Genomic DNA, 144,179 nt, shown 5'->3' on the forward strand with positions numbered 1-144,179 from the left:
CCCTCTCTCTCTCTAACTGAGCCATCTCGACAGGTGAACTCGCTGCCCTCCCCCCTACGTGGGACCCGACCCCCAGGGGTGTAAATCTCCCTGGCAACGCAGAGTATGACTCCTGGGGATGAATGTGGACCCGGCATCGTGGGACTGAGAGTATCTTCTTGACCAAAAGGGGGATGCAAAATGAGACGAAATGGTTTCAGTGGCTGAGAGATTCCAAATGGAGTCGAGAGGTCACTCTGGTGGACATTCCTATGCACTATATAGATAACACCTCTTAGGCTTTAATGTACTGGAATAGCTAGAAGTAAATACCTGAAACTACCAAACTCCAACCCAGCAGTCTGGACTCCTGAAGACAATTATATAATAATGTAGATTACAAGGGGTGACAGTGTGATTGTGAAGACCTTGTGGATCACACCCCCTTTATCTAGTGTATGGATGAGTGGAGGAATGGGGATAAAAACTAAAGGACAAAGGGGGTGGGATGGGGGGATGATTTGGGTGTTTTTTTTCACTTTTATTTTTTACTCTTGTTCTGGTTCTTTCTGATGTAAGGAAAATGTTCAGAGATAGACTGTGGTGATGAACGCGTAACTATGTTATCATACTGTGGACAGTGGATTGTGTATCATGGATGATTGTATGGTGTGTGAATGTATTTCAATAAAACTGAATTTAATAAAAAAAATAATAATAATGTGAAAAAATAAACATTGACTATATAAAGCAAAAAAATAAAAAAAAAAAAAAAAAAAAAACCAATCCTGCTCAAACTCTTCCAAAAAATTGAAAAGGAGGGAACATTTTCTAATTCATTTTATGAGGACAACATCATTTTCATTCCAAAGCCAGATGAAGATATAAGAAGAAAAGAAAATTTAAGAAAATAAAATTACAGGATTTACATCACATTAAAAGAATTATACACCATGATCAAATGGGATTTATCCCAGGTATGCAAGGGTGGTTCAACATAAGAAAATCAATTAATATAATACACCACATTAATAGAATGAAGGTGGAAAAACCACATAATCATCTCAATTGATGCAAGAAAGGCATGTGACAAAATTCAGCATTTCTTCTTGAGAAAAACACTTAGGGAAATGGGAATAGAAGGAAACTTCCTCAACATGACTAAGGGCATGTAGGAAAAACCCACAGATAACATCATTCTCAATGGTGAAAGACTGAAAGCTTTTCCTCTAAGATCAGAAACAATGAAAGGATGCCCAATATCACCACTGTTGTTCAACATTGTACTGAAAGTTCTAGCAACAGCATTAGGCAAGAAAAAGAAATAAAAACATCCCAATTGGAAAGGAAGAAGTAAGACGTTCCCTTTTTGCACATGACATGATCTTATATACAGAAAATCCTGAAAACTCCACAACAAAGCTACGAGAGCTAATAAACAAATTCAACAAAGTGGAAGGGTACAAGATCAACATGCAAAAATCAGTGGTATTTCTATACACTAATAATGAACAATCAGAAGATGATATCAGGAAAAAATTCCATGTAAATTAGCAACCAAAAGAATCAAACCTTTAGGAACAAATTTAACCAAGGATGTAAAGGAATTGTACACAGATAACTACAAAGAATTTCTAAAAGAAATCAAAGAAGATCTAAATAAACGGAAGAACATTCCATGTCCATGGATTTGAAAAATAAATATTGTTAAGACGTCAATTATATCCAAAGTGATTTACAGATCCAAAGCAACCCCAATCAAAATTCCAGCAGACTTCTTCACAGAAATGAAGAGCCAATCATCAAATTGACATAGAAGTGTAAAAGAACCCCAAACAGTCAAAGCTATCTTGAAAAAGAAGAATGAAGTTAGAGGACTCACACTTACTGACTTTCAAATGTATTACAAAGCCACAGTCATCAAAACCACATGGTATCAGCATAAGGACAGACATAAAGACCAATGGAATTGAATTGAGAGTTCACAAATAAATCCTCACATCTATGGCCAATTGATTTTTGACAAGGGTGCCAAGTCCACTCAATGGGAAAGAAAAGTCTCTTCAACAAATGATGCTGGGAAAACTGTATATCCATATGTAAAAGAATGAAGGTGGACCCCTACCTCTCACCAAAAACAAAAATTAACTCAAAATGGATCAAAGGTCTAAACATAAAAACCAGGATTATAAAACGCCTAGAAGAAAACTTAGGAAAGCATCTTCAAGACCTTGTGTTAGGCAATGGTTTCTTAGACCTTACACCCAAAACATGATCAACACAAGAAAAATTAGATGAATGGGACTTCATCAAAATTAAAAACTTTTTTGCATCAAAAGACTTCATCGTGGCTTTAGTTATTTCTTTATTGTGAAATATGACGTATATACAAAAAGATGATAACTTTCAAATTACAATTTAACAAGTAGCTATAGAACAAATTTCAGAGGATGCTATGGGTTTCAGTTCCACCATTTCAATTCTTTCCTTCTAGCTATTCCATAACATTCTTTGATATTTGCTTTCTGACTACTTGTTAAATTGCACTTGGAAAGTTATCACTTCTATGTATATATGTTATATTCTACAATAAAAAATATGATTTAAATTTTAAAAAGACTTCGTCATGAAGATAAAAAGACAATTGACAGAATGGGAGAAAATATTTGGAAACCACATGTCCAATATGAGTTAAATTTCCAGAATATATAAAAAAATCCTACAACTCAACAACACAACAACAACAACAAAAAAAAAAAACACAACTAAAAAATAGACCAAAGGCTTGAATAGACATTTCTCCAAAGAAGATATACAAATGACCAATAAATATATGAAAAGATCTTCATTGTCATTAGCCATTGGGGAAATGCAAATACAAACCACAACAAAATGCCATCTCGCACCCAGTATTAAAAAAACGTTACTATTTAAGAACAGAAAATAACAAGTGTTGGAGAGGATTTGGTGAAATAAGAACACTCATACATTGTTGGTGGGAATGTAAAATGGTGTGGCCACTGTGGAAAACAGTCTGGTGGATACTCAGGAAGTTAAGTATAGTATTACCATATGACCTGGCAACCCCACTTCTAGGTATATACCTATAAGAATGGAAAGCAGGGATTCAGATATTTGCACACCAATGTTCATAGTGGCATTATTCACAATTGCCAAGAGATGGAATCAGCCCAAGTGTACAACAATTGATGAATGGATTAAAAAACGTATATACCGTCAATGGAGCACTATTCAGCCGTAGAAAGCAATGAAGTTCTGATACATGTGACAACATGGATGAACCTTGGAGACATGATGTTGAATGGAACAAGCCAGACACAAAAGGACAAATATTATATGATCCCACTGGTATGAAATAAGTAGACTAAGCATATTCATAGAGTTGAATACAGATTACTAGGCACTGGGGTGGGGGTACGGAATGGGAAGTTCATGCCCAATTGGTACAGAGTTTCTGTTTGGGGTGATGGAAACATGTTGGTGATGTTGGTAGCACAACATTGTGAATGTAATTAACTCCACTAAATTATATATTTAAATGTAGTAAGGGGATGTTTTAGGTTATACATACGCTACTAGAATAATTTTCTTTAAAAACCCTAGGACTATTGATTGTATAGATCCAGAAACAGACAGCATAATACTGTGTGATGGTAGCACAATGTTGAAAGTACATGGAACAAAGATGTCCGTGACTAAGGCTGAAAGAGGTGGGATAGGGGAATGTACGGCACCAGAGGTAAAAATAGATGATGAAGACTGGGACTGTATAACTTGGCAAAAACTGGAGTGGCCAATGACTGTTACTAAATGTACAAATATAAAAATGTTCTCACATGTGGGAGAACAAATGAATGTCAACCATGCAGAGTGTTGAAAAAGGGATGGTATTTGGGAAAAAAAAACATAACCAAAGCAAACTGGATCTATGGTCAACAATATCATTGTAATATGCTTCCATTCAATGTAACAAAGGCAATATACCAAAGTTAAATGTGTATGAGAGGGGGCTATAAGGGAAGAATATGGGATTCTTGGTAGTGGTGGTGTTCTCTGTCCTCACTAATATATTGTACTGTATGACACTTTGTTTTTCTTTTTATTATTATCTTTTTTATTATTCACCAAAAAAGAGAAAAATTTTTCATAGTAATCAATAAGTTCAAGTGCCAACTGTGGTGATAAATGTACAACTTTATGATGATACTGTGAACAACTGATTGTACACTGTGTATAATCATATGTTATGTAAATATATCTATAAAATTTTAGGAAAAATATAAATAGGGGTAAAAGTGCTGGAGAAAACATGGAGAGAGTGATGTACCTATTTGCTGTTGATGAGGAGGCAGAATGGTGTAGCCTTTCTGGAGATTACTGTGGAGGTTTCACAAGAAGCTAAGTATGTGGGGACCACAAGGTCCTGCAACCTCATTATGGGGTATGTACTTGGAAGATCTGAGAGCAGAGGCATGAATGGACGTTTGCACATTGGTGTTTATGGAGGCAGTATTCATGATTTGCAATGGAAGGAGGTGGCCTAAGAGTACACTGACTGAGGAACAGAATGATGAGCTGTGGCGTATTCATGCAATGGAATATTGAGCAACTACGAGAAGGAGTGAAGTTGTGAGACACACAACAAGGTGAATGGATCCTGTAGACAGCATTTTGAGTGAAGTACACCAGAAACAAAGGCAAACACTGTAATTCCTCACCAATATGGACTAACTACAATGTGTAAACTCAAAATTGAATCTTAGAGTACAGCCTAACAGGGAAATGATTATTGTAATGGCCCCTAGATTGTAAGCTCTTACAGCAATCAAATCTATTCCTGAATTGTAATGGCTATATCCAAACTCTGAGATCTTGATCCCTTGGTGTATAACCTGATTGATCTCTGGAACATTGGGTATCTGTGTGACACCTGAAACTCAGAGCTAGAGCTTGGCAGATATGAACAAACGTCAGTATTAACACTTACAGTAACTGTTTAAAAAAAAAAAAAAAAAAGCTGAAAAAGAGCCCAGACTTCATTGGAGATATGAATGAAGCAGATCGGTTAAGACTAGGGCAAATCAGACCAAAGGGTAAAGGTTGAAACTGACTGTGTGTTAAAACATCAACTTCCACGTGAGACCAAGGGGTATTTGGTGTAGGACCTATATTTTCTAAACAGTATAACTTCTACAGTCAGTTTGTTCAAACACCACAATTACATGGAACTTTGAATAGGAAGGGAGATATGGTAGGTCTGTATAGGTTAGAGTGAAATAGTGACACATCCCAAAGTGATTTGGGCAGAGAAGATAAATATGTATTCAGGGCCCCCCTGAGGAGCTGGGGGAGGATGAGGAGGTGTTGGACTTCCTCACCTGGATTGTTGCTGATGTTCTCACAAACACTGGGAACTGACAGCTTGATATGCTGAGCCCTCTGTCTTGGGGCTTGCCCCTATGAAGCTTGTTGCTGCAAAGGAGAGGCTAAACATGCTTATAATTGCACCTAAGAGTCTCCCCCTGAGTGCCTCTTTGTTGCTCAGATGTGGCCCTCTCTCTCTCTAACTAAGCCGCGTTAGCAGGTGATCTCACTGCCCTCCCACTACGTGCGACCTGACTCCCAGGGGTGTAAATCTCCCTGGCAACACAGGATATGACTTCCAGGGATGAATCTGGATCCGGAATTGTGGGATTGAGAACATCTTCTTGACCAAAACGGGGATACGAAATGAAACTAAATAAAGCTTCAGTGGTTGAGAGATTTCAAATGGAATCGAGAGGTCACTCTGGTGGACATTCTTACGCACTATATAGATAACACTTTTTAAGTTTTAATGCATTGGAATAGCTAGAAGTAAATACCTGAAACTGCCCAACTTCAACCCAGTGGCCTTGACTCTTGAAGACGATTGTACAACAATCTAGATTACAAGTGGTGACGGTGTGATTGTGAAAGCCTTGTGGATCACACTCCCTTTATCCAGTGTATGGATGGATGAGTAGCTAAATGGGGACAAAAACTAAGTGAACGGTAAGGTGGGATGGGGGGGTGGTTTGGGTGTTCTTTTTTATTTTTATTTTTTATTCTGATTCTGATTCTTTCTGGTGTAAGGAAGATGTTCAGGGATGAACTGGGGTAATGAATGCACAACTATATGATGGTACTGTGGACAGTTGATTGTACACCATGGGTGATTGTATGATATGTGAATATATCTCAATAAAACTGAATAATGAAAAAAACAAGCAGCAGGCTAGATTTTGTATTAAAGTACAGATTTTCCCCAGTGGAAATAAAAATAAGATGCCTTAGACTTTTGAAAAAAGCTATATACTCATGTGTCAAGTGAGTAGAATGGACGAATTTTCCCCCAAAATTATTTTGCAAAAGGCAATACCTTCAAGATGTATTTAAAGATGAATGTGGGAGAAGGGTTTCAATATGAAATAACGTTAGAAACTATAGCAAACCATAGTTCCCTCTTAGAAGTCTGCTGTGTTCTCAGAATTTAAGAGCTCTGCAAAGTCCCACAATGGTATGTTTTAACCTTGTGAAACACAAAATTTTCCAAACTTGAAATGTCTTTTTTTTTTTCTTAAACAATTCTGAATAATAAAACCAGTATTCTTGGAATGCAAAAGAAACAAAAAAAAACAAACCAAAAAAACATCCTAGGACCAATTGTGCCTAAGAGTCTCCCCCTGGATAACTCTTTGTTGCTCAGATGTGGCCCTCTCTCTCTAGCTAAGCCAACTCAGCAGGTGAACTCACTGCTCTCCTCCCTATGTGGGACCTGACTCCAAGGGGTGTAAAGCTCCCTGGCAACCCAGGATTTGATTCCCGGGGATGAATCTGGACCTGGCATCATGGGATTGAGAACATCTTCTTGACCAAAAGGGCGATGAGAAATGAAAAGAAATAAAGTTTCAGTGGCTAAGAGATTCCAAATGGAGTCGAGAGGTCACTCTGGTGGACAGTCTTACACACTATATAGATAACACATTTTAGGTTTTAATGTATTGGAAGAGCTAGAGGTAAATACCTGAAACTATCAAAATCCAACCCAGTAGCCTTGACTCTTAAAGACTATTGTATGACAATGTAGCTTACAAGGGGTGACAGCGTGGTTGTGAAAACATTGTGGATCACACTCCCTTTATCCACTGAATGGATGAATGAGTAGAAAAAAGGGGACAAAAACTAAATGAAAAATAGGGTGGGATAGGGGAGGATGATTTGGGTGTTCTTTTTTATTTTTATTTCTTATTCTTACTCTGATTCTTTCTGGTGTAAGGAAAATGTTCAAAAATAGATTGGGGTGATGAATGCACAGCTATATGATGGTACTGTGAACAGCTGATTGTACACCATGGATGATTGTATGATATGTGGATAAATCTCAATAAAACTGAATTTAATTAAAAAAAAAAACGGACTCTATAACACAGTGAGCCCTCATGTAAACTATGAACTATAGTTAATAGTATAATTATAATAATATTGTTTCATCAATTATAACAAAGGTACCACTCTACCACAAAGTGTTAATAATTCAATTATATATGGGAACTCAGTATTTTCTTCCTGATTTTTCTGTAAACCTACAACTTCTCCAATAAAAAATACACTCAAAAAAGATAGTATATAAAAAAGGAAAAATAGAAGCCATGAAATGGAAGAAGATATGTGCAGCATGTAGGACTAGGGTAACCATTCATCCCTGTTTGCCAAGAAGAATCCCAATTTATGCTGCTGTTTTGGTATAGCATTAGCACCTCCTTTTATTTTCAAAAGTTTCCTGGTTTGGGTAAAGAATTATATATGTTTAGTCTATAATAACCAACAAGGTGTTAGTATTCAGAATATATAAGGAACTCTTACAAATTAATTATAAAAATAATAATAATTTTCTAGTAGAAAATTGGGCAGATTTGTGTTTGCTTTTGCCAGAATCCAGGGTACTATCAGCTCAGGACCAGTTTAACCCCCTAGAGGCTCCCTGCTTAATATCCAAGTCTCTGATTCAGTCTGCATCCTTGCTGGGGCTGATGACAACATTTCTCTGAGGGATACTCCACTTTTTGCATTTGATTATTTACTGTCCACTGCTCACTGCTCTGTGCTCCCCGTCTAGACTGCTCTGTTTGTTTTATTTTGTCTTTAGAGATTTTTGTAAATTTTTCTAGGGATTAAAAAATATGTTTATATATTATGTGAATTATGATTTATCCTAGGCATAGTTACATTTTAGGGGGAAGGTCCTGCCTCCTTGAAGAAGCCCCCTGTGGTTGCCAACCTCCAAGATGACTCCCAATGATGCTCACTTCCTGGTATTCACGCCCTTGTACAGTCCCTCCCACATCCTACCCACCTCCACCCCACTCCCCCCACACACATACACATTGAATAAGGCCGGCCAGGGTAACCAACAGGATAGTGTGGAAATAACATGGTGTCACTTCAGAGATGAAGTCATAAAAAAACATTGCATTTTTTTTTGGATCTCTAGCTCTGGGGGAATCCAGATGCCGTATGGTGGAAATACCCAAGCAGACCAACGGAGAGGACCAAGCAGCAAGGGACTGAAGCCTCCCACCAACAGCTATGCGATGGGGCCACCTTGGAAGTGGATCTTCCAGACCCAATCTAGACTTCAGCTGAATGTGGCCCCAGTTAACATCTCAGCTGCAATCTCACAAGAGATCCCAAGCCAGGACCACCTAGTTAAGCTGCTCCAGATTCCTAATCCATGGAAACTGTAAGATAATAAATGCTTAGTGTTTTTAAGCCACTAAGTTTTGGGGTGATTTGTTACGGAGCAATAGATAACTAATACATCTCTTTACTTCTTACAACTCCATTCCTGAGCATTACTACCTTTGGCTCATTCGAATCAAGTTTTCACGATTTCCTCCTTTATGACATTTCTGCTCCACAGACAAAATGACTGCAGAGCCCAGCTTTTAATCACTTCCCTATACTACCTTGCAGCTTCCTTTACATAAGCATGTAACATGGTACAGTGTTCTATAATTAACAAAATGCATTTACATAATGACCATATTTCATCCTCACTGGGATAGAGGAATAGTTATTTTTTTCATTTCTCCATTTTGCAGTTAATAAAACTGAGGCTTAGAGAAATTGAAGGGATTTGTCCAAGGTTCCACAGGTAGTAATCAGTCAAATCGGGTCTTCCAACTCAAATCCCAGATTCTTTCATATCTTACATTCCCCCTTAGCAAACAAGTCAGAGTGAATCACTGGACTAAGCCTGAACTGTGAATTTTTGGAACTGCCTTGGAATTACCCTCATTGGTGGGCCTTTCTTCATCACGGCCAAAGCAACAGCCTAGGAAACAAGCGTTCTGATCATATCAGTTATCCACTAGGGGGCACCACTTGACCAGAAGATAACTCAAAAATACCTGTGGTTTTATTAAATTCTCTTAATGAATTTGTTTCTTAATTTTATTTCTTAAACTAGAATCTTCAAAAATGATAACAAAGCCATACTCAAGTATTTCCTTATATTTCAATCACATATTTCCAAGCAGCTTTAAAACTCAATCCTCCATATTTATGGCAATGGAGTAAAACCCTCTCTATGACTGGTAGATCCATCAGAAAAAGGAGAAAGAGTTCCTCAGAGTCCTTATATTATGGTTACTTTCTTGGAATGTCAGGAAGAATTTAAGTTAGAGAGGTCAGGAACTCCTCAGTGGATCTGAGATTCAAGGGAGATCAGGCATCTGAAAATGATTTGAAGAGGAAGACGGCCATCTCTCCAGGGCTGGGGTCAATCTCTTACCTCGGGTGAGGCAATTTTTAACCCTAAGCAAAGCTTCACAAGAAGAGTAGTCTGCGTTGAGCCGCCACTTCCTTGTCTGCCCCATAACTTCCCCACTCAAACACATCTCCCACAAACTTGGCCCCAAACCCCATTGCCTACTGGCTCCAAAACCACTTCTCTTCTCCCACAAACAAAATTTCCAGTTTTCATAAGGCCAGTAGTAAGGAAAAGCCCCTTACAACTCCAACGCAATGTGAAACTCTCTTAGGCCGAGCAAAAGGGGGCTAGAAGGAAAACTCACAGAAGCAGCTACAGTATAAGCAGTTCTTAACTCCTGCCCCTGAGTAATTATTCTCTTTCTCGGGGTTCTGGTACTTCACCTTAACACAGATTGTGGGTTCATCTGAGATGATGTAAAGGCTCAACATATTCTCCATAGTCATCTTCACTGTTTCCTTACAGGTGGTATCAGTACCCATTCATTCATTCCACAAATACTGGAGCATGTAAATGTGCCAGGCATCAGTCAGGTCCTAGCGAAAAACAAAACGAAATAGGAGAAAAACAAAGGTAAGGTCTCTGCCCTGACAGAGTTTACGTTCTAGTATCAGAGGCTCTAAACTCCTTGCCCAGCCAATTCTGAACTATTGCTAGAGAAGGGAGGGGTGAGGAAAGTAAAACAAAGAAACTGGAGAGACTTTAAGCAGGAAACCAGCCATCTCAACAGAGAGGATAAAGTCTTGAGACTTTCTTAAGAAAGGTGAGAGAACGCAGGAGAGGTTGGCGAGATTCCTAGGAAAGAGGAGTGTTTTGTTTCCTAGCTGCTAACAACAGGAATTCATTGGCTTGTGGTTTCTGAGGCTAGAAGGTTTCTTCCTCCCTGGGTCAGCATCTTCTGGCTGGCTGGCAGTCTTTGGGTTTCCTTGGTTTTTCCATTTCATGATGATACACATGGTGGCATCTTCTCCCTTCTCTTTTGGATTCTGTTGACTTCTGGTTTCATGGCTACTCTCCCTAACTGACTTTCAATCTACTTACAAAGGACTCCAGTAATCCAGATTAAAGCCCAACCTGATTCAGGTGGGCCACACCTTAACTGAAGTAACATCTTGAAGAGATCTTGTTTACAATGGGTCCACACCCACAGGAATGGATTAAGATCAAGAACTTGTTTTTTTCTTGGTAGATAACTCCAAGCCACCAGAAGGAGAAAGGATTGCAAAGCTACCCCTCCCCAGGAACTTCTCAAGGAAGCTCTTCATGCTCCATTTGGTGACTTCCCCTGGATAGAAAGCTAAGACTGAGTGACTGAATTGCTAAATGGCTGGCTTTTGTAAGGGAGGGGAGTGGCTGTGATGGTTGGGCTCATGTATCAGCTGGGCCAGGTAATGGTGCACAGTTGTCTGGCCAAGCAAGCAATGGCCTAACTTACTGTGAGGACATTTTGTGGACTTAAATCATCAGTAAGTTGATTGTATCTATGGCTGATTACATCTATAATCAACTGAGGAGAATGCCTTCAGCAATGAGAGATGTTTCATCCAATCATTTGAAGGCTTTAAAAGGAGAAGTGATGCCTTCAGCAGTCAGAAGAGACCACTTTTATCTCTACTTCAGCCAGCCAGCTTCTCCTGGGGAATTCATCAGAAACTTTCATTGGCGTTCCCAGCTTGCAACCTGCCCTATGGAATTTGGACACATGCATCTCCACAGTTGCATGAGACACTTTTATAAAGTCTTATAATATTTACAGAGAACTCCTGTTGTTCTGTTTCCTAGAGAACCATGACTAATACAGTGGTCATCAAAAAAGTATTTATAGCTTAAATCAGCCTATAATATATTTCTAACCCATACATATTTCTAACCATGAAAGGTACCAGGGAACCATCTCCAAGTAATGTCTTCACCCCTCAGACATACAGCTCCTCCTACCCACTGCACTTAATGCCCTATACAACCTCTCTGTTTCTCTCCATCCGTTTCCCACAAATAGCTGGAGCCTATGTCCTTTAGCAAGAAAAGCACTCCCCACTCTATACCAGGAGTTCTGAAAATGTGGGGGCCACCTACATTAGAAACAGCTGGGGGTGCTTGTTTAAAAATATAGGTTCCTGGATCCCAATCTGGACTTGGTGAATCAGACCCTCTGCAGTTGGAATCCAGGAATCTGACAGGCCCCCAGGCGTTGGGTCACACACAGCCTGAAGTTGGAGAATCACTACCTTATGCATATACTGTGCCAGAAAAACCTGGGTCTATAAGTCTGCACCCACTTCTGAGAAGACACTGGGGGCACACAAATACAAGGCATTTATTATACTACTGCTTTGATGATTTGATGGGACAGTTTGCTGATGGAAAGACTACACGGTGCAAACTCTGCACAGTGTTTCAGTATTTGTCTGCTGGCCTGGCAGCTAATCTATACTCCTCCAGGAAGAGGAAGAGAGATTCTAATGACTGTCACCTAAATCTCTCCTATAAAGTCACGAGAACATCAACCAATCAGGAAGCTCTCCTTCTCCCAGACCTCAATAGCCTTCTGTTAAAAGAAACATTTCACCAAACTGATACATGGAAATGGTATCGGCCACTGTTTGGGCCCAAGTAAAGAGCTGACAGCTAACACAACTACGGAGTTTGAAAGACAGAGAACAAAGTTTAGAGAAGTCTAAATAGAGAATATAGTGGGTGTTCTTTGCAGTGGGAAGATCCTCATCCCAATCTCATAGAACATGTTACATTTTTCCGCATGAAAGCCAATAATCTATCCAAAGTTCTTAAACTCAGCCCAGTAAGGACTGTGAATGGGCATGACAGAATTTTTTCATTGATAGAGGAGTTCTATGTTATGATTGTTGTGGTTGCTACACAATGTATACATTTATGAAAACTCACTGAATTATACACTTAAAATTGGTAAATGTTAATGTATATAAATTAAATCTTGATAAAGCTGATTAAAATAAGAAATCAGCTCATAAAAGAAAATTCTGTTAAATGTATTTGGTGAGGATCAGGGAGAAAATCACATAGGAAAAAAAAAAATGCTTGTTTTGCAAATCATCTTTTTAATGCTAAACCAGGCTAAAGAAAGGACATTTGATTTAAAACACACTATGAAAAAGAAATAGAAAAAAAAAAAAAGAAAGGCAGTTCTATGGTACTTTCCTTTTATCGGCAAATGGGAAGGAAACACATGCATTTTAGTGTCCTCAGTCAGACAGTTAATCTGACGTATAAAATATGATAAAGAGGAACCAGAAAATCCAAGTACACAGAATAGAGAACAAAAATTAACATGACTCTGATAGAATAATCTCTGGGTATAAACAGAGTTAAGTACAGAAATAAGCAGAGAAGCATTCCTTATTAGAATTAAATGGAAGATTTCCTGGTAACTTTCAAAGTAAAAGATAAAGGTAGAGAATTAGTATGTCACTGAATTTAAAAATACATCCACAACTCTAGCCTTGATTTAAGAACATACACTGTAACATCAAGCATTTGCAGCATAGTCCCGTTAGACAAACAAAAATCAGTCTGCTTTTAGGAATGACAAATAAGCTCAAAGCATTGAGTTTAATATTAGAGAACCGAATGCTAAATTCAGTATTATTTTCTATTTCAGAGCTAAACTGAACTTTTGAATTGATACCGCAAGCACAGCTCTTTCCAATAGAAGGGCCCACTTGACCCAGCACTACAGAGGAGAAATATGTCTCTCAGTGTGAAGGTGATTTATTACAAGTGCACTGACAAGGAACTGGAGGAATCATCCCCAAACCAGTTCAAAGTGGGGGTGTGAGTTAGGGTTTTTACAGGTAAAGGAAAGGAGGTGGGGGTCAAAAACAGATTAATGGCTGCATGATTCATTCATGGTCAGTCATGATGCTGGATCTTCATGAGGAGGGCACAGGGAAATTTCTTGTTCCAGTTCAGTGATTAGATTTAGATATTGATGTGCAAGCTCTTACATGCAGGGTCTTCATGACTCTTTTTGAACTTTTGTCTTTTGAGGAGGAAGTCACTGATTCATTGGGCTACAGGGTGTTTTTGATGCTATTCTGTTATTTTATTCCTGTAAGCAGAACTGAGAAGGTCTGGTTAATGTCCTTCTGGGAACTAAGTACAAAGAGTAGACTGCTAAACTCAGCTAGGGTAAGCATAGTTTCCCGCTATCATATTTAACTCATAGAAGTGCTATGGGAATTGTTCCCACTATAGAAACTTTCTCACCCATGTCTCTATACTTATTTAGTATTATAAAGCAGTAAAGAGCCCTAATTTGAGTGCCATGACCTCATTCAGCTCCTAGATCTGATATGAACTGAGTGGATGCCTCTGGGTAGCTCATTTGGCCTCTGTGAGCCTTGGTTTCTTCAACTGTAAGACAAGGAAAAAAGGAGAGAGACCTTGTTGTGAAGATCAAGGGAAGTTATATAAAGCATCCAGCACAGGGCCTGGCTCAAAAGGTCCTTAGGTTTATGTACATTAAACAAGTCAATGCTTTTTTAAAATATACCTCTACATTTTGGATATTTTGCCTACTGCATTTTTTCCCTCTTACATGTTAGAGATGAAAAGGAGAGTTGGTCAAGTTCAGTCTGATTTTAAAGAAAAACTCCCAACATTGTTACATATTAGCTGTGAGAACTCTGGCAAAATGTGTAATCAATCTGGACCTATAGTTTCCCTTATAAAATGGGGGTAATCCCTAACTCCTGAGTTTGTTGTAGGGATTAGGTTTCTAAATAAATGTAAAGCACTTAACACTGCACCTAGTGTTTATTAAGTTCTCAATAAATCATACTAGTTTCATATGAGACTTTTAAATAGTTTTATAACAGCCTTTCCACAATTATATAATCTATTTTCAAAGTTTCCATAAATCAACAATTTAAAAACTTGTTTTTTCCTGGGTTCCCAGCCCTTTTCATTCATTCAAACCGTCATTGGACATCTCCTTTACCCGAATCTCAACATTAGGTGCTGCAGCTACAAAGATGCCTGGGGTAAGGAGGAATGATCTACCGAGGACCATCTTTATTCTTGGAAACCTAAGCTATTGGAAAGCTGGACATAAATACAACGTGGTATCCCCTCCAGTGTTTTGTAAATGCAGTTGAGCCTTGTCTCTTCAGCTTTCTACTCCTTAGATGCGAAATGAGGTCAGGCCAAGGCCTCTGGAGAGTGCCCAGTTTTCTCCGAAGGGAGAAAGGAGTTGGCACGCAGAGCCCCGCCCCCCCCCACGCCCCCGTCGAGAGGCCCCGCTCCATGCTCACTGCCTGCAGTGAACTGACCGCTGCGGGAGCCTCTCCAGGACCCGTTTGCAGCAGCCACAATGTGTGAACCAGGTGAATATAGGGCCGATGGATCTGCCAAGGGAACCTGTCCTCCCACTGGGCCTGGCACAGACAACGACGCTGCCCCTGCCCTCAATGTGCTTCACGAGGTCGAAGGAGCTCCTGGGCAAATTTGGACTGTCGGGGAATTTGATACAAAGGTGCAGGGCCCGGACCTCAAGCCTCCCCCGCATCTGCAGTCGCCCTTCTCCTCCGCTCCCCTCCCTCCCCATTCCCCGCCTTTTTTTTTTTTTAATTTAAGATTTAAGATAGTCAACATTTTAAAAAGCAGGCAGAAAATTACTCAAAATTATTGAGTGTCTAAAGACTTTCAAAATTTTAAATAAAATTTCTTTTGTATTTATCAATAAATATGGCAGAAGCATTTTAAAAACCCTAGAAAATCTGTTTATTGATTATTCTCTCCAAGTATTTTTTTTAATATATAGTGCTGCTCCTGTTCAGGGGATCCATTATGAATCTAATTCAGCTCATTGCTGAGAGCTGCTAAATCTTGTTTCATTCATTCATTCAACAATTATTTAACTATTGGGGGTTTATTATGTGTCATTATTTTAGGAATGGTTATTAGAGTAGGGACTAAGACAGATACAATCCCTGCCCTTATAGGGCATACAATCTGGTGGTGGGGGGGGTGGGTGTGTGTGTGCAATCAACGAATAATCTACATATGTGTTAGATGGTGTTAAATGCTATGTGGGGGGCAAGGTAGACAGCATATGAAGGACTGGGAAGGAGAGGGGTTGCTATTTTATCTAAGACAGAACTTCTACCTGATGAGGTACCACATGAGCAGAAAACATGAAGGCAGTGAGGGCACCAGCCCTGTAGGTATCTGGGTCAAGAGCATTCCAGGCAGAGGAAAGAGCAGGTGCAAAGCCCCTGAGGCACAAGTCTGTGTTCCAGTTTGCTAATCCTGCCATCTTGCAAAATACCAGAAATGGATTGGCTTTTATAAAGGGGTTTATTTGGTTACAAAGTTAACAGTCTTAAGGTCATAAATTGTCCAAGGTAAGGCATCAACAATAGGGTACCTTCACTGGAGAAAGGCCATTGGCACCCAGAAAACCTCTGTTAATTCGGAAGGCATGTGGCTGGCATCTGCCGATCCAGATTGCATTTCCAAATGGCATTCACCAAAATGTTGCTCTTGGGGTGTTTTGTCCTCTCTTAGCTGCAACTCCTCTTCAAAATGCCACTCTCAGCTGCTCTCCAAAGTGTCACTCACAGCTACTCTCCATCTGGGCCTGTGTGGCTTTTTAAAGTACTCCAGTGATCCAATAAAAACTCATCCTGAATGGGTGGGGCAACACCTCCATAGAAATAATCCAATGAAAGGTCTCACCCACATTTAATTGAGTCACATCTCCATGGAAACACTGAACCAATAGGTTCCAACCTAATCAACACTAATACATCCACCCCCACAAGATTGCATTATAGATAATGGCGTTTTGGGGGACATAATACATCCAAACTGGCACAGTCTGCTTGATGTGTTCAAGATGCAACAAGAGGGCCTGTGTGATCAGAGCCAAGAGAATGAGAGGGGGAGGAATGGAAGGAAAAGGTCAAAGAACATGTAGTCTGATAGGCCATTGTTAAGACTTTAGCTTTTATTCTGAGATGGAGGGTTTTAAGCAGAGAGTGTCGTAATTGAACTTACATTCCATTCCTCCTCCCCCAAGCAGGCTGCTTTAAAGAATTGTTCTTTGATTTTGTTTTTGACTATTTACATTTTAATAGGATCACTCTAGCAGTCGTATTGAAAATAGATATAGGGAAACAAGGATAGGAACCAGGAGGCCAGCTGGGGGCACACTGCAGGAGAGAGATGAGGCAAGCTTGGAAAAGTGACAGTGAAGGTGGTGAAAGTGGTTAGATTCTTGATGTATTTTGAAGGCAAAGCCAACAGGATTTGCTGATGTATCAAATGTGGGTATAAGTGACAGAAAGGAGTCAAGGACAACTGCATTGTTTTGGCTTAAGCACTCTGTAATTTACTAACATAGGAAAGACTGAAGAAGGCACAGGTTTTGCAAAGAAATTTGGATGTTTGGTTTTTAATTTGTTAATATTAAGAAGCTTCATAGACATCCAAGTAGAGAAATCAAGCAGGCAACTGTAAATAGAAACCCAGGAAAGAGAGAAATTTGGGGATCATCAGTTTTTAGATAGTATTTAAAGCCTTGAGGCTGGATGAAATCAACTATTGAGTAAGTTACTGTAGATAAAGACTGAGCTTTGGGGACAGAGAGAGGAAGGAGTACACCCTGACTTGGGGAGACAGAGCTGGGAGTCTGGAAAGGCCAAGACAGCTAGAGTTCTCAGGGCATGGTATGGAAAGGAGATAGTTGCACAAATAGATCTCTAGAGATTTTCAGAGGGTTCTCTTCCAGCCTTCCCCTACTGATCAGTGCTGGCATGTGAGAAAGCTACCCAAGACCAAGTGAAGAATCACTAGTAAAGGCTCAAGGGAACAATCCCCAGCACTCAAACAGGGTCCAGAACATTCCTATTCCCACAAATCACAGTGGAAAACCTCAACATTCACCAACATTGGACAGTATTCAGAAGAGCTTGGCCTTGGTAATGGGGCAAAACGCTACTCTGTTTCCACGAAAAAAGCTTAAAAGAAAGAGCAGAAAGCATCAAGCTGTTTCAAAGTGACTTAATTGTATCCCAGAATAAAGCTGACCAAACAATGTAAAATTTTCAATGTTCAGCATCCAATTAAAAATTACCTTCCATGCAAAGTAGAAAACTATCATCCAGAAGCAGGAGAAAAATAAATCAATATAAATCATCTCAGAAATTACCCAGATGATAAAATTAGTAGAAAATGGGATTAAAACCATTATCAGAATTATATTCCATATGTTTAAAGAGGCTAAAGGAGAAATCAAGAATATTAAGTAGAGAACATGGAAGATTACCCAAATTGAACTTCTAGAGATAAAATTATGATATATGAGATGTAAAATACACCAGGTGGAATTAACAGAACATTAGACATTGCAGAAGAAAAGGTTAGTGAACTTAAGGACATAACAATAGAAATTACTCAAAATGAAGCACAAAGAGGGAAAAAAGACCAACGAGAAATGAACAGAGCACCAGTTAGCTGTGGGACAAATTCAAAGAGTGAATGGAATCAGAAAAAATTGTTGAAGAAATAATGGCCGAAAATTTTCCAAATTTGCTTTAACAAAAAACTGTATACCCATAGACCAAAGAAGTTTAATGAAACTCAACTACAAGAACCATGAAGAAAACCGCAGCAAGTCATATCATAATCAAATTGCTTAAAACTAGTGACAAAGTTTTATCACTAAACTTAAAAGCAAGCAGGGTGGTATAGGGAGACATATGGGGGAAGAAAGTAGGCAGAGATAAAAGGCATTACATACAAAGAATAAAGACAAGAATGACAGTAGACTTCTTGTTGGAAACAATGTAAGCCAGAAAACAGTGAAGCAATATCTTTGTATCAGGAAAAAAAAATACTATCCTAGAAAGCCAAATTAAGCAAAAGTATCTTTCAAAAACAGAAGTTAAATAAAGACTTTTTCAGATATACAAAAGCTGAAAGAATTCATCACGAGCAACCTACACTAGAAGATTTGTTACGGGAGGTCCATCAGGCAAAAGAGAAATGATACCACATGGAAATCTGAATCTACACAAGGAATTCTAGATGTGGTAACTATGTGGGTAAATAAAAAATACTTTTTTTCTTATTGTTTAAATATCTTTCAAAGAGAATTGACTGTTTAAAGCAAAAATAATAGCAAAGTATTCAGGGTTTATAACATATGCAGAAGTATGACATCAAAAGCACAAAGGCAAGGGGAGGATGGAAATGAACTGTTGTAATGTTCTTATACTGTATGTGAAGTGGCATAATATCAATTGGGGTAGATTATGATAAGACTTATACTATAAGTCCTAAAACACTTACTAAAATAACACCACAAAAAGTTGTGACCACTAAACCAACAAAGGAGATACAGTGGAATCATAAAAAGTGCTTTTGTTTATCACATTGTACATTGTAAATGCATGCAGTTTATTGTCTGTCAATCATACTTCAATAAAGTTGTTTAAAATAAAAACAGAATGAGTGGCCTTGACAGGTAAAAAGTTCCTGTGGTAGTCATGATGACTTTTTTACATATATTCTGTTCTCCTTTCCCTCCTGACACATAATAATATGTCATCTTTGAAATTTGGTGTGGCCATGTGACTTGCTTTGGCCAATGAAATGTGATACATAGAACTTTCTCATGGAATCTTTAAGAGCTGACACACAATTTATTCTATTTCCTTTTCCTGACTCAGTGATTGTAGAAATATATGTTTAGATGAAATTTCAGTCAACCTGGGTCTATGAGTGCCTATGAGGAGCCAAGCCCTCCTGCATCCCAAGTGGGACAGATAGTCTGAGTGAGAAACAAACTACATCACATATATTTTGGGAGATCTTTGTTACTGCAGCTATTTAGTCCATGCTGACTGTATATTCCCTAACAACAGAAGAGTCCAATCCTGAGATATTTTTGTTCGGCACTTGAAGGCAAACTGGCATGGTGGCCTCTGAGGTCTCTTCAAACTTTAGGACATGAGTTATATGACAAAGACTTCACCAGCCTGGGTGTTCAGTCGAGGTCACATTTTCAAGCCTCCACTTGCATAAACAGAACTTAGCTCTCCTCGATCTAACACCCAGGTATTTCTGAGTCCTCAAGTGCTATGATACAAATCTGCTTGTCTTCCTGAGCTATATTTACTGTGGAAAGTCTCCATACCATTGAAGCTGTGACCAGTTCTTTCCACCACACCTAGCTCTGCCAAGGATGCTATGTCCCTTTGCTCCCAATGCTGCTGCTCCCTGGAATGTGAGAACCAGGCTAGATTCTCATCCCTTTGTAAGATTCTTCTCCAGGGCATTGTGCCATGGTTTCGGGTCTGATGATGTGCCAAGAAGGTCAGAAGACTCCTTCAGTCATTATTTGTCTCTCTCCACTGGTCACTCCAGAGATATCATTGTCTCCACCAACATGACCCTCTGCCAGTCCCAAGGAAAAAGAATTCTTATGAAGTTAGCAGTCCCTGGGTTCCTAGTTGGTCATTTAATGTGAGGTCCTTCACATCCTTCCGCACTGCCAGGGAGCAGGAAGGAAAATACCAGCTACTTGAAGGATCCATTGACCTAGGAAGGAGTGGGTGGGATCAATACTTAGTTGCAAGAAACCCTTCTCCCTTCATTTTCCTCTTAGACAAATCTCCAATGTGCCTAGGCTTTTGGAAACCTGTTTTCACAGGTTTCCCTGTCACAAACCTCCTCTAAAGAAATGGAAAAAATAACTGGAGAAAACAAATTAATTTTGCAATATATTTTCCTTCCACAAAATCAACGGTATCTCATAATCAAAGCAGTCTCCAAGAATATTTAGGAGGAAGTTAATTTTCACTCAAAGACCCAAAGTTACTCAGATGCAAAACCTCTTTTACATTATTATTCAAGGAAGTTTGGGTTCTTCAAGCCACAGTTCTTGACTGTTTCCTTTCCCAATTGTGATACTGGCTTTCCATTTGCAAAATGAAATTGTCTTTGGGTGGCTCTCCCAGAACAGTCTTTCCCAAAAGCCTATCTAAGTATTCATTTTCTACAAAACAGAATATTCCTCACAGCTTTGAAATGACAACTTCATTTTTATTTCTACCACCCTGTCCAGGTTTCGGACAATAATGCAAGCTATAGATACGCAGTGATTCTTTCTTACCCACAGCAGTTTCTAGCAGGAAGAAAACTTCTCCCCATCATAGATCTAAAGAATGGAAACTCTGTCTTCAGGTGGTGCTGGCTTTTTTCCCACTTTTTGGGATCATTCTCTTTCCTCTGAATTGGTTTTAATCAGAATCAATCTGCTATACTTAGGACTCTAAATCAAATTTATGCAGAAGACAGCCAAACACTAAAGCAACAAAGTATCCAAGCCATTGAAAAAGAAATATATACAAAATAATTCTAGGAAGTACAGCTCTCAAAATATTTCAGCATGGGGACTTCTCTGTGATTTAGAAGCAAGAACATTTATTTGCTAATAGTGTCAGAAGAAAGTTGTGGAGTATGAAGAACCAAATAGCCATTGAGGAAGAGGGAAGAGGCTTCAGAGAAGACCTGATGCCAGTTTACATGGAGGATGGAGCCAAATGGACACACACAAAATGTATGTACTGGCACTTTCCTCACAGTACTTGGCTTAGCGAACGCCTATTTTTAGTGTTCTACTATATCTTTTATATAAAGGTTGGGTCTTATGAGATACGGTTTTTAGGCCCTGGTCGTGCTCAGATGGATCAAACTCCCAACCAGAATTACCTTTCCAGCAAACGGCTATCTCTACATTTCTAACAGAAAGAAATTCTCAATTGCTTTGCTCTTTAAACCAAAACATCCAGCCAATGACTTTCTTAACGTGCTGATAATTCACATTCCGAAACCGTGGGATGCAGAGAGGTGGTTTTCTGGAGTCTCCCAGGCACTCTTCGGCACCTGTACACCTTAAGTTTCTGTCAGTTTTTCCCAGACATCTGCTCAGCCTCATCCGGAGAGAGCCGGGCAGGTTCCGGCTGAAAGTGAACCTCACGGCAGATAAACTCGTTTTCTCATACTCTGGGCTGTCCCACGCTCGCAGGACACAGGCACCCACTAGCTGGACACCTGAGCCTACTCCCGCTTAGTTGCACATTAACCAAGGTCTGGGGTTTATATAACAGCTTAAAGGAAGTCTTTTACTGGCTGAGAGCCTCGAATGACGACAAATGTGTCTTCATTGAGGCGGACCGTTTTGGCGAAAGGACTGTCTCTGTTTTCCAAGCCTAGGCACTTTGCCTCCTCTGTTCAAAAGTTGACCCTGCTGTGCCCTGCCCCGGGTCAGGCTGCAGCAACACCCCCAAAGCCTGCCTGACGTCGACCCCTTCTCTCGTCCCTCCAATCAAGGCTTCACCAGCCGCGCCCACCCGGGCCCCACCCTGGCGCACCAGCCCCAATAGCCATCTGGAACCGCGCACGTGCTCTCTGTTTTGGTGCGCGTGGGTCGACGCGCGCCGGCGCCCTCGCCCATTCAGGCCCCGCCCCCGCCGCCGCGATACGCGTGCGCAGGCGCGTCGGTGGGTGGGCGACCCGGTCCCAGCTCGCGCGCCTCCCGCTCCTCCGCGTCGTCCTCGGGGCCCCGGCTCCCCGGAGGAGGCGGGGCCCAGCCTTCCGCGCTTGCGCGGAGCCCGGCGTAAGGGCAGAGCCGCAGCCGCGGGGTCGCCGGCGGTTGCTTGGGGACCTGGGTGGGTCCCTCCCTCTTTCCCCGTCCCCTGCCCCCCAGTCTCTTTTCCATCGAGACGCAGCGAACCGACCGCGGCCCCTTTCCTTCTCGCCGGCTCGGGCCGGAGCTGCAGCCTGTGACCCCGGGGAGAGGCGGTGCCGCTTCCCAAGATGTCGCAGACGGCCATGTCCGAAACCTACGGTATGAGGCTTGGCCGGAACCGGGGCGGGTGGTGGGTAGAGTTTCTGCAGCCCGCGCCAGGGCCGCGGGGGTCTCGGGGGCGAGGGAGTCCCGTCGCACCTGGTCCCTTCCTCTCCCCTCTCCGACCCGGGCACGGGCCGCTGGCGCCCTCCCGTGGGAGGAGGGCAGGTGCGGGCGCCGCCGCGCGGGGCGCAGGTGCAGGGATCCAGACCCCCCTCCATGTGAACCGCATTTACGTGATCTGCTTTTTAAAAGTTTGCTCTGCCTGCTTCTCCTCGCTTACACCCTGAAGGTGTCTCCTTTCCTAGTCTCATTTCAGTAGCTCAGAGGTTTGGGAAGCCAGTTCGAGACTGCCTGTCAAGCTGAGATATTGACCCCAGCGAGGGATCTGAAGGGCTTAGGGCGAACCTTGTATTTCACTGTTCTCAGAAATTCCAATTTGACCTTTTCCCTTTCTTTCCAGTGGGACTGCAATGAGGAGTTAACGATAGACTAATTCATCTCTCCTTCTGGAAACCTCTTACCTCATTTATTGCTATTTCTTTTAAGGGTTTTTAACTGCCTCTGTCTTGCATTATGGCTATTTATAAATATTTTAACTCCTTTTTAAGACCGTAAACATCTTGGAAGCAGAGCTCTACTCAATCTTTGTTTCTCCTACAGCCTCCAGAGCTGCAGGTGCTCAGCAGACATTTTTAAAAATAAGTGAAGGACTACCCAAGTCATATATACTGTGCTTTTGTTTTGTTTTGTTTTTTAAAGCCTTAGGTGGTAAGAAGACAGTATCGTATATTTTTACTTTGTTTCAGGATTGAATAGATGTTTACGAAACTCTTATCAGGATTTCAAACGTGTGCATTCTCAGATTAAGACTTTGATTTGGAGTTTGGGAGTTTTGCAGTCCCAGGGAGAGGCTCAGGTTCAAAAGCTTTGCATATACCTCAAGCCAAATCAGTCTTATCTCCATCTGCTATGGCGTCCTGCTCCTGTCAGTGACCCTGATTCCAGTCAACAAATATGTGTAGAATTACTGTTGTGTGGTATGCTAGGTGCTCAGCAGGGAACAAAACAGACATGGTCTCTAGTCTCATGGTCAAGTGGGGAATACAGTGTTAATCCAATTATGACACTAATGAATGAATAATTAAAAACCCAGCTAAGAGTGGTGAAGGTATGTGGCCTATGAAAATGTGTTAGAAATCTGACACAGACTGGGAGGTCAGGGAGGTGTTAACAAGTCACCACAGAACAGTATGTGCCCAGGCCCTGTGAACAACTGAATTCTATAAGGGGCGTGTGATTTGAGTACAGGCAACTGGGAGAAGAGTACCTACCAGGTGAGAAGTGAGCCTGGGCCTTGCTGGGGCAGGTTCTTGTGGAGGGTTAGCTCTTTCTCCTAAAAGTAGTGGGTTTAAGTGGTGGGCCAGAATGGATTTGGTCCATCTTTGAGAACTCCTGTGACTGATACTTGACCTGCTCTTTGTGACACTTGGGGCATGATGCTTTGTTCTTAGAAGGCATAGGAAATCTTCCATGAAGTCACTGGTTTCGTACCAGTGTTGTGGGAGCTGATCATGCTACTGTAAAAGCCATATGGTCTGGTTCTCTCCATACAGAACTACAGTCAGGGGTTTCATAAGGAAAATATGTTTCACCAGCAATTGTTAGTTACACTTTTGCTTCCCTTTATTTTGAAGCGCCCCTACCTCCACGCTTTTATCCTTTCACGTAGGTAAGAAGCAATAGGGAGGGGTGGAAAGTCCAAATAAGAAAACTGAGGGGGGAGGCAGGGAGGTCCTGACTGGAAGAATTCAGGAGATAGTTTTGTGTGTTTCATTTTCCTTAACATGCAGTGATAAAATTGATAAAAATGTAGCATAACTTTGGCATCTGACTTCTTTAGACACTGCTAATTGAATTTTTGAACATCATAGATTAACTGATTAAACTCTCATCTTAAGGCTTTGGTCATTAGTATTTTTAATTAATCATATTCTCCAAATATTTTTTCACTTTTTGCACTCTGAATTTAATCTTCATTAGAGAAAATTAGTTTTAGAAAGAGGAAGTGTGGCAGTTGAAGTTGCCCACCTAAAACAAAAGTTACCGAAACCGAGTACAAAGCTGCCACCTTTACTTGTCATTGGCCATATTTGTATAACATTGTTCCTTGCAAGTGAAACAGATTCCCTCCTTCCTGAGACTTGCTTCCTAGATAACTGGTGAAACAATGTTTGCTTAACCTTTAAGTTCCTTTGTATTCTGTGCTTATTTTCTCCCTTCTGTAAAATGAGTCTCTATAGCTTGTTGGGGATACTATGCAAAATAAAGAGCCAGTAATTACAGTGCACTTTTTAGCATACTAAAGCAGTATTTCACTTTCCATGGACTGGCTAGTATTCAACCTTGTGTTGCTCTGGAGCCATTAACCCCATGAATACATACTTTAGTTTATGTAGTAATTGAAACCTTAAACATAGGCAACCTGAAATCCTCATTCTGAATGTCCCTACTTGAAACAACGTTCTCCCCAATAGTGTTGGATTCACAACATTCTTAACACCAATTAGTATGGCTTGGGAGTCCCCTTGGACTCCCTAGGAACTCCACTTCAGCCTGGGAGGTCACAGATTGGCAATAAGTAATTCCTCATACCAAGATTTGTGAGGCAAAACTAACAAGTCAAATAGGTAGCTTAAGTGATTTGGGGCAGAGGAAGGGAGGGAGGAATAAGAAATATAAGTGTTAAGGCAGTTTGAGAATAAGGAATAATCCAAGACAAATTTCTATACTTTGGAATTTATGTCATCTGCAGTGGGAACGGTTTAGAAACACACAGCTCAAATTGCTGGTCTTGTGCTAATTTTTATTATAACATACTCTTAGTATTTTTTTTTCTTTTTCCATGCAATTTTATTGAGATATATTCATACACTATACAATCCATACTCTTTGTATTTTTATTTTGTGCTTTATTGAAAAAAAAGCCCAGTATTATAGTATGATGTATGGCCATATTATTTTGAGAATTTTAAGAGTATTATCTTTTAAAAATGTATCATTGTGGGCTTTGATAGTCAAAAAGTGATTTATGGAGAAATTTAGGCTTGAGAAGGCAAGATGGAAGGAGGAAGATATTCTAGGCAAAGGATACAGCATCTTCAAAGCCACCTAGTTCTAATAAAGTATCATACAACTTGCTATTAGAGAAATTGCCTGAAATGTGTATTGAATAATTCACCAAAAATGTATGGGAAATGAGAAAAAAATGGGAGTAGGGGAAATGGGGGGCAAAAAACAGGCATTTAGTATGTAGTTTTTTTTTTGTTGGTCTGCATGGTAGTAACTTTATATCTGTTCTTTTATTTAACTCTTTCATCAGCCCTATAAAGTACTCATTATTATTATTTTATAGATTAGAACCTGTCGGGATCACATGGACCTTACATAGCAAAACAAACCACAGTTGAAACCTAAATTTAACTGACTCCAAAGTTTTGCTTCTCTCATTATGTGGTGGTTCCCAGATTTGTGAATTTCAAACAAAATTTGGGAATTGAAAAGTAAGAATGTTAAAAAAAAAAAAAAAAGACACCATTACCTTAATTTCATAGAAGGCAGGACATTTAAGCAACATCAAGAAAGGAAGCATATAACATCAAAATAAAGGATATTTCTTTAAATTTAATAATGTATCATTTAGATTTTCTTTTCCTCATTAACTGAAGGCCTGGTGAACACTTCAAGGACCAAAGTTTGGGAAATCATTCCAGTGCTTCTCAGACTAATGCACACTGGTCCCCTGGGGTGTTAAAAAGCAAACCTGATTTACTAGGTCTGGTATAGATAGAGATTCTTCATTTAATCAGTTCCCAGATGATGCAGGTGTTGGTTCAGGGACCACATTTGAGTATTAAGACACTTTTCTATGTAATGTCTTCATGCTGTTAAACTTTGGAAACATTGTTCTTTAGAAAAAGCAAAAGATTTTGATAATTTTTCACAGTCATTTGAACTATAAAGCATTCAGATCTTTTCCTGTGACTTTACTCCTGATACTCTAACTCCTAAATTTATATTTCCAGTCATATCATTTACACAGACTAAAGATCGTGTTTTTAGCTCCCTCCTTTACTTCTCCACTTGAATGTCCTTGGGATGCCCTAATTCAACATGTCCCAAACTCAACTAATTACCCACTCCTACTCCCCAATCTTCTATATTTCCCATGTTTCTGTTTGCTTAAGAGAGAAAATTAGGGTCCATTTTAAATTCTTTACCATCTTCATTTCCTGAGTTCAGTTAGTTTCTAAATCTTTTAAACTGACCTCTTAACATAATTCAAGTTACAGATTCAAGAAAAAATTAGCTTGGGACAAGTTTAGTGGATTATAAGGCAGGGAAACTGGATTTATCCCAAAGTTCTTCATTGCATTGATTGAATAATTGCGCTGATTGTTTTGCAACTTGCTGCACATCAATAACATCTATCCTTATGTAGCCTCTGCAATGCCTGGGTTCAAGAAGGAAAGAGTTCTGTGTGAAAGGATGAGGTGGTTTCTCATAGGGATAAGCTGGAAAGGAGCCCAGACTATTAGTAACTTATGCCACAACATCACAGGGAAATTATGATGATTTAATTAAAAGATATTTCCAAAGCTTTTTGAGCTCTTTGAAAAACAATTTCACATTAGCTTAAGTGTGAATTTTCTTTTGGCTATAATAATGGTAATATCTCTTCTGTTGAGGACTGTATCACTGACTTTATTTTTTTTAGAAGCATCTCACATTTGGGGTCACTTGTGTAAAATTAGCCATAACAGAATTTTTTTGTCAAGTTTCAATACTAGAGGTTCATTCTTAGCATGTATAACTAGGCAAGTGTTTTGGTGACCTTTGCTCTTAATATTTCTTTGGAATGAGAAGAAAGCAGATGTTTCTTGAATTTCTTCTCTTAAACAGTCCTCCAGAGAGTGGTCAGATTGATGTAACAGATTTTTTTTTTACTTCCTAATAACCTTATTAGAATATTTGCTAATGAAAATAGCTTTGATGAAGCCTCGGCTCTTATAACACTTGTCTTTGAATGTCGCTAGTTTCTCAATCTAATCTCAATAATGGACAGTGTTTCATATGTTTGAGTAATACTTCACATTTGCTTCTCAGTAACTGTGAGTATGGATTAAAAACTGAAATGATGTGCAGGATACCATTATTTAAAGGATGGATAGCAAATCTAAAGGGTAGCATACTCTAGCACAAAGCTTATGTCAGATAAACATGTTTATCTACATATTTCCTTCCTTTGAAATTGCCTCTAAACTTTGCAAATAAAGGTAAGGTCATATTTAGAGAGATTTGATCAACACAATGAAACCCGTAATAATGATGGATTTGATACCTAGAGAAACGCTTTATAGATCTGCCACATCCAGATGCAATCCAGCACTATTAAGAATGGCAAGTTCTTACATACTTAGGGATCTTGGTCTTTTAATTTTTTTCTGCTTCTGTTATTTGCTGTATTTTTGGTATTGTTGGTATTGTTTGGATTATTGCCCAATATTGATGCAGGAAAAGAACACTTTAACCTCAGCATCAGGAAAGAGAGGTGAAGGAACCTTATGACTGCCTTTGCTTCCTCTTTTGGGTTGGTTCTGGCTGTTTGGCTCCCCTGCTTGGGTTTCTCTGGCCAAGCCCTGGAGAGAGGCTTGGCACAGGGCCATGTTCAGTGGAATATATGTGCCAACTGTCTGTGGTGGGAGAACCTGGCAGAGAAGCATTGAACTAGGAGTGAAAGGTATATGTTTTAATATCAGTCATTCCAGTGAATCGTGTGTTTACGATACAGTGGATAATGTGTATATATAGGGAAAGAAGGGACCCAATTAATAAAGTGCTAATAAATAATGAATGAGAGGAGTATTTTAGAGGGAGGTTTATCATTTTTTCAGATGTGAATTTTTAATATACAGAAAAGAAATTGAGGACTTAAAAACAAAGTGTCTCTTTCTCCTCTGTTATAATTTAAAATATTATTATATGTAATGTGCTCATTTAGTTACAACATTATTTCTTATGTTCATTTGCTTCCACTGGTTATTGAGGAATACTCATAAAATAAATAACATTGTTACTCTGCCTTTGGGAACTTCGCAGATGTTTTGCAACTTAGTCATAGCTCTATTATGATCAAAGCAAATCTTGCTTTCAGAACTAGAAAGCAAGACTGCTTATTTGACCTTCCATCTCCAATGCTTTGAATAGTTCATGAACCCAACAGGCTTTCAGTAAATGCTGAAAGAGTGCCTTCAATTTGATTCCATTTGAGAGGTCATGTATTTTCCTCTCAGTTACAGAATGTGAAACAGAAAGCAAGGATTAAAATAGAAAACCTGGCTTTAAATCATAGGTAAATTATTTTCTTTGTGAGAGAAGTGTAACAGTTCTTACAGGGCATTATATTTAACGAATATAAATATAACCAAGTAAAACCTCTTCCACAGACCACATTGTCTGAAAGAAGGTTACACAAGGCAGCTGTTGGGAATTGAATGATGTCCCTCAAAAAAAGGCATGTTCAGGTCCCAACCCCTGGTCCTGTGGGTGTGAACCTATTTGTAAATACGATTTTTAAAGATGTTATTAGTTAAGGTGTGCCCAAACTGAAAGAGAGTAGGCCTTAATCCATTATGGATGAAGTCCTTGTAAGCAAAGGAAACTGGACACAAAAAGAGAAACCACGGAAGCAGCTAGAAGCTAGAAGTCAATAGAACACAGAAGAGAAAGGAGAAGATGCCTCCATGTACATTGCCATGTGAGGAAAAAGCCAAGGAACCCCAATGACTTCTGGCTAGCCATAAGATACCTAACTGAGAGGAAGCAAGCCTTCCAGCCTCTGAAACTGTAAGCCGATAAATTCCTGTTAAGTCAACCCATTGTATGGTATTTGTTTTAGCATCCAGGAAACTAAAACAGCATCTTTTAAGGGCCTGAAAATAAGTAAAGTTCCCTTCTCACAATTCAAATACAAAATCAATTTAAAATGGATCAAAGCAGAGAGTTGCCATCATTTTGGCTTTAGTTTCTAGACATTCGGGGCTTGACTGTTTTCAGATTGAATTTACCTAAAGAGAGAATAAGTTGATCAAGTGGAAGATAGTCAGTCATGGAAGTAATATAGTCACAAACGCAGATTTTGGTGATGTTCATTGATCATTATTAGGAGGAGACTAGCACCCCACCCAGAAGATAACCAGATAACCTGGGTGCAACGAGGGGCAGACATATCCCTAGTGTGTTGATGTATCAGGTGATCTGGTCACATGCCTGGTATTTGGTAGTTATTAACTAAATAATTGTTGAGTGACTCCCCCTCACCCCATTGTTCTAAATCCATGTTTGGTTTACAGCTTACTGATTATATGGTCAAAAATAATTTTTAAAAAATGTTTCTGCTTAGCAGGAGAATTCTCTTTAATAGATAATGAATTATCAGCTCCTTTGGTCATTTTATCAGGTGGGATGAAACCCAACTCAAACTCCCTTTATTAATAAGGATATGTATTTCAAATAACTGTATATACAGGAGGTTTCAGGGTTAGTTGATTCAGTAGCTCATCTGTGTCATTAAAGACCTAAATTCTTTCCATCTCTCCTCTCTGGCAGTGTTATCATCGTCCCTCATTCCCTTGTGATCATGGAATAGCTCCGATTTGTAATTTGGATATTCTTCTCTGTTTACATCTTGTAGAAAAGAGGCGGCCTTTCATGTATTTATGAAATAAAAGTTCTTCTTTGTCTGATTGACCCGTCTTTGGTCAAATGAACACCTCTGGACCAATTATTATGACCAGAGTAATACCTTGTGCTGATTAACTTAAACCTGTATTATTTAATTCAATCTGGTAAGAGGGGAGGGGTCTGGGAATATGTGATTGGCTTAAACTAATCAAAATCTGTCTGTAGTTCAGGGTAGGGGTTATGTTTCTCTAGGTTTCTCTGGACCCTTGGGAATGAATGTTAGGCACACAACTAACAGCATTTACTACCGCCACCAAAAATGTAAACTATAGGTCAATTTTCAATTTATCTGTTCTGTAATTTGACTATTTTGTGTTACATACCAGTTAACAGTCTTCCTGAATTAGATGATGAATTTGAATGTGTACACACACAGTTACGCACACAAACACATATCAAAATGAGATGGGCATCATTTTCCAAAATGTAGTCATCAAAGAAAGCAGCATAGTAGTGGAAAGAGCATGGGCTTCAAAAATGGGCACATATAGATAATTATGAATCCCTTGTCTTGAAAAGTTCCAGATTTCTCTTGTTAATTTTGCAAACACGATATATTTGCGTTTGATTTGGGTCCTTATGGTCTTTGTGAACTTACTAAAAATATTTGGTATTTTAAAAACTAACATTCTTTTTCAGAGCCACTTTCATCAAGATAATACTTTGGCTGGAAAAATTGAAGGTAGGCTATTGGTGACCATTGCTGTTTGCCTACTTGTTATTTAATACCATAAGTAAATTTTGTCAGAAATTATGTACATAAATTAGGGTACTGTAACTTTCACATACCTTTGTAAGAATGAAGCCCATGTTTCTGTATTATCTTTTTAATATTAAAATACATAGAGACTGATACAGTCTAAACATTGTCTAGTAAAACTTTGTTGGTAAAATTGATATTGAGGTGTATTCTGTTATTATATAAGTAAATTCCTTTAAATTTACATGTTCCAGTTTGCTAATGCTGCCATTATGCAAAATACCAGAAATGGATTGGCTTTTATAAAGAGGATTTATTGGATTACAAATTTACAGTTCTAAGGCCATAGAAGTGTCCAAACTAAGGCATCAACAAGAGGATATCTTCACTGAAGGAAGCTCGATGGCGTCCAGAACACCTCTGTCAGCTGGGAAGGCACATGGCTGATGTCTGCTGGTCCTTTGCTCCCGGGTTCTGGTTTCAAAATGGCTTTCTCCAAAGTGTCTCTGGGCTTCTGTCTCTCTTAGCTTCTCTCTCTCAGCTCCTGTGCATCTTTGCTTGTTCTCCCAGGTCATTTCTCTCTAAGCATCTGGGGGTCCTCTCTTAGCTTCTCTAGGGCAACTCTGGGCTAGCATCTCCAAATGTCTATCTGTCTACATCTCTCAGGAGCAAACTCTGGATTTCGTATCTTAGCTTCTCTCCAAAGTGTCTCTCTCAGCTTCTCTGAGCTTCTCCTCTCTCTGAGCTGTCTTAAAGTACTCCAGTGAACTACTCACTGGATGGGTGAGTCACCTCTCCATGGAAACAACCTAATCAAAAGGTTCTGCCCTAATCAAAAGACTAATAAGTCTGCCCCCACAAGAGTGCATTAAAGAACATGGCTTTTGTGGGGGATATAATAGATTCAAACCAGCACAAAACACAATTATAAAAGCATTATGAGTTAAAAGTGACATATCTATATTCTGGTATGTATTAATTCAATAATACAATTAATTTTCTCCAGTTACATTTTCCCAAAAAAAGTTCTTTTTTCAGTTATTGTATAACTGAAGAAACTTGCAGGTCAATATCCTTGAATATGTACTGATTGAAGATTCTTCTGGTATTTACCTTTTCTTCTCTTTTCTTTGTTGTGTTACTAAATCTCTATTGAGAGACAGTAGAGTGTATTTGAGCTGAGAAATAGTCCTAACCCTTAAATAAAGGATGAAGTTTAGAATAATCTATTCAGGTGCTTTGTGTCTTGTGTCCCTAATCCTCACAGCGGCTGTTTAGGGTAAATACTGTGACCCCATGCATAGGTAAGGAAGCTCTGTCTCAAAGAGGTTAACTATCCCTGCCCAGAGTGTTGGAGCTAAGAGTTGTTGAGCTGGAATTTGAACTAAAATTTGTTTTACTCACATATTTCCCCCTGGATCTCAATGCTTTGGAGTACATTTTGGGTGATTATTGTACAGCTTCAGTCATTAGATATTTCTGCCCTATATGAAACCAAAATCTTATCTCTGAATTCAGGGCTTACCTGGCAGTGGGAAGAAGGGGAAGCAAGCTGTACCTTCTAAACTAATGTAGAAGACCTTTGACATTCACGTGATGTGCTTTCATAGATCTGTATAAATCACTAAAATTACAAGTACAATTTTGGTATTAAAGGCTTGCAGCAAAATCACAGTTTAGAAAGGCATGTTTTCTGTATGTATCCCCAAGTTTAAAATTAACTTTTTAATTAAAGAGAAGGTGAAAAAATTAACTTCTCTCTCTTTCTCTCTTTCTTTCTCTCTCTTTACACTAGTTGGAGTGTTCTTTGCAACACTTTGACAAACTTCTTATCCTATAGAGCATGTGGCAGGTTTTATCTTGTCATAAACTTAAATCAAATGTAACATTCTACTCTTTAATATACCTAAAACTTGTTTCCTGGTTAAGGGTAATTGTTTTTATTAGAGTTCTTCCTTTCTGCCACCTGCACTGACTTCCTCTTCTGTGCAGTTTTCCATTTTAGGAGAGTAATTTTTTATGTTACTTCAATTAGAAAGCAGCTAAGAAATTACAATTTAGATGTTGGCTGGTTGTCCAGCTTTATTTACCTGCTAAGTAACTTATTTCCACACAACAGCCTCCCAGTGCATGTAACTCAGATAAGTGCTTTGGCAAAATCATAAACCCTAACATGGACCTTGAGGATCAGTCATTGGATAGTCTACACTGCACATGTTAAATCCACAAACCCCAAGACTCTACATGCTGACATTTAATTCAGGCTCAGGCAAACCACCAGTACCCTAGGCAGAACCGCAGAGTACCAAAGTTAGCTTTACTGTCTTTCCACTCCCTTTCCTTCTTATGTCACCTGCCCTCTACAAGTCAGATGTTCTCCTGCTGTCCAAAACATCTACTTTTGCTAAGCCAAAATTTTGCAAAGAATTTCTGCTGCTTAATTCCTCCCTGATCATTGCACCAAATAAATTTTTATCTTTGTAGTACGTTTCATCTTATGTTCCATGCTTTAATAGTTTCTTCTCGTTGCTGTTCTCCAATAATTTCTGGTTACTCCTTATTCAACAAGATCATCTGGCATAGTCTTGCTCCCCACCTGAACTCCCATTTGCTACTGGGTGACTGCAATATCCATGTAGAGGTTTGAATCTGTGACTTAGCTTCACAGTTCCTTGGTTTCATCTCTAGTCACCTTCAACCCCCACTTCAGGTATGCACTTCTCTGGCTACTCCTTGGGCATTGCCTTTTGTCCCATTCTGGTCACTCTTGCTATAGCCAGCCTTCACTTTAAGAACTCTAGTCTCTGGTCCTTCCTCTCCTTTCCCCTCCCTTTGTCTTCCTTTCAGGCAATGAGTTGTTCCTTGTCCAGATACGACTCCCATGGCCTTTCCATTTCACTGTTTTTTTTGTTTTGTTTTGTTTTGTTTTGTTTTTTTGCTTGCACACTCACTCTCTTCCTTCTTTGTCCTTCAGCTGCAAATGCTTTGGAAATTCCCAACCCTGGCTTCTCAGCCATCTGCCTTGCCTGCTGCTGTACAGCAGCTGTCAAACCATGCTGGACAAAGCCTTGTTTAGATTTTTGGTTTCTGCTTCCAGCTGGATACTTAGTAGTACTTGGCAATTGTTTTTCTTATTCTAGTCATCTTTCTCTTTTGCTACATCAGCTGTTTTAAACCTTCACTAATCTCTTCAAGCCCATCACTTTGCCTCCTGTGGGGGACTTGAAGAAAAAAGATGCCTTGATAAGGAAACTCCCTTACCTCCTTTTCCCTTCTCTAGCCTACAAACTTATTTACTTACACTGATAACCCTTCTGTTGCCTCAGAGAAAAGGTCATCTCTCCCCTTGTCTAAAACTAATCCCTCCCTTATACTTTGGACCCCATCCCTAAATTTTCAGGGACTCGCTTTACCAATCATCTCCTCTTAATTTTTTTACTGGTAATTTCCTGTTTGCTTTTAAAAAATTAATAATAAAATAAGGCTTCCCCTTTGCATCTTCCTTGAACTACTCCAGATCTTCACATCACAGTGAAGCAAGCTTCTTATAAGAGTTGGCAATACTTTTTATCTACAGTGTCTCACTTCCTTCTTCTTCAACCAATTGTAATTAGGCTTTTGCCCCTATCTCAAATGAAGGTGATTTCATCGAAGTTGCTGATGACCAAACCCACTCAACACTTCCCAGCCTTTCTCCTAGCTTCTCTTTTCATATTCAGTTCTTATAAGAACTGCCTCCCAAAATCTTCACCTAGTTGGGTCACAGATACTTTTTGAAGTTTTATTCACACAGTATTTTTAAATTTAGTAGCTCTCTGAATCTGTGCTCATTGTTTTGTCTCAAAACTTTTTATTTCTCATTTCATTTCTTAGTGCCACAAACTCATTTGTCCTCTGCTAGAAATCAAAGAATCCTCAAAACTCTAATGTCTAAGTTTGAGCATACTCTCACTCGCCCCACTACCCCCACCCCCAGCCCTAACCTCTTCTGCCAGGAAATAAAACACATTATATGACTACTACAGTCAGGATTATCCATCCTTATTTCTTTTCTGACTTCTGGAAATCTTGAAAGCAAAACCATTGCTTGGAAGAGAAATTAGGAAGGCAAAGGTCATTCTGTCTATGGAATATGATTTTAATTTTCTTGAAACTCAAGGTCATCATTGAATATAAGTTTTGAACAAATTATGCCATGCTATTATTATACTGTCACTTTTCTGGCTCATTTCCTGTTGTTAGTGGTGGCCCTTGCCGTCAGCAGTTGATTGTCATTGTGTCCATAGCTCACATCATATTTTAATATATGCTCCAAATCTGCTGTGGTCTGGGAAATTATATAACAGAGGTTGCTTGAAATGAATGTAAAACAATTTAGTAAGTTTCAAATGAGGTTTCTCCTATAGAGTGCTTTATGGCCTTTCATCTTTGGCTCTGTATTAGCTATTTCAGCAGCTTGAAGGCCATATTTTCTGATCTGTAATTTGTCTGTTCTGAATGGCTGACATTTGCCCAAGACAGACTGATTTCTAGTAATTTCCTGTTATTGTATTTAACATTTATCATATGAAAAATTAAAAGTACGTTAGTCTAAGCCACCTTGGTGGGTGACCTCACTGCCCTCCCCCTACGTAGGACCTGACTCCCAGGAGTGTAAATCTCCCTGGCAATGCAGAATATGACTCCTGGGGATGAATCTGGACCTGGCATCGTGGGATTGAGAACTACTTGACCAAAAGGGGGAGGTGAAGTGAAACGAAATAAAGCTTCAATGGCTGAGAGATTTCAAATGGGGCCGAGAGGTCACTCTGGTGAACATTCTTACGCACTACATAGATAACACTTTTTAGGTTTTAATGCGTTGGAATAGCTAGAGGTAAATACCTGAAACTACCAAACTCCAACCCAGTAGCCTTGACTCTTGAAGATGATTGTATAACAATGTAGCTTACAGTGGGTGACAGTGTGATTGTGAAAAACCTGTATATCGCACTCCTTTTATCCAGTGTGTGGATGGATGAGTAGAAAAATGGGGACAAAACCTAAATGAAAAATAGGGTGGGATTGGGGGGGGGATTGATCTAGGTGTGTTTTTGTTTTGTTTTGTTTTGTTTTGTTTTCTGATTCTCATTCTTTCTAGTGTAAGGAAAATGTTTAAAAATAGATTGGGGAGAGAACCTAAGATGGCGGCTAGGTGAGACAGGGCAAAAAAACACCTCCGTGAAAAATACTAGATAAAAACCAGAAAGTGACCCAGAACACCACTTCCAGCAATGCACCAGCTGGACAAGGTCTGCTAAAACCACAGGGACCGTGCACTTGGTGAAACCAGGAGTCTGCATTCTGAAACAAGTGAGTAAGCCAGCTGAAAGTCCCGCGGCCACTCTGTGGTGTGGGGAAACTGCAGGTTGGCGTTTGGAGATGGACTAGTTCTTTTTTTTTTTTTTTTTTTATCTTCATTTTATTGAGATATATTCACATACCACGCAGTCATACAAAACAAATCGTACATTCGATTGTTCATAGTACCATTACATAGTTGTACATTCATCACCTAAATCAATCCCTGACACCTTTATTACCACACACACACAAATAACAAGAATAATAATTAAAGTGAAAAAGAGCAATTGAAGTAAAAAAGAACACTGGGTACCCTTGTCTGTTTGTTTCTTTGTTTCTTTCCCCTGTTTTTCTCCTCCTCCATCCATAAACTAGACAAAGTGGAGTGTGGTCCTTATGGCTTTCCCAATCCCATTGTCACCCCTCATAAGCTACATTTTTATACAATTGTCTTCGAGATTCATGGGTTCTGGGTTGTAGTTTGATAGTAGGTTGTTTGCATGGAATTGCACCCCACCCAACTGTAGATGATAACTGATAGGATATTTCCATGGAGGCATGGCCCCACCCATTCAGGGTGGGCCTTGATCAGTGGAGCCATATAAAACATGCTGACTCAAAGAGACTGAATGGAGTGCAGCTATGAGTGACGTTTTGAAGAGGAGCAAGCTTTCTAGAGAGGAACGTCCTGGGAAAAAGCCATTTTGAAACCAGAACTTTGAAGCAGATGCCAGCCACATGCCTTCCCAGCTAACAGAAGTTTTCTAGACCCCATTGGCCATCCTCCAGTGAAGGTACCCGATTACTGATGTGTTACCTTGGACACTTTATGGCCTTAAGACTGTAACTGTGTAGCCAAATAAACCCCCGTTTTATAGAAGCCTATCCATCTCTGGTGTTTTGCATTCCGCAGCATTAGCAAACTAGAACTGCAGGTTGGCGTTTGGAGATGGACTAGTTCTTTTAAAAAAAAAAAAAAAAAAAAAAAAAACCCAGGAGCGGCTGCAGATATGACAGTGAGAACTGTGCAGTGAAGCACTGCAGGAGCAGGCTGTGGCCAATGCCTCGGTGCTTGGCGTGGAGGATAGCCCTCCCCACATCCACTGCTGATTGTCCTGGGGCCAGAGGGACAGAGGGGAGAGCCAAAAGGAGAAAGAAACTGCGCACCTTGCAGCCGGCTTCCCGGCGTGCTGGCGATACTCCTGCCCAGGGCCGGACCCACAGCCCAGAGCCGCGCCAGGAAACCCAGTCTGACGAGGAGTGTATCCCATGGCACTGCGCACACGCCACAGTATCGGCCATGGACAGTGGCCTTGGGTGCACCCACAGCTAGTTGTCCCGGAGCTGGGAAGGTGGAGCTGTGCGAAAAGGGGAGGGGGGTTGAGACATCCCATTCAGCCATTTTTGCTTCAGGCTGGGAACGCCCCTGCACGGCCCAGCAGCCCGGGGCTTCCCTTGAGGGAAGGCACGCACTTATGACATAGAAAAGCCTTCCCTCAGCAGAGGTCCTGGAAGATCACAGCTATCAAGCAAAGCAAATGCCAAGAGGCTAAAAACAACAGAAAATCTTAAAGCATTTGCTAAAACTAGACGATATGGAGAACCCAATCCCAAACACCCAAATCAAACGATCAGGAGAGACACAGTACTTGGCACAATTAATCAAAGGACTACAGTCAAAGAATTGGAGCATGGCACAGGATATAAAGGACATGAAGAAGAACATGGTTCAGGATATAAAGGACATAAAGAAGACCCTAGAAAAGCATAAAGAAGAAATTGCAAGAGTAAATTAAAAAATAGAAGATCTTATGGAAATAAAAGAAACTGTTGGCCAAATTAAAAAGACTCTGGATACTCATAATACAAGATCAGAGGAAGTTGAACAACGACTCAGTGTCCTAGAAAATCACAGAATAGAAAATGAAAGAACAGAAGAAAGAATGGAGAAAAAAATCGAAAAAATCGAAATGGATCTCAGGGATATGATAAATAAAATAAAACATCCAAGTTTAAGACTCATTGGTGTCCCAGAAGGGGAAGAGAAGGGTAAAGGTCTAGAAAGAGTATTCAAAGAAATTGTTGGGGAGAACTTCCCAAACCTTCTACACAATATAAATACACAAAGCATAAATGCCCAGTGAACTCCAAATACAATAAATCCAAATAAACCCACTCTAAGACATATTCTGATCAGACTGTCAAATACTGAAGAGAAGCAGCAAGTTCTGAAAGCAGCAAGAGAAAAGCAATTCACCACATACAAAGGAAACAACATAAGACTAAGTAGTGACTACTCAGTAACCACCATGGAGGGGAGAAGACAGTGGCATGACATATTTAAAATTCTGAGAGAGGAAATTTTCCAACCAAGAATACTTTATCCAGCAAAACTCTCCTTCACATTTGAGGGAGAGCTTAAATTTTTCACAGGCAAACAAATGCTGAGAGATTTGGCAATCAAAGACTTGCCCTACTTCAGATACTAAAGGGAACCCTACCGACAGAGAAACAAAGGAGAGAGAGATAGAGAGAATTTTAGCAGGCATATATGGAACCTTACATCCCAAATCACCAGGACACACATTTTTCTCTAGTGACCATGGATCTTTCTCCAGAATAGACCATATGCTGGGACATAAAACAAGCCTCAATAAATTAAAAAAAAAAATATTGAATATATTCAAAGCACGTTCTCCAACCACAGTGGAATACAAATAGAAGTCAATAATTTTTTATTTGTAACTCCACTATTTACTTCCTACAGGATATAAAATACATAAACTCTAATGACAAATCAGTGGTTTTGGACTCAATGTAAAATATGTAATTTTTGACAAGAACTATATAAAGGCAGGGTAATGGAGGAGTATAGGAACATAGTTTATGGGTCCTATTGAAGTTAAGTTGGCATCAAAGAAAAACAAGATTGTTATGGATTTAAGAGGTTAAATTTAAGCCCCACAGTAAACACAAAGAAATTATCGGAGAATATGACCATGGAGATGAAAAGTAGAGTATGGGTTATGAGAAGTGAGGGAAGGGGCAATGGAGAGTTAAGAAATGAGTGTAGGGTTGCTGTTTGAGGTGAAGGGAAATTTCAAGTAATGGATGATGGGAAGGTGATAGCATTACAACATTCTAAATATGATTAATCCTACTAATGGAATGCTAGGGTGGGGGTGGAGTGGGAAGATTTAGGCTGTATATATGTGTCCACAATTGAAAAAAAAAAAAAAAAATACTAAATAGATGACAATTGAATGCCAAGGATGATCCTGGATGGGATGTGAGGATGGAGGAGAGGAGGCTCAAAGGCACACAGGACATAAGAAAAAAAAAAAAAGGAAATATAGAATGTCAGCTTTATATCAATGTTGAATTTCTTGAACTTCTTAGCTGCGCTTAATGGGATTGCATAAAAGAATGTTCTTGTTCATGGGAATTGTATATGTGAATTATAGTGTTTGTTCAAGGATGTGTGCAGCTTGCTCTCATATGTTCAGAAGACAGAGCAATAGATGATGGATGATAGGGAGGGAGGGAGGGAGAAAAAGAAATGGCGGTGTGACAGCATGTTAAAGTTGATGGATTGGGGTATCGGGGGAGGGGGGTCAAGGTATGCTGTGTATGGGGTTTGTATTGTTCTTGCAACTGTTCCCTTAAGTTTGAATTTATTTCAAAATAAAATTTAAAAAAAAATAGATTGGGGTGATGAATGCACAACTATAGGTTGGTACTGTGAACAGTTGATTGTACACCATGGATGATTGTATGGTATGTGAATATTTCTCAATAAAACTGAATTTAAAAAAAAAGTACGTTAGTAGAATATATCCATTTTGGATTTTTTTTTTTTTTTTTTAAATATGATCTTTCCCTCACGCAAGTTTAATTCATTCCTGAGGGAGCCCTCATTGGGTGTATGTAGTTACCATCAATCGAATGCGATTCTGAATCCCCAAAAACAACACCAAGTCTAATTAAAATAGACATAATTATTTAACTAGTTCACATTTAGTTATCTTAACACAACTTAACCAGGCATTTTTCTTTCATTAATTACTCTATAAAATGGCTGTTTACCTGCTTTTAGTAAGCTTTGTTTTAGCTGCTAAGCACCGTACACTTAACATACAAAACATATACTTGATAATGTGTCTGTAATTCAACTTAAAGCAAGAAAAAAAGAAAAGGAAAAAAAAATCGCAAATTATAAACACAAATCAAATCAATAAAACCAATGCAAATTGTATCATACTCACTGATACTGGGGCTGTCAATTAGAAAACTGAATACTCGACAAGAGCATATATGCAGTGCTGCCGGCCACCCTGCTTTGTAGGAGACTGCCTGGTGGCTCTGGTCTGCTGGCACTCAGCTGCTGAGAGATGTGTGAAATCTAAATCCTTCTCATGTATTAACTGAAGTATTGACTGAAACTCATAAATTTGAATTCTTGTCATCTAAAAGGACATATCTTGGATTATGATTGTATTTGTATTATAATTATATATCAGAATTTGTCTAATACTTTATTGCCCATTATGAGACTTACTTTTATCTGTGTTAGCCAAACACACATATCTCCGGACAGAAGATAGTTTAATGGTCAGCTTACTTCCTACCTGCTGCTCCTTCTGGGCAGTTTCCTTCTTAAAGCACATCTTTTGATAATTCTTTTGGTTTGGGACTGTGTGTAGTAAATTCAGTCATTGTCTGAAAATGTCACCTTTGTTTTTTTTAAATAAGCTTTTAATTTTGAGATCATTGTAGATTCATATACAATTTTAAGGAAAAAAAATGCATAGGGATCCCATTTACCTTTTATCCAGTTGTCTCCAATGGTAACATCTTGCAAAACTGTAGTACAGTATCACAACCAGGATACTGATGTAGATACAATCAAGATAGAGAACATTATTGCCACCTCAAGGATCCCTCATTTTGCCCTTTTATAGCCATACCTGCTTCCATCCTGCCTCCACCCCCTCCTTAGCCACTGGCAACCACTAATTTGTGCTGTATTTCTAAAATTCTGCCATTTCCAGAGTGTTATATAAATTATGGAATAATACAGTATGCAGCCTTTTGGGATTGGCCTTTTTTTCACTCAGCATAATTCTCTTGAGATTCAGGCAAGTTGTTGTGTGTATCAATAGTTCATTCCCTTTTATTACTTAGTAGTATTCCTTGGTATGGATGTGCCACAGTATGTTTAACCATTCATCTGTTTGAGGACTTTTGGGTTGCTTCCAGTTTTTGGCTATTAAAAATAAAGCTTCTATAAACATTTGTATATTTAGTCTTCATTTCTCTGGGTTAAATGCCCAGGAATGCAATTGCTGAATCGTGTGGTAGTTGCATTTTCAGTTTTTTAAGAAGCTGCAAAACTGTTTTCTACAGTAGCTTAACCATTTTGAATTCCCACCAGAAATGTATGCGTAATCCATTTTCTCCACTTTCTTGCCAGCATTTACCAAATAACACTATTTTTTATTTTAGCCATTGTGATAGATGGGTAGTGAAGTTTTGATTTGCCTTTCCCCAATTATTGGCTGATGATGCTGAATATCTTTTCATGTGCCTTTACTTGCCAATTTTGTATCCTCTTCAGTGAAATATCCCTTCTTGCTTATGCCCATTTTCTAATTGGGTTGCTTGTCTTTCTACTGCTGCCTCTTGAGAGTGAGTATGTATATAATAGCTATTAGTTCTTTTTTCAGATATGTGGTTTGCAAATATATTCTCCTAATCTGTAGCTTGTCTTTTCACCCTCTTAATAAAGTCTTCTACAGAGCAAAAGTTTTAAGTTTTAATGAAGGCCAGTTTATTGGTTTTTCCTCTTTTGGATCATACTTTTAGTGTCAAGTCTAAGAACTCTTTGCCTAGCCCTAGATTTTTTTTTTTCCCTCTAAAAGTTTCATAGTTTTTATGATTTATCATTAAGTCTGTGATCTGAGTTGATTTTTCCATAAAGTGTGAGACTTAGGTCAAGGTTTACTATTTTTGCCCTAAGTATATCCAATTCCTCCAGCACCATTTGTTGAAAATGCCGTCTTTCTTTCATTAAATTGCTTTTGTACCTTTCAAAATCATTTGGTCTATTCCTGGGTTCTTTGTTCTGTCCCCTTGATCTGTGTGTCTCTCCTACTGCCACTGCTACACTCTACGTAATAAATCTTGAAATCAGGGACAAAGATTCTTACAACTTTATCCTTTTTTCAAAATTGTTTTAGCTATTCTAGTTCCTTTGCCTCAAGTTTTCCAGTCTGTGAGCATTATATGTCTCTCCGTTTATTTAGATCTTTTTGTTTGTTTGTTTCTTTCATCAGTGTTAGGTAGTTTTCAACAAAAATTCCTGTACATGTTTTGTTAGATTTACACCTTAGTATTTCTTTTTTTTTTTTTAATTTCTATGCCCACATTCATTGCTTGTATGTAGACATACAATTGATTTTTGTAGATTTATGTTTTATCCTACAACCTTGCTGAACCCACTAGTTTTAGGAGTTTTTTGTTTTTTGTTGTTTTTTTTTTTTTTTTTTTTTTTTTTTTGGCTTATTTTTGTAAATTCCTTGAAATTTTTTACATAATTAGGTCATCTGCAAACCTTTTTGATCTGTATGCCTTTTGTTTCCTTTCCTGCCTTATTGCACTAGCTTTCAGAAATTCCAGCATTATGTTAAATAAGAGTGGTGAGAGCATATATCCTTATTTTGTTCCCAATATGGGGAAAGCCTTCAGTCTTTCTCCATTAAGTATATGTTGGCTATAGGTTTTTGGTAAATGCTCCTTATGAAGTTGAGGAACTGCCCCTCTATTATTATTTTTTTGAGAGTTTTTATCACATATTAACATTTACCAGATGCTTTTTCTGCATCAATTGAAATGATCATGTGATTTTTCTTCTTTAGTCTGTGAATAGGGTAATTACATTGATTAATATTCAAGTACTAAACCAGCTTTGAATCTAGGAATAAACTCTCCTTGGTCATGGTATATGATTTTTATGTATAATTAAGTGTATATGTGTTTGTGTGTGTGTGTGTATGAATTCTGTCTGTTAATATTTTGTTATAGACTTTTGCATCTGTATTCATGAAGAATTTAGAGAACTGCTCCCCACATGTTCTCTACTGACATCCTGATGGAGGTGGGAGGGGGTGGGGTGGGGGAACTCATTACCAGCCAGCAGGGCTAAAAGTCCCAGCTCTCTCCTTGGCCTTTTCTGAGTTGACTCATTTTATAGTCTTGAAAGGGTGAACGTCTAGGCTCCCACTCAACCTTTGCTGGCATTGGTGGCCACTGGATTTTCTTTGGTGTTTGGCGGGAGTAGAACAATATTGTATAAAATATTTTTTGTATTTTTGCTTTTCTTGCTAGCCTGCCTCTTTCCTGGTCCTTTGGCTGGAGAGAGCAGGTTTTCGGGGCACTTTTGTTATCTGTAAACTTTGGTATTTCCTGATAGCCAGCTTGCTGAGTTCTAAGTTTGGGATATGAGTGTCAACAAAGAAAATTGAGGAAATTCACCTCCATGTCATTCCTCAGGCTGCCAGGTCCCTCCCTGGCCAGTCTGCCTCCTCTCTACCTTTCACAGACTACTTACATTTGTTTTATATATAATGTTTAGGGTTTTTAGTTGTACTTCTCCAGCTTCCTGGAAGCAGAAGGCTACTGTTCCTGTTTGCAAGTGCTGCTGTTTTGCAAAACACAAGAAATGGATTGGCTTTTATAAAGGGGGTTTATTTGGTTACAAAGTTACAGTCTTAAGGTCATGGAGTGTCCAAGGTAAGGCATCAACAATAGGGTACCTTCACTGGAGAAAGGCCATTGGCATCTGGAAAACCTCTGTTGGCTGGGAAGGCACGTGGCTGGCGTCTGCTTGCTCCCAGGTTGTGTTTCAAAATGGCTTTGTCCAAAATGTCAGTGTCAGCTTTCAACATTCATCTTCAAAATGTGTCTGTCACTTCAATTAGAGATATGAATGAAGCAGATCTGGTTAAGATGAGGGCAAATTGGGCCAAAGGGTAAAGGTTGAAACTGTGTGTTAAAACTTCAACTTCCATGTGGGACCAAGGGAAGAAATGTTTACTTGGTGTAGTATCTATATTTTCTAAACAATATAACTTCTACAGTCAGTTTGTTCAAACACTACAAGTGAGATATGGCAGGTTTGTATAGGTTAGAGTGAAATAGCAACACACCCCAAAGTAATTTGGGCAGAAAATAAAATATATATTCGCCCCCCCACCCCGAGGAGCTGGGGGAGGATGCGGAGGTGTTGGACTTCCTCACCTGGATTGTTGCTGATGTTCTCACAAACACTGGGAACTGATGGCTTGCCATGCTGAGCCCTCTCTCTTGGGGCTTGCCCCTATGAAGCTTCTTGCTGCAAAGGAGAGGCTAAACCTGCTTATAATTGTGCCCAAGAGTCTTCTCCTGAGTGTCTCTTTGTTGCTGAGATGTGGCCCTCTCTCTCTAACTAAGCCACCTTGTCAGGTGATCTCACTGCCCTTCCCTCTACGTGGGACCTGACTCCCAGGGGTGTAAATCTCCCTGGCAATGCAGGATATGACTCCCAGGGATAAATCTGGACCTGGCATCATGGAATTAAGAACATCTTGACCAAAAGGGGGATGTGAAATGAAATGAAATAAAGCTTCAGTGGCTGAGAGATTTCAAATGGAGTCGAGAGGTCACTCTGGTGGACATTCTTATGCACTATATAGATAACACTTTTTAGGTTTTAATGTATTGGAATAGCTAGAAGTAAATACCTGAAACTACCAAACTGCAACCCAGTAGCCTTGACTCTTGAAGACAATTGTATAACAGTGTAGATTATAAGGGGTGACAGTGTGATCATGAAAACCTTGTGGATCACACTGCCTTTATCCAGTGTATGGATGGATGAGTAGAAAAATGGGGACAAAAATTAAATGAAAAATAGGGTGGGATGGGGGGAATGATTTGGGTGTTCTTTTTTATTTTTATTTTTTATTCTGATTCTGATTCTTTCTGGTATAAGGAAAATGTTCAAAAATAGATTGGATTGATGAATGCCCAACTATATGATGGTACTGTGAATAGTTGATTATATACCATGGATGATTGTATGGTATGTGAATGTATCTCAGTAAAACTAATTTTTTTTTTTAAAAAGTGTCTATCAGCTGCAGCTTCTCTGAAGTCCTTCTGTTTCTGAGTTTTTATACAGCTCCAGTAAATAAATCAAGACCCAAGCTAAATGGGCGGGGCCACGCCTCCGTGAAAACAATCCCATCAACAGGTCACACCCTAATCAAAGGTATTACCAGTCACATCTCCATGGAAACAATCAAAAGGTTCCAACCCAGTCAACACTAATACATCTGCCCCCACAAGACTGCATGAAAGAGCATGGTGCTTTGGGGGACATAATACATCCAAACCAGCACAGCCAGCTTGCTTTAAGGATATTTTTTGGACATAGAATTCTGTACTAGACTGGACTTTTCGCCCTTCTTTCTAATTACTTTTATAGTCTTTATCTTTTTTTTAAAACAGTTTCACTATGAGGTGTTTATCTGTGGATATATTCTTATTTATCTTTCTCAGAGCGCATAGTTACTTTTAAATTTGATTATTCATTAATTTAATTTTATATTCTATAAAATTCTCTGCCATTATATCTTTTAATATTGGTTCTCTACCCCATTCTCTAATTTTTCATTCCAGAATGCCTATGTGAGCATACTGGACCTGAAAATTCAGTCCTCCATGTCTCTTTAATTCTTTAGTATTTTCTTTCTCTTCCACTCTCTGTATTCTCTCCTGGTAATTTCCTCTGGTCATATTCCAGTTCACTAATTCTCTGCTTGTTTTTTTCCCTTCTCCTCTTTAACCCATCCGCTGAGTATTTAATTTTTTTTAATTCAGTTTTATTGATATACTTGCACACCATACAGTCATCCCCAGTATACAGTCAGTTGTTCACAGCACTATTATATAGTGTGCATTCATCACCACATTCAATTTTTGGACATTTTTCATTACCATACACAAAGAAGAATAAGAATAAAAGTTAAAGTGGGAAAGAACACCCAAAACATCGCATCCCTCCCTATTATTCATTTACTTTTTGTCCTCATGTTTCTATTCACCTGTCCATACACTATATAAAGGGAGTAGGAACCATAAAGTTTTCATAATCACACAGTCACACAGTATAAGCTATATAGTTATACAATCATCTTCAAGAATCAAGGCTACTGGATTACAGTTCGACAATTTCAGGTATTTCCTTCTAGCTATTCCAATAAACTAAAAACTAAAAAGGGGTGTCTATACAGCATGTAAGAATAACCTCCAGAATGTCCTCTCAACTCCATTTGGAATCTCTCAACCACTGAAACTTTGTTTCATTTCACTTCTCCCTTTTGGTCAAAAAAGGTTTTTTCAGTTCCACAATGCCAGGGCCAAGCTCATCACCATGAGTCATGCCCCATGTTGCCAGGGAGTTCCACGCTTTGGGGAGTCGTATCCCATGCAGTGGGGAGGGCAGTGAGTTTACCTCCCGAGTTGGCTTAGCCACATCTGAGCAACAAAAGAGGTTCTCTGAAGGTGACTCTTAGGCACCATTTTAAAGGCTTAGCCTCTCCCTGGTGGTAACAAACTTCATAAGGGCAAGCCCCAAAGTTGAGGGCTCAGCCTTCTAATTTGGTAGTACCCAGTGCTTGTGAGAATATCATTAATTCCCCAGTTGGGGAAATTTAATGTTTCCATATTTATCCACAGTCCCTCAAGGGGGCTTTGCAAATACATCTTCATTCACTGCCAGAATTATTCTGGGATGTGTTGGGGCTTCACACTAACCTGCACAAACCAACCAGACTTCACTCCCCAATCAACGTTCCTTATAATTATGTTGTTTGAATAAACTGATCATACAAGTCAAATTATATAATGTGTTACAAAAATTATAGATTTTTCACCTAATAAACATCTCTTCCTTTAATCCCACATAGAAGCTGAAGCTTCAAAAACACTGTCAATATCATTCTTTATGCTTTGGTCTGATTTACCTTAGTCCTAACCAGGTCCATTTCATTCATAGCTCTAATTGAAGTCTGATCTTTTTTTTTTTTTTTCTTTTCAGACTCTTTAACATTTGCTGTATGGGATAATGCTGACAATTATAGCTGCCAGACTCTGGCTCTGAGTATCAGATGTCACACATACCCAAAGTTCCAGGGACCAACCTGTTTATACTCAAAAATCAGCATCTCAGGGTTTAGAAATAACCATTACAGCTAGGGGTAGATGTAACTGCTGTAAGAGCTTACAGTCTAGGAACCTTTACAATAAGTCTTCCTCTGATAAACTATGCTCTCAGACTCAATTCGCAGAGTTTTCACAGTATATTTAGTTCAAATTAGTGAAGTATTATAATATTTTTCTTATTGTTTCTGGTTTATTTTGCTCAACATACTGGCCTCAATGTCTGTTCACTTCACAACATCATTCCTGCTTATAGCAGTTCAATATTCCATTCACAGGTCACCCCATTCATCAGTTGGTGTACCCTTAGGTCACCTCCATCCACTACAAATCGCAAATACTGACACCATAAACTCCACTGTGCAAATGTCCCTTCATGTCCCTCTTTTCAGTTCTTCCAAGTATATACCCAGTAATCAAGTCACAGGGCCATATGTCAATCCCAAGCTTAGCTTCCTGTGGAACCACCACACTGCTCTCTAGATAGGCTGCACCATTCTACTTCCCCACCAACTGTGGTTAGGTACATCTCTTTCTCCACATTTTCTCTAGCACTTGTTTCCCTCTGTTTCTTTTTCAGACGGCTTTATTCACAGACCATACATTCCATCCCAAGTAAACAATCAATTGTTCCCTATGTAATCACATAGTTATGCATTCACCAACACTGTCTGTATAAGGACATTTCCATTTCTTCCACAAAGAAAGAGGAAGAGGCGAAAAAAGTAAAAAGAAGAAGAAAGAATAAAAAACTAAAAAGCAACAAAAGAAAAAATAAAATTAAAGTAAAATACAATATTAAAAAAAAGAGACAACAGCACCAACATCAAGAATCCCCATACCCCTCCCTTATATCCCCCTCTTAAAGGCATTTAGCTTTGGTATGTTGCCTTTGTTACAATTAGTGGAAGCATGTTATAATGCTACCATTAGCTATAAACTCTAGTTTGCATTGGTTGTATTTTTTTTTCCAGTACCACCCCATTTTTAACACCTTGCAAAGTTGAAATTCATTTGTTCTCCCTCATATAAAAACATATTTGTACATGTAATCACAATCGTTGACCACTCTAGGTTTCATTAGGTTATACAGTCCCAGTCTCTATCTTCTATCCTTCCCGCTGTCATCTTACTTGCCCTCAACTTTCCTCTCTCAACCTTACTTACAGTCGTCTTTGTTCAGTGTACTTATATTATTGTGTTACTGTCACTCAGTATTGTGCTCCACACCTCTCTCCTGTCTTTTCCTATCTGTACACTTCTCCCTTTAGTATTTCATGTAGAGCAGGTATCTTGTTCACAAACTCTCTCAGTGTCTGTCTGAGAATATTTTAAACTCTCCCTCCTTTTTTTTTTTTCCAAGCAGAAAACGGATAAATTTTAATGTCACTCAATTAAAACTCCTACCGCACACCATTTTTTAAATTTTATTTTGAAATAAATTCAAAGTTATAGGAACAGTTGCAAAAAAAATACAAACTCCATACACAGAACTCCAGCATACCCTGACCCCCCTCCCCTGATACCCCACTCCACCAACTTTAACATGCTGTTACACCACTATTTCTTTCCCTCGCTCCCTCCCTATCTATCATCCATCATCTATTGCTGTCTTCTGAACATATGAGAGCTAGCTGCACACATCCTTGAACAAACACTATAATTCACATATACAATTTCCATGAACAAGAACATTCTTTTATGCAATCCCATTAAACGCAGCTAAGAAGTACAAGAGATTCAACATTGATACAAAGCTTACATTCTATATTTCCTTTTTTTTTTTTTTTTATGTCTCAGCTGTGTCCCTTTGAGCCTCCTCTCCTCCATCCTCAGATCCCATCCAGGATCATCCTTGGCATTCAATTGTCATCTATTTAGACTCTTTTTTTTTTTTTTTTTTTCAATTGTGGAAACATATATACAGCCTAAATCTTCCCATTCCAACCCCTCCCTAGCATTCCATTAGTGGGATTAATCACATTTAGAATGTTGTAATGTGACCTAGCATTCCATTAGTGGGATTAATCGCATTTAGAATGTTGTAATGTGATGACCTTCCCACCCTCCATTACTAGAAATTTCCCTTCACCTCAAACAGCAACCCTACACTCATTTCTTAACTCCCCATTGCCCTTCCCCCATTTCTCTTAACCCATACTCTACTTTTCATCTCTATGGTTATATTCTCTGATAATTTCTTTGTGTTTACTGTGGGGCTTAAAATTAACCTCTTAAATCCATAACACTCTTGTTTTCCTTTGAAACCAACTTAACTTTTAGGACCCATAAACTATGTTCCTATGCTCCTCCATTCCCTCACCTTTATATAGTTCTTGTCAAAAATTACATACTTTACATTGAGTTCAAAACCACTGATTTGTCATTAGAGTTTGTGTATTTTATATCATGTAGGAAGTAAATAGTGGAGTTACAATTAAAAAGTTATTGACTTCTATTTGTATTCCATTGTGGTTGGAGAATGTGCTTTGAATATATTCAATTTTTTTTTTTTTAATTTATTGAGGCTTGTTTTATGTCCCAGCATATGGTCCATTCTGGGGAAAGATCCATGATCCCTAGAGAAAGATGAGTGTCCTGGTGATTTGGGATGTAAGGTTCTATATATGTCTGTTAAAATTCTCTATATTTCTCTCTCCTTTCTTTGTTTCTCTGTCTATAGGGCTCCCTTTAGTATCTGAAGTAGGGCAGGTCTTTTATTGGCAAACTCTTTCAGCATTTGTTTGCCTGTGAAAATTTTAAGCTCTCCCTCAAATTTGAAGGAAAGTTTTGCTGGATAAAGTATTCTTGGTTGGAAATTTTTCTCTCTCAGAATTTTAAATATGTCATGCCACTGTCTTCTCACCTCCACGGTGGCCACTGAGTAGTCACTACTTAGTCTTATGTTGTTTCCTTTGTATGTGGTAAATTGCTTTTCTCTTGCCGCTTTCAGAACTTGCTCCTTCTCTTCAGTATTTGAGAGTCTGATCAGAATATGTCTTGGAGTGGGTTTATTTGGATTTATTCTATTTGGGGTTCGCCAGGCATTTATGCTTTGTGTATTTGTATTGTATAGAAGGTTTGGAAAGTTTTCCCCAGCAATTTCTTTGAATACTCTTTCTAGACCTTTACCCTTCTCTTCCCCTTCTGGGACACCAATGAGTCTTAAGTTTGGACGTTTTATTTTATCTGTCGTATCCCTGAGATCCATTTCGATTTTTTTCTCCATTATTTCTTTTGTTCTTTCATTTTCTGTTCTGTGGACTTCTAGAACACTGAGACGTTGTTCAGCTTCCTCTAATCTTGTATTATGAGTATCCAGAGTCTTTTTAATTTGGCCAACAGTTTCTTTTATTTCCATAAGATCTTCTATTTTTTATTTACTCTTGCAATTTCTTCTTTATGCTCTTCTAGGGTCTTCTTTATGTCCCTTATATTCTGTGCCCTGGTCTTCTTCATGTCCTTTAAATCCTTTGCCATGTTTTCGTTCCTCAATTGTAGTTCTTTGATTAATTGTGCCAAGTACTGTGTCTCTTCTGATATTTTGATTTGGGTGTTTGGACTTGGGTTCTCCATATCGTCTGGTTTTATCATATGCAGTAAGATTTTCTGTTTTTGGCCTCTTGGCATTTGCTATGCTTGATAGAGTTCTTTCAAGTTGTAAAAAAAAAAAAAAAAATACCAGTCTAATTTTTCAGAAATACAAGATGGTGGCCTGCACTTTCTTGAACTAACTAGCAGTTGGCATCTGCGAGTCACCTATACCCCTCAAGTCAGCTCTCCTCAACTTCGTCCTTGTGGTGTGTGGGGAAATGATTCTTGTGGGGTTCAGTTGGTGAACTCAATTTGTGTGTGTTGTTCATGCTGTCCGCCCTGAATGTGGGGCGTGTGTCCAGGTGGTCAGGGAGGCAGGGCAGCTTTAATATTCAAACCCCCCAGGTGTTCCCAGAGATTCAAGGCCGCTGCAAGAGTCTAAGCCTTCATTTCAGTTCTGCCCCAGACTCTCTCTGTCGCTGACCCACAAACCTCCGGCACTGACGTAGCGTCCCTGGGTTTTCCAAGCAGGCCCCACTTCTCAGCTGTGATCTTCCAGGACCTCTGCCGAGGGAATGCTGTGCTACGTCACAAGTACGCGCTGTCCCTCAAGGGAAGCCCTGGGCTGCTGGGCTGTTCAGGGGCGCTCCCAGCCTGATGCAAAGATGGCTGAACGGGGCATCTCAACCCCCCTCCTCCTCTCACAGTTCCTCTTTTTCCGCTCCGGGACAACTGGCACGGCTCTGGGCTGTGGGCGTGGCCCGGGGCAGAAGTGTCTCCAGCCCTCCGGGGGGCAAGCTGCAAGCAGCAGGGTTTCTTTATCTGTCCGGCTCTCCCCTCCTCTCCCCTGGCCCTGAGGGAATCTGCCGCCGGCTACCCTCCACACCAGACACCAAGAGGCCAGCTCAGCCCGCTCCTGCCATGTTCCCACCATCGCAACTGCAACCGGTCCTGGGTTTTTCCCTTTTTTTTTTTTTTTTTAAAAAGAACCAGTCCATCTCCAAACGCCAATCCCCGGCTTCCCCACACCGCAGTGCAGCCGCGGGTCTTGGGTCTTTCAGCTGGCTTACTCATTTCAGAATGCAGACTCTCGGTTTCACCAAGTGTACGGCCCCTGTGGTTATAGCAGACCTTGTCCAGTCGGTGCATCGCTGAAACCTGTATTCTGGGTCACCTTCTGGTTTTTATCTAGTATTTTTCATGGAGGTGTTTTTTTGCCCTGTCTCACCTAGCTGCCATCTTAGGTTCTCCCTCTCCCTCCTTTTTGAAGGACAGCTTCACCAGATATAGAATTCTTGGTTGGTAGTTCCTCTCCTTTAGTATCTTAAATATATCATACCACTGCCCTCTCACCTCCATGGTTTCTACTGAGAAATCCACACATAGTCTTATCGTGCTTCCTTTGTATGTGATGGATCGCTTTTCTCTTCTTGCTTTCAGAATTCTCTGTCTTCCACATTTTATAATCTGATGATTGAGTGTCTTGGTGGGGATCTGTTCTGTTTGGGTCATGCTGCACTTCTTGGATCTTTAATTTTATGTCTTTCATAAGAGATGGGAAAATTTCGGTGATTACTTCCTCCCTGATTTTTTCTGCCCCTTTTCCCTTCTCTTCTCCTTATGGGACACCTGTAACACAAACATTCATGCACTTCATGTTGTCATTCAGTTCCCTAAGACTCTGCTCATATTTTTCCATTCTTTTCCCTGTCTGCTCTTTTGTGTGTAGGACTTCAGATGTCCTGTCCTGCAGTTCATGAATCTTTTCTTCTGCATCTTTAAATCTGCTGTTGTGTGTCTCCATTGTGTTTTTTATCTCTTGCATTGTGCCTTTCCTTCCCATGAGTTCTGCCACTTGTTTTTTCACTGTTTTGATTTCTTCCTTATGTTCACCCAGTGTCTTCTTTATATTCTTCATTTCTTTTGCCATATCTTCCCTCAACCCATTGATTTGGTTTTTGAATTGATTTAGTATATTTGTTTGAAGATCTTTAATTAGTTTCAATTCCTGTATCTCCGTTGAAGTATAAGTTTGTTCCTTGTACTGGGCCATATCTTCGTTTTCCCTAAGGTGACTGAAAATTTTTTGTTGTCTAGGCATCTGGTTTCCGTGATTACCCAGTCAGATTTTCCCAGACCAGACTGGCCTGGGTCTCAGAAGGAAGGTGTAATCAGTATCAAGTTTCCCTGAGGAGCAGGTTGTCTGACTTTCCTGCGAGGCCTCTAGACTCGGTGCTTTTCCTATCCTGCCCAGCAGGTGGTGCTTGTCAGCCCACAGCTCCCCACCAGCATAAAGAGGTGTGGTCCCTTTAATTTACAGTGGACCCAGTCCTAGCCAGGGGCGGAAGGGGTCAGAAGCCAAGCTTAAGTTGTTTCTGGGTTGTTCCCCTCCCCCCAGTCAGGCCTTGGGGTCTGAGTTGTCTGAGGGAAGGCCTCCACTTGAGCTGGTCCCTGCCCCGTTTTGGGGGGGGGAAGATACTCCCCCTAGGGAGTTCTCTTCTACATTTGAATTCCTCCTTTGTCTCTCTGGCTCTCTTAACTCCACCCTTCCCTTGGTCATCCATTACCAGTTGAAAATGCCTGACACTTTCTTTAATGAGTTGCTTAGAATGAGAGAAAAAAAAATGGAAGAAGAGCAAAAGCCCCTTTTCAGAGCCAGTCTCCACCTCCTTAGTTTCACTGGTTGACCTGTGCCTGTTTTTTGGGGACACAGCCATTCTCCAGCACTCTGAGCTCAGCCATTACCAAAAGCCTCTATGTTTTTTGTGTTTTTTTTTTTTTAATATTCGTTTTATTGAGATATATTCACATACCACGCAGTCATACAAAACAAATCGTACATTTGATTGTTCACAGTACCATTACATAGTTGTACATTCATCACCAAAATCAATCCCTGACACCTTCATTACCACACACACAAAAATAACAAGAATAATAATTAAAGTGAAAAAGAGCAATTAAAGTAAAAAAGAACACTGGGTGCCTTTGTTTGTTTTTTAAAAGCCTCTGTTTTTATTTAGTTACGTATATGTGTTTGTGTGTGTGTGTGTGTGTGTGTGTAATTTTTTTTTTTCTTCAGCCCTGCCTCCTCTCTGCCGGAAGGAACCACAGATTACTGTATGCTCAGGGCCTCTCTGTGCTTGTATGTTGCATTCATTAGTCCAAATTTGTTAAATGAAAACTGCAGTTGGAACTTGGCTGAACCTCCCCTCCCTGTTTCCAACAGGGACTGCTTCTTTCTCCCACAGTGACGTTTTACAGCCTGGCCTGCCATGCCAGGGGAAGGGGCGCTGGTCCACAGTTTTTACTTACGTTTTGCTGCCATCTCAGCTGTGCCACCCATTCCTGACTGGTGTACAATGTGTGAGCAGTCACGGATGTCCCTCAGCAATTGTTCCAGACTATTTACTAGTTGTTCCTGGCTATTTACTAGTTGCTCTAGAGAACTAACTAAATTCCATACCTCTCTATGCTGACACCTTGCCCCAACTCCTCCTGAGTATTTAATTTTAAAGACTACAGTTTTTATCTCTAGACAGTCTAGAAATATCCCTAATTTTCCATAGCATCTCATTTTTTTCTTAGGGATTCAGTTCCTTTTTTATGGTATTAATCACCTTGAATCAGATGTTCTTCTTATCAAATTCTTGAAGGTTGGATATACTGCCTGATAATTTGCTGACTCACTCATGGTGGATTGTTTCCTTGAGTGTTTTATAATTTAAGGTTGTAAGCTCACCCTCAGAGGAACTACCTGTTGTAATACTGTGCATCTTGGGTTGAGGATGAATCTCTCCTGAGTGATCTGCATTTGCTTCTTCCTAACTCCCGATGATAGCACTTTCCAGAGTCATTTTTTTTCATTATCTAGAAAATTTTAATATGAACCTGAAATCATGGTACAAAAAGATAATTTGATGAAAGACATACTTTGTTAGGGACATGTATGAGATAATTTACCATCTCTCACTTTTTTTTTTTTTTTTTTTTAAGTTTTAGAGCAGTTGTAGGTTTACAGAAAAATCATGCCAAACATACGGAATTTTCCATATACCTCCCTAACTACATACGCACACTGTTTTCCCTATTAACATTTTGTGTTAGTGTGGTACCTTTGTTACAATTGATTAAACAATATTATTATAATTGTATTATTAACTGTAGTCCATAGTTTAAATTAGAGTTCACTCTTTGTGTGTACAGCTCTATGTGTGTATGTGTTTTCTGGTAACATATATACAACCTGAAATTTCCTTTTTCAAGTATACAATTCAGTGGAGATTAAATATATTCATGATGTCCCATCATCACCACCATGCCTTACCAAAACTTATCCGTGACTCCAAACAGAAACTCTATACCAGTTAAGCATTAATTCCCCATTCCCCACCCCTACCTTGTCCTTGGTAACATGTGTTCTAATATGTGACTCTATGAATTTGCATATTCTAATTATTTCATATCTGTAAGATCGTACAATATTTGGCCTTTTGTGTCTGGCTTATTTCACTCAGCATGTCTTCAAGTGTCATCCATATTGTAGTATGTATCAGAAGTTCATTCCAAATTTTTACAGCTGAATAATACTCCGTTGTGTGTATTTACCACATTTTGTTTATCCATTCATCTGTTGATGGACACTTGGGTTGCTTCCACATGTTGGTAATTGTGAATTATGCTGCTATGAATATCTGTGTGCAAATATCTGGGTCCCTGCTTTCAATTCTTTAGGGGCATATACCTAGACGTAGGATTGCCGGGTCATATGGTAATTCTGTAATTAACTTTCTAAGGATCCAGACTGTTTTCCACAGCAAGGACATCATTTTACATTCTTACCAACAATTCACAGGGGTTTCTGTTTCTCTGCATCCTCGCCAACATGTTATTTTCCATTATTTTTTTTATAGTAGCCCTTCCAGTTAGTGTGACATGGTATCTCTTTGTGGTTTTTATTTGCATTTGACTAATGATGTTGAGCATCTTTCCATATGCTAATTGGCCATTCATATATCTTCTTTGAATAAATGTCTATTCAAATCCTTTGCCCGTTTTAAAATTGGGTTGTCTGTCTTTTTGTTGTTCAGTTGTATGAGTACTTTATATGTACTGTTAAACCCTTGTCAGATGTATTGTTTCCAAATGTTTTCATCCATTCTGTGTGTTGTTTTTTCATTTTCTTGGTATGTCTTTCAATGTGCAAAAGTTTAAAAATTTGGTCCATTTATTTTTTGTTGTTGTTGCTCGTGTTTTTGGTGTAAAGTCTAACACACTGTTACCTAATACAAGGTCCTAAAGATGTATAAGGAATTTTTCTTCTAGGAGTTTTATAAGTTTTAGTAATTATATTTAGGTCTTCGATACACTTTGAGTTAATTTTTGTGTATGATGTGAGGTAGAGGTTTGCTTTCATTCTTTCACATATGGATATCTAGTTTTCCCAGCACTGTTTGTTGAAGAGACTATTTTTTTCCCATTGAGTAGACTTTGCACCCTTGTTAAAAATCAATTGACCATGGTTGTGAGGGTCAGAGCCACTTTTATTGTTGTTAATTTCTTGACTTGGTAGTTCATTGTTCACATGGTTATTTAAAGTTGAATTCTAAACCCATCTATGGTATCAGCCCATGATGAATTTTATACATAGATATTTTTATTAAGATTGTTTACATACCATACAACTATCCAAAGATCCAAAGTGTACAATCAGTTGCCCGTGATGCCATCATACAGCTGTACATCCATCAACACAATTAACTTTTTTTTTCAATTTTTAGAACATTTTCATTACTCCAGAAAAGAAATAAAGACAAAAACAGGGAACTCAAATCCTCCCATAACCCTAACCACCCCACCGTCCATTACTGATTCATAGTTTTGGTATAGTACATTTGTTACTGTTGATGAAAGAATGTTAAAATACTACTAACTGTAGTATATAGTTTGCAATAGTTATATATTTTTTTCCTATATGCCTCTCTGTTACTAACTTCTAGTTATAGTCTTCTAGTTCATGAGAGAGATTTCTAATATTTTTATAGTTAATCATGGAAATTGTCCACCACAAGATTCACTATTTTATACACTCCCATCTTTTAACCTCTAAATTTCCTTCTGGTGAGATGCATGACTCTGAGCTTACCCTTTCCACCACCCTCACACACCTTTCAGCACTGTTAGTTATTCTCACAACATGCTACCAACACCCCTGTCCATTTCCAAACATTGACGTTCACCCTAGTTGAACATTCTGCTCATAATCAGCAATTGCTCCGCATTATTTAGCCTCATTCTATATCCTGGTAACTTATATTTCATGTTTATGAGTTTACATATTATAATTAGTTCATATCAGTGAGACCCTGCAATATTTGTCTTTATGTGTCTTTCTTATTTCACTCAATATAGTGCCTTCAGGGTTTCTTCATCAACCCCTTTCTTTTAAGATGGTTTTGTTCACACACCATACATTGCATCCTAAGTAAACAATCGTTGGTTCCCTATATAGTTACATATTTATGTATTCAGCACCATCACCACTATCTGTATAAGGACATCTCCATTTCTTCCACGAAGAAGGAGAAAGAGTCAGAGAAGGCAGAGAGAAAAAAGAAAAAGAAAAGAGAAAGAGAAAAACAACAACAACAAAAAACAGGACAGCTAGAAAGCAACAAAAGGGAAGATAGCATTAACCTGAAGTAGAATAAAGAGTCAGAGAACATCACCAATGCTAGGAGTCCCATATCCTTCCCCTATCCTCTCCCCCCCATGTGCGTTTAGCTTTGATACATTGCCTTTGTTATATTAAAAGGAAGAATAATACAATGTTTCCATTAATTATAGTCTGTAGTTTGCATTGATTGTATTTTCCCCCCAATCCCACCCTATTTTTAACACCTTGCAATGTTCACATTCGTTTGTTCTACCTCATGTAAAAACATATTTGTACCTTTTATTACAATCATTGAGCACCCTAGGTTCCCTGAGTTACACAGTCCCAGTCTTTATCTTTCGTCTTTTGTTCTGGTGTCCCACATAGTCCCAACCTTCCTCTTTCATCCATGCTCATAGTCATCTTTGTTCAGTATACTTACATTGCTGTGCTGCTATCTCTCAAAACTGTTTTCCAAACCTCTCACTCCTGTCTTTTCCTTTCTGTCTACAGTGCTTCCTTTAATGTTTCCTGTAGAGCAGGTATCTTGTTCGCAACCTTTCTCATTGTTTGTCAGAGAATATTTTAAGCTCTTCCTCATATTTGAAGGACAGTTTTGCTGGATATAGGATTCTTGGTTGGTGGTTTTTCTCTTTCAGTATCTTAAATATATCACCCCACTTCCTTCTTGCCTCCAAGGTTTCTACTGAGAAATCTGCACATAGTCTTATCAAGCTTCTTTTGTGTGTGATGGTTCATTTTTCTCTTGCTGCTTTCAGGATTCTCTGTTTATCTTTGATGTTGGTAATCTGATTATTAAGTGTCTTGGCATAGGCCTATTCAGATTTATTCTGTTTGGGGTATGCTGCACTTCTTGGATCTGCAATTTTGTCTTTCATAAGAGATGGGAAATTTTCATTGATTATTTCCTCTATTATTGCTTCTGCCCCTTTTCCCCTTCTCTTCTCCTTCTGGGACACCAGTGACACATAGATTTCTGATTTTCATTTTGTCCTAAAGTTCTAGAAGACATTGCTCATATTTTTCCATTCTTTTCTCTATCTGTTCTTTTGTGCATAGGCTTTCAGCTGCCTTGTTCTCTAGTTTCTGAGTGTTTTCTTCTGCCTCTTGAGATCTGCTGTTGTGTATTTCCATTGTGTCTCTCATCTCTTGTGTTGTGCCTTTCATTTCCATAGATTCTGCCAGTTCTACCTTATGTACGCCCAGTGTTTTCATTATGTGGTTCATCTCTTTTGTCATATGTTCCCTACACTTTTTGAATTGACTTAGTTGTTTAAATTTCTGTATCTCAGTTGAAGTGTATGTTTGTTGGTTTGACTGGGCCATAACTTCATTTTTCTTAGTGTAGATTGTAGTTTTCTGTTGTCTAGGTATGGTTTCCTTGGTTACCCCAATCAGGTTTTCCCAGACCATAACGGGCTCCGGTCCCAGAAGGAAGAATTATTCAGTATCCAGTTTCCCTGAGGGTACACCCTGTGATGCCTTGGGTCACTGTGTTTTTCTGTCCAACAGGTGGCACCTGTCAGCCTGTAACTCCAGACTGCTGTAAGGAGGTGTGACCTGTGGCTGTTTTCCCCCAGGCTCTGGGGTCTGGTTCTGAATGGAAGGCGTGTATTAGAGCTGGACCCCAACCCTTTCCTCTTAGGGAAGATAGACTCCCTAGGGAGAGCTCATTAGCATTTCAGTGGTCTCTCTCTGTCTGTGCTGTCTCCACCCTTGTCTGGGTCAGAGCACCGGAAACTGAAAATGGCTGAGGCTTTCTCCACTGAGCCAAAACCGGGACAGAAAGCCCCCTTCAGGGCCAGTCTGCGGCCACCCTCCAGCTCTCCAAGGTCAGTCTTCACCCAAAGCCTCTTATCTGCTTGTTGGGGATTCATATTGAGCAGTCCATGCTTGTTAATTAAAACCCCAGTTGGAGCGCAGCTGAGCTGTATTTACTTGCTGGGAGAGAGCTGCTTTCTAGCACCACAAGGCTTTGCAGCTTGGGTTGTTGGGGAAGGGGCTCCCGGCTTGGATCTGCAGTTTTTACTTACAGATTTTGTGCTGTGATCTCAGGCATTCCTCCCAATTCAGGTTGGTGTATGATGAGTGGGAGGTCACGTTTGTCTCCCCGCAGTTATTCTAGATTATACTCTAGTTGTTCCTGGTTGTTTATTAATTGTTTCAGGGGGACTAACTAGCTTCCACTCCTCTGTATGCCACCATCTTAGCTACTCCCATGATGAATTTTTAAAAGGACCATTTTTCTCCCTTTCTGCTGTAAGCTGGGAAGAGTAAGAGGAAGTTTCTTGTCTGCTTGCACTAGCAAGTGGATATTTTTGCCCCTGGCCTACCTTTTCATTCAGGTGAAGCCCTGAAGAGAACTCAGGTTTAACTCTCTATTCTCTACATTTCATGGGCATCAGTTCTTGTCCTCTCTCTTACACAGAGGCTGGAAGTTCCCTCACTAAGGGCCCTCTCTGCTTTTTTCATTTTTCTCTCAGTTCCAGGCATTTGGATGTTTTCTTTGCTTCCCTGAAAGCTCAGCTATGCTTTTTTTTTTTTTTTTAGTGTATTTTATTTTGTCCAGCATTTCTAGGTTTTTGACCCAAAACAACTTTCAAAGAAAAAGGTTTTCTACTCAACTATGAATACTTACCTCTTTAGCTACAAGATTCAGAGTGTAAAAAAGTTTGTTGGCGAAAATAAATATTTTTACATTTGGAAATAACACATCTTGTACTTTGTCCAGCAAGGTACAGTTCATTTGCCATGTTACCATTTAGCCATTTGAGATGATTCTTGAGGCTGTGGTGCAATCTGGATAGCAAAATCCGTAATAGAGTACATTTAAACCTTCCATAGCAGAATATAATGATGGAACAAGCAGAAAGCCAAAGTCTGTGCTTAGATATAGGCATAAAACTTCTAGATTACATGGATTTGTGGAAATCATTTTTACATGTGCAGAAACATTGGTATCTTTAAACTGTCTATATACAATCTGTTTTCTCTGCCAGGACTTACTGTTGCTTGCCCATTGGTAGCTTCCTTACCTTGTTTTCTTTTAATCTTCTGTTTCCTACTTACACAATATTTTGGACTTTGTTTCTTAATAGAAGAGGATATTGAGCAAGATTGAGAAGGTCCAATATTTCCATTTTAACCAGGTGATCTTAGCACAATGAAATGATCAAGCTTGGCATGCAGAATTCTGCAGGTGTTACTTTTTTAAAAACCAAGAAGTATAAAACTGTTGCATTCTTAAATGTTGATTTAATTACAGTAGCACTATTCTAAAAGTTTAATTGCCTAATAACATTTGAAAATTGAATAGTCTTTAAAAAGATTTATTTTTGGATGATGATGAATTAATTCTTAAGGAACAGGTAATAGGGCAAGGCCAAGCATCCACGAAGAAATAGACCATTTAGGGAGAGAGAAGGTAACCAGGGTTAGGGAGTGCTTCTTCTGTATCTGGCATACGAATATTGAGATGGCACTTTCCAAGGTGCAAACAAAGGAACCAGGTGATTGATAGCAGGAATATAGAGCAGGTCTTTTGGAATCACACAATGAGTTAGGAAGCATGGGAATTAGCAGATAGTGGGTCAGGATCAAAGTTTGAGGGAATGAGAACAAAACATTAGGAGTGAAATTGAGAAAGAATGGTCGACAGCTGGGGCTACTGATGCTATATTATGTTAACGAATGAATTCCATCAAGGAAATCCTTTATTTCCATTTTATGGAAAATAATATACCAAGTTAAAGATATGTAAAAAAGAAATAAGAAGTCATATGAATTTCACACTTGAAATACTGATCCAAACTTACCTTAAGCAGTCAGTCCTTCCCACAAGTCATAAATGGGGGAAATAGAAGCAAGATCAGAAAAATTGGCAAGTGTGGAAGAAAGTTAAACCCATTTTTAAAAAGAGGAAAGGAGTAGATTTCTGAAAGTCTGTAAGTGTACCAGGTTTTTTCTTTTGTGCGGAAAATACTTGAAGTTTCTAGAGTGTTTTTGTGTAAGCATATTTCTTTGAATACTGGCCAGCAAGTGGACAAGTTTTATTCATTAGAAGAGTAGATTTCAGGCTTTCAACTTTAATGGAAATTGTCCCAAGAGGATGGTTTGAAAATCACAGAATTAACATGTAAGCCAAATATCAAAAATACTCAAAGGTGAAAAGGTAATTCAATGTTTTTATTGTCATTTTCACAACATATCCAGTTACCTTTTTTTTTTTTTTCGGTAATAGTAAGAAAATTTCATTAAATTTTATAATCATAGTCTAAGAATAAATTCACAGCTCCTGTTTTGAAGTTATTTTTCACAGTCTCTTTTTATCTTTCAGATTTTTTGTTTAAGTTCTTGGTTATTGGAAATGCAGGAACTGGCAAATCTTGCTTACTTCATCAGTTTATTGAAAAAAAATGTAAGTGACATAAAATGGTCAGTCTTTCATGCATGTCTTGCTCTGTGAGTATTCTCTCAGTCAGATGTGTTTATAGCAGAACTTAAAATATTTTGTCAGAGAAAAAAGTCATAGTTTGAAAGTGTTAAATAATGTAAGAAATTCATATTATTAAACTTTTAGTAATATAGTTGGGTTTTTCTAAGTTACGATTTCAGTTCTATAGTGGTTCATTGTTCAATATATAGTTAATAATACTGTGCATTTTACAGATGCTTTGATTATGTTGAAGACAGCAGAGGAATTCTCTGATAGGAATTCCATTTCCTCTGGAGACACCAGAGAAGGCCTAATAGTACATTTTGGAAAAAATAATACTATTTGGTTCTCCTAGTAGGCTTGTATTATAGTTAAGGCAGTAAATGTCATCAATTCTATTTCACAGGTAAGGCAACAAACAGAGATCTAGAGAAGTTGGTTGTGTGCTCTTAAGATAGTCACCTAGTAGTAATAAGTAGATTAAAAACCTGGACTTTTGATCACAGAGCCCATCTTTGGCCATTCACTTGTACTGTTTTGTATTAGAGGTTAAATTTTTTGTTCCAAACTGTTTGAGACACTGGAAGATTATAAAAGACTGTAGATTTAAAAGGCCCTTAAAATAAACAGTGCTTTTATAATAATGGAAAGAATTGTGGAGCATCATCTGTCTATTTAGTGGCAGTTGAATATATAGACTCAGAATTAATTTGATTTAATGAAGTACTTCTTAAGCAAGTGCACATGAAATACCTGAGATGGTGCATAAAAGGGGTAAGAGAAAGTATAAGGTATCTTGGCAAAGACCTTTGATGAAAAGTAAAATTCTAGACATTTATTCTGCTGCTTCCATTTTCATCAGCCAAGAGCTTGTTGGAGCCTCCGTTTTGTGACATAGAACAAGCATGGGTTAGTGATAGAACCAGTTCTTACTGAATTTAACAAGTACTCATTTCATTACAAAGTTGCCAAGACTTTGAATTGTACAGTCTCAGAAAATAATACCCAAAGGCTGTTGGGTCAAGAATGCAGCTAACTCATTCGTTCTCTCCTTGATGAAAAACTCTCTGTGATAGTCCTCCCCCTAATTTCTCATGATAGAAACTGGCATGTGTGTTTTGGTTAGTGGTAGTGTTTTATGGTAATGATGAGAGAGCTTTTAGTTAATTTCTTTTGTGGCAGTGTCATAATCAGCATTCCCTTGACCTTTATCTCCCTTTGAAGGCATTTTTCTTTATTTTGCCTGTTACCTTAGTTCTAGGGGAATGTGCATACTGGTTCTCTATTGTCTAAGCATGAAAAAGACTGCTACAGTATTAAACCTTTCATCTCCCTCACTTCCCCAGAAAACAATAAAGACAATAGTCAAATTGCTTCCTTGATGTCTAGTACAATAAAATTTTGTCCTACAGTTAGAAAATTTAAACTAATCAATGGTATAACCGTGATATCTGATTTTAGCATATCCTTTCGTCACCACAGAAATTTTCTTTTACAGATAACTTATTCCAGTTGGGCTAAAAGAACTACTTCTTTTGCCTGCCTTCCTGCCCATTCAAACATAGTATTGATATTTCCAGGAAATTCATTCCACATCATTACCCTATGGCACTAAAATGTATGAAATTCAACAGCTGTAATATGCATAGAGTTTTCTGTTTGGAGGATTTGTTTTTCTTTGGGGCCCCATCTTTTCCTCCTTTTTCACTTGATCTTTGGTATCAAGTTTCCTTTTATGGTCTACCCAGCTTTTCCTTTCTTTTACTTTTATTCTCTGGAATATTTATCCATTCAAATAGTTGAAACTGTGACCACCTCATTATTGACTGAGTTGTGAATCTGTAGCTGGGCCGTTAAGTCCTTTCAGGTTGGTACATTAGTATTTTATACATTCACCATTTGTGAGTACCTGAACAGTGGACAATTGATGTGGTTTTGATATGGCATGGACACCTCAAAGCCTAGGCTTTAAAATTTATGATTTGTTTTGGGGATTTTGAAAAAAGAGCTTTATTGTCTCTTTCAGAATAGAGACTGTATATTCTCTTTGCAACAGCTAATACTCCTTATCAACTGACTGTTGTAGAAATTAATGGCTAAAGTAAATTATGTTTTCCATTGACTTTAACCCTTGATTTTAGTGTTGCTTGTTTAAATCTATAAGAATGTTCCCTTAATGTTCTAAAATTAAATTTTCTTCTTGTTTTTCTTTTTTAGTCAAAGATGATTCAAATCATACAATAGGAGTGGAATTTGGCTCAAAGATAATAAATGTTGGTGGTAAATATGTAAAGTTACAAATATGGGATACAGCAGGACAAGAACGATTCAGGTAGCTTTTTCTCTGAATAATTGCAAATTGGATCTGATATTATTAATTATAGTCTTTCAAAATGCAAGGTCACTCCTCGCCTGCCACTCCCACCCCTCACGCCCACCCTTGCTCTGATTTCAAAAACTTCACCTCTGGAAGCTTTAATTGATAAGAAACTAAATTTCAATTTAGCTCCATACAGCATTGATTTACAAATATATTAGAATCATGGAGTAAATGCATCCCAATTTAGAGGCTAACTTATTGTTTGGGAAGAGCTAATAACTTGAGAGGATATACTTTTAGATTAAAATCAAGGCAGAGTAATAGTGCAAACTATTTTTTTCTATATTTCACTTTTTAAAAGACTTTTTTAAAACCTCTTGTGGCTATTTTGTTTTTTGAATTTTGTTTGTTTTACATTAACTAAAGCATATTCTGATGGTTGGTTTACATTCCATAAAATAATCTCTCCTCCATTCTTTTTTACAATAAAACATAATTGATGTTTGGATTGATGAGCCCAGATCACTGCAGAGTCGTAAAACATCAAGGATGAGGTTACATGTTAACTACTAAAGCAAGACGATAGATTAATACTTTAATTGTCTATTTTGCTAACACACACAAAGTTAAAATAACAGTCTCAGTTTAAAAATTCAGTTAAATAAAGCTCATCCCTATGCAAGCATTTTGATTAATGTTGGATATATCATGTATGTTAAATGCTCAATAATTGTTCACTTCAAAAATATTGCAGTGATCTTTAATCACAATCATTCTTCTGGAAGCGCTGATTAAACATGGTAAATTCAGTTCAGGTATTTATGTCTTCTCCCTCCCAGAACTTCCACTGAAATGGAGGTTCATTTCAACTATAAAATAATTGAAATGGCATTAACTCAGAAAAACCTTGACAAACTACTTTAGTGGAGTAGTGGAGATGGAACCCAGATTGGAGATGAAGAAATGGAGGAAGCATGTAAAGACAACTCTTGGGAAATTTGGATGTGGAGAAGAGCAAACAATGGGATAGTGTGGCATATTTTGTTTTTGTTTTTTAAGATGAGAGATACTGGAGCAAATTTTATTTTGTTAATGGGAAAAATTTTAGCAAAGGGGGAGATTGATAATGCAGGGGAGAAAGTGTATTACTGAAAGAAAAAAGATGCTTGAAAATGTGAAAATGGAGAAGTTGTACTCAGGAGCACTTGAGGGAGGTGAAGCAATGTTTCCTTCTTAGTAACTGGGAGAGCAAAAGAAGATGAGTACCAATGCAGTAATGATGATGGATTAGGCGGTTGGAAGATGAGGGTGTTCCCATCTAACGACTGCTCTTTTCCCAGGGAAGAGGATGGAGGGGAGCTGTTCAGAGGGGTGCAAGGATATGTAATAGTTACCTCAGTGGAGTGTGGAACTCACAAAGGAAGCAGAATAGGATTGCTGGGTGCCTTCCTGCCCATTTAGGGTTTGTGATAGCTCCCTTTCTGTCTTCAAACACCTTGTCCTTCTTTATAATTTTTTTTTTTTTGACAAAGTTCAAAACTTTATTTATGGACAGTGGAATTGGAATTTCATATAATTTTCATGTCATGAAATATTCTTCTGTTGAGTTTTTATCCCCCAACCATTTAAAAATGTAAAGCTTGTGGACAGTACGAAAACAAGAGGTAGGCTCGATCTAGCCCAGGGTATAAATTCTTAAAGGTACCTTGAGTTCTGGGGAAGAGCTTCATCCATTTTTTAAAGAATATGATACTTAGTCTAGCATGCCTACCTCCCAATGTTGCTATAACATGATTTCAAAATAATTTATCATTATTATTATTATATTCAGATATTCAGCTTTTTTTGAATCATTGCTGTTTTTAAAGCAATGTCTATCCTTGAGTTGTAGTTTATAAAGCAAAAATAGGCGCCTTTTTATGGGAAGGTGGTGTTCAGTAGAAAAGGATCTTGATCGCTTGAAAGTAAAACCAGTATAACTCTTTCAGGTCTGTGACAAGAAGTTATTACAGAGGTGCAGCAGGGGCTCTCCTTGTGTATGACATTACCAGGTAATGCAAAATTCCCATCGTGGAGAATGCTGCTCAGTGTTCTGCTTCCTGAAGTCTGGTCTTGTGTTTCAAGAAGCTTACATTCCATCTCCGCTCAGTGTGTGCTTTGTATGTGCAGGTGCCATTGTTGAGCCACCCAGGAAACTGGTTAACCCTCTCTTTTTTCTTTTTTTTTTATCGTAGCTGTCTTTGAGCTAGCACCTACTGCCACTTTACCATGTAAAGAAATATGTTCATAAGGTTTTAGGTAGATAAAGCAGTCCTTAGTGTTTTATTACATATCTTAGCATGATGCTTTGATGCTTTCTTAAGGTTCCAAAAATGAAGCTTTATGTATGGTAAGTTATTAGAAATGAACGGATAGAGGTTAAGGGCACAGGCTCTGGAGGTAGATGGCTTGAGTTCAAGTACAAGTTACACCAGTTGCTAGCTGTGTGGCCTCCTCAGACAAGTTACTCTACTTGTATGGCCTTACTTTCTTTGTCTGTAAGATAGAGATAATAATATAGTTTCCATGAGGTTATTGGGAGGTTTTAAATTAGTCAATATAAAGCATTTGGCACTGTATAAGAATTTAAGTCTTCACTATCCAGTAAGGTAGCTATTAGCCACATATGCCTACTTTAATTAAATAAAATTAAAATTCAGCTCCTTTTTCTCACTAGCCATGTTTCAGGTGCTCAGTAGCCACTTTGGCTAGTGTCCTACCATTCTAGACAGCGTAAATTATAAAACATTCCTATCCTTGCAGAAATTCCATCAGACAGTGCTAGTCTATGTCTTAGAAACATTTAATCTAAAAGGTATAATCTGAATGCCTTTTCTGAATAGGAACCTGAATAGTGAGAGGATTTGCTTCCCTCTTATAGTTTCTGTATTCAGAGCTAGGCACTCTGACGAGGAGGTTGGCAGTTCTTGTTCACCCTCATCACGCTTGCCCAGGCAGGGAAATTCAGCTCAACTATCAAAGTGTGCCATGATAGGAAATTTGTCCTTAAATATATGGAGGCAGAAAACAACAAGGTCTCTCAGTCAGTCCTGAAATAAGATGAATTCAGTCAAGTCCTGGCTCTGCCACTAACTGCTGTGCAACTTTGGGCAATTTAATTGCCTCTCTGGGCCCTGGGTTTCTCATGTAAAGGGAGGATAATAATAGTGTCTATGTCACAGAGTCTTTATAAAGAATCATTGGGATAAATTTCTGTGAAACCAAGTACCAGGCACATTGTCCTATGCCTTACACATACATACTAAGAGCTTAGTAAAAATGTGTAAAAACCAAATGAAGCAATGTCTGTTGATTTTGTCTTGCATTCTGATTGTGCAAACAAACAAAAAACATAACAAAATATCTGACTTAATGTCTCAGTTTTTGGGGAAAAAAAATGAAGCATACCCTGTGGGTATGGTGTATGCTCGGTACATTCAGGTTGTCTGGGTTACTGTAAAGGTGTTGTTGGCATTATCCTGAAATGTTTAAAAGTAGTGTGATTGGTTGAAAAAGAGTTGCTAGTTTTATAAAATACATATATTATTTTCACAATCTTATATTATGCAGCCGAGAAACCTACAATGCGCTTACTAATTGGTTAACAGATGCCAGAATGCTAGCAAGTCAAAACATTGTGATCATCCTCTGTGGAAACAAGAAGGATCTGGATGCAGATCGTGAAGTTACATTCTTAGAAGCTTCCAGATTCGCTCAAGAAAATGGCAAGTGTTCTTTTTCCTCTAATTTCTTTTCAAATGGCAGATTTGGAGGAAATAACATTTCTTTAAGTTTAAAATATCTACTGTAGTTTTAAAATTGAGACTATATTTAGGAAACGTGGAACTTTCATTATTTTTACTGTAAATTTAGACTTATTTAGCATCTTTACAATTATTTGCATTTTGTCTATAAAAGTTACTATAATGATAAAGACAAGTGTGTTAACATGTTGTAATGACTTTTCAGTTCGAGTTCTTTGACTATTAGAAGACTTGAGTTAAAATGAAATTAATAACGATAATTTTAAAAGACACTAACCACATAATGACATTACTTTTTTTAATGTAATTTGAAGCAAAATTGGTGAAGTATTAGTAATAAATAGAAAAGAAAGCAGTAGATGAAATGCTGGGCTTATTTGCTCCATTTTATTTGCACTAAATGTAAGTCATTTGATTAAAGGATCCTTTGAAACAAATGCCACCTACAATTAACAGTTGCTTATAGTTAACGGCAAGATAAATAATCAGACATGTTAAATAATTTTAATTTTTATAACTGTAAAAAGAAATAATACAAAATACAGTTACTATGGCTAAGAAATTTAAAATGGAGTCCAGTGGTCATTCTGGAGGTTAGTCTTACACAAATCTCAGCCAGATATCACAAACTGCTCAAGTATGCAAAGCCACAAGCAGTAGTGTTCCTCAAAATCTTAAGGACATCCAGACACCATAAACAAACCACAAGATAAGGTAATCAGTAGACTCTAACCTGAAGGACAATTGGAGTACCCCAAACATCCACCAACAACAAACAACTTACCTAATCTTTTGCTTTAAAAACCCTTGCCTGAAGTTCCAAGACAGGACACTACTTGGGTTGGTACCTGAATCTGTGCTCCACAAATTGCAGTTCTAAGACCCCAAATAAATGCCTTTGTTGCCATGCAGCAAAGTTTATTATTTCTGGGTCAAAAGAACTAACCAAGAACTGAAATATCCTAATGTCATTATTCAAACTCTAGGGTACCAAATTATATTTTTACAAGTTGACTGGTTTTCTGCCAAAAAGAGATATGTGAAAGAAAAATATAAGCCATCACAAGAATTTGTAAAAAAAACTATTGAGATATATAGATGCATAGTATATTAAAGCTCAAAAGGAATTTGGATGTCATTTAATTGAACCTCATTTTTACAAATAAGGAAGCAACAGGCTAAAGTGGTTGTAATTTGCCTAAGAATAACAGATAGAACAGGCCTTTCTGCTGGGATTAGTAACCACTCTGGTGGATAAAGAAAGTATTAATTCATGTAACACCTCTACAAGTTCAGAAAGACAAATTGCAGTGTAGTCCCCCAAAAGTGCATATACACTCTTAGATTGTATTTGTGGTGATAGAGATATTATTTGGAGAAAGAAATTACTAATTCATTTGAAATCATCCACCTGGTAATTTTAACCAGTCTACTTCCTTCCTGACTTAAGTGCTAGTATAATTTATTTACAGAAATATATGATTTTAGGTAATAATTTACATTCCACTTGCTATTTTAAGAGGATATTAAACAGGCTTTTAGGAATTAAAAATTATGATTGTCTTCTAAATATGGCTTTGTATTTTGTTTTGTGTCAATTTTAGAGCTGATGTTTTTGGAAACAAGTGCACTAACCGGGGAGAATGTAGAAGAGGCCTTTGTACAGTGTGCAAGAAAAATACTTAACAAAATTGAATCAGGTAAAAGTCTTTCCGTTTATAAACTTTTCTGCATATCTTACCTTTGAGCTCAATAGTATCACTTTTTAATATATTTAGAAGCAATTTTGTCAAAAATATTCTCTCTGCTTTTGCCATCCTAAAATTGCCATGTATTGGTTTTAAGGTCATTTTCATGTAACTGAAAAAAAAAAAAAAAAGCCTGCCCCTCTTGTCATGATGGTTTCCACAGCCCCAGTAATGACAGGGGGTAAATAAACCAGTAGAACTATAAATGGGTATTCAGTTTCAGCTAGTGTTTGTTTTTTAGAACCACAGCCTTTTATGGATCCATCACTTAAAGGAAATAAAAAATACGCCGTTGTCTACTCTTTCAACAACATGCTAATGCTGTTGAACTAGTTGTCATGTGTAGTGACTAAGGGATCAGTTATGAAATGTTAAAGGAGTTATAAATAAATTATGTAATGTTGATAGTTATAGATTGGGCCATCAGGGAGCTATGTAATCAAGTGTAATTTTTAGTTCTGAAGCTAACTGAACATGCCTGAATTGTAATCTGTCTTGTTATTGTTGTACTTGTTTCTTCAGTAAAAATAAATTGAAAATAACCCCTAATTTAGGTAACTGACAAAGTACTATGTAGTTGTCATTTATTAAATTAGATTTTATGTAAATATTAACCCAAATTATATGTTGGCATTCACCTCTTAATTCATTCAGGTATTTGAATGCTTAGAATTTGTGAGGTGCTGAAATACAAAAATAAATAAATCACAGTCCTTGCCCTCCACAAACTGTCTTTCAAGAGATACAATAAAAAAATTATAATATGGTACAGTAGATGTAGTAATTGGGTAACATGAAGAAAGGGAAAATACCACAGGGATTGTGGTGGTACCAGGGAGAGCTTCCAGGAGAGGTTAAGACTAAGTTTAGTCTTTTAAAATATAAGGAAAAGTAGCTGGCCAAGGAAGTAAGAAGGAAGACATTCCAACAGAGGGGACTGCATGAGTTGAGATTGGGAGAAAATGACAGTTTGAAGCTGCCAGAACAGAAGGGGTAAGGCAGAGAATAGCAGGAGAGAAGGTTGCCAGTTTGGTATAATGCATCAAGGAGCTGGAACTTTTATCTTTTAGGTTACTGATTCTCAACCCTGGTTGTACATTAGAGCCACCTGGGATGTAGTAAAAAATACTAATCTGAGGGCCCACCTCCAGAGATTCTGAATTAATTAGTCTACAATATGGCTAGATATCAGCATTTTTAAAAGCTCTCCCATGTGATTCTAATTTTCATCCACTGATGTAGGGATGGGATGCTATTAAAGGGTGGTAAGCAAGTGAGTGATGTGGTCTAGATATGATTTAAGATAAATCATGAATGTGGGTGGCTATGTTAAGGATAGATTGAAGGGAGAACAGCACTGGAAGCCAGAATGCAATTAAGATGTTTTTGAGTAATCTGAGTAAAAGGTGACTGAATAGAGTTATGAAGGTATAGAAGTAGAGATGAAGAGATTTAGATGACTCTAAGAAATATTTAGGGAGATCCAAGATGGCTGACAGGGAGAGGCTGGGCTAACTTCTCTCCCAGAAAAACAACTAGGGGTCAGGCAGAAACAGTCCACAACAGTGGATCTGGGGTCTGGAGATCAGGGGAGAGTGCTACAGCACCCAGGAAAGTGTGGGACGAATACACAGAGAATCTGCAGGGTCACCCATCCCCCTCTCAGGGAAGAGAGCATCCGGTTCTCCAGTCTGGTAGGCAGGCCATTCCAGACTGAAAGGGCAGCAGAGGTCCACTCTCCCAAGAACAGGGCAGGACATGATATAGCACTATGCCAGCTTTTGGCTAGTGAATTCAGACTCCTTTGACCACCAGGGTTTTCAACTACCTTGCCTGGATATGCCATTGTCTGGTGCCCACAGTTAAAAAAAGCTGGCAGTCTGAGGGCTGAGGGGAATAGGTTGCTGAGGAGTGCCATCTGCTGGCAGGCAAGGAAAGCACACCTCCGAGAAAACATCTAAAAGGCTTTGGGGCAAAGAGGGCCATGTGCTGGGCAGACTAGGAAAGTACACCCTTGGGGAGCAGAATTAAAGGTTTATAGGCATCTTTATCTTCTCCCTGGGGCTCTGGAAAACTCATGTGCCCCCTTTGTGGGTCCCTGACCCTACCCTGTTTGTGTAATACTGACAAACCAAGTGTCAAAGAAGAGCATTAACACAAACCCAGTCAACAACAAAGGCTTTGACAAGAGAGAGAATCTGACCTTCAGAGTAAACTCACCAAGATAATCCGATGCCCAGACACCAGCAAAAAAATAATAAACCATATTGAGAAATAAGAAGATATGGAAAAGTGAAAGGAGTAAATCAAAAAGTCACAGGAGATACAGAATCTGGAACAACTACTCAAACATGTTTGAATAAAGCTCCTAAACAAATTAACCAAGATGGCTAAATAGATAAAGGATATTAAAGAAGGCACTGGGTGAGCATACATAACTTGAAAGCATGCTGTGCCAGTTTGAATGTATTATGTCCCCCAAAATGCCATTATCTTTGATGCAATTTAGTGTGGGCAGACTCATTAGTGTTGATTAGATTGTAATTCTTTGATTGAGTGTTTCCATGGAGATGCGACCCAACTAACTGTAGATGATAACTGATTAATTTCCATGGAGGTGTGGCCTTGATTAGTTTACTAGAGCCCTATATAAGCTCAGACAGAAGGAGAGAGCTTGCTATAGCCAAGAGGGACACTTTGAAGAACGCACAGGAGCTGAGAGAGGAGCTACATTTACAGAGACATTTTAGAGATGGTCTTTAAAAGCAGACTTTTGCTCCAGAGAAGCTAAGAGAGGACAAATGCCCCAAGAGCAACTGAGAGTGACATTTTGGAGAGAAGCTGCAGCCTAGAGAGGAACGTCCTGGGAGAAAGCCATTTTGAAACCAGAACTCTGGAGCAGTCGCCAGCCACATGCCTTCCCAGCTAACAGAGGTTTTGCAGACGCCATTGGCCATCCTCCAGTGAAGGTACCTGATTGTTTATGACTTACCTTGGACGCTTTATGGCCTTAAGACTGTAACTTTGTAACCAAATAAACCTCCTTTATAAAAGCCGATCCATTTCTGGTGTTTTGCGAAAAGGCAGCATTAGCAAACTGGAACACATGCAAAGAAAAATAACATGGGAAAGAAAGGCACAATGGATGAAATTAAAAGTATGTTATAAGCATACAACAGCAGATTTGAACAGGCAGAAGAAAGGAACAGCGAACTAGAAGACTGAGCATCCAAATTGAAACACACAAAAAGAACAAATAGAGAAAAGAATGGAAAAAAATTGAGCAGGATCTCTGGGAACTGATTGACAAAATGAAGTCCACAAACATTCGCTTTATGGATGCCTCAGAAGGAAAAGAGAAGGGAAAAGGGGCAGAAGGAATATTTAAAGAAATAATGGCTGAAAACTTCCCAACTCTTATGAAAGGAATTGATACCGAGGCCCAAGAAGTGCAATGTATGAGAAACCGCTTAAATCCAACGGTGCATACTAATCAGAATGACAAACTCAGAGATAAAGACAGAATTCTGAAAGCAGCAACACAAAAGCAATTCGTTACATACAAAAGATGCCTGATAAGACTAAGCACCCATTTCTCATCAGAAACCATGAAGATGGGAAGGCAATGGGATGATGTATTCAAGATACTGAAAGATAAAAATTACCAGCCAAGAATTCTCTTATCTGGCAAAACTGTCCTTCAAAAATGAGGGAGAGTGTAAGATATTCACAGATAAGCAAAAGCTGAGAGAGTTTGCTAACAAGAGACCTGCCTTACAATAAATATTAAAGGAAGCCCTGCAGGCTGAAAGGAAAAGACTAGAGGGAGAGGCTTGGAGAAGAGTGTAGAAATGAAGATTATCAGTAAGAGTAACTACAGGGATAAAAAGAGAGACAAAAATAAGATATGACATATAAAAACCCAAGGATAAAATGGGTAAAGTAAATACTGCCATTACAGTACTAACATTAAATGTTAATGATTAAACTCCTCAATCAAAAGACACAGACTGGCAGAATGGATTAAAAAAAATAGTATGAGCTATCTACATGCTGTCTACAAGAGACTCACCTCAGAACCAAGGATACAAAAGATTGAAAGTGAAAGGCTGGGAAAAGATATTCCATGCAAACAGTATCCAAAAAAAAAAAAAAAAAAAGCTGGGGTAGCTACACTAACATCAAACAAAATAGACTTTAAATGCAAAGCTGTTATAAGAGACAAAGAAGGACAATATTTGTTAATAAAAGGGGCAGTCCACCAAGAAGAAATAATCATAAGTATATAGGCACCTAACCAGGGTGCCCCAAAATTCATGAGGCAAACACTAGCAAAACTGAAGGGAGAAATAGACATATCTACAATAATAGCTGGAGACTTCAGTACACCACTTACATCATTAGATAGAACATCTAGACAGAGGATCAGTAGGAAATAAAGAATTTAAATAATTTGATACATGAACTAGGCCTTAAACACACATACAGAACAATGCACCTTGTTCCAGTTTGCTAGAGCTGCTATTATGCAAAATACTAGAAATGGATGGGTTTTACAAAGGGGATTTATTAGGTTACAGAGTTGCAGTTCTAAGGCCATAGAAGTGTCCAGACTAAGGCATCAACAAGATGATACCTTCACTGAAGAATGACTGATGGCATCCGGAACACCTCTGATGGCTGGCATCTGCTGATCCTTTGTTCCCAGTTGTGTTTCAAAATGGCTGTCTCTAAAACGTGTCTCTAAGCTTCTCTCAGCTCTCTCCTTGGTTCTCCTGGGGCATTTCTTTCTAAGCATCTTGGGGTCCTCTCTTAGCTTCTTCGGGGCAAACTCTGGGCTTCATCTCTTAGCTTAGCATCTCCAAACATCCTTCTGTCTGCATCTCCAAGCATCCCCAAGTATTAGCATCAGCAGCCTGTGTTGGCTCCTGAGCTCTAGTACTCCAGTGAACCAGTCAAGACCCACCCTGAATGGGCAGGGTCCATACCTCCATGAAAATAACCCAACCAAAGGTTCCACCCTAATCAACAGCCTAATAAGTCTGCCCCCATAAGACTACATTAAAGACATGGCTTTTCTGGGAAGCATAATAGATTCAAACCAGCTCACACCCCAAGACAGCAGTTTGTACATTCCTCTCAAGTGCTCATGGATCATTCTCCAGAATAGACCACATGTTGGGTCACAAAAGATCTCTTAATAAATTTTAAAAGATTGAAGTTATACAAGGCATTTTCTCAGATCATAATGGAATGAAGCTGGAAATCAACAACAGGAAAAGGACTGGAAAATGCACAAATTTGTGGAGGTTAAACAACATACTCCTAAACAGCCAGTGGGTCAAAGAAGAAATTGCAAGAGAAATCAGTAAATATATCAGGATGAATGAAAACAAGAACACAACATTTCAAAAGTTATAGGATGCAGCGAAGGCTGTGTTGAGAGGTAAATTTATAGCCCTAAATGCCTGCATTTAAAAGGTAGAAAGAGCTAAAATTGAAGACCTAACTATACACCTAGAGGAACTAGAAAAAGAGCAGCAAACTAATCCCAGAGCAAGCAGAAAGAAAGAAATAATGAAGAGTAGAGCAGAAGTAAATGGAATTGAGAACAAAAAAACACTAGAATCAACAAAACCAAAAGTGTTTTTTTTTGAGAAAATCAAGGAAATTGACAAGGCTTTAGCTAGACTGATAAAAAAAGAGAGAAGATGCAAATAAATAAAATCAGAAATGAGAAGGGACATTACTACTGACCCCACAGAAATAAAAAAGCTCATAAGAGGATACTATGAACAACTAACTATAAGCCAACAAACTAGACAACTTAGATGAAATGGACAATTTTATAGAAACATACAAACAATCCACACTGATTCCAGAAAAAATAGATCCCAACAAACCAATAACAAGTAAAGAGATTAAAAAGTCATCAAAAACCTCCTCTCAAAGAAAAGTCCAGGACCAGATGGCTTCACATTTGAATTTTCCCAGTTAGTCCAAGAAGAATAAATGCCAAGTGTGTTCAGATTCTTTCAAAAAACTGAGGAGGAGGAAATGTTACTAACTCATTCTATGAAGCCAATATCATCCTAATACCAAAAGGAGGTAAAGGTAATACAAGAAAGGAAAATTACAGACCAGTCTCTCTAGTGAATATTAGTTGCAAAAGTCCTCAGCAAAATACTTGCAAATTGAATCCAACCACACATTAAAAAAATTATACACCATATCAAGTGGATTTTATCCCAGGTATGCAAGGGTGGGTCATCACAAGAAAGTCAATCAATGTAGTACACCATATTAACAAATCAAAAGAGAAGAACCACATGATCATGTTGATTAATGCTGAAAAGGCATTTGACAAAATCCAGCATCCCTTCTTGAGAAAAACACTTGAAAAGAGAGGAATCAAAGGGAACTTTTTCAACATGATAAAGAGCATATATGGAAAAACCCACAGCTAACATCATACTCAATGTTGAAAGATTGAAAGCTGTACTGTTGAGATTGGGAACAAGACAGGAATGCCCACTGTCACCACTGTTACTCAACATTGTACAAGGAATTCTAGCTAGGGCAGTTACACAAGAAAAAAATAAAAGGCATCCAAATTGGAAAGGAAGAAGTAAAACTTTCACTGTTTGCAGATGATATGCTCCTATCCCTAGAAAGTCCCAGAAAATCTACAACAAATCTATTGGACCTAATGAATGAGTTCAGCAAAGTGGCAGGATACAAGATCAACATGCAAAAATCAATAGAGTTTTTGTACACTAGTAATTAGCAATCTGAGAAGGAAACAGGAAAAAAAATTCAATTTACAACAGCAACTAAAAGAATCAAAAGTATCTAGGAATAAACTTAGCCAAGGATGTAAAGAACCTGTATTCAGAATACTACAAAACATTCTTAAAGAAATCAAAGAAGACCTCAGTAAATTGAAGGGTATTCAATATTCATGGATTAGAAGACTAAATATTGTTAAGATGTCAATTCTACCCACATTGATTTACAGATTCAGCGCAATCCCAATCAAAATTACAACAGACCACTTTGCAGAATTGTTTCGAAAAGCCAATTACAAAATTTATTTGGAAGGATTAGGGGCCGCTAATAGCCAAAAGCATCTTGAAAAGAGAAATTAAGTTGAAGAACTCCAATTCCTAACTTTAAAGCACATTACAAAGCTACAGTGATTTAAAAGAAACAGCATGGTATTGGCACAAAGATAGACATATTGACCAATAGAATCAAATTGAAAGTTCAGAAATAGACTTTCACATCTCTGGTCAGTTGATATTTGACAAGGCTGCCATGGCCACCCACCTGGGACAGAGGAGTATTTTCAACAAATGGTGCTGGGAAAACTGGAAATCTGTATCCAAAGAATGAAGAGGGTCCTTATCTTACACCTTATACAAACATTAATTCAAAATGAGATCAAAAGCCTAAATATAAAAGCCAGAACCATTAAACTCCTAGAAGAAAATGTAGGGAAGCATCTAAGATTTTATGGTAGGAGGTGGTTTCTTAGACCTTACACCCAAAGCACAAGCAGTGAAAGAAAAACTGGATAAATGGGACCTTCTCAAAATTGAATACTTTTGTGCTTCACACAACTTTGTGAAGAGGGTGAAAAGGTAGCCTACTTAATGGGAGAATATATTTGGAAACCATGTATCTGATAAGAGTTTAATATCCAGGATATATAAAGAGTCCTACAAGTCAATGAAAAAAGACAACCCAATTTAAAAACGGGCAACAGACATGAATAGACATTTTTCCAAAGAGGACATACAAATGGCTAAAAAGCATATGAAAAGATATTTAACATCACTAGCTATTAGGGAAATGTAAATCAAAACTATAATGAGATCGTGTCACACCTACTAAAGTGGCCACTATTTAAAAAAAAAAAAAAATAGAAAACTGCAAGTGTTGGAAAGGATGTGGAGAAATAGGAACACTTACTCATTGTTGGTGGGAATGTAGAATGGTGCAGCCACTGTAGTAGAAAGTTCGGCGGTTCCTCAGGAAGCTGCCATATGATCTGTCAATCCTGCTCCTAGTTATATACTCAGAAGAACTGAAAGCAGGGAAGCAAACATTTAAACATCGATGTTCATACTGGCATTATTTGTAATTGCTAAAAGATGAAAACAACCCAGGTATCCATCAACCAAATGAATGGATGAACAAAATTTAGTATATACATGCAATTAAATGGTATGCAGCTGTAAGAAGAAATGAAGGCATGATGCATGTGACTACATAGATGAACCTTGAGGACATCATATTGAGTGAAATAAAGGACAAAAGGACAAATATTGTATGGCCTCACTAATATGAACTAAATATAACTAGCAAACTCATGGTGTTAATATCTAGAACATAGATCACCAGAGGATAGAATAAGGGCAGAGAATGGGGAGCTGATACATAATTTGTGCAGAATATGTAGTAAGTTGATTGTAATGCTTGGAAATGGATGGAGGTGATGGGGGCACACTATACTGAATGCAACTAACAGCGATGATATGTGGGTGCAATTGTGGTTGAAAGAGAAAGTTTAGGCTTGTGTATGTCACTAGAAGGAAGGTCAGAGGATAAAATATGAGATCATATAACATAGTGAACTCTCTTCAAGGTGAACATGTTTTAGAATTGATTGATTGTGGTGATGATTGCACAACTCTGAATATACTAAAATACATCTCACTGAAGCTGCTTTAAAAAAAAAAAGAAGTATATAGACAATAACATCTGTAGGACAGAGCAATTGATTTGCTCAGTGGGGTGAGGGGTGAGGGTGTATGTGAGTGGGGTCAGGAAAGGAGCGAGGAGTCAAGGACTTGGGAAATAGTAAAGAGATGCCACTTAAGCCAGAGGATAAACAGGTATAAGGGAATGACAATGAGCTCTGTTTTGGTGTGCTGCTTTTGCGGTAATACTGGAATATACATATGGAGTTACCTAATAAGTTTTGGGGAAAATTCGGGTTGGAATATTAATTTGGGGATTCCACATGAGGTGAATCGTGGAATGAGGGAAGAGACACAAATTGATATGGTAGGAGGAGAATCTAAGATGGCGGCATAGAGAGGAGTGGAAGCTAAGTAGTCCACCTGGAACAACTAAAAAAAAAAAAACAGAAACAACTAGTAAATAATCCAGAATAACTGCGGGGGGACAAACGTGACTGTCCACTCATCATACACCAACCTGAATTGGGAGGAATGCCTGAGATCACAGCATAAAATCTGTAAGTAAAAACTGAGGATCCAAGTCAGGAGACCCCTCCCCCCACAGCCTGAGCTGCAAAGCCTCATGGTGCCAGAGAGAAGCTCTCTCCCAGTAAACAAATATGGCTCATCTGAGCTCCAACTGGGATTTTAATTAGCAAGTATGAACTTCTTACTACAAGGTATGAATCCCCAAGAAGCAGACAGAGGCTTTGGGTGACGACTGACCTTGGAGACCCAGAGGGTTGCCATGGACTAGCTCTGAAGGGGACTTTCTGTTTCTTTTTTGGCTCAGTGGAGAAAGCCTCAGCCATTTTCAGTCCCCAGTGCTGTGACCCAGACCAGGGTGGGTATAGCACAGGCAGAGAGAGACCATTGAAATGCTAATGACCTCCCCCAGGGGGTCTGTCTTCTCTAAGAGGAAAGGGGTGGGGCCCAGCTCCACTACCCACCTTCCATTCTGAACCAAACCCCAGAGCCTGGGGAAAAACAGCCACACCTCCTTATACCACTCAAGAATTACAGGCTAACAGGTATACCAATTTTCTAAGACACACCCTCAGGGAAACCGGATACTGAATATTTCTTCCTTCTGGGACCTGAGCCCGTTCTGGTCTGGGAAAACCTGATTGGGGTAACCAAGGAAACTATGCCTAGACAACAGAAAACTACAACCTACACTAAGAAAAATGAAGTTATGGCCCAGTCAAAGGAACAAACTTACACTTCAATTGAGATACAGGAATTGAAGCAACTAATAATAAGTCAATTCAGAAAGTTTAGGGAAGACATGGCGAAAGAGCTGAACCGTATAATGAAAACACAGGATGTACATAAGTTAGAAATTGAAAGCTCGAAAAACCAACTGGCAGAATCTATGGAAATGAAAGGCACAACACAAGAGATGAAAGACACACTGGAAACATACAATAGCAGATCTCAAGAGGCAGAAGAAAACACTCAGGAACTGGGGAACAAGGCACCTGAAAGCCTACACACAAAAGATCAGATAGAGAAAAGAATGGGAAAATATGAGCAACATTTCTGGGAACTTAAGAACAAAACAAAGAGCAGGAATGTGTGTGTCACTGGTGTCCCGGAAGGAGAAGAGAAGGGAAAAGGGGCAGAAGCAATAATAGAGGAAATAATCAATGAAAATTTCCCATCTCCTATGAAAGACATAAAATTACAGATCCAGGAAGCACAGCATACCCCAAACAGAATAGATCTGAATAGGCCTACACCAAGACACTTAATAGATTATCAAACATCAAAGATAAAAAGAGAATCCTGAAAGCAGCAAGAGAAAAGAGATCTATCACATGCAAAGGAAGCTTGATAAGACTATGTGCAGATTTCTCAATAGAAACCATGGAAACAAGAAGGAAGTGGGGTGATATATTTAAGATACTGAAAGAGAAAAACCACCAAGAATCCTATATCCAGCAAAACTGTCCTTCAAATATGAGGAAGAGCTTAAAATATTCTCTGACAAACAGACAATGAGAAAGGTTGTGAACAAGATACCTGCTCTACAGGAAACACTAAAGGAAGCACTGCAGACAGAAAGGAGAAGACAGGAGTGAGAGGTTTGGAAAACAATTTTGAGAGATAGTAACACAGCAATGTAAGTACACTGAACAAAGATGACTGTGAATATGGTTGAAAAGGAAGGCTGGGCTCATGTGGGACACCAGAACAAAAGATGAACAATAAAGGCTGGGACTGTGTAACTCAGGGAAATCTAGGTTGCTCAATGATTGCAAAAAAAGGGTACAAATATGTTTTTGCATGAGGTAGAACAAATGAATGTCAGCATTGCAAGGTGTTAAAAATAGGGTGGGATTGGGGGTGAAGTACAATAAATGCAAACTAGAGACTAGAAAAAAGAATTGATATGGTATAACTTTACAGAAGAGAATTACTGAATTACAAGACTAGAAACATTTATCATTAATGATACGATAGTTGAAAGTAAAGTGGTCTGCCCAGCAGACAAAGCAATCTGTCCAGCAGATGAAGGAAAGGAAAAAAAAAAAAAGTCACCAAACCAGGGAAAGCCCCCACATCTGATACTACTGGCTGGGGAGGTCCCAGGTCAGCCAATCAGAGTTCTGGTTTGCACACGGTCCCAGGCAGAGCATCCCCTCCTGGGTGAGACCTCCAAACCTTTCTGAAACTCCGGCCAGTATTTATGGCAAATTGTCCAGGAGTAGAGGTGCTGTGCTGCACATCTCAAGGAAAGGGCTAATTCCTTAGGACAATCACAAGACTTCCTTATCTTAGTTTCACCAAGACGTTCGCAGTTGGGGAGCCTACCCCGGCGGAGGTACAGGTGGTCTGTTAATTATTAGCAACTCCCCCCCATCCCCCAACAGGCACTCTGTTAGGCTTCAGTGACTTGCTTTTTTATAGGTATCTTCCGTTCCCACTCCCTTGTAGACAGACTGGCACCTGCTAACGTGCAGGGCAGCTATCTGCTTATGATTCATGTTGGTTTGATCCATACATTACCTCTTCCTACAATTTCTAACAGACATATATCTATCTATCTATCTATCTATCTATCTATATCTAAGAATAGTTGAAACTATGAGAAAGAATGTGATCATCCAAAGAGTCTAAATAAGAGCAGTGGTTTGAAAACAAAAGCCTGGAGAAGGCCAGCATTTAAGGGTGAACAGAAGAAAGGTGCCTAGAAAAGAGGCAGAGAAGGAAATAGAGATATATGAAGAGAACCAGGAGAAAAATGCATGTCATTTAAGCCAAAATTTTAAGAGATTCAAAGAAGTGTTCATGATCAAGTGCAATAGAGAAAGTTTAGTAAGCTCAGAACAGAGCTGAAAGAACATCTCTTGGGGTGGGCATTGGGAAGTCATTGGTCATCTTTATCAAGAACAATTTCAGTAGAATTACCAAGGTGGAAGACAGATAGCTATCAGTTAAAGAACAAGTAAGAGGTGAGAAGGCAGAGTGTAGAGTTCTCCCTTGAAAAGGCTGGATGAGGAGGAGGGACTTGGTAAGGCAGGGTACACAGGGTTAATGTAAAGGAGGGTTTTAGTGAGGGAAGAAATTTTAGCATGTTTAAATGCTTAGAGAGAGGTGAAAGATAAAGGGGAGAAGGATGTGCAGAGAAAATGAGAGAAAGTAGGGCACTGGGTAAGGTAGGAGTGAGTCTGGTCAAGGGCTCAGATGAAGGATTGGATTCCAACAGGAAAAGGGACGCGTCATGCATTTATATTTTTTAGTCTGAAACAAAGTTACTAAATTTGGTACAAGAACTATTAGTTTAAAGATACTGTAAGAAATATTTATCTTTAAAATTGGTTTAGTGTTGAATATTAAGTTCAACATGAGGTTTTATTTAAATTGCCTTGCAACTTTACCATCACATCCATAAATACAAATATATATTGATTCATGTAAAACCTTTTAAGGTACATGTCTTCTGAGGTAATCAAAATACAGAATTACATTTATGAGGATTTAAATTAGGATAATTAAGCAGTAATTCTTATTTTAATTCTTTTAATAGACAATATAACCACATGGTTCAGAAACCATTATCCCCCCCTTTACACATAAAATTAGTATACTGTAAACTGCTTCATCTTTGCTTTTTTGCACTTACTATACCTAGAGATCATTACAAATCAGTATATAGAGAGCTTCCATATACACATGCACACACATATTCACATACTGTAAATGTGCATATGAAATGTATAATATTCCTTTGTGTGTATTACTGTTGTTTAACCAATCTACTTTGGACATTTGGGTTGTTGCCAAAATTTTGCTGTTAAAAATAATGGTGCAGTAAATAGCTTTTTATATATCATTTCACTGTACATGAGTATATCTGTAGGAAAAATTCCCAAAAGTGGAATTGCTAGGTCAAAAAAACATAACATTTGGAATTTAGATAGAAGCTGTCCAGTGGTCTCCTGTTGGGGTTGTAACAATTTATAATCACACTAGTAATGAATACAAGTGCTAATTTTACTAAAGCCATGCCAATATATAGTGTATTATCCTATTTGGGTTTTTTTTTGTGGGGGCAGGGGTTTAGTTTCCAAGAGCCCCCACTTAATCTAATGAAAAGGCATCCTTCAGAGAGATAGGTAAGTAGGCATTCAGCAGATGCATGTGGGACTAGTGTTTGCAAAATGCATGCTTCCCTGTGAAAAGGATGCTAGTATTCTTCAACTGTTGAGTGTTCTCATTTTTAGGTGGTCAACCCTCATGGGTATGTTAAATTTCCACAAAGCTTTTGTGCAAGTGGCTCATTTGTTTTCTTCTACTTATTGTCAAGCAAAAATTCAGTAATTACGTGTTTGTTTGTTTTTTATTAAATGATCTTTAATTTTGCTTTGTAAAAATTCTCCACTAGATGGAGTACTCATCATCTTTTCTTAATAGTTTTATTGAGATATATTCACATACCCTAAGTCATCCACAGTGTACAATCAATTATGCACAGTACCATCATATAGTTGTGCATTCATCACCAGAAACAATTTTTGAACATTTTCCTTACTCCAAAAAAGTAAAAATAAAAAAGAACACCTAAAACATTCCATCCCCCCATCCCACCCTATTTTTCATTTAGTTTTTGCCCCCATTTTTCTACTCATCTGTCCATAAACTGGATAAAGAGAGTTTGAGTCACGAGGTTTTCATATACAGTCACATCACGTAAGCTATATAGTTATGCAATTGTCTTTAAGACCGCATGGTACTGGCAAAAGATAGATATACCGACCAATGGAACAGAATTGAGTATTCAGAAATAGATCCTCTCATCTATGGACAATTGATCTTTGATAAGGCAGTCAAACCAAAGCAACCAGGACAGAGCAGCCTCTTCAATAAATGGTGTTTGGAGAACTGGATATCCATATCCAGAAGAATGAAAGAGGACTCTTTTCTCACACTTTATACAAAAAAATAACTTGAAATGGATAAAAGACCTAAACGTTAGCTCTAAGACCGTAAGACTCTTAGAAGAAAATGTAGGGCAATATCTTAAAGATCTTGTGATAGGAGGTGGTTTCCTAGACCTCACATCCAAGGCGTGAGCAACCAAAGAACAAACAGACAAATGGAATCTCCTAAAAATTAAACACTTTTGTACATCAAAGAACTTTGTCAGAAAAGTAAAAAGGCAGCCTATGCAATGGAAGACAATATTTGGAAACCACATATCAGATAAGGGTTTAATATCCAGAATATATAAAAAGATCCTACAACTCAACAACAGAAAGACAAGCAACCCATTAAAAAATGGTCAAAAGACATGGATAGACACTTTTCTGAAGAGGAAATACAAATGGTTCAAAAACTAAAAGGTGTTCACCTTCACTGGCTATTAGGGAAATGCAAATCAAAACACAATGAGATATCATCTCACACCTGCTAGAATGGCCATTAGCAATAAAACAGAAAATTACAAATGCTGGAGAGGATGTGGAGAAAGAGGCACATTTACTCACTGTTGGTGAGAATGTAGAATGATGCAGCCACTCTGGAAGGCAGTGGCAGCTCCTTGGGAAGCTAAGTACAGAATTGCCATATGATCCACACATTCCATTACTAGGTATATACTCACAGGAACTGAAAGCTAAAACACGAACAGACATTTGTAAACCAGTGTTTATAGCAGCATTATTCACTATTGCCAAGAGATGGAAACAGCCCAAATGCTCATCACCAGATGAGTGGATAAACAAACTGGTATATAATGGAATATTATGCATCTATAAGACAGAACACAGTCATGGAACATAAAATAACATGGATGAACCTTAAGGATGTTATGTTATGTGACGTTAGCCAGAACCAAAGGGCAAATTCTGTATGGTCTTATTAATATGAACTAACATTAATGAGCAAACTTTGAGAGTCAAAAGCCAAGAACACAAGTCATCAGAAGGTAAAAAGAGGGTAGAGGTTGGGCATTTGACGCTGAAGTAGTATAGAATGTTCAACAGGATTGATTGTATAGATCCAGAAATGGATTGCATAATACCGTGTGATGGTAGCACAATATTGTAAGTACACTGAACAAAGATGTGTGTGAGTAAAGCTGAAAGAGTGCTAGGGGCAAGTATGACACCAGAAGGAAAGATAGATGATAAAGACTGGCATTGTATAACTTAGTGAAACCTGGAGTGGTCAGTGATGGTGACTAAGTGTACAAATATAAAATGTTGTTACATGTGGGAGGACAAATGAACGTCAACCTTGTAAGATATAAAAAAGGGAAGGTATTGGGGAAAAATATAATCAAACTGGAGTCTATGGTTAACAGTAACATTGTAATATGGATCCATTAAATGTAACAAAGGCAATGTACCAAAGCTAAATGTCTATGAGAGGGGGATATAAGGGAGGGGTATGGGATTCTTGGTAGTGATGGTGTTGTCTGACCTTATTATTGTATTGTATGGTATTTTAATTTTTTTATCTTTTTTATTCTTTAAAAATATTTTTTTTGAAGTAATGAATATGTTCAAGTGCTGTTGTGGTGATAAATGCACAACTGTATGATGACACTGTGAACGATTGTACACTGTGGATGATTGCAGGGAAGATATAAACAGAGGGATTCAAGTGCTGGAGAAAACATGGAGAGAGGGATGTACCTATTTACTGTTGGTGGAGAAGTAAAATGGTGTAGCCTCTCTGGAGAGTTGTGGTGGTTCCACAAGAATCTAAATATGTGGGTGCCATAAGGTCCTGCAACCTCATTATGGGGTATGTACTTGGAAGATCTGAGAGCAGGGATACAAGTGGACATCTGCACACTGGTGTTTATGGAGGCAGTCGTCATGATCTGCAATGGATGGAGGTGGCCTAAGGGTGCATCCGCTGAGAAACATATTTGGATTTTTGCCAATCTGATCCTTGAAAAATGGTATCTCTGTAATTTTAAATGTATTTTTTTTTCTCATCTTTAAATTATGGAATTTGGCATGGTGGTGCCTCAGTTTTTTCATGTTTGTTTAACAAAGTTTATTAATTCTTTCAACAAATGTGTTTTTGAGAGTCTACTTTGTGCCAGATATTGCAGTTGGTGCTGGAGATAACACAGAGTACAAAACAGCAATAACGGTATCAAAAAATGCATGGTATTTATTTTTGTATACATAATATATGCACATAATTCCAAATTCAAAAAGTACACCAAGGGTATATGGTGAAAAGTCACCTTCCATTACCACTCCTTCCCTGTCTCCTAGCCATCCAAACTCATCCTTGAATTCGGTTTTTATTTTCAGTTCTTGATATCCTTCCAGAAATATTTTATGCCTGTGCGAGCAAACATACATATATCATTTTTTTTCTCCTCTATATTAAAAATGGTGGCATGGATACATAGTGCTCTGTGTCTTGCTTTTTTGCCACTTAATATATTTTGAAGGTCCCAGAAACATAAAAAGTTTTTAAAAGGAATTCTTGATTGGTCTTCAGGTGAGCTGGATCCAGAAAGAATGGGCTCAGGAATTCAGTATGGAGATGCTGCCTTGAGACAGCTGAGGTCACCGCGGCGTGCACAAGCCCAGAGTGCCCAAGAATGCGGCTGTTAGGCTTCAGCGCTGGAGCACCCCAGGTGGGTGCTGACAGTCGGGAATATCTGTTTGCCCTGCTGATGTTGTACTCTTTCTTCACTGCACCAAGTTCCTCATGTGTTTATCTGTAGAAATTGTTCCATTGCTTTTTGCAAGTAAATATGAAGAAGAGATGTGCTTACATAATTTGAACTTGTTCTGCTTGAAAGAAATTAAACTATATAGAAAATTCTTATAGTCTTGTTGAGAAAGACAGGAAGGGCCGTCCGTGGGAGGTAGAGGTCCTTCTCCTTTATGTCAGTGAGGAGACTTTCTTGGGTTAAAGTCTAAATAAATGTGCCTCTGCTAAGATAAAAGGCTTTATAAAGTTCACAAATGGAGATTTTAACTTTTTAAAGCTTCCTCTTTTTTCCCATTACCACAGTGGACTTTATTTATAGTCAACATTATCTAACAGGCATAGGTAAGTATTAAGTAAAAGGCAGTAATGTTCTCTGATTCCCTTTTAGGCTTTAAGCTACATTTATTTATACATTTTTAATTATGCAGATTTTTTAATTCTTCTTAATATTTTTTTAGGTGTACATACAATTGTATTTGGGACACAATTGTTGGAGCTTGAAGAATCTGAAGTTTTTTTACCACCATCTTTTTCTACTCTTTGCAGAAGTAGATCTTTGTGGGAAAAAGTAATTTGGGATATTATGCAAGCTAGTAGATGTGGCACAGCAAACTATACAACAAATCTAATTCAGTGGACAATACCATTAGATGTATACATGTATGTACAGATGTCCTGTTCCATAGTTTTCCTTTTACCTTTAGTTTAAAACATGGCTATGTACTGTATATATTGTAGCTCAGTTAAGTCTCCACAGCATGATATATGATATATGATATAATAGAATGTTGCACTACACGGAGTTTAATATGTTAAGTTTTTTAATCATATGAACTAAAATTTGTTAATTGTGAGGTGTGCTTTTATCATCATGTCAGTTATATTGCACAATTGGTTATATTTATGACCTGATATTCAAGGACTCTGGCATTGATGGCCAGTGCGTTTCTTATTTAATTCTATTTACCACATTCTGCACAGTGTTTGCACAGTCTACACTTGAAATACTAGATCAGTAGTTATCCACTAACATACCATAATAAAAATGAAGAATGACGTTTTTTCCATTAACTTTACACTGTCCGGCTCTCTTTATTTTGAAGCATCTTCGTCCAGGTCAATTCAGGAAACACACATAATCGAGTACTTGCTGTTTTAGGCACTGTGAACAGTAACTATGGATGCCAATACCTTTAACCATACTTACTAAGCAACTAATTCTCCTCTCAGTTGTTGATACAATGTGATAGATAGACCATGTAACTTGGGACTCCTCATCTGTTTCCAATTTGTTGATCTGGTTTCCCTGCTAGAAAATACATTGTTTGCTATTAAGCTATTTTTTAGGAATTCAGTATTATAGCAGCACTGCCTTTTTTAAAAAAGTGTTTTATTACTTCATGTTAATTTTAAGAAAACCACTAAATTAATATTAAAGGGACACCACTCATTAAGAAATTTCTTTACAGCTTTTGCTGAATACTTAAATGCCTTACTGCAACCTATCAAGTCAACATGTTTTTAATTCACATAGGGTACATCAAAGCATAATATATATTGTATTACAAAGACTTGTTTTAATATTTTAGAATGTCAGTACAAAAAATGTATATAATGGAGTTTTGCTTTAAAGTTGGAATGCAGTATTATTTAATTCTGGAGGGTTAAAAACGATTCATCTTATGTGTTCTTCCACTGTGACTTTTTCTTAAAAGGTAGCTGCCAAGTGATGGTTAAATTCTCTTAACTTTTCGTTAGAAGATGCCTATTGCTTCTGATGATGTTGCTTTATTTTAATCAGCTGACAGAGGCACGCATAAACTCTGGGAAGTGATTTTGATAAAACCATCTGTATGTATCTGTTTTAGATTTTTTTTAAGTTTTATTTTTTATGCTTTGAATATTTTCTTTTGAAACATCAAAATCTGAAGCAAATTCTCAGACTGAACTACTTCTCAGATCTTGCTGGAAGAATTTTTCATTTAATGTCTCATTTATGATCACTTTGCTAGCTACTCATTTTTAAAGTTTTCTGCATGAGATGGGAGCCTGTCTATTCTAACAGATCAGTTTATCCAAAAGTAAAAATTGTTAAAATAAGATAAATTTGATTTATAAATGAGCCTATTAATTGAACCACAGGTACCGCGTATTATTGCACATCCTTTGACCGATAACAGTTATGGGAGAACCAAACCATGGTGGTTCTTAATAATGGCTCGTGCCTTTAGGAAGAATGAAGAGATAAGATAATTTGGTATTTTGGTCAGTTTGGTAATAAATGTTATGTATACATTTCCCTCAACTTACTAAGTATTTAGGAAGCCTTTAATTTGCATCTCTAGAAAAGTAATTTTTCAGTCTAACTAGAAAAAGATTTAAAGTCCATTTACTCTTGAGATTGAATTTATTCTTTTTACAATCCAGCATTTAAGTGAAAATGACATCACATTTTGGGAGCTGGTAATAGTTTTGTTGGAAGCATTCAATTTTGTCTACATTTGCTGAATTCTTTAAGAACATTGATTCTTAGCAGATTAATATTATTCATAGTAAAGAATCTGATGCCAAAGTTAGAAACCTAAATGATTTGTAATTCATACTGTGACATATTAGATAGTTCTTCATTTTCTGTCCTCTCTGCCTTTTTTTGGAGGAGAGATTTAGAGGAGGTTTAAAAAACACCTATGAATTTCTAATTTTTGTGCCAATTGTGAAATGAGTCTCTTTACTAATCAGTCTAACTATTCATGTACGTACAAGCTGAGTTTGTCCCTGTTGTTACTTGGTTACTTCCTAATTGCATTAACTTCCTTAAGAAGCTGTTTTTAGAATTTTAGAGGAATTTATCTGAGAATACCAGACTTACCAGTTGCAGTAGAACAAGTGGCTAAGTGGGCAACCACCACTCTCTAAGGTTAGAAAATACTTCTTGCTGGTAGAAAATAATGTGATTAGGGAATCTCTATTTCTTTTAAAATAGTGTCTATGTATTTTTTAATTTGTTAAGGAAAAATTTCAAACATATACAAATATAGAGAAAATAATACAATGAACTACCAAATCGGCTAGCTTCAACAGTTATCAACATTTTTGCAAATCTTGTTTCCTCTATCTGCACCCACTTTTTTATGCTATAGTATTTGAAAACATCTAAAGCATCTGTCATTTCACTCAAAAATAGATCAGTATGCATCTCCAACTGATAAGAATATATAAATTTTTTATGTAATCACCATATCATTGGGAACTTTTTACAAGACATTGTTACAAAGCCAAGAATGGTTTTTTGTTTGTTTTTTTTCCTTATCTTGCAATTTTTTAAAGTTGGTTTGGAGAGTATATTGAAAAAGCTAAATGCGCTTTAGTGAAGTATTAGAGGAAGTGATTTCCTAGCATGTATTGTACCAGAAGTCCTGTCCGTGGCCTGGTATGGGGGGCAGGAATGGACGGATGGACGGGCAGACCAGGCTTGTCCATAGCCAACACAACTTCTGAGTGATTGGTTTCCTTGCCATACTGAGTGTCAAACATTTTGAATATCAGTGTAGGAACATCAGGTATATTTAATTTAAGTCATCTCAACATATCTATATCCTATTTTGAAGAACCTATTTTATTGTAAAGAACACATTTAACTTTGGCACATGTATCTCTGAATTCTTTTTTTTTTTAAATCTTCATTTTATTGAGATATATTCACATACCATGCAGTCATACAAAACAAATCGTACATTCGATTGTTCACAGGACCATTACATAGCTGTACATTCATCACCTAAATCAATCCCTGACACCTTCATTAGCACACACACAAAAATAACAAGAATAATAATTAAAGTGAAAAAGAGCAATTAAAGTAAAAAGGAACACTGGTTACCTTTGTCTGTTTGTTTGTTTGTTTCCTTCCTTCCCCTATTTTTCTACTCATCCATCCATAAACTAGACAAAGGGGAGTGTGGTCCTTATGGCTTTCCCAATCCCATTGTCACCCCTCATAAGCTACATTTTTATACAACTGTCTTCGAGATTCATGGGTTCTGGGTTGTAGTTTGATAGTTTCAGGTATCTACCACCAGCTACCCCAATTCATCAGAACCTAAAAAGGGTTGTCTAAATTGTGCATAAGAGTACCCACCAGAGTGACCTCTCGGCTCCTTTTGGAATCTCTCTGCCACTGAAGCTTATTTCAGTTCCTTTCACATCCCCCTTTTGGTCAAGAAGATGTTCTCCATCCCATGATGCCAGGTCTGCATTCCTCCCCAGGAGTCATATTCCACGTTGCCAGGGAGATCCACTCCCCTGGGTGTCTGATCCCATGGAGAGGGGAGGGCAGTGATTTCACTTTTCAAGTTGGCTTAGCTAGAGAGAGAGGGCCACATCTGAGCAACAAAGAGGCATTCGGGAGGAGGCTCTTAGGCACAATTATAGGGAGGCCCAGCCTCTCCTCTGCAGCAACAGTCTTCCCAAGGGCAAATTCCGTGGTAGAGGGCTCAATCCATCAAACCACCAGTCCCCTATGTCTCTTGGTCATGTTAGCAACCATCGAGGTGGGGTAGATCTCTGAATTCTTATACTAACCAATTGTAAGGTAGGAGTTGAGTCATACTATAAACTTGCAGAAGTTACAGTGCATTCTTTCATGCTAGAGGATATTCTTATTAAACTTTTATTCCCTACTGCTATAGAGAACTGAATTTAAAATAATGTAAGCCTGTGCTCTACAACTTCTTTTCTCTAACTTATTGATGTAATGTATAACTTTCATTTTTAAAGAAAACTAGAATGAAGAAAAAAACTTGCTAAATCTCTAGGGATGTTACATTCCAAAATACTTTGAAGATAAATTATCTTCACCAAATATCACTAAATACAGTTAACTATGTACAAGGGTAAAATGCTAATTTCTGTAATTGGTGGGGAGCCCTCAAATTATTTTACATTGAATAGAAAATTTTATGATATGATTACTCAGGGAAAGTCTACCACATTACCCTTTTCCAGAAAAATCATATTGCTTTCTGTAGCCCTAAATATGCATACCGTGCCCTTGTACTGTTCCCATTTCCTGGGAAAAAAAAATGGTGCTTTTATACTTATTGGCAGTTCTTGGAATGCCCCTTGTTTTCTCATTGCCTCCGTGCCTTTGCACATACTGTGTTTCCTTCATCTATGATACACCCCGAGTCTCTCCAAGTCTGTTGACTGGAAGTTTTCTCTGCTGGAAAGCCTTCTCTAACCCCAGCAGACACATGTATACACACTCTGCCCCTTTAATTCTATGTACTGACCTCTCTTTGGGTATTGATCACAGTATCTGTATGTTGTCCTTATGTGTCACTTGTTGAAAGGACAAATGATCACAGAGTCTATGGTGTCCCCAAGTCTTTCTAAATGAAATCATTCTTGGAACTGGAAAAGTACCTAAATATCACTAGTCCACCCTATCCACTGCAAGATCCCTTTTTGCATAATTCCCAAAAGGTGGTCATACAATCCTGCTAAAAATTACCCTTCCTTCTTAGGGAGGGAGTTCAATGACTCCTAGAGCAACTGGCTCCCTTTTTTAATGTTGGCTACAGGACATAGTTACCCAGTTACCTTATTTTATATTCTAGGGTTGAAAGCTTTTAATGTTTAGGCTTTGCAGATTTTGTTGTATTTCTTGGGAATTATTTCTCTTACACTCATAGTTGATCTCTTGCTACTTTTCATGGTGCGGCTTGTGGGCAACAAATGTAGAACTGCTGTGTTACCCATCTTGGTGCAATTCGGCAGTGTAACATTAGGAGATTTAGGTTTAAGGGACTGTAAGATGCAATTGAGGATATAATTGTTTATCTCTGCTTTAAGGCCTAGGCATGTACCAGCGGTTCCAGTATTTTATGATGGGTCATAAATGGATAGGGATGAAATGTGTCAGATAAATCTCTCAGTTCTGTTAATTACACATGCTCATTACAGTTGACAAGTCCCTATGTTGATACAGAAACCAGAGCTATGTCTTGAAAACTTAGTAACTCTGCCACCTTTTCAAAGGAATACAGGAATGGGAAATAATGGTTTTCCTTCCCTAATTTTAAGATTAGATGATTTCATCTAAAACTTTGCAATTTTGTATTCTGTTTAGGTTCTTTATAAGTGTGTGTGTGTGATTTTCCCAACTTTATTCATATCTGAGCAATGATAATTTTACATTTGTATTTGTAGAAATCCTGCTGAGGATATTTAGTTGACAAGTGTTCCTTTTGTTATTCACTATGTTTCTGACCTTGTCAAAGTGTAGAACTTAATGCCTACTTTTCTTTTAAAAAAAAAAGTTTGTAGGAGAAATTACTACACAATTTTTAGTTTAACAAGTACCGCATTTTTAATGCTCTCAATTGAAATGTTTGTAAAAATAACCTCAAAGGGGCATAGCATTTTTAATAGCTTTCAATAGTATTCTCGTATTTAACATCTAACTTAACCGTCACAATAACCGTCTGCAGAGGTATACTGCAGATATCATGCCCATCTGAAAACTGAGGGACCAGAGATGGGAGGCTGCGTGACTTGCCAAGGGCCCTGAATGGGTGCACCCAGTGGCTTGAGGGGGCCCAGGCTTGCTCCTACTGCACAACAAAGTCAGGCAAGTGCTTGGATTTCTGTTTATTGGAATCTTTTCTTCAATATTTTATTCTGAAAATTTCAAACACACATCTGTTAGAATTTTAAGAACTATAAACACTTCTCAAATTTTAACTGGTAGAAATTTTTAAAAATACCTTTAGTGCTAAATAGTCAGAGGTGGGGAATAAGTTGATTTCATCACTGTGAAACCATGTTTTATATTTTTTTTAACTTGCAAGTTTAATAACTTGCTTTTTTGATCTTGCCTTCAGTAAATCAAAATTCCAAATTTAAAGTGCATGAATGAAAATGCATGCTAATTGGTTTACAGAATGCTTGTTGCAATCTACTTGTTCTCAGTGGTTAAAGCTGTACAGTACTGGAAGTTGTTTTTGTAAAGGTAAGAATGTGCCTGTGAGACCCCCGGCTAATGGCTGTTGTTCTTGAGACAATGGGGAGGTTGTTCTCCACTGTATACAAAATCCAATTTGCATCCCTAGTCGACTTTTAATGTATTTATTTTGGCAGTATTCCTGTACTGTATGCCAATAAACTGTTGAACCAGGCTAGCCCTTGCCTCTGCTGCATCTCATTTCAATTTATTTAACTTAGTCCTTAAACAAAGTAAAAGAAAAAACTCATTATTTTTACTCAGGACTTTTTCCTTTACATTTAACTATCATTAATTCTACAGTGGCCATTTCTTTTCCTCTTTTGATTTTCAGGGTCAGTCTTGGCTCTGAATGCTAACAGTTGCTTCAGACTTGTACCTTGTGTTGTTACATTTTAGGAACCATATACTGGCCTGAAATTTAGGCAGCGTGATGTTTATCAGGGTTTTCTATTCACTTGAAGTTTTATCATGGTTGTCAAGTTTGCTTCATTTCCAGGTGGTATTGCATAGCAAAGAAATCCTTTAGCTGGGCTTCAAGTAAGTATCTTGTTAAATGGGCTTTGTAAAAACAGGAAGGATAAGTGTCAGGTATTTACAAGTGAGCATGTGTCTGGGGCCTATAGATGCCATAAAGTGTGTTTAGCTAAGATTGTGGTGCTCTTGCCCACGGAGGAGATGGATGCTCCTAAGGGTCCCCAGTGAGATGAGCTGCTGTGGGAGGCAAGAAGTTAGTGCTTGGTTTGGACTAATCGGAGATTCCTCTCAAAGGCAGAAAAACTCAAGGAGACAGAGGAGCTCTCCAATTCCCCTGAAGTTCTGTAGTCGAAAATAATGAAACAGGAGTTAACCAACACCTGAGTCACAAGAAAAATGAAATACAAAATGGCAAAGTCACTTTTTACAAAATAGTCACTTTATGTATCTAGTTTAGACCATCTTTCATAGTAAACAAACCCAGCTTTTTAAGTTTAAATTGGAAATGCACATAGCAAAAATTCAAGCAGCAGTACAATCTCACTCTAAATCTCCCTTATCACGGGCAAAGCAATTAGTTTCTTGAAATATTCTGTGCATATCTAAGCATATTTAAAACAATGGAGCATCGTGTTCTTCCATTTGTTTTAAATATGCCTTATGACTGTACTATACTTTTTTTTTTTTTTAATGTCTCTCCATGTAAATCTGCTCAAAATCAGAAGATGGTATGGATGTACCATAATTTAACCATGAGCCTATGCTCTTGTGAACTGTGAATACCCTTGTTCAGTCATCCGCACATGTGAATGTATCTGAGTAATTTTAGAGACAGAAGTGATAAACCAAAGATATTTCTTTTTTTTAATATCGTTAAGGTCAGAATGCCCTCCAAAGAACTTGTTCCAGTTTGTCCTACCACTAATAGAGTAGTAGGCACAACTATTTTAATCCACAATTTTTTTAAAAAAGATGTAATTAAGGATCATTTTTTGTTTTTGTTGTATTTTAACTTTGACCATGAGTTTCATGGTATTATGAAGAAGGTAGTTACACAGGGCTACTGAAACACTGTTAGGAAATATGTTACCATGGGAATCCCCTGGGAATATCAGTCCCTGCTGTGGAAGAAAGTGGTGCAGGGCATGTGGGTTAAAATCAAGTTTAAAAAGCCAATAACCCTGACATCCTTAAATAAGACCTGGTGCTTTGGAAAAAACTTGATGTATTCTAGCTGCTTTCTAAAAACAGTGTACTGTAGATTTTTTCATTGGTGTAACAGATTTTAAAATAAGTTTTATTCTTTGTAAAAGTTAAGTCTTTTTTAGTGACAATACAGGATTTATACCTTACTGTCCAAAAGTTGCAGAGTTTTAAATATCATAATATTCAAAATGTTCTCCTAGCAGTGTTTCAGGAAAAGGAGAAGTGGAATAGCCCCCATTTTTCACTCCCAGATGGATCAGCCTCCTTAGGGGGAATCTCAGGAATGGCCCCTGAGGATATTTTCTTAGGGGACTCCCAGGTGGTTGAATGATCAGTCTGGCTTAGGAATCACACATCATAGAATCTTACATGGGAAGGTATATCCTTATTCTGAAGAATGGGTAATTTTTGTTTGTTCTCTGTTTTCCCTGGGCTTTTTTTTTTTTAAATGGCTAATACACTCTTATAGTTCAAACATTAAAGCAAACAAAAAGGTAAACACTGAAGTCTCCATCACTCCACTCATCCCCTTGTTAGTGACCATTTGTTAGTTTATGTATGCTTCCAGAGTTTCTTACTGCAGACACAGATATTTTCTTGCCCCTCCCCTTAAACAAAAGGCAACACAATTTACATACTCTTGACACCTCAACTATATCCTGGAGCTCTTTCCACATCTCAATATGTGGAGAGCTTTCTCGTTGTTATTAAATGCTGCATTGTGTTCCATGTGTGGATATACTAAGGTTTCTTTAGCTACTTCCTTACTGAAGAATGGTTGGGTCATTTCTAATTCTCTGGTTCTTTTGAGGTAATTCCAAAATAATTTGATTAATCATAGCATTGTTACTATCTCAGTCTTCACCCACCTTTTTCCTTCCCTCATTTATCAGAAAAAGTAATAACCTTCCTTCCAGATTAGCCCTTTTCCAGTTTAGCCCATTTAAACCATTGATGAAAGTTCACCAAGTTCATAGCATTCTTAAAAGTGAATGCACCGAACAATAGAGCTTCAAAATACATGAAGCAAAATCTGATGGATTTAAAAGGAGACAAATTCATAATTATAGTTGGAGACTTCAACACTCCTATCATTAACAAAATTAGGTGATAGAAAATCAGCAAGGATACAGAAGAAAACCATCAATTAATGGCTCTAATTGACATTTATAGAACACTTCACCCAAAAACAGCAAAATATACATTTTTTCAAGTACACATGGAATATTCACCATATCCTTGTTTATAGAAGAATACTTAACAATGTAAAAGAAATGAAATCATAAAAATTTGGGGTTTTTTTTGACAATAATAGAATTAAAGTAGATGTCAGTAACAGGAAAATCTCAAACCACTTGGAAATTAAACAACATACTAACAAATACTTCACCAAAGAAGTAGCCTTAAGAGAAATTAGAAAATATTTTTAACTGAAAGAAAATGAAAATACAACATAACAAAATTTGTGAGCACAGCTAAAGCAGTGTTTAGAGGGAAATTTATTGCATTAAATACTTACATTAAGAAAGAAGGCCTCGTATCAATAATCTGATTCCCCTGTAAGAAACTAGAAAATGAGCAAAATAAACCCAAATCAAGCAGAATGAAGGAAAAAGCAGAAATCAATTAAGTTGGAGGAAAAAAAGAGGCAGTTTACAGAACCAAAGGCTGACTCTTTGAAACGATCAGTAAAATTGATAAACCTCTAGCAAGACTGAGAAAAAAATTAGGTATACATATCAATACCAGGAATAATGTGATTATCTTAATTTGTATTTCCCTGATTATTAGTGAACATCTTTTTCATGCTTGTCAACTTTATTTCTTTGATGAATGGCCTATTTGTGTGCTTTGCCCAAATTTTTGCTTTTAAAATTATTCTGAAAAAAAATCTAGAGAAATGCACTGCACTTTTTTAGTGAGATTCTTTCTTACTGATTTGTTGGGACTTCTATATATCTTTGATACTAATCTTCCTTTAAATATGTGGCAAATACTTTCTCATAGCCCATTGCTTAACTTTACCCTCTCTTATGGAAAATATTTAGAAAGACTCACTCTGATATCATAAAACAATAAGCTCTATCTTCAGTGCTTTTATACATCTTGTCTTTTGCTTTTAGCTCTTTAATCCAACTGGAATTATTTTTGTGTGTGAATATGAAGTAGAGATCCAACCTTTTTTTTTTAATCAAATGGGTAGTAAGTAACACCATTCAGTGAAGACTCCTTAGTGATATAAAATGCCACATTGTTACAAGTGTTTTTTCATAAATTCCCATGGACACATGGGAAGCTTTCTAGATGCTGAATTCAGAGCGATTTTCATTTATTACAATTTTGTCATCTGTTTTAATATCTGATAGGCAAATATCCTGCACCCCACTTCCCTTGTTTTTCACGTTTCTTGGCTATTTTCTTTTTTATATACACTATAGTATGAGCTTGTTAAATCATATTCAAGAATTGAATTTACTGACTAGTTTGTGGAAGATTGACCTATTTATAATGTTGATTCTTTTTATCCCTAAATATAGTTGGTCTCCATTTAGGTTGGTCTTATATTTCAGTAAAGTTTTAAAGTTTTCATCAAAAAGGTCTTACACATTGTTCGTTGGGTTTTTTAATCCCTCTGTCAAATTGTCTAAATGGTTTCCTTCTGGTATTATTCCTCTTCTGTCTAAAGAACTTTCCTTAGCAATTCTTTTAAAGCAGGTCTGCTGGCTGTGAATTCTCTTAGTTTTCCTTCATCAGAGATGTCTTTATTTCACCCTAATTCCTGAGGCTGTTTCTCTGGATATAGAATTCTGAGTTGACAGTTATTTTCTTATAGCACATTAGGAAATGTTCACTTCCTCTGGCCTTGATGGTTTCTGATGGTAAATCCACTGTTGTTTGAATTGTTTGCCTATAATTAATGTGTAACTTTTCTCTGGCATCTTTCAAGAAGTCTTTTAGTTTTCAGCAGTTTGGTTATGATGTGTCTGGGCATGGATCTCTTTGGGTTTATCCTGCTTGGGGTTCACTCTGCTTCTTGAGTCTCTAATTTTATGGCTTTCATCACCCTCAGGAGGTTTTTAGACATTATTTCTTCAAGTATTTTTTTTAAGCACTGCACTGTTTTATCTTATCCTTCTGTGGCTCCTATGACACCTTTTGTTATCGTCCCAACAGTTTCATAAGATTGTTTTTTTTCCAATCTTTTCTCTCTCTTGTTTAGACTGAATGATTTCTCTTAATCTCTTTCTTTTGTCATTCTCCATTCTGCTGGAGTTCAACCATTGAATTTTTTTTGTTACAATACTTCTCAGTTTTAAAACTTTCAGTTGGCTCTCCTTCATATCATGCACTTCTTTACTGATAATTTTTAGTGTGTTTTCAGGGTATGATTGCTCTTTTGAACATTTTTATAACAGCTACTAAAGTCTGTGTCAGATAACTCCAACATCTGTCATCACTACAGTGATATCTGTTGATTGTCTTTTCCCATTATTTTCATGGTTCTTCATATGCTTAGTAATTGGGAATTGTATGTTAGAAATTATGAGATCCAGGCTCTTGTTTAAATCCTATGGAGAATGTTGATATTTTTGTTTTAGCTGGTAATTGATTTTGTTTTAGCTGGTAATTGATTAGGTTAAGGCTACAAGTTCCACCTTCTGTGGTGACATGTTAGTTCCAATGTCAGTTGTGTACAAAGCCTTTGCAGTACTACTTGGATCTTTCCCAACTGTGCACTATCTTGTGGTCAGTTTGGGACCTGGTTGGAGGTCTGCCTGTTAGCTCAGTTCTCATATTCTTTGGTATGCTAATTAGGATCAGCTCCACAGGGGAGCAAGGTGAGGAGGTGGAGGGTGAATTCAGGAATTCATAAACAACTTTGTGGGGGCACTTTTCTGAGTTCTTCCCTTTCTACTATGTCTCCAGTACCTTTTGGTGCCTTCGGGCTTCCCTTTTTTGGTCCTAACTGCAGCCAGAAACTGCCTACTTCTGTAATTGAGCCATGTCTTTGGCTAACTAGCAGAAGGCAAGATGATAAAAAGCAAGTAAACTTGGCCCCATCCTCTTAATGCTGCAGCTCTATCAAATGGAGATGAAATCTTCCCTCAGACGTTTTGCTCCTGCTGGCTCCCTTTGGTGGCCATGGGATTACCTAAGAACTTTAGCATGAAAAAAGGAGAAAAAACAAAAGAGAAGAAAAAAGGGGGCATTTCCCCCACTCTGAGCTTTAATAAGTGCTTTCTTGCTCCTTGAGCCAAGCTTCTCCTGGATCTCTGCACCACAGTGCTCACTTCTGCGTTTTGGGCTGTTGCGTTCAGGCCAGGATATACCAGAGGAACTACGACAACAAAAAAGGTAAACTCTCCATCACTTCAATGGTGCTTGGAATGCTGATGTCCCCCCCCCAAATCTGCATGTTGCTGTTTACTTTTCAGAGTCCTCAAATAGCCGTGCCATGCACTCTGTCCAGGTTTTGTAGGTATGTTCAATGGCAACAAAAGGGTAGTATGTATGTACTCCATCCTACCTAGAACCAGAACCTTCCCTAAGATATTAGGTGAAAAAATTACAGAACATGTATAGTATTATCCCATATAGGTGGAAAAAAAATTTTGTGTATATACCTCCATAGACAGATGCTTAGAAAAAAGGTCTGGAAGTTATATACAAAATTTAACACTGGTTTCCTCCAAGGAGAGTAGAATTTTGGTGGAGGTAGTATTGAAGGGGAACTTTCACTTTTTACTCTGTTCTTCATTTTGAATTATTTTAAGCATGTATTACCTTTGTAATTCTTAAAACACTAAGGTGTGAAGGAAAAGACTAGGAAAAAAATTAGTTCAACTCAAAGTATATATACAGAGTATCTTTTCTGGATGTTTCTAATGTACCTTGTTAAACATTTATCTAATGAAAAATCTATTTCAGAGTCAATGCGATCATACATTTTCTTCATACCATTCATATACCTTCTGAATTATTTCCCACAAAATAGAAGCCTCAACCTATAATATTAACTTTATTCATATTTTTAAGCAAATGCAATACTAAGTAATCTAAAAACAATACATATTTGTTAGAAAATACAACTCAAAATTCTCATTGTCAGAGCTTTGTGAGTATATGTGGCAAGCTTTTATTCCTTCAGAATTTTAAAGTGAATGCAGTGCTCAAAACAAACATTAACAATGCAAGATTTTTCAGTCTATACAGTTTTGCTAATAAATCCAAAAAGATCCCTCTAATGTCTTCATTCAGGTGTCCTGAATTTCAGAATGGAAAAAAGTATTGAGTTTTTTTTCCATCTCACACTAGGCAGGCCTTTGAAGGGCCTAATTTGGACCAAAAATTTAAACATAGTTCCTTGTATAGGGTTTGGTATTAAGCATACCCTTACACTGAATAACTCCCTATTCATCCTATTGTACACACTGTAGAATCAGGCTATATAAATATTCTAAGCACTATTTTATATCCAGTTTAGTGAAATACAAAACTGTCCATTAAATTACATTTTTTACTGAAGAAAAGAAATGTGACTTTGCTTCCAGTACATACTCATTCAGGAAATGTATACCTGAAGGGGCACAGAAATATAGTTATAATGTTTTTAAAACCTGAAAAATGTGCAGAATGCTTTTTTGAAAATTATGACATCAGTAACTCAGTAGCCACTTTGCTTGCTCTCTTGAAATTTGGTTAGCTGAGATAGGCCTGATGACCTTTCAGTAAACTTTAAAAATGTATAAATGTGCTTAGAAATTTTATGGGGGAAAGGAAGGATACATGTATTTCAAGATTCCAAGTATTTTGACACCTCCTAAATAAGAGCAGTCTTTTAGGTTTTAAAAGAGAAAAAGGATAGACTCCTATTTACTTCTGATTGACTTCAGTCCAACAGAAGGCTAGAAGTTATTACTTCAGAATTTTACTGTTGCTTGCCATGTTAAAAGAAAAATAATAAACAAAGGCATGTTTATGGGAATTCTTTTAATTAAGAACTCAAAACCAAAATGTTAAAGAGTCTTATATAGCAATTATTTTATTCTATACTTTAAATATCATTGTATTCTCAGTTTGAAACTTTTCAACATGAAAGATCATTTTAGCTATCTCACTGTCTTGCAATTTGTCCCAAGAATTAAGAACATGATTATAAACACATTAGTTTCTAGGATGTAAAGAAGAAAGTAGGACCATAGAATTATTACAACTTAAAAAGTTTTTATAGGTTCAAAAGGACTTAGACATTGGAAGGGGACTCACAGTTAATTCATATTGCTTCATTTGTTACTCATGCACCTCAAAAGTACTTTAAAAATCTTGTTCATTTGTCCTCTACTTAAAAAGAATGGGGAACAAATGTCAGTATTTGCCTTCTAGGTCTTATCAGTATCTGGAGTTTTCAGTAGTAAGCACATGAGTCTTGTTTTTTAAACTAGAGAAAGACCAGCTTGTTCAAAGCCCAAGAGAAAATCAGGTTTCTAAGGCAGCCCATCAATGTGGAGTCTGAATTACTCCTTGAGGCCATCTATCCTAAGATTGTCAGATGCAACATGAAAAGCTTGAGCTTGTTGGCTAAAACCTAACATGCAAGAAGTGGTTTTAAAAGCAACAGTTTTCACAGTCAGCTACACCATTGCACATTGCATTTTAATTTGATCTTTTGGTACCTGCAGTGTTTAAAATAGTAACACCAAAATTTACCAAAATTACTAGCGAGGTTGTTTTGGACCACATGTAGAATTAAGATTTCCTCACACCTCAATGATCAGGAGAACTCTCCATGTACAAGAATTCACCTCAAAACTATGCAAATAGAGTAAAAATTTTATAAACAAAACGCTTACGATTCTTTAGTATGATCTTTCAGAGCTTAGTACAGTGTGTGAAGAACTTATGTGGAATAAAACCAATTCTAATAATTGAATATAGTACATTAAAGACCCAGAGTAAACACATCAAGGAAATGCTCAGTCTTGGACAAAATTTTCATTCACACAGCTTGCGCTGTTAAGTTGGCTTAAGCAAGGTACCTTTCTTATCTTATAAAGAATTTTTATACTCACCCTCCTAATAGATTCCATCTCTACTAGATAGAGAAGACCTTAGTCTTTGATGAAAACCATTATTTTTTAAAACCATTTTTCTATCCAAAAAGCAAATGTACTAAAGACAAGGAATACTCCACTTAAATTCTTACATTTGTGCTTATATATACACCACCATTCTCATATTAACTTCCATATATGAGATCTTCTGACTAGGAATCAAATGGTAATGTATTTCAACCAAAATTATGAATATTTTACATCATCCAGACTTGATCATTGTTAAGTTTGGTACAGGAAAACAGAAAGTGGAGATGAGCAACAGCTCTAATTGATATCTTACTGGTCTTCCTGCATCCTCAGTGGGCCAGATAATCTCAATTTACAAATTAAATGAATTTTCAAACTGCAAGTTCTAAATGTCATTGCCAATTATTATGCAAGATGCAAAAGTCTATAGTGGGTGTGCACCAAGAAGCCAGACTCCAGTAAGTGCTTTAATTCCCCATTATGTTTTCTAAACACTCTTGCAATATTTAGGAAAAAAAATAGTAATAATAATGTGACAGTCTTTGACTTAAAAAAAAAACTTCACTTCTACACTAAATATATATTACACTGGTACTTTGTTTATTGGAATGTATTTGAACTATTAAATAAGTGGCTGGATGATAATTTAAAGAGAAAAGATGACCTTTACTCAGCTCAGATAAGCCTTAAATATCATGGTCTACAACATGAAGTGATGCTAAACTGAAATACAAGTAAGTTTAATTTTTCAGTAACAACCAAAGTTCTCATTTTATTATACATGGACTGAATACTACAGTTGAAACTCATTTGTGATTTGATATTAATTCTTTCACTAAGAAAACTGCACATAAAGAAAATGAGTCTTATGTTGCAAGACGGAATGATCTTATTAGCTATGGAGTTTGAATAGTTAATTCAGAACAAGACTAAATCTGTTAAGCATCCATAGCCATTTAAAGGCATTTGGTGTCAGTATCTTAAAAGATTAAGATGCTTTAAAACAAAACCTTTATAAGAATATCAAAGATTTAGGGAATCATCTTCATAAATAACTTCAAATGTCTATGGCTTCAACTGTCTGTCCTACTGCTGAGGTAGGTGGCCAAGATTCATCAAAATATTTGACAATCATTTGGAAATTCCCTAAGAAAAACCTTGCATAATCAGTTGGTTTCTTAAACCCATGTCCAGTTTCTTTTGATGGTTGTTCTGTTTTTTTCTTTTACACTTTTTAAAAGAGGATGTCCAAGCAACTGTTTCTTTAAGCTCTTGCTGAATAGCATCTCATGTATTCTGTCATCCATGGATTATCTGAGGAAGAAGATTTAACCTTTATATTTTTCTCCACATTCACAGAGTGAGCACGTTGCCTTTGAGCAACTAGTTTCCTTTTTTCCACCTGTCTTCTGGTCTTGGCTCGTAATGCTGACTCATGAATCTAGGAAGAGTATAAAATAACAGTATAATAATGTCAGTGGCTTTTGTACTGATTTTCAAGAATATTCATAATGAAGGTTTTCTGAAGCAAAGCAGAATCAAGCTCAGCCTTTTTATATACCATTTTGCATATAAGAGCATCTATAGAAATAGCTTCTAGAGAAAAGCCATTTCTACTAGGTGCTACAGCTTACTCAGGACCAGTGATAAAAGAAACTAAGCAATAGGAAATGTCCCCTGGACTAAATTCAGGTTAAATTATAAGCAATTAGTTTGCATGTTCTTCTGTAAATTGCCTCTGGAAAAACTGTTGGAACTGCTTAGCATTAAGCATGGATAGTATTCCATTAAAGAACTTTAAGTTCTGAAAATGTTTTACAGCTTTATTAAGTTTCTCAAGAGACTTTACCACCCAAGACATTTCATAATACAGATAAAGCCTGTTAAAGTTAATCCCATGAAGTATCAAGTCTTTTGTTAAGCTACTGCTTTGTTGTCTCAAATGTCACTCAAAATAACACCATTTGCTGGGGTTCAGAATCATTGGGGAGCTTAATCAGAATTCAAAAAGCGTACAGTTTTTCTTTCTGCTATTTTTAATGTGTTCTTTGCTTTAGGCTGTAGTAATAGTATTAAAGCTCACATATGTAATTGTTTTGGGACTATACACATGAGGATCCTCTCATCTGAACTGTTTTCAGGACTTGACACGGGGTGACAAACAAGGACTAAGGTAGAGAAGAACTAAAACTCCTGGGAGTAAAATGCAGAGTTTATGGATGAACAGGGGAAAATATGATAATCTGAATTTAATCAGAAGAGGAGAAGTGATTCTTTGGTAGATGTCTGTAACTGCTGGAGACACACTCTAACAAACTCTGAGAGAGAAGTTAAGGCAGCCAGAGGTGCAACTCTAGGTCTGCAGTTGCCAGCCCTGGTTGTGCTCCTGCTTACACCTCCTGACTACCTAGAAACTTGTGAACCCTGACTCCATCTACTTCTTCACCTGGTGTAGTGTCTGTAAACCCTCCCTGGTGCCAACTAATTCTTGGCCAAGATCCCTTTCTCCAGGCAACAAACATCCAGAATCCTCCTGTTCTGTTGATCAGAATCCTAGTTCCAGACTTTCCTGGCCTACCCCACCATGACATAAAGATCTGCCGTGACCCCAAAGAATACCATGACCTGGGGATATGATAGTCAATGATAGGAACATAGTCCAATTCTCTACTTGCAAAAGAAAAGCAGAAAGGCGAATTAAATACTGGAGCCCACCTCATGCACAGGGGCAGAAGCACAGACATTATGAGTTTTTTGGCTTCCTGTATCTGTCTGTTTTTCTCCCCATCCATAAAGAGCAAATGGATGTTTGTTTTCTTTTATTTTAATTGATGATCTTTGAGGACTTTTGACTGCTTTTCTATTTCCTCTAGCAAATAAGGCACTTCGATGTTGTCGAGGTTCAGTACTGTTGGGTAATTTATCAGTTTCTTTTGTTTCAATTTGTTGTTCATGCTTTTCTTCTACTTCTTTCACTGATAATGCTTTGGGGGGAAAAAAGATAAAAGGATATGAAAATACTTTAAAATTAGGTTTCCATATTACTTTAAACATTTGAGTTGAAAATTCATGTTTAATTAAATTAGTAATATTTTCATTTGTATAGCTCAACTCACAAGTTTCACTTAAAGCAGAAATACAGAAACAAGTTGGCTTAATAATTTTCAAACAGCTTATCCCATTTTAAAATCAACCACAAATACACCAAGATGGAAGCATGCCTAGTCAAAAGAAACTTTTGTCACTCAGCTTCTGAGATGTATCTAACCTTTCAATTAAATATTACAAGCTAGAAAGCACCATGCCCTAAGGGGCCTTCCTCCATGGCCCATAATGACTCCCCCTCAAGACAAGGCCAATCATCCTAATGCCTTGCTGCAGGGGAAGATTTTGCTTTTATGCATCCAGCAGCTGCAAAATAGTAGTTATTAAGTTGCTCAACTCAAGTTCCAGGACTGCAGTTCTTTTTGATGCTCCATAATTATTGAAAATGTTCCTATGGCTCCCATGGGCTAATTTCTAAGAGCTAGCTGGCAACCTTAATTTTAAAGGCCCTAAGTCACAATAGGGATAGTTTCCATAGTTACTGTGCTGGTTTGGAGCTGTTATATACCCTAGAAAACACCATGTTCTTTTAATCCATCCCCTGTGGGGGCAGACCTATTGTGGGTGAGAATTTTGATTAGCTTGTTTCTATTGAGATGTGACCCAACCCATTCAAGGTGGGTCTTAATCTTTTATTGGAGTCCTTTATGAGAGAATAAAAGGCAGAGACATTTGGAGAGAGCTTAGAGAAACACCCAGAGAAGCAAGAAGTACCCATAGGAACTGAAAGAGAGAGCCATTGAAACCAGAGCCCAGGAGAGAAGGACCAGCAGTCATCGCCATGTGCCTTCCCTTCCCATGTGACAAAGGAACCCTGGATGTCAGCAGCCTTTCTTCAAGGGAGGTATCCTCTTAGTTAATGCCTTAATTTGGACATTTTTTGGCATTAGGATTGTAACTTAAATGAGTATTAAAAGCCAACCCATTTTCTGGTATATTGCATTTTGGCAGCTTTAGCAAACTGAAACAGTTACTAACCTAGACACATGTAAAAAGCTAGAGATGAGGGCTCCTATTATAAGAGGGCTTCTCCTTACTTTCTACAGAAATGACTCAGTCAGGCCCTGCACACCCTAAATTCTATCCAAGTTGGAGAAACTCTGACAGAAGAATGGGTCTGCCCTGCCTGGTATGAACCTTAGATACTGAGGATATGCACCCCCAAAAAAACTATTGCCTTTAATTACCTTTTATGATTTTGCCATTCATTGTTTTTTAGGCCTATGTTTATTTTCAGCCTGAACTCACCTTTGAATAAGAGTTCCTTAGGCATCTAGTGCTCTATTTCAGTTACCAGGTGTTTAGGCCTTAAGAAGTTCCCTCTCTTCAGATGCTCTAGAATTTGGCTCCAGGTAATGATTTAATAGACTATTACAAAACTTCAGCACCTTTTTAAGGCAGTACTCTTGTTCCTTACTATTTTTAGTTGTTATTCTTTCCTTGTGTAGCCCCCTGTTCCCTTTATAGTACAGTGAACCCCTGTAGAAGACAGTCCAGACACAGTGACACATACTCGTAAGAAAACTTTATATATCTGTCATTTCTTCCTTCAGCTTAATATACCCAACTGATTAGTTTATTAATGAACATTTTAAGGATGAACAGACAATCCATAGCCTGTCTTGGGGGTTCAGTGCTCCTCACCATTGTATATATCTTTAAGCCCAGCATCTAAGTTGTTTGGGGATAAGGTGGGATGCCAACTTTCCATTTTATTATGAGGACCTAAATCCATTCATTGCTCAATTGAACAATATATCTGCAGTCTTTCCTCTTCTCTTCTCTGGAACTATGAAGAGGAGGAAGGGAGGGACAATCAAAATCAAGATAAATGGAAGAAGAAGTGGGAGCAAAATCTGTGTCATTACAATACTGTGAGTGAAAAAATAACAATCCAAGTCATCTTCATTGATTTCCTTTCTCTTCCTTCACTTCTTCTCCCTTTACCTGTGTCTAAAACCTTCCCAGAGAAGGTAATAATGATTTGGTTGGAAGGAAAAGCTGGAGCTAGCCAAGAACAGAATAGGAAAGAGAATTCCAGGAAAAGGGAATGGCTTGTTCAAAGACCTGGAGGTAAGAGATAATTGTAAATAGTTCAAAATGGTGAGTACTCAAGAGAATCTGTGAATGATGACATGGGCAAGTAAGAAGGGGGAGGTAAAGACTTCCTTGACCTCTAAGGAGAGGAATTTTTATTCTCTCCCCAAAATAATCAATCATTGAAAGATTTTAAGCTGAAAAATGACACGGTCCTCTTTGCATTTGAGGAATAAGGCCTCTGGTACAGTGTAAAAGGTAAGTTAATTCAGAGAGACTAGGACAGAGAGGCCAGATGGAAAAAAAAAAAATTACAAGTAATTCAGGCAAGTAACCAATAGTACAAACTAAGGGAATGACAATAGGGATGGAGAGGTAGAAAAGGATTAGGCCCACAAAACCTGCCAGGTAATCAGAATCATCAGAGTGCTTGTGAACTACACACTGATCTGGGAAGAATTTTTGGACTTCTCTCAGACAAACTAGGAGACAATATCTCAGAATCTTTTCAACAAAGCCTCTCGAACGCAGATAGCCCACCAACACTAGATTAGACTAACAGAATGCAAAACTTACACGACTGGTACAGTGTTGGGGGCTGGAAGGGAGAGGAGTCTAGGATTTCTCAAAGGTTTTCTGAGTGGATGATGCTCTCTGATGAAAAAAAAAAGACAAGAAAGGAATGCTTGACACCTTGAGTTTGAGATGCTCCTGGAACAACTAAGTAGGCAGGCAGCTGGATCCTTGATGTGGAGCGCAGGAGAGGTGATGGAAGTTGCAGATGAAAGTCAAGAGCAAACAATTGGGAACTGAAGGTCTTGATGTAGATCAGATCACCAAGAAAAAATACATGGGGTCAGAACAGAAGAGGACTAAATCAGGCCTCTGGGAACACCATTATTTAATGAGGGGATGGAGGAAGGAGATCCCAAGAAAGCATAGCAAGAAAAGGGGGATGGGGGGGTAGAGAGCCTGGTATCAGATAAGCTGAGGAAAGTTTCAGAAATGGAGTGAGCAATTAACAAAGTCCAATTTTGTAGAGAAGCCATGTAAGATGAGGTTCAAAAAAGGCTTCAAATTTGCTAGCTAGGCTGTCATGGGTGACCAGAGCAAGTTCTTTCAGTCAAGAAGGGGAAGAGTGGAGGTGGGAGGAGAACCAGATCACAATGGGTTGAAAAGTGAATAAAGTGGATGAGATTGCTGATTGTGGTGGTAGTGAGCTGTTAGACCAACTCTCCCCTGTTAAGGATAACTGAAAAAGTAGAATGAACTATAAAAAAAAATGATCTCAGACTAATAGCATCCTCAGGCACCCAAGACAAGAAGCTAAAATCTTCTCTAGAAACCCTAGGCCTCAAATTATTTTTGAAACACAATTGCCAGTAAAAAAGGTCACCAGGCACACAAGAAGACAAAAAGGAAGAATCAGCAGAAGCAACAGACTTGAGATACTGGAATTATCATTTATGCACTATAAAATTACTAGTCTTCCCATACTTTGCTTAAAGGTAAAAAGGCAGGCTTGAAATATCTGCAACAGTGAGAGACAAAAGATGGAAAATACAGTAGGGAAGAGGTAGAACTTAATATGTAATTTTAACATTTATAATACTTAAAATAGTGCCTGGCACCAGATAAGTACATATAAGTACTATTTATAATGCTTAAAATAGTGCCGAGCACCAGATAAGTGCATATAAGTACATGCTTTTAAATTCCTATTCAAAAGAATGAAGGTTAAAATAAAGACATTTTGAGACAAACAGGAAAAGCATTCCCTTACATTTATAGTGGAATATTGTAACACTCCTTTCTCAGTGGTTGACAGAACATTCAGAAAAAAATAAATTCCATTTTGATTTAGAACTGTGCAATCCAGCACAAGAGTCACTGTATACATGGCTACTTAAATATGTTTAATTGAAATTAAATAAAATTTAAAATTCAGTTCCTCTGTGTAGTTATAGTTCAGGTACACAATAACCGCATGTAGCTAGTGGCTTTGCAATTGGACAGTACAAATAAAGAACAGTACCATCATCCCAGAATGTACTACTGAACAGTGTGATTTTCTTAAAATATTTGAACAGAATTAACAAATTTGACCTAATGGGTATATATAGAACACTGTCAAAACAGCTGCAGAATACACATTCTCATCAAGCATATATTGAACATGAATAAGAACTTATATATGTGAGAACTTAAAGCAAATATTAATATATATACAAGACTGAGATCATAGAGAATGCATTCTCTATCTACAGTGTAATTACACTAGATAAAATAACAGAAAAGTAACTTTAAAATTATTCACCAGTTTTGATATTAAAAAACATTTCTAATTACCAACCCATAGGTCAAAAAAATATATATATATATGACTAACAATGACATCATCAACATGGTGATATAAGATATCCCGTGGAAAAGTCCTCCCTCAGTAACAACTAATTAAAGGACAAATCCCACCTGCTTGGAACTCTAGAGAACAATACAGAACAATAGAAGGACTCCACAAATGCTAAACTGGAGAAAAAGACCAAAAAAAAAAAAAAAAAACCCCAAAGGAAAAAATAAGGTAGGAGACCTGCCAGTCTGGACACGTCCCCCTCAGTTGGTTCTGCAAAGTTTAGGAGTCACACAGAGGTAGCAGGCTCTGGCAGCCTACTCCCATGAAGTCAAACCACAGAGATGCCCACAGAGGCAAGTTAGAACCCCATACATATCCAGGCACAGGAACTCCAGTTTGCAGAGACCAAGGTCAGAACTGGCTGGCAAGAGGGTATATACAAAAGAGACCCCAGGAAATTGTGACCATGACAGAACTGTTGGCAAAAGGTACACACTCAACCCAGTCTCTGATTGCTGGGTTATCTAAAATAAAAGAAAGAAAAAATAACCTTTTTGAACACCAGGATACCCTAATGGCAGAAAAGTCTCAAGAGGAAAAAAGGGGGTGGGGGTGGGGGAGGGACTAACCGGCTGTAAGGCAGGATGGATCCCAGAACCTAAAAGTGTAATGAAATGGGGACATGGAGTAAGGGAGAGGAGTTAAACAAATCATAGGAGCTAGGGGGAAAATTTTGCACATAAAAGGGCAACCTCAAAAGTTGTACTCCATGTCCAGGAGAAGAATCAGGTGCAGAAGACCTGAGATAATCTGACAGTTAAACACAGGCTACCCTAAAGCTCCAGTGTAAGTTGGACCAAGCATCAAAGAAGAGCCTTAGTATACAGCCAATCTTCAATAAAACCCTAGGCAAGAGAAAGGAACTGACCTTCAGAGTTTGCACTTCAAAATAATCAGAGCTGCAGACATCAGCAAAAAATTGCAAGCCATACTAAGAAACATGTAAGATACAGCTCAGGCAAGGGCACAAATTAAAACTTCAGAGGAAACCCAGACTTTGGGACAGCTAATGAAAGAAGTTCAAACAAATCTCCTAAATCAATTCAAGGAGACAATGGAAAATATAGATAAAGAGCTAAAGGGTATTAAGAAGACAATGTGTAAGCAAAAAGAAAAATTAGAAAACTTAGAAGCATAAATTATGGGGATGTAAGGCACAATATTGGAGATTAAAAATACACTAGAGGACTTCCAGGAAAATTGTGGAATAGAAGAGGCAGAGCTCACTCCTTCACCATGGAACAACTACAGAAAAAGCAGAAAACAATGGGGACAGCAACTCCAGGGTATGAATGACCAGAGAGGGACTTCTAAATTATATAAGGAGGACTGGCTGAAAAAGCGGAGAAATTACAACTGAGAGGAAGGGGTGAGTTTATTCAATCATGACCACACCTGAATTCTGCTATGCGCCAGATGGATCAGGTGCTGGAGGATTGGTGCGCACTCACAGTCCCACCTCCATGTTCTGCTGGGGAGATCCTTCTTGTCAGTCCTGTGAGCTATCAGACTTGATTTTTCCACAAACAGAGACCTTGCTGTGGTGCCCAATGCGTACCCACCAAACCTGAAGCAGGCAGCTGCAGGCACCTGGTTTTAGGGGACACTGCAGGGCCCTCTCCTCAGAAGGAGGGGGGACACATAGCAGAGCCTGACAATTTAGATCCCATTGCCTCTATCCTTTCTCCATGAAGGCCTGGAGTGTTCACAGCATGCATGGGTGGAAAGGCAGTGACAAGGGAAAGAGCCACACTGCAGGGCCCCAGGAGTTCTTTCCCCACCCCAGAGGCCCATGAGTGCACACCAGCCTGGGTCTTGCAGGGGGGGCAAAAGGCAGGGCACTCTCAGACTGGCTGTGGACTGGGGAAGCTGAATCTCTCGGTTCTGTAGCCCAAGGTCATTCCACTTGGGAGCCTCGGAATCACCAAACCCATCATGCCCACAACTGGATTCTCTACCAAGGTGCACATTGTACACCCCTGGGGCTGGCAGATTCCAGCACACACAGAGACCTGTGGCATTGACTGGATTTTTACCTAGTCTGGACCCTGCCCAGTGGGCCGCTGCAATTGGGGAGAGGTGAACTTGAGGAGAAGATGGCCAGGATCGCCACCTGCTGGGAAGAAAGGGAAAGCACACTCTAACAACTGCCTTTCCACCTAGTCTTTAACAGACTTTCAAATAGATTTGCACCTTCTGCATGATGCCCTGGATTTGGTTTGGCTGGGAATTACTGACAAACCAAGTGCCAAAGGAGACCTTCAACGCAAACCCAAGCAACTACAAAATCTTAAGTGAGGGAAGGAAATCAACTTTCAAAATAACCTTCAAAATAATCAAATGCCTAAAAATCAACAAAAAATCTCAAAGCACATGAAGATGCAAGAAGATATGGCCAAGCAAAATGACCAAATTAAAAATCCAGAGGAGACACAGAATTTGGAACCACTAATTAAAGATGTGCATACAAATCTCCTAAATAACTTCAGTGAGTTGGCTAAAGACATAAAGTGAATCAAAAATAAACTAGATGAGCATAAAGAAGAATTTGAAAGGATAGAAAAATAGCACATCTTACAGAAATGAAAGATACTGTAGATCAAATTAAAAATATACTAGCAACACACAACAGCAGATTTGAAGAGGCAGAAGAATAAGCAAACTAGACAGGGCAACTGAATTCAAATGCACAAAAGAACAAATGGTGAAAAAGATGGAAAATTTGAGTTGGAGCTCAGGGAAATGATTGACAACACGAAGTGCACAAAGATAAGAATCATTGGTGTTACAGAAGAAGAGAAAAAGGGCTTGGAAGATAATTGGGGAGAACTGCACAATCCTTATAAAAGATATAAATATGCAAATCAAAGAAGCCCAATGAACTCCAAATAGAATAAATTCGAATAGATTCACTCCAAGACACATACTAATCAGACTGTCAAATGCTGAAGAGAAGGACACAGTTCTGAAAGCAGCAAGAGAAAAGCAATTCACCACATACAAGGGAAGCCACATAAGACTAAGTACTTGACTACTCAGTGGGCAGCATTGAGGCAAGAAGGCAGTAGTATGATATATTTAAGACTCTGAAAGAGAAAAGTGGCCAGTCAGAAATTCCCTGTACAGCAAAACTGTCCTCCAAAAGTGAGATAGAGTTTAAAATGTTCACAAACAACTGCTGAGAGATTAACAAGAGACTTTCCCTTCAAAAAATACTAAAGGGAATTCTGTTACCTGAAGAAAAAAAAAAAAGAGAGATAAGAGAGAGAGGTCTGGAGGAGGGCATAGAATTGAAGAGTATTAGTAAAGGTAACTTAAAGGATAAAAAGAGAGGAAAAAATAGATCTGACAAAAAACAGAGGATAAGATGGTTGAATCAACAACTGCCTTTACGGTAGTAACTTTGAATATATTAACAGATTAAACTCCCCAATTAAAAGATACAGATTGGTATAATGTATTTAAAAATATCCATCTATATGCTGCTTACAATATGTAAGCATCTATATGCTGCTTACATATTGGACCCAAGGATACAAATAGGTTGAAAGTGAAAGGATGGAAAAACATATTCCATGCAAGCTGTAGCCAGAAGAAAGCTGGGGAAACTATCCTAATATCAGACAAAATAGACTTTAAATGCAAACATGTTATAAGAGACAAGGAAGGACACTACATATTAATGAAAGGAAAACTCACCAAGAAGAGGTAACAATCATAAATATTTATGCACCCAGTCAAGGAGCTCCAAAGTATACAATGCAAACATTGGCAAAACTGAAGGGAGCAATAGACACTTTTCTACAATAATACAGTAATACTGTGAAACTTCAGTACACAGCTCTCTTCTATAGAAAGAACAACCAGAGGTTCAATGAGGAAATAGAAAACCTAAACCATCTGATAAATGAATTAGACCCAAAAGACATGAATAAATTGCTGCAACCCAAAACACCAGGATATACATTCTTTTCAATTACTCATGGAATGTTCTCCAGGATAGATCATGTTTTAAAAGATTGAAATTATTTCTCTGTCCATAATGGAATGAAGCTAGATATCAATAACCACCAAAAGAACCAGAAGTTTAATAAATATTTGGAGGTTAAACAACACACTGTTAAACAAATTGCAAGAGAAATCACTAAATATCTGGAATATCAGCACACTAACAAATCGAAAGGGAAAAACTACATGATCATCTCAACTGATGCTTAAAAGGCATTCAACAAAATTCAGCATCCCTTTTTGATAAAAACACTTCAAACGGTACGAATAGAAGGAAATTTCCTCAATATGATAAAGGGCATATATGAAAAACCCACAGCCAGCATCGTACTCAACAGTGAGACTGAAGGCCTTCCCCCTAACATCAGGAGCAAGGCAAGGGTGCACACTGTCACAACTGTTATCTACATGGTGCTAGAAGTTCTAGCTAGAGCAGTTAGGCAAGAAAAAGAAATAAAAGGCGTCCAAATTGAAAGGAAGAAGTAAAACTCTCATTGTTTGCAGATGACATGATCCTATATTTGGAAAATCCCAAGAAATCTATGATAAGGCTACTTGAGAAAAAAAAAAAAACTCAGGAATATTAATGTGCAAAACACTAGTAATGAGCTAACTAAGGAGGGAATTAAGGGAAAAAATCCATTCACAATAGCAACCAAGAGAATCGAGTATCTAGAAATAATCTTAATCAAGGATGTAAAGGACCTGAACACAGAAAACTACAAAACATTGCTAAAAGAATTCAAAGAAGACCAAAATAGGTGAGAAGACATTCTTTGTTCATGAATAAGAAGGCTAAATATCATTAAGATGTCACTCTACCCAAATTGATCTACAGATTCAACACAATACTAATCAAAATTCCAACAACCTGCTCTGCAGACTTGGAAAAGCTAGTTATCAAATTTATTTGGAAGGGAAAGGGGCCTTGAATAGCCAAAAATATCCTGAAAAATAAACATCCTAAAAACAACAACAACAACAAAAAAAAAAACTTCCTGACTTTAAAGCTTATTATAAAGCCACAGTGGTCAAAACAGCATGGTGTTGGCACAAAGATGGACATATTGATCAATGGAATCAGATTGAGAGTTTGGAAGTAGACGATTGATATTTGACAAGGCCCCCAAATCCACTGAACTGGGACAGAACAGAACAGGCTCTTCAATAAATGGTGCTGGGAGAACTGTATATCCATATCCAAAGGATTGAAAGAGGACCCCTACCTCACATCCTGTGCAAAAATTAACTCAAAATGGATCAAAGACCTAAATATAAGAGCCAGTACCATAAAACTCCTAGAAGAAAATGTAGGGAAATATCTACAAGACCTAGTGATAGGAGGTAGCTTCTTAGACCTTACACCCAAAGCACAAGCAATGAAAGAAAAAATAGATAAATGGGAGCTCCTCAAGATTGAGCACTCTGTGCTTCAAAGGACTTTGTCAAAATGGTGAAGAGGCAGCCAACCATATATCTGATAAGAGTTTGATATCCAGTATATATAAGGAAATTCTACATCTCAACAACAAAAGTACAAACAACCCAATTATTAAATTGACAAAAAGATATAGACATTTTTCCAAAAGGAAATATAAATTGCTAAAAAGCACATGAAAAGACGTTCATCTTCATTAGCAATTAGGGAAATGCAAATCAACTGCTCTAGAAACAATGAGATACCACCTCATACCTATTAGAATGGTTGCTGTTAAACAAACAGGAAACTGCAAATGTTGGAGAAGATGCGGAGAAACTGGAACACTCATTCACTGCTGGTGGGAATGTAAAATGCTGCTGTGGAAGACAGTCTGGCAGTTCCTCAGAAAACTAAATACTGAGTTGCCCTATGACCTGGCAATCCCACTGTTAAGTATATAACCAGAAAGCAGAGACACAAACAGACATTTGCACACCAATGTTCATAGCAGCATTATTCACAATTGCCAGAAGATGGAAACAGTCCAAGTGTTCATCAACAGATGAGTGGATAAACAAAATGTGGTATATGCATACGATGGAATACTATGCAGCAGTAAGAAGGAATGAGGTCCTGAAGCATGCAGCAAAATGGTTCAACCTTGAGGACATAATGCCGAGTGAAATAAGCCAGACAAAAAAGGACAGATGGTGTATGATTTCACTATTAGGAACCACATAGCAATGTAAACTTAAAATGTAAAATCTTAAAATGTAGAATACAGGGGGCCTAGAGATAGAAGCTAGAGAAGGGGGAGCGGTTACCTAATACGTACAGAACTGTTAATGAGATTGAACAGTTCTATACATATTATGTTTGGGAATGAATAGAGGTGATGGTAGTTTGTTATTGGGATTATAAGTAATAGAGCCTTATTGAAGGTAAATTTGAATGAACGGGGTTATTTAAAGTCACATATCTCACCAATTAACACTACAAATATAAGTTCTTATATGAACTACAAATGTATGACACTGTACAAAGAGTTAATAGTGATATATGGGGAAATTACCTACTGTATGCTATGGACTATAATACCTTTACTAGGGGTAAATGATTGGGGGGAATAAGGTTATTGGTGTTTTGGGTTTTCTTTTGTGTTGTATGTGCCTGTTATTTTTTCTCTTTGGAGCAATGAAATTTGTCTAAAATTGAGAGTGACAATGATTACACAACTAAATGAGGATACTGTAAGACATTGATTGTATGTTTTGGAGAGAATATATGGTATGTGGATATAGCTCAATAAAATCTACAGATTGGAAAATAAACAGACACAAATCCTGGAGAAGATGTGGAGAGGTATACCTGTTCAATGTTGGTCAGGAAGTAGAATGGTGCAGCCACTCTGGAGGGCAGTGTGGCAGATCCACAGGAGGCTGAACGTATGGTCACCATGTGATCATGCAATCCCATTACTAGGAATATACATAGAAGATTTGAAAGCAGGGACACGAATAGACATTTGCCCACTGATGTTTATGGTGGCATTATTCATGATTGCCAATGGATGGAGGTGATTGAAAAGTCCATCAACTGATGAGCAGAAGGGCAAACTGGTGTATACACACAATGGAATATTGTGCGCTACAGAAAGGAATGAAGTCATGAGGCATGCAACAAGGTGAATGAAACTTGAGGACATTACATTGAGCAAAATAAGCCAGAAACAAAAGGACAAATATTGTATGGTCTCATTTAGAAAATTCTTATAAGAAAATTAGGACCTAGACTATAAACTTACAGCAGTCACATTTATTCCTGAGTTTTAATTGTTATTTTTAAATTCTGAGATGCTGTGCTCCTTGTGTATAACCGGGTAGTTTCCTGGAATTTTGGGTACCTGTGTGATGCCTAAGACTCAGAGTTACAGTTCTGCAGATCTGAAAGTCAGCATTACTCCATACAGCAACTGTTAAAGATGCTGAAAAAGAGATCTGACTTCAAATAGAGATAAGAATGAAGCTGATCTTGTTAGGACTAAGGTAAATCAGAATACAGGGTAAAGGATGATATTGTCTCTATTTTAAAACTTCAACTTCTGTGTAAAACCAAACAGAGCTGTTTTTGTCCAAAATTTAAATTTTCTGTAGCACACTATATAACTTAATCTGTCTGGTCAGTTTATTTAAACAACCTAATTACATGGAAACTAGAATAGGGAATGAGATTGTGTTATTCTGTACATGTTAAGGTAATACCCTGATATATTCCAGAGTATTTTGGGCAGAGAATAAAGTGCTTGCAGAGTCCCTTGAGGGACTAGACAAAATACATGGAATTATTAAACTTCCCCACCTGGGAAATTCCTGGTATTCTCTCAAGCATTAGGGACTCCCAGTTTAATAAACTAAGTCTTTGATCTTAAGGCTTGCCCTTATGAAACTTACTTCTGTAATGGCAAAGCTAAACCTACTTATAATTATGCCTAAGAGTCACCCCCAGAGAACCTCTTTTGTTACTCAAATGTGGCCAGCCTCTCTCTAAGGTCTGGAACTCTGCAAATAAACTCATTACCCTCCCGCCTACATGGGTCATGACTTCTAGGAATGAGCCTGGCCCTGGCATTGTGGGACTGACAATGCCTTCTTGACCAAAAGGGGGAAAAGAAAGGAAACAAGGTCTCAGTGGCTAAGAGATTTCAAATAGAGTCAAGACGTCATTCTGGAAGTTACTCGTATGAAAGCTTCACCCAGATATTGCAAAATGCCATAGTATGCCAAGCCCCAACCAGCAGTATTCCTGAAAACCCTAAAGAATACCCTGGGCTCTATCCAAGTCTCTATAAATGTTTTACCTATTAAGTTTATTTTTTCAGAAACTTAAAACCTCCAGATTGTTCCTATGCCAGATAAACTGTGAAACCCAGAGGTACCAGTCTCTCCAAGAACATCAACCAGTTTCATTCCTCTACCCTATAATGTTAACACCCCTTTTCAGCAGGCAGAAGTTGAATGGTCATTGCACAAATATCCCTGAAGATAGAAGGAATGATCAAATGAGAGGGAGGAATTGTAACAGAGAAGTTAGGATTTAGCAAATGATTATGATTACTGAATCATTATATAGATATTTCTTTTTAGCTTTTAGTGTATTAGAACAGCCAGAAGGAAATATCTAAAATTGTTGAACTCTTTGATAATGATTATATAATTATATAGCTTTTATCCTGTGACTGTGTGATTGTAAAAACCTTGGGACTGATACCCCCTTTATCCAGTGTATGGGCAGATGAGTAATAAAGTCATGCACGGGGGGAAAAAAAGCAGAGATTGGAAAACTGGATGCAGAAGTATGAACCATCCATGTGCTGTCTTCAGGGACCCACTTCATGTACAGAGATACAAAGTAAAAGGATGAAAAGATATTCCATGCAAACAGTAATTAAAAGATTGTCAGACGAAACTGACAAAAAGGGTTACAAGAGACAAAGAAGAATATTATGTATTGACAAAAGTTTCAATCCAGCAAGAAGATGTAATGATTATAAACATTTAGCACCTCACAACAGAGCCCCAAAATATAGGAAGCAAAAAATTGATAGACTTAAAGGAAAAAAATATAGTTCTACAATAACAGAGAATTCAAAATATCACCTTTAACAATTGGTAGAATATCTAAACATGATTAGTAAGGAAATAGGTGATTTGAATCTCCAGAATGTATAACTCTACAACTCAACAAAAAGACAGACAGCCCAATTAAAAAGTGGGCCTACAGAAATGAAAAGCCAGACATTGTAATGCCTCAGTAATATGGACTAACCAAAATGTGCAAACTCTGAGAATTGAATCTGAGAGCATAGGTTATCTGGGGCAGGCTTATTGTAAAAGTTCCTAGATTGTAAGCTCTTACAGCAGTTACCTCTCTTCCTGAGTTGTAATGATTACTTCTAGATTCTGAGATGCTGAGCTCTTGTGTATAACCAGGTCAGTCCCTGGAACTTCAGGTATCTATGTCACACCTGAGACTTAGAGCCAGATTTCAGTAGCTAGGAATGTCAGCATTACCCCCTACAGCAAATGTTAAAGAAGCTGAAAAACAGACCAGACTTCCATTAGAGATATGAATGAAATAGGCTTGGTTAGGACTAAGGTAAATCAGACTAAAGGGTAGAGGATGATATTGACTGTGTTTTAAAACTTCAACCTCTGTGTGAGACCAAAGGTTTAGAGATGTTTATTTGGTAGAAGATCTTTATTTTCTGTAGCACACTATATAATTTAACTTCTATGGTCAGTTTCTTCAAATACTATAATTACTTGGAACTTTGAATACGGAGAGATCTGATTTGTTTGTACGGGTTAGTGTGAAGTCCCAATATATCCCAGAGTAATCTGGGCAGAGGATAAAAAGGTCTTTGAAAAGCCCCCCTTTGAGGGACTGGGTGAAAATGTGGAAATATTAAATTTACCCACCTGGAGAATTCCTTATATTTTCACAAACACTAGGGACTACCAATTTAGTTGACCGAGCCCTCGATCTTGGGGCCTGTCCCTATGAAGCCTGTTACTGCAAAAGAGAGGCTAGGCCTACTTAAAATTGTGCCTAAGAGTTACCCCCAAAGAACCTCTTTTGTTGCTCAAATGTGGCCTCTCTCACTAACCCAACCCTGCAGATAAATTCACTGCCCACCCCCCTACTTGGAACATGACTTCCAGGGATGTAAATCTCCCTGGCAACATGGGACATGACTCCTGGGGATGAGTCTGGAACTGGCATCGTGGAATTGAGAAAGCTTTCTGGACCAAAGGAGGGAAGAGATATGAAACAAAGTAAAGTTTCAGGAGCTTAGAAATTTCAAATGGAGTCAAGAGGTCATCCTGGAGGTTATTCTTATGCATAATATAGATATCCCTTTTTAGGTTTTAGTGTATTAGAATAGCTAGAAAGAAATACCTGAAACTGTTGAACTGCAACTCAGTAGCCTTGACTCAAAGATGAGTGTATATGCCCTCCCCCTAAGTGGGATCTGACACCCAGGGGAGTGAATCTCCCTGGCAACATGGAATATGACTCCCAGGGAGGAATCTAGACCCAGCACCGTGGGATGGAGAACATCTTCTTGACCAAAAGGGGGAAATAATAGGAAATGAAATAAGCTTCAGTGGCAGAGAGATTCTAAAAGGAGCCAAGAGATCACTCTGGTGGGCACTCTTAGACACAGTATAGACAACCCTTTTTAGGTTCTAATGAACTGGAATAGCTAGCACTAAGTACCTGAAACTATCAAACTACAACCCAGAACCCATGAATCTTGAAAACAATTGTATAAAAATGTAGTTTATGAGGGGTGATAACGTGATTGGGAAAGCCATATGGATCACGTTCCCCTTTGTCCAGTGTATGGATGGATAAGTAGAAAAATGGGGGCAAAACAACAACAACAAAAACACCCAGTGTTCTTTTTTACTTCAACTGTTGTTTTTAACTTTAATTTTTATTATTATTTTTGTGTGTGTGGTAACGAAAATTGAAAAATTAATTTTGGTGATGAATGCAGAACTATATAATGGTACTGTAAACGAATGTATGCTTTGTTTTGTATGACTGCATGGTATGTAAATATATCTCAATAAAAATGAATTTTAAAAAAAAAATGAGTGTATTAATATATAGCTCATGTGGTGTGACCATGTGATTGTGAAAACCTTGTGGCTCATACTCCCTTTATCCAGTGTATGCACAGATGAGTAGAAAACTGGGGACAAAAAAGTAAATGAATAATAGGGGGATGGGGTGTTTTGGGTGTTCTTTTTTACTTTAATTTTTATTATTTTTTTTTGCGGTAATGACAATGTTCAAAAATTCACTGTGGTGATGAATGCACAACTATATGATGGTACTGTGAATGACTGTACTTTGGATGATTGTATGGTATGTGACTATACCTCAATAAAATTACAAGGAAAAAAAATGCGGTCCAAGAATTTCAATAGACATTTCTCCAAAGAAGATATTCAAATAGCCAAAAAGCATTGAAAATATGGTTAACATCACTAGCCACTAAATAAATGCAAACTAAAAACTACAGTGAGGGGGATGGCAACATGGCAGCATAGAGAGGAGTGGAATTTAGTTAGTCCCCTGGAACAACTAATAAACAACAAGGAACAACTAGTAAATAATCTGGAATAACTGCTGGGGGGCAACCGTGACTGTCCACACATCATACACCAACCTGGATTGGGAGGAATGCCTGAGATTGCAGCATAAAATCTGTAAGTAAAAACTGCAGAACTGTGCCAAGATCCCCTCCCCCCATGGCAGGCTTAGCTGAAAAACATCCCTGTGATACAGGGCAGCACTCTCCCAGCAAGCAAATATAGCTCAACTGAGCTGCAGCTGGGGTTTTAATTAACAAATGTGGACTGCTGAATACAAGCTACAAACCCCCAACAAGCAGACAGAGGCTTTTAGTGATGACCGACCTTAAAGAACCAGAAGACTCATCTGTCCCAGGAGGGGGAGCCCAGAAGCCCAGGTGTTACCTCTGGCTGATGAGTAAAACTGGGGGGCCTTGTACTGGCTCTAAAAGAGGGCTTTGTGTCTCTTTTTCTCTCTCTCAAACTAAGGGGCTCAGAGGAGAGAGCCACAGCCATTTTCAGTTCCCAGTGCTGTGGCCCAGACAGGTGTGAAGATAACCGAGTCAGAGAGAGAGAATTCAAATGCAGATGCTAACTCCCTAGGGGGTGTATATTCCCTAAGACTAATGAGGTAGGGCCCAGCTTTCCCTTCAGAAACACTCCCCCAAGCCTGGGGGAAAACAGCCAAAACAGAAAATAATGAGGCTACACCTCCTTACACCAGGCAGAGTGACAGGCTGACAGGTGCCACCTGCCGGGCAGGTTAGGAAAAGGACAATGACTGGAGACCTCACAGTAAAGTCTGTCATTCTTCTAAGATACACCTGAATATAACCCCATTTAGATACCTGAACCCATTCTTGTCTGGGAAAATCTGACTGGGGTAACCAAGGAAACCAGATGCCTAGACAACAGAAAACTACAATCTATACTAGGAAAAACAAAGATATGGCCCAGTCAAAGGAAAAAACTTACATCTCAATCAAGATGGCAGTTGAGATATTGTTTCACTTTAATGAAACAATCTATTAAAGATTTTCAAAGAAATATGCTAAATCAAGTAAAAAAACAAATCAACGAGCTTTAGGGACGATATAACAAAAGAGATGAAGGCTTTAAAGAAAACACCAGGCGAACATAAGGTAGAAATCAAAAGTTTGAAAAAACAACTGGCAGAATCCATGGAAATAAAAGGCACACCACAAGAGATGAAAAACATCATGGAGACATACAGTAGCAGATCTCAAGAGGAAGAAGAAAACACTCAGGAACTGGAGAACAAGACACCTGAAATCCTACATTAAGAAAGAACAGATAGGGACAAGAATGGAAAAATATGAGCAACATCTCAGGGAACTGAATGACAAGATGAATGCACGAATGTACATGTCATATGTGTCCTAGAAGGAGAAGAGAAGGGAAAAGGGGCAGAAGCAATAATGGAAATAATGAAAATTTCCCATCTCATGAAAGAAGTAATATTACAGATCCAAGAAGCACAGCGTACCCCAAACAAAATAGATCTGAATAGACCTATGTCAAGACACTGAATAATCAGATTATCAAACATCAAAGACGAAGAGAGAAACCTGAAAGCAGCAAGAGAAAAGCGATCCATCACATACAAAGGAAGCTTGATAAGACAATTTGCGGATTTCTCAGCAGAAACCATGGAAGCAAGAAGGAAGTGGTGTGATATATTTAAGATACTGAAAGAGAAAAACTGCCAACCAAGAATCTTATATCTGGCAAAACTGTCCTTCAAATATGAGGGAGAGTTTAAAATATTCTCTGACAAACAGACATGAGAAAGGTTGTGAACAAGATACCTGCACTACAGGAAATACTAAAGGGAGCACTACAGACAGATAGGAAAAGACAAGAGTGAGAGGTTTGGAACACAGTTTGGGGTGATGGTAGCACAGCAATGTAAGTACACTGAACAAAGATGACTGTGAGTATGGTTGAAAGAGGAAGGTTGGGAGCATGTGGGACACCAGAAGGAAAGAAGAAAGATAAAGACTGGGACTGCGTAACTCAGGGAAACCTAGGGTGCTCAACAATTGTAATAAAAGTTACAAATATGTTTTTACGTGAGGCAGAACAAATAAATGTCAACCCTGCAAGGTGTTAAAAATAGGATGGTATTGGGGAAAAAATATAATCAATGCAAACTAGAGACTATAGTTAACAGAAACATTGTATTATGCTTCCTTTAATGTAACAAAGGCAATATACCAAAGCTAAATGCCTTTAAGAGGGGAACATGAAGGAGGGGTATGGGACTCTTGGCATTGGTGATGTTGTCTGACTCTTTCATTCTACTTTTGGTTAACTCTGTCTTTTGTTGCTTTTTAGCTGTCATGTTTTTTTTTTCCTCTTTCTTTTTCTTTTCTCTCTTGACCTTCTTTGACTCTTCCTCCTTCTTTGTGGAAGAAATGGAGATGTCCTTACATAGATAGTGGTGATGGTGGTGAATACATAAATATATGACTATAAAGGGAACCATCGATTGTTTACTTAGGATGGAATGTATGGGGTGTGAACAAAACCATCTTTAAAAAAAAAAAAACACAGATTAATGAAGCACCCTTGAGGGCACTACATTGAATGAAATAAGTCAGGCGCATAAGGACAAATATTTCATGGTCTCACCGATATGAACTAATTATAATATGTAAACTCATAGACATGAAATATAAGTTACCAGGATATAGAACAAGGTTAAAGAATGGGGAGCAGTTGCTTATTATAAGCAGAATGTTCAAGTAGGTTGAACTTAAGTGTTTGGAAATGGACAGAGGTGACGTTAGCATGTTACTATGAGAATAACTAACAATGCTGAATGGTATGTGAATGTGGTGGCAAGGGGAAGCTTGGAGTCATGTATGTCACCAGAAGGAAAGTTGGAGGTTAAAAGATGAGAATGTCTAAAACAGTGAATCTTGTGGTAGACAATGTCCATGATTAATTGTACAAATATCAGAAATCTCTTTCATGAACTAGAACAAATGTATGACACTATAACTAGAGGTTAATAATAGAGGGATATATAAGGAAAAATATATCCCTGTTGCAAACTACGTACTACAGTTAGTATTTTAACATTCTTTCATCAATAATAACAAATTACTTTACCAATACTCCAAGTCAATAATTGGGGGGGGGATTTGACTTTTTTTGTCTTTATTTTCTGGAGTAATGAAAATGTTCTAAAGCTTGAAAAAAAGAAATTGTTGTGATGGATGCACAACTGTATGATGGTACCATGGGCAACTGATTGTGTACTTTGGATCTTTGGATAATTGTATGGCATGTGAACAATCTCAATAAAATTAAATTTAAAAAAAAAAACTACAATTGAGATATTTCAGACCCACTAAGATGACCATTATTTTAAAAATTGAAAATAACTAATATTGGCAAGGATACAGAGAAATAGGAACCCTCATACATTGTTGATAGGAATATAAAATGTTGCAGCCGCTGTGGAAAATGTTTGCAGTTCCTCAGAAAGTTAACCATAGAATTACCCTATGACCTGGCAATTCCACTCTTAAGTATGTACCCCCAAAAAATGAAGGCAGGGACTCAACCAGATATTTGCACACTAATATTTATAGCATTATTCACAATTGCCAAAAGGTAAAACTAGCCCAAATGTCCGTCAATAGATGAATATACCAAAAGTGGTACATCCATACAACAGAATATTATGCAATCTAAAAAGAAATGAAGTGCTGGTACATGCTACAACATGGATGCAACTTGAACACATCATGTTCAGTAAAATAAGCCAAAAAAGGATAAATATTGTATGATCACTTTTTTATGAAATACTTAGAATAAGCAAATTCATAGAAAAAGAAAGCAGAATAGTGGTTACTAGGGGTAAGAGGAGGGAGGAAGGAGAGTTATTACTAAATAAATGTAAGTTTCTGTTTGGAATGATGAACAGTCTGGAAACAGTAGTGAAAGTTGCACAGTATTGTCCATGTACTCAATGTCCAAGAATTGTTGACTTAAAATGGTTAAAATGATTGTTATGTATATTGTACCACAATTAAAAATGTAGTTTTTTGTAAAATACACTAGAGAGTATGGTATGTGAATATATATCAGTAAAATTGCATTTAAAAATACACTAAAGGCATACAACAGCAGATTTGAACAACAGAAGAAAAAAACCCAGCAAAGTATAAGACAGGACAAGTGAAATCATAGTGTAGATTGTGCCCTACAAGAATTGTTAAAGGAGTACTTCAGGTTGAAAGGAAAAGACAGGTCGGAGAGGCTTAGAGCATTGTGAGGAAATGAAGCTCTTCAGTAAAGGTAACTTAAGGGATATATGCAAAATCCAACAATATATAACTCTACACTTATTAATTCCTATAAGACTTAGAATACAACTGAATAAGAAATAGTCATACTTCTTGATAATGGACAGGCAAAATATAAAGAGGACAAAAACAATATAATGAGGGGGAAAGGCAGGATATGGGAGAAGAGAACAAATATGGGCTTAATTTCAAAAGCATACATTTTCAAATTAGTTAGTCATAGACTTAGATGGTTGTGCCAGTTTGGATATAGTATGTCCCCCAGAAAAAGCCATGTTCTTTAGTGCAATCTTGTAGGGGCAGACATATTAGTGTTGATTAGGTTAGAACCTATTGATTGTTTCCATGGGAGATGTGACTCAATCAACTGTGGGCAAGACCTTTGATTGGATAATTTCCATGGAAGTGTTACCCATTCAGGTGTGTCTTAATTAAATAACTGGAGCCATGTAAAACAGCTGACAAACAGAAGTAACTCAGAGCTGCAATTCAGAGAGACAATTTGAAGACAGCCATTGAAAGCAGACTTTTGCTCTGGAGAAGCTGAGAGAGAACAAATGCCCCAAGAGCAACAGTTTGAAGAATGCACAGGAACTGAGAGAGGACCTGGAACTCAACCTGGGATCAGCAGATGCCAGCCACATGCCTTCCCAGCTTACAGAGGCTTTTCTGGATGCCATTGGCCTTCCTTCGATGAAGGTACCCTATTGTTGATGCCTTACCTTGAACACTTAATGGCCTTAAGACTGTAAGTTTGTAACCAAATAAACCCCCTTTATAAAAGCCAATCCATATCTGGTGTTTTGCAACACAGCAGCATTAGCAAACCGGAACAAGGATCAATAAGGAAATAACTTGAATAATTTGATAAATGAGCCAGACATACAGAACAGTGATAACCAAGGAAGCAGAATATACATTCCTCCCAAGTGTATATGAGTCATTCTCCAGGGTAGACCACATTTGCATCACAAAACAGGACAAATACTGGCAGGCCAGTAAAGTGCCCAAGTAGGGAGTAGAATTAAAGCCTTTTAGGCATCTTTACCTTACCTTCTCCCTGGGATCCTTATAAAATAAATTTTAAAAGATAGAAATTATATAAAACACTTTGTCTGATCATAATGGAATGAAGCTGGAAGTCAACAATAGGTGGGGGACTGGAAAATTCACAAATTTATGGAGGTTAAATGAACACTCTCAAACAATCAGTGGTTCAAAGAAGAAACTGCAAGAGAAATTAGTAAATATCTTGGGACAAATGAAAACAAGAACACAACATATCAAAACTTATGGGATGCAGCAAAGGCAGTACTGAGAGGGAAATTTATAACCCTAAATGCCAGGTTTAAAAAGGAAGAGCAGAAATAAAAAAAGGAACTAGAAAAAGAGCAGCAAACTAATCCTGAAGCAAAGAAACAAAGAAATAGCATAGATTAGAGCAGTAATAAATGAAATTGAGGACAAAAAAAAAAAAAAAATAGAATCAACAAAACCAAAAGTTGGGTCTTTGAGAAGGAAGAAAATTGACAAGACTTTACCTAGACTGACAAATGATGCAAATAAAATCAGAAACAAGAGGGGGGAGATCACTAGTGACCCCTCAGAAATAAAAAAAAAGATCATAGAGGATACAGTGAACTGGCACCAACAAACTACACAACTTAGATGAAATGGACAATTTTCTAAAAACAAACAACCCACAATGACTCCAGAAAAAAAGATGTCTTGGAACATTAAAACAAGGATTGTAGAGTTTAAAATTTCAGTAGCAAGGATGGAAAATAAAATTGAATAGTTCTCCCTGTAATTGGAACAAAAAATCCCAATATTGAAAAAATTTTCAATACAAAAGAGCTTGGATCAAGGAGGTACACCATCCAATGAATAATTCTAAGAAGAAAAAATAAAATAATGAAGCAAAGGAAATTACTTTTCAACAGTACTAGAAAATATCACTGAACTCTAGAAAAGTTTCCAGTTTGAAAAAGCCCACCAGGTTGTTAGTCTGATGAATGGAGGGAAAAAAAAAAAAAAAAAAAAGGCACATACAAAAGGTAGGTGTCAGAATGGCATGGAACTTCTCAACAGCAAGACCAAAAACCTAGGGTTCAATGTAGTAAAATAACACAACCAAATGCAGTTTTCTAATCTAGAATTCTTTACCTTGCTAAAACATCAGTAAGACTTCAGAGATAATAAAGACATTTTCAGACATGCAAGGTCATAAAATTTATACTTCCCATGCACAACATTTCATAGGATATAGAGAGCATGTGCTCCCACAAAAGGAAGGAATGAATAAGTCAAGCAAAAAAGAACACTTGAGATTGATAAGAAAGGGGATCAGATAAAGGATGTAAGTGAAAAGAATACTCAGGCAAAAGATGAAGAGAAACCCCAGTTTGACAGCTGTGTAAGATTTGGAGAGTATAAGCCTAGATTGGAACAGGAGGACCAAGGATTACAAAAAAAAAAGGCTCCAAGGAAAAAATTAAATGAATAGGGTACCTAATGGATATGATATAGGAGAGACATTTCACGGTACTATCAGACTACCTCAGGCTACACAATGCTATTTTTTAATGCCCCTATCAAACAGAAAAAAGAAGCATTAATAAGCTTCAGGAGAAACATACATTGTAACAAAGAAAATATAATTAGCATATATTAGATGGCTTATATATTTATGTAGCCATAATAATTCAAACAATAGTGAGTAAAAAAAAAAGTCATTTAGTTAAATTGTCTGGGAATACAGGAGAGAGGAAATGGATGCTAGTGTATGTCGGAGAGGGGAGCCGGGGGTGGGGGCAGAAAGCTAAGATGTTGAACTAAGCATTCATCTCCCATAATGGGAAGTCAAAATACAATGGTGAAAATAAAGAAGGCAAAGATAAATCTAAATGAGAAGAGGGTGGTGAATGTTGAAAGAGAAGCTAAAAAGAATTGGAAGGATCACCATTGGGAGCAGATAACATGAGTAAGAAATGGGACTGGATTAATTTATTCATTATAAGCAAATTTTTAAAATGTATGCACATGTATGTTCTGGTTTGCTAATGCTACTGTTATGCAAAACACCGGAAATGGATTGCCTTTTATAAAGGGGCTTTATTTGGTTACAAATTTACAGTCTGAAGGCCATGAAAATGTCCAAATTAAGGCATCACCACAAGAATATGTTCACCAAAGGAAGCCCAATGGCATCCAGAAAAACCTGTTAGCTGGGAAGGCACATGGCTGACATCTGCTGATCCCGGGTTGTGTTCCAGCTCCTCTCTCAGCTCCTGTGCATTCTTCAAAATGTTGCTCTTGGGGCGTTTTGTCCTCTCTTAGTTTTTCTGGAGCAAACTCTGGCCTAGCGTTTCTGAAGCATTAGCAAAAGTCTGCTTTCAGTGGTGTGCCGGTTTGAATGTATTATGTCCCCCAGAAAAAGCCATATTCTTTGATGCAGTCTTGTGGGGCAGACAGAATAGTGGGGATTAAGTTGGAACGTTTGAATTAGGTTGTTTGCATGGAGATGTGCCCCACCCAGCTGTGGGTGGTGACTCTCCCATGGAGGCGTGGCCCCACCCATTCAGGGTGGGCCTTGATCAGTGGAGCCATATAAACATGCTGACTCAAAGAGACTGAAATGGAGTGCAGCTGTGAGTGACGTTTTGAAGAAGAGCAAGCTTGCTAGAGAGGAACGTCCTGGGAGAAAGCCATTTTGAAACCAGAACTTTGGAGCAGACGCCAGCCACGTGCCTTCCCAGCTAACAGAGGTTTTCCGGACGCCATTGGCCATCCTCCAGTAAAGGTACCCAATTGCTGATGTGTTACCTTGGACGTTTTGTGGCCTTAAGACTGTAACTGTGTAGTGAAATAAACCCCCGTTTTATAAAAGCCTATCCATCTCTGGTGTTTTGCATTCTGCAGCATTAGCAAACTAGAACAAGTGGCCATCTCCAAAATGTCTCTCTCAGCTGCTCTCCAAATTATTATTTTTAGCTGCTCTGAGCTCCTTCTTTCTGAACTCTTTTATAGGACCTACCCTGAATGGGCAGGGTCCACATCTCCATGGAGATAATTTAATCAAATGTTTTGTCCACAGTTGGTTGAGTCACATCCATGGAAACACTCAATGAAAGGACTCCAACCTAATCAACACTAATACCTAATACATCTCTCCCCACAAGATTGCATTAAAGAACATTACATTTTGGGAGATATTATACATCCAAAACAGCACAATATGTAACTTTGCTTAAAAATAGTGTGATTTAAAAAGAAATGTGACTGTGAAGTAAGAAGTTTGAGACAGTATAAACCACTCTCCCATGTTTATTGGCTGTAGAAAGAATGGAATCATACAGTCAAAAAGCACCTCCCAACACACACACACACACACACACACACACACACACACACACACACACACACACACACATACAGAAGACCCAGACAGCTTTTTAGTACCCATCTTGTAAATGAAAATGAGAAGCCAAGGATCATTAGGCATGAGAGAAGTATCTAACAGGAAATGCAGAGTTAAAAAGAAATAATGGGATGGAGAAGGGAAACAGAAGCTATGCTGAAGAAATGTACAAGAAGAGAACTAAAAACTTCAATACCATGAGTAAGACAATAGTATATGCATGAATCAAGAACAGAATACTTTTTTTTTTTTATGGAGTAAAAGTAAGAAGGAAGGGAGGGAGGGAGGGAGGGAGGAAGTTCAGAAAACATTTCAAGACCTCTTAATTTGAAAAATATATCAGCTACCACAAATAAAAAAAATATAATAGAGTTGGAAGATAAGATTGAGAATTTCACCAGAAAAAATAGAACAAAAAGACAGATGGAAATTGGGGGAAAAATTAGAAAATGAGAGGATATGTTCATGAGTTCTAATATCTAAGAAGCTCTGAAAGAAAGGAACAGAGGAAAAATAGAAATGAGAAAACAATTCAAAGGAACTTCCCAGGACTGCAAGAACACATCAAGTGCCCAGCACAATGAGGGAAACAGACTTAGATCAAGGTAAAATTTCAGAACACAAAGGTCAGAGAAAATCCTAAAAGCTTACAGAGTGGGGGAGGTGGTACATGTAACACACAAGGATCAAGTATCACAATGAAGACCCGAGGGTTCCAGTTGACCAAGATAGTGTTGTAGGAGGCTCCAGGGTGCTGTTCAACACTGAATATTTGAACTAGAAAAAATTGGCAGAGCCATCTTCCACAAAACTCTGAAAACAGTTAAGAGTTGTCGTAACAGCATGAGTGCCAGATCAAGAAAATGGAGCTTTAAAAATGGTAGGAGAGGCCTCTCGCCTTTCTCACCTCTTTCTTTGCAAGAGTGCTTACAAGTGTTCTCAATAAATTTTCTGCCTGCTTACTCTTTGGGCTGTGCCTGTGAATTCTTTCTTGTGGCATGGTCAAGAACCTAGGAAGCTGAAATCCAGCAACATATTTTGGCGAGCTAGCCAGGAGACACTTCTCTCTGACCATTTGGACTGTTTGTTTCTTCCAGATTAAAAGCTTTTCACAATATGTGTCTTCTTGCCAGAGGCTACATTCCTGTTCCACATGCTCAACTATAGCCACCCTCAATAGCATAGCCAGAGACTTCTATGCTCCCACAAGTAGGGCCTAAGACCCACTGGCAGCTTGAAGCAATCACAGAAGATGGACCTTCGGCCCAAATTCCCTTAAGATTAAGGGAGTTAGAAGTCTCCAAGGGGGGAATGATGCAGGGTTATAATTAGGGTGGTAGCTGGCTAAGCAAAGGGCAAATTCCCAGAAGCAGTAAGGCCTCAAGGAGAAAGATATCTCTGAGAAGAATAGCAGTGAACAGCACTGGGGGTGTCATCTACAGAGAGTGTAGAGCCAACTGACCCACCTAAATGCACTATCTACCACCAGGCACTGCCCTGGAGTAAAAGGAAGATAGGAGAAAGAGCCCTGAACAACTAAGGGGGTAGGGAAGTAAGAAAAGCTAATCTATAAAAGCAAATGGCCCCACATTGCTGGGTCCTCTCATCTTTCTCACCTTTGTCTTTCTGAGAGTGCCCACATGTCCTCTCACATGTGTTCTCAATAAATTTTCTACCTGCTTACAAATTATAAAATAGTAGGAGACACTTGTGGTACCCTTGCTGGCCCCTCCTCCCTGGCATGGTGTGGAGCCAGACTGTGGTCCCATTGTGGGTACCTGGACTAGTTTCAGAGGGAACAGAATAACTACTATTCAGGCACTGGGGAGCCTGTATTTCAGTGCCAGTCTATCAGATGGAAACCTGAAACACTGAACCAGGAAACTCGTCTTGGGCTTGACCTCCCAGCACTTGCCCTAAAAGCAGAAGTAGCTTGCAGACATCCAAAGCAGTGTAAGAAACAATGAAGTCAAAGTGGTCTGGGTTGAAGGATTACCTGCTTTAAGTCTTACAATAGAGCATCCAGGAAGAGGAGAAAATATTTCATAGGTAATAGAGGGGGCATTTGAATTCCTGCAAGCATAAGCTGTGGGGAAGGCATAAGCTCAGAAAAGATATGGGAAGACCCTGAACTTCACATTCACTTTGGGCTGATCACCTTGATAGGTGGGCCAAACTCTGAAGGAGGGCCTCAACCAATGCACAGCCAGTTTGCAAAGACTGTGAAAGTTGTTTTGTTAGATACAGGCACTCAACGAACTCTGTCATATCACTAGTTGGATACAAACTGAAGGAACAGACAGCTCTGGGACTAAATCCCAGTGTTAACACTTTAAAATATTAAAATGTACAGTGGGCAACAAAGATTACAAGACAAAAGGAAATAATGGTCCATCCAAAGGAACAAGATATACATTCAGAAACCAAAAAAAAGACCAGACATGGGGCAAACTGGACTAAGACTTTAAAAAAATGATCATCAATATGCTCAAGGAGATAAAGGATAACACAGAGAAAGAACAAAGGATATCAGGAAAGAAATAAAGGAACAATGTGAGGATCTCAATAAAGAGACAAATTTTCAAAAGGAACCAAACAGAAATACTGGACCTGAAGATAACAATAACTGAAATGAAAAATGCCCTAAATGGTTTCAACAGCAGATTGGAGCTGGCAGAAGAAAGAATTGGTGAACCAAAGACAAGACAGTTGAAATGATTCAAGCTGAAGAGCAGACAGAAAAAAGAATTGTAAGAAGTGAAAACAGCCTAAGAGACCTGTGAGACACCATCAAGTATATAATATACACAGTATGGGAGTCCCAGAGAAAAAGAAAGAGAAAAAGTTTACAAGGAATATTCAAAGAAATAGTGGCAGTAAATTTCCCACATTTAACAGAAGACACAAATATGCACATTCAAGAAACCCAGCTAACCCCAAACAGTATTCACTCAAAGAGATACACACCCAGACATATAGTAGTCAGACTGTCAAATGCCAAGGACAAGGAGAAGTTCTCAAGCCTGCAAGAGAAAAGTGATGTGTATATAAAAGGGAATCCCAATAAGATTAATTGTTGAAGTCTCATCAGAAACCATGGAAGCAAGATGGCAGTAGGACAAAATATTTATAGTGTTGGAAGAAAACAATTGCTAACCAAGACCATCAGATCCAGCGAGACTGTCTTTCAAAAATGAGGGAGACACCTGTGTGATTGCTGATTTTCCCGCAGACATTGAGGACTGCCAATTTAGTGGGCCGAGCCCTCGATCTGGGGGCTTTCCCTTGACAGGCTAGTTGCTGCAAGGGAGAGGCTAAGCCCACTTATAATTGTGCCTAGGAGTCCCCCCTAGAGAGCTTCTTTGTTGCTTAGATGTGGCCCCCTCTCTCTCTAAGCCCACTTGGCAGGTGAACTCACCACCCTCCTCCCTACATAGCACATGACACCCAGGGGTGTAAATCCCCGGGGCAACATGGGAAATGACTTCTGGGGATGAGCCTGGACCCAACACTGTGGGTTTGAGAGTGTCTTCTTTTCCAAAAGGGGGAAGAGACATGAAGCAAAATAAGGTTCCCGTGGCTGAGAGATTTCAAATAGCATCAAGAGGTCACTCTGGAGGGTATTCTTATGCACCATATAGATAGCACTTTTTAGTTTTTAGTGTTTTGGAATCACTAGAGGGAAATACCTGAAGCTGTCAAACTGCAACCCAGTGACCTTGATTCTTGATGACGATTGTATAACTATGTAGCTTGCACAGTGTGACTGTGCGATTGTGAAAACCTTGTGACTCACACTTCCTTTATCCAGTGTATGGGCAGATTAGCGGAAAAATGGGGATAAAAACTAGATGAAGAATAGGTGGGATGGAGGGGATGGAAGATTTAGGTGTTCTTTTTGCTTTTATTTTTATTTTGGAATAAGGAAAAGATTCAAAAATTGATTCTGGTGATGATCACACAAATCTATCATGCAGCTATGAACAGTTTATTGCTCACTGTTGATGACTGTTAGGTGTCTGAATATATCTCAATAAAACTATTTTTAAAAAAAGTAAATGAGCAATGGGGGGCGAAGAAGGGAATGGGATGTTTTGGATGTTGTTTATTTTAATTTTTATTTTATTTTTTGGAGTAATGAAAATGTTCAAAGATTGTGGTAATGAATGCACAACTATATGATACCGCAAACAACTGATTGTATACTTTGAATGACTGTATATTATGTGATTATGCCAGTTTCGATGTATCATGTCTCCCAAAATGCCATGTTCTTGGATGCAGTCTTGTGGGGGCAGACGTAATAGTGTTGATTGGGTTGGAATCCTTTGAGTGTTTCCAAGGAGATGTGACTCAATCAACTGTGGGCAAGATCTTGGACACTTTATGGCCTTAAGATTGTAACTGTGTAACCAAATAAACCCCCTTTATAAAAACCAGTCCATTTCTTATGTTTTGCAAAACGGCAGCATTGCAAACCAGAACAGTGATTATATCTCAATAAAATTGTATTTTAAAAAATGAGGGGGAGATTAAGACATTCCCAGATAAGCTAAAGCTGAGGGAATCTATCATCACTAGACCTGCCCTACAAGCAATGCTAATGGGAGTTCTTCAGACTGAAAGGAAAAGACACTACACTTCTGTGAATGGAAGCAGGATAAAGAAATAAGACCCCTGGTAAAAGTAACCACACGTGTAATTATAAATGCCAGTCCTATAGTATTTTTTGGTATCTGTACCAGTTTGTATATTTATGTCCCCCAGAAAAAGCCATATTCTTTAATGCATTCTTGTGGGGTCAGACATATTAGTGTGGATTTGGTTGGAACCTATTGGTTCAGTGTCCATGGAGGCGTGACCCCGCCCATTCAGCGTGGGCCTCATTTAGTTTACTGGAGCACTATATAAGCTCAGACAGAAGGAGCTCATAGTGAGCTGGAGCCGAGACAGACATTTTGAAGATGGCCATTTGAAGCTGATGCAGACATTTTGGAGAACGCCATTTTGAAACGCAACCTGGAAGCAAGCAGACGCCAGCCACATGCCTTTCCAGCTAACAGAGGTTTTCCGGATGCCATTGGCCATCCTCCAGTGAAGGTATCCTTTGTTGATGTGTTACCTTGGACACTTTATGGCCTTAAGACTGTAACTTTGTAACCAAATAAACCCCTTTTATAAAAGCCAATCCATTTCTGGTGTTTTGCATCTGGCAGCATTAGCAAACTAGAACAGTATCTAACTCCACTTTTTACTTCATACAGGCTATAAAATACAAATGCATAAAAAATAATGATAAATCTATAGTTTTGAAACAAAATGTATAAAGATAAAATTTGTAACAATTACAATAAAAACCAGGATGGAGAGGTATAGGAACAGTGTATGCATATGCTATTGACATTAAGATGGTGTCAAATCAAACATGATTGTTAAAGATTTAGGATGTTAAATTTAAGTTCCATGGTAACCACAAAAAATATTGGGAAAATAAATAAACAGAAGGAAATGAGAAGGGACTCAAAATGATACACTAAAAAATAAATAAATAAATAAACAAATAAATAAATAAGAAAATAGGCATGAACAGAAGAATTGAGGGACCAAAAAGGCATAAGACTCCAGATTAAACAGCAAAGTGGCAGAAAAAAGTCCTACATTATCAGTAATGACTTTAAATGTAAATGAATAAACTCTCCAGTTAAAAGGCAAATTGGATAACTAAATGAAATGGACAAATTCCTAGAAACAGAACTACCTACCCTGACTCAAGAAGAAATAGAAGATTTCAAACAGACCAATAACAAGTAAAGAGATTGAATCAGTAATCAAAAACCTCCCAACAAGGAAAATCCCAGGACCAGATGGCTTCAGTGGTGAATTTTAACAAACATTCCAAGAAGAATTAACACCCATCCTGCTCAAACTCATCAAAAAATTTGAAGAGGAAGGAACACTTCCCAACTCATCCCATGAGGCCAACATCACCCTAACACCAAAGTCAGATAAAGATACCACAAGAAATGAAAATTGCAGACCAGTATTCCTTAAGAAAATACTAATAAACCGAATCCAACAACACATTAAAAGAATTATGCACCATTATCAAGTAGAATTTATCCCAGGTGTGCAAGGGCAATTCAACACAAGAAAAGGTAATACACTACATTAGTAGAACAAAGAAAAAAAGCACATGATCATCTCGATGCAGATAATGCATTTGACAAAATTCAGCACCCCTTCTTGATAAAACACCTAGAAAACTAGGAATAGAAGGAAACTTCCTCAACATGAAAAGGATACACTGGAAAAACCCACAGCTAACATCCTACACAATGGTAAAAAACTGAAAGCTTTCCCTCTAAGATCAGGAATAAGACAAGGATGCCCACTGTCACCAAAGTTATTAAACATTGTACTGAAAGTTCTAGCCAGATCAGTTAGGCAAGAAAAAGAAATAAACGGCATCCAAATTGGAAAGGAAGAAGTAAACTTTCCCTATTTGCAAATGATATAATCCTATATACAGAAAATCCTGCAAAACACAACAAACTACTAGAAGTAATAAATTCAAAAAGTGACAGGGTAGAAGATCAACACACAAGTCAGCTGTTTTTCTATACGCTAGTGGTGAACAATCCGAACAGAAAAATCAAGGAAAACATTCTATTTATAATAGCAACTAAAAGAATCAAATATCTAGAAATAAATTTAACCAAGGATGTAAAGGACTTGTGCACAGACAACTAAAAAACATTGCTAAAACAAGCTTTTAAAAAGACATAAATAAATGGAAGGATATTCTGTGTTCAAGGATTGAAAGACTAAATATTGTTAAGATGTCAGTTCTACTCAAAGCAATCTACAGATTCAACATAATCCCAATTAAAATTCCAGCAGCCTTTGCAGAAATGGAAAAGCCTACCATCAAATTTATATGGAGGGGTAAGGGAACCCAAATTGCAAAAGTCATCTCAAAAAAGAATGAAGTTGGCAGTCTCACACTTTCTGATTTTAAAACTTATTACAATGTTGCAGTAATCAAAATAGCATGGTACTGGCACAAAGACAGACATGTAGACCAATGGAATCAAATTGAGAGTTGAGAAATAAACCCTCACATATGGCCAACTTATTTTTGACAAGGGTGCCAAGTCCACTCAATTGGGAAAGAATAGTGTCTCCAGTAAACGGTACTGGGAAAATTATATGCCCATATGGATATGAATGAAGGTGAATCCCTACCTCATACCATATACAAAAAAAATCAACTCAAAACAGACCAAAGATGAAAATATAAGAACAAAAACATGGGGAAACATCTTTAGGACCTTGTATTAGGCAATGGTTTCTTAGACTTTACACCAAACACAACCAATAAAAGAAAAAGATATATGGGACCTCATCAAAATTACAAATTTTACCGTCACCACCATCCATTACCAAAACTTTTTCATCACCCAAACAAACTCTGCACCAATGAAGAATTAATTCCCCATTCCCTACCCCCACCCTGACCCCTACTAACCTGTATTCTACTTTCTAACTCTATCAATTTACTGATACTAATTATTTCATATCACTGAGATCATATTATCCTTTTGTGTCTGGCTTCTTTTTCTCAATGTGATGTGTCTTCAACTCAGGGCATACCTGAATGGGTAAACGAACACAGGTACAGAGGGTAGGGAATGGGGAGTTAATTGTTCATTGGTGCAGAGTTTCTGTTAATGTAATTAACAAATTTTAATGATATATTTGAATGTGGTTAAAATGGTAAATTTAGGTGGTATAGTTGTTACCAGAATAAAAATTTATATATATATGAAATATAGATAGATATATGAAATATATATATATATGACTATACACCACAGTGCACTCTAATGTGAAGGATGGACTATAATTACTATTACACTATAATAATATTCTTTCATCAACTGTAACACAGGTACCACACTAATACAGTGTTAATAATAGGGAAAATTTTGGAGTGGAGGTATATGGGAACTCTGTATTTTCTGCATGATTTTTCTGTAAACCTAACAAATTATCTAATAAAAATTGTTTTGAAGAATCGGAATGACATGGGACTTTAGCAGCAACATCAGAAACAAATGCAAAAGAGCAATGCCTCTACATTTTTTTTAAAGAAAACTACTTCTGACCTAGATTCCGCACCCAGCCACAACTCACCGAATTCTGAAGGTAGAATAATGGTTGTTTTTGTTTTTTATATTCTGGGTCTCAAAAAATCAACTTTTCACACACTCTTTCTCACAAAGATACTAGAAGATAAGCTCCACCAAGGAGGGAGTAAATCAAGAAAGAAGATGCTGTGCAAGCCACAAAACAGAGGATCCTTCTCAAGAGAAGCAAAGGGATCTGCCAAAATGCCAACCAGGCAGCAGATCTAAAGAGCAGCAGCCAGTCCAGCCTGAAATAGGTCAGAGGCCCTGGGAGGAGTGTCTCCTACATGGCGAGACTGACAGTGTCTGATAGGTAGTTATATTGTCAAAGAAAGACTAAAGGATCATAGTAAACAACATGGATCAGCTTTGAATATCATTTTCCACAGGCACAATATTATAGATACAAATTTTTAATCTACCAAAACACTATAACTACATTGAGAAGATGGGAGAATGGGAAATGTACATGGGTTAGGAGAGTGGTAAAAAATAAAGTCAAAAGATAATGCTAAGAAACTGAAAAGAAATCAACAAGTGTCAATAAAAGCCATGTTATTTGGAAATAAAGAAATCAATACCAAAGGCAATAGCCAAAAGACTTGGAAGTAGTTACCTAACAACTAGACAACAGGTATGTGTGTCTATTTGCATGAGGTTGGGTGGGGGAAGATGCCATGCTTTTTTTTTTTAAATAAGCCATCTGGACATGGACTCCTATGTACACAGATGTGCACAGGAGTCTATTTACACATATAGCTTCAGTAAAAATAAGAACTAAAATTTTGCATTTTACAAAAACTCAAAACTGTGCTCACCACTCTAAATATAAAACCATCTGCTTGAAAATAAGGATTTTCCATCCTGCCCAGCAAAGAAATCAGCAGGGTCTGGCAGAGAGGAGGAAAGCAGACAATCCTGTGATTATGAGTCCCAAAAGCACAAATCATCCTTTCTTTTCCCTGATGCCCAAGCCAGAAAATATTAGCAGAGAAGAAATAACTGACCTTAGCCTCTGGGGAGGATTCAATATCTCTAAGGAAACCAAAATAATCAACTCAGGGCATAGCTGAACAGGTAAACAAACACAGGCACCACCCATACTACAAGGCTATCTAAATATTGTATTTATATGTGCACTCAAATATTTGACTACTCCTTCATGAACAAGGACAGGGAAGAGAACAGAGGAGACAAAGCTGAAGCCTGATAACGTACATCTCAATTTCGTTAGATCAATGCCCACAGAAATAAGGGGGAAGACATGTTCCCCTCTCCCCTCCACCTTTGGTTATTTGAGTTTCTAGCAAATTATCTCTGAGACATCAGGAAATCTGTGGGAGTTCACAGGCAACATATGATAATAGGAAGGCAACACTGCCACAAAATAATGAATTCAGAATAGCTGAAAACATTATAACCAAGAGCAAAGTAGCCTGGTTCATATTCTAAATTTCTTCTCCTCCACATCCTCTACAGAGAGGCAAGGATGAGAATCTGATTGGTTCCCAAAGGGAGTAAATAAACAAAAAAAGTTACTAATTAATTATCCTGAGCTTCCATTTCTTCATCTATAAAACTGAAATTAAAATGATAGTACCTACCTCCTAAATGAGAAGATACATATTCTTAGGTCAGTGACTGGATTTATAATGAGCTATCAATAAATTTTAGTTATTATTCTCACTAGAGCCTCTTTTTAAAACAGGAGTGGCCTTGTAGTGATACCTGCCCAAGGAGTTAGAGTAGCAGGATGGACCATTAATTACTCTCAGGAATTGCACTCAACTGGGACCTCAGCCAAGCATCTACCCAACTCACAAGCTGCCCGGCACGAGGCCATGGGCCTGAGAGCCCCAACGCTGCAACCCTTGGACGGGAAAGGAGTAGAGGAGGGCAATGGCAGAAAAATCCCGAGGATGGGAGCAGGTGTACAGAACCCAAGAGCCATTTTCCAGCTACTGCTCCTCCGCAGGGGAGCTGGAAGATGGGGGCTTTTTGATGAGTGGTGGAGGAAGGATGGGGAAGGAGAGAGAGCCCAGCACTTAAAGGAGATTTCTCCCGCCAACCAGGAGGCATACAGCAGTCTGCCTAAACAAATGCAAACTATTTTTCAGGGACAAAGGAGTGAGATCAGGGAGTTAATACAGCAAACAGTGATCCCATTCATAAGACAGAAAACTGAGCTCAGTGGTTCTTAACCTCTTGAGGTCCCTTTTTGAGAATCTGATGGAAGCTAGAGCTCCCTTCATGAGAAACAGGTGCTTAGAAAACGTCCGGGGATCCAAGAAACCTCTAAGCCCAGCCACGGCCCTGGGTAAAGACCGGAGGCTAAAACAGGTACCTGGAATTGAGTTAACCTGGCTCAACCCTGAGCAAGCTCATTATGGAAATACGGTGTGGGAGAGAGGAGAGGGGGCTGACTCCTTTATCTTGTCAAGGGGGAGGATTCTCCGCCCACCCGAAACAACTTTTTTCAAGGAAAAGGAAAGGAAAGCTATCTCTGAGCACTGAGAGATGGGAAGTTAGAATCCCAGGGCGGAGCTAATCCCTGAGAGCAGGCCCCTCACGGAAGTCAGTACCCACGCGCCCCCTCCCCAGAGCCGGCCTGGCCCGCCCCCCGTCCCGGGAGCCCTACCCGGGGAATCCGCGGCGCCGGCGTCCCGGATCTCTCCCCCCAAGGCCTCCGGCTCTGGCGCCGCGCCGCTCTCCGGCCTCTCCCGCCTCTCCTGCGCCGCGGGCCTGGGCGGAGAGGGCGGCGGGGGCGAGGCCGGAGCTTCCTGGGGCGCGGGGCACGGGGAGCCCCCGCCGCCCGACGACGACGAGTCATCCGAGGTGCTGGCCTGGCCCCAGTCTTCCCAGAACCAGGGGTTGTGCGCCTGCTCCAGCAGCCGGCGGCTCAGGCGGTAGTGCAGCAGCTCGCGGTAGCAGGGTCCGTACATGTCCCACCGCGGGTCCTTGTAGCGCTTCATGTACTCGCTCTTCACCTTGCTCCCGGGGGACATGGTCCCGGGCCGCGCCGCGCCGCACGCCGCTCTGGCGTCCCGGCCGCTGGGGCCCCTTCTCCACGCACCCCGCTCGCCCTGGCCCCGCTGCGGCGCAGCTACCGCCGCCGCCACCTAAGAGACCCGAGACACGAAACAGAGGCCCGGCCGGGAACCCCGCCCCCACCCCCACCCCCACCCCCACCCCCACCCCCACCCCCGGCCCGGAGCCGCTCCCGCCGCGACATTTAAAACCCGGCGGCCCCGCCCAGGCGAGGCGGGCCGAGGGCGGTGCCCGGAGGGGGTGGGGCCCGGGGCCGGAGCCAGAGCCGCGCGGGAGGTGCTCCCCCCACCACCACCCCTGCCCACGCCCACTGCCCACCCCCGACCTCTCCCCCGAGAGAGCAGCCAGCAGAGTCCAGGGAGGGGGCGGCGGGCGGTGGGAGCGGGAACGCGGGGTGGGGGGCTGCTTGGGGCCCGCTCGGGAGGTCGGGAGCCAGAGGCGGCGGGCTGGGGGCCACAAGGGGCGCGGGAGGCCGGGGGATTCGGGCAGGAGGGAGTGAAGAAGGGGGAGGTAAAGGGCAGCAGGGAGCGGGAGGTGGCGGGCTTGGGGGGAGCCCCGAGGTCCTCCGTTGCGTTCTTCCGAGCCGCGGGGGTGGGCGGAGGAGGGGAGCAGCCTGCGAGAGGGCGGGAAGCGGGAAGCGGGGCGGCCGGTTGGCTTTTTACCTCCTTCCTCCTGCGCCGGCAGCAGCCTGGCTCGGTGCCCCCCCGGTCCCCGCGGGCACCTCGGCTCGGCCCTTCAAGCCCAAGGGCCCGCGACGCGCGCGGGAGCAGCAGCTCAGCGCGGCCTGCTCTCCGCCAGCGTTTTCCTTCCGAGCAAGATGTCGCTGACGGCGCCGAGCGGCGGCAGATGTTCCTGCTGCGGCTTAGACCCGAAAGCACCGCCTCAATCCCTCTGGGAACAAACGCCTCCCTCCGCGCCGCCCCCGGCCCCCCAGCCCCCTCCTCCACCCTGCGCCGTGGGGGCGGCAGAGAAGTCGTGGCTGCTGCTTGCACGGAGAGGCGCGCGGGCCTCCCGGATGCAGACACTCTGCTAGTCCTGGGGTCCCACTGGCGGCACCAGCTCGCCCCGTCCCACTAGGCTCTGCCCCCAGGCACCCCGATCACACTGCAAGAGGCGTCTGTCAGGGTCGGAGTGGATGCTCCTTCTGTCCCCGCCCCCATCGCTGGATGTCCCGAGTGAACTGTGAAGCCCCCCCCCCAAAGAAAGCTGCCACCGTGAGCGACACTGTGACACTGTCCGAGACCTCTTCCTGCAAACCTGCGACTGATCGCATTTCAGAGAAGCGATTCGAAGTCGAGCCTTCATCTCTTGCTTCAGTCTTCTGTGTTCACAGCACCTGTTACTCTGTTTTTAACCCTTTTTTTTAATCTTAGTACATCTTTCTTGTCTACACCCCAAACAGTTTTTTAAAACATTTGTGAAAACTGCAACGACACCCACTTCGAGACCCATTTGCACGTAAAACTTGGTCAGTTTCGGTTGCCTTCTGCGGAAGTATACAATGTTTCCCTATTTGTCGTTACAGTTTCAAAAGCGGCCCTACGCTAATTCCCTTTTCTACAGGGCACCTTGATACAGTAGCTGCAAAATGATTTGAAAGGAAAGATGTTTTGGAAAATCAAAACATAAATAGTGGTTAAAAAGTAGTCGTGGCCGCGAGTGTTACCCCGGTCCCGACTTCCATACAGTATTTCCTCGCTTGCTTTGCTTCACTTCTGCTTTCTTCACTTCTGTCACCGTAGTCCTGTCCTCCCCCTTCATAGCTAAAAACCCTCCCATCATAGTTAATATCCCAGAGGTGAACACTGACACAATTGAATGGGTCGGTTTTTCTGTTCTGAGGACTTGAAGTTAGTTGTCTAGAAGTCAATGGCTCTGGGTAGTGTTTATGGCCATTTTCTAGAAAGAATTTCCATGACCCCTGCTGCTGCCATCCCTGACTCCTCCCCTCCCCAACTTGACCTTCTGTGCCCTGAGATATCCCAGGAACATTCTCATGAATTCTCTTGTTAAACTGGCCAGGGTTGGTTTCT

General features: G+C 38.6%; 2 protein-coding genes across 2 annotated transcripts; one reads left to right on the plus strand and one right to left on the minus strand.

Moving 5' to 3' along the window:
* The first annotated feature begins 22,519 nt into the window (after positions 1-22,519).
* RAB4A (RAB4A, member RAS oncogene family) lies at positions 22,520-88,328 on the plus strand. Its single transcript, XM_037820776.1, has 8 exons — positions 22,520-22,688; positions 62,343-62,423; positions 64,659-64,773; positions 66,750-66,812; positions 68,371-68,525; positions 70,169-70,264; positions 87,034-87,172; positions 87,711-88,328. The coding sequence occupies exons 1-7, from the start codon at positions 22,658-22,660 to the stop codon at positions 87,147-87,149; spliced, it is 657 nt and encodes a 218-aa protein (XP_037676704.1). The 5' UTR covers positions 22,520-22,657; the 3' UTR covers positions 87,150-87,172; positions 87,711-88,328.
* Positions 88,329-100,941: 12,613 nt separating this feature from the next.
* LOC119522080 (centriole, cilia and spindle associated protein) lies at positions 100,942-142,932 on the minus strand. Its single transcript, XM_037820783.1, has 4 exons — positions 142,809-142,932; positions 141,737-142,217; positions 105,736-106,004; positions 100,942-104,461 (listed from the first exon to the last, which is right to left on the minus strand). The coding sequence occupies exons 2-4, from the start codon at positions 142,101-142,103 to the stop codon at positions 104,285-104,287; spliced, it is 813 nt and encodes a 270-aa protein (XP_037676711.1). The 5' UTR covers positions 142,104-142,217; positions 142,809-142,932; the 3' UTR covers positions 100,942-104,284.
* Between the last annotated feature and the right edge of the window lie 1,247 nt (positions 142,933-144,179).

Source organism: Choloepus didactylus, chromosome 2 (assembly GCF_015220235.1).
Source record: "Choloepus didactylus isolate mChoDid1 chromosome 2, mChoDid1.pri, whole genome shotgun sequence".
NCBI classification, from domain to species: Eukaryota; Metazoa; Chordata; class Mammalia; order Pilosa; family Megalonychidae; genus Choloepus; species Choloepus didactylus.

Bases quoted from the DNA above. Each gene is read 5' to 3' on its own strand.
- RAB4A (XM_037820776.1), top strand. From the start codon at position 22,658: ATGTCGCAGACGGCCATGTCCGAAACCTACG. The intron at 62,424-64,658 runs GTAAGTGACATA...TTTCTTTTTTAG, and splicing joins TCAGTTTATTGAAAAAAAAT to TCAAAGATGATTCAAATCAT. The intron at 70,265-87,033 runs GTAAAAGTCTTT...ATTGGTCTTCAG, and splicing joins ACTTAACAAAATTGAATCAG to GTGAGCTGGATCCAGAAAGA.
- LOC119522080 (XM_037820783.1), bottom strand. From the start codon at position 142,103: ATGTCCCCCGGGAGCAAGGTGAAGAGCGAGTACATGAAGCGCTACAAG. The intron at 106,005-141,736 runs GTAGGGCTCCCG...TTCCCCCCAAAG, and splicing joins CGGCGCCGCGGATTCCCCGG to CATTATCAGTGAAAGAAGTA. The intron at 104,462-105,735 runs GTGGGCTCCAGT...TACTCTTCCTAG, and splicing joins CTTCTGCCCCTGTGCATGAG to ATTCATGAGTCAGCATTACG.